Here is a 141536-nt window from a genome sequence, read left to right as displayed (position 1 = left end):
GCCCACTTGTCAGCAGAAAGAAGAATATTTGGCAACAGAACTACGGCTGAAGTGGAACCTTGTTTTCCCACTGCTCTCTTGTCCACCTCTAATCTTTCTGTCTTCGAGAAGACATTTTAATAAAGGCACCAGCTGCGTGCATCCATCTCTAAAGCTGAATGTTCAGGAATCTTTGCTTCCCCTCCTCCCTCACCACTGATAACCAACATTTAAGCAAGGTCCTCAAGTCTGTCTTGAAAACATACCACCAAATAGACCACTTTTTACCCCCTATTCTCTACTAACATTTTTGTCCATTTTTAAAAAGTTTTGAGGCCACACCTGGTGATGCTCAGGGGTTACTCCTGCCTCTGCACTTAGGAATCACTCCTGGTGGTGCTCAGAGGGACCATATGGCATGCTGGGGATCGAACCCAGGTTGGCCACATGCAAGGCACCCACTTACAAATTTTTGTGCTTGGGTTTCAGTTATACTAACACCCAAGAATAGCTAAGATAAGTACAGGGGGGTTCATTCCATGACTTGGAGGCCAGCCGCACATGCTAGGGAAAAAGGCAGCTCAGATAGAGAAGGCAGCACCAAATAAAGGTGTTGGGAGGAACCTCCAAGGATGGGAGATGCATGCTGAAAGTAGACTATAGACCGAACATGACTGCCACTCAATGCAAACCACAGCACCCAAAAGGAGAGAGAGAACAAAAGGGAATGCCCTGCCACAGAGGCAGGGTGGGATGGGAGGGCACGGGGGGGGGGGAGGAGGGAGGGATACTGGAAGATGGGGGGTCTGGTTGGAGAAGGCCCAGTCCCAATCTGAGTAGGCTTGGAGACCTCAGCCCTGGGACCCGCATGCCTGGGTTCCTCTGCCAGTTCTTTCATTCATGAGGCCCGTCTGGACGTGTGGAGAGTGGTCCCAGCATGGCCGTGGCTGGCTCCGGAGGTCCTCAGCTGCTGGGGCTCTGCTCGGGGTCGGGGGGGGGGGGAGAGAAACTCAACCCTCCCCTCTCCAAGGGGCCCCGGTGAGGACAGCCAGGCGCGGGGGCAGGAGACACTATTCTCTACCTTCCTTATATATGAGGACTTCAATAAATATTTATTTCATTTTTTAATTATTTTTTTTTACCTCCCAAGACTCAGGGGGAATTGGGGCCACTCCTGCCATTCCTTGGTCATCTGAACTGGGTGGTTTAATCCTCAGGCCCAGTGATACAATGATGCCAGGGCCCAGTAATACCCAGGGGCTTCCAGGGTCACTTCTGTGCTGCTCAGAGGGCCACATCATGCCAGGAATTAAATTCAAAGGTCCTGTACAGGCAAGGCATGTGGTTCTTTAATTTATCTCCCCAGCCCTTCATTAACTATTTATCAAGAGAACCTATCAAAAGAGTCCGGAAGTGGATGCTTGCCACAAATATGGCGGTGGGAGGTGCAGAGGCAGTTAGGATAGAGAAGGGGCCACTATGACAATGATAGTTGGAAATGATCACTCTGGACAAGAGCTGAGTGCTGAAAGTACGTAAAGGAATATGTAGGATAACTTTTCAGTATCTATACTTCAAGCCATAGCGCCCAAAAGGAAAGAGAGAGAGAAAGAGAGAGAGAGAAGAAAATTCAGGCAGTGGGTGGTGGTGTGTGGTGTGTGGGTGATGGGAGGGAAATTGGGGACATTGGTGGTGGGAAATGTACACTAATGAAAAAGGACGGATGTTGGAACATTGTATGACTAAAACCCACCATAAACAGCTTTGTAATTGTGTATCTCCTGGTGATTCAATTAAAAATGAATTAACAAAAGTTTTTTTTAAAGAGTCAGTCTAAGAGTGAAACTAGCAGGAGGTAGCATTATAGCTAGATTTGATACAAAAGCAAAGTAAAGATTGGGAGGGTTCCATAAAGAAATAAGACAGGTAAAAATTAATTCAACTTCAGTGATTGGAATTAAAATATGTTTTTTAGATTTACAAAGAAAATCGGGCCTAGAATTTCAGTATTAATCTAAAGCCCAGAAGAATAAGACTCTGGGAGGAACCAGAGGCGCTGTCCACGAGAGTCTGGTGCTGAATCCAGGACTGGAATCGAATCGAGTGGCGTCATCTTGTGTCTTTCATGTTTAAAGGATCAAGTCACATACTCTAACTACTCAAAACTCAGTGCACTGTCCCGTCTCTGTTGGAGTAGCTTATTCTTTGCTGCTTTATATAATCACCGAATTGACTCATTTATTTCACAAGCCTAAAGTCTTCTGCTGGAGCGATAGCACAGCAATAGGGCGTTTGCCTTGCACACAGCCAACATGGCCAACCCGAGTTCGATTCCTCCACCCCTTTCGGAGAGCCCGGCAAGCTACCGAGAGTATCTCCCCCGCACGGCAGAGCCTGGCAAGCTACCCATGATGTATTCGATATGCCAAACACAGTAACAACAAAGTCTCCAATGGAGACGTTACTGGGCCCTCTCGAGCAAATCGATAAACAACAGGAGGACAGTGACAGATTACAGTGAAAGTCCTCTGAGCATCAGTCCTGGTGCTGTTCCAATTTGGTCTACTTGGAAAGGAAAAAATGCTCCTTTGTGGACATCTAGAAATGAATTATAAGGAATCTGAATCTACTGGGATCTGATAGATTTCAGATATGAAGGGAAATAAAAAAAAATGTCCACCACTGTTTGACATTGATTGTTGGTTTTACTTCTGGATTTTAACTTTTAGCAAGAGGATGACAGTAATCACACCCCAGGAAAAGTGTCATGATACCCCCTTCTGAGAAGCACTTCACTTCAGCTCTTGAAGATGCTTTTGGTCTTACGAAGCCTTGCTTGGTTCCTGTTTGATCACTGTAGGATAACATTCATTTGTCCTTTCTTTTTTTTCCTTTTTGGGTCACACCTGGCAATGCACAGGAGTTACTCCTGGCTTTGCACTCAGGAATTACTCCTGGAAGTGCCTGGGAACCATATGGGATGATGGGAATTGAATCTAGCCTGACTGCGTGCAAGGCAAAAGCCCTACCCAGTGTGTATCGCTCCAGCCCCTCATTTGTCCTTTCTTCTCTGACCTTTCTCCTCTGCCGCAGGGAGCTTATGTTTACTGAGTAACACCCATAACAGTGCTCCTGAGACACTCCCATTCCTCTGTGTTTATCTTTAACTTCTCCTTTGTGTTCTTCTTCCCCTGTCTGTTAATCGCTCATTTCCCCTAATCAGAACCTGTGACTCTTAAAGTCAGATTCTTCAGAGATCTCTGGATTTTGTATTTGTAAATTAAATAATTGCTTTTCTCTTTCCTTTATGTCCTTTTCTATTTACTTTAGAGTAATGTTTTTTTGTATAGACACAGGAAGACAGTTAATGGTATGCTCTTATTACTTGAGAGTTAATTGACTCCTAATAATATTTACTCCTGGGCATCTGTCATGTTTACTTAACGTAAGCCTCAGTTGCCCTTATCTCCTAGCACCCGATAAGGAGGGTTCTGATTAAGAGGCTTGGATGGACCCTGGGCAAGTAGTACACTACCCTGATATCAAAACGAAACAGACTAAGCACCATAAACCTTATAAGTTAAAAGCATGGTCGTGGACAAACTCTGTCATGACCCAAAGAGAAACAACTGGATAAGGACTCTGCTGGGGTTAGGAAGGACTAATCTGGCCTGAGGACTGTAGTCTGGGATCAATAGCGAGTTGTCCCCAGGAGAGCCACCCTATAAGCTTAATATATCTTTTACTGTGTTCATACAAAATGACTAGAAAGATTAATAAGAAGTAAATTTAAGATGAGCGGAGTGGGCTGAGGGTTGCCTGACGTCCTGCACCATGAGAGGCCCCGCAGCACGATGATGGCTGCACTTAGTGTCAGACGTCCGGCACGGGGCAGACCAAGCCCACTGAGTGCACATGGGGTGATAGCACAGCGGGTAGGGCGTCTGCCTTGCACGTGGCCAACATGGCCGACCCGAGTTCGATTCCTCCGCCCCTCTCGGAGAGCCCGGCAAGCTACCGAGAGTATTCGATATGCCAGACACAGTAACAACAAAGTCTCCAATGGAGACATTACTGGGCCCGCTCGAGCAAATCGATGATCAACGGGGGGGTCTTTACTTACTTTACTTAAATTTAAGATGACTGCTTAAATGAGCCTCGGCAGCTGAAGACCTCCGGAACCAGCCACAGCCATGCTTAAGACCACTCTCCACATGTTCAGATGAGCCTCAAGCATGAAGGAACTGGCAGCGGAACCCAGGTGTGCTGGACGCAGGGCTGAGATCTCCAAGCCTGCTCAGATCGGGACAAGGCCTCCTCCACCCAGATCCCCCATCTTCCAGTAGCTAGGCACTATCCACCAACTCCCCCCAGTGCCGTGTTATCCCATCAACAGCCAAGACCCAGGAACTATAAAACCCAGCTCCTGGACCTCTTTGTCTAGTTCTCACTCTTGGAGAGAACCATTGAGTTCTGACAGGCTATCGAGTGTATTCTGCCCACACGGCAGAGTCTGGCAAGCTCCCTCCGGCGTATTCGATATGCCAAAACCCAGTAACAATGATGGATCTCATTCTCCTGACCCTGAAGGAGCCTCCAATGTGGCACTTGCTAAAATCTCAGGGCTAGGACGAATCTCAGGAGACATTACTGGTGCCTGCTCGAGGAAATCGATGAATAACAGGATGACATTGATACAGTGATACAGTGAGTTTAAATGGATATGGACTAAGGAAGGGGAAAGCATGCCTTTATTTATTTATTTATTTTGGCTTTTTGGGTCACACCCAGCAATGCTCAGGGGTTACTCCTGGCTCATGCACTCAGGAATTACTCCTGGCTGTGCTCGAGGGACCATATGGAATTCTGGGAATCGAACCTGGGTCGGCCATGTTGGCTGCATACAAGGCAAACACCCTACTCACTGTGCTATCGCTCCAGCCCAGAAACATGCCTTTACATAAAATTCTGCCCTTGATTAGACCTCCTAGCAGGAAGAGATCTTCATCTTAGAAGAGCTTCCCCTGAAGGAAGGGTTTTACATATATTGATTGCACTATCTGACCTAGGGATAGTTGCTACCCCCAACCTTGGAGGTTGGGCTCTTGACTAAGGTGGCGAGAGTGGGCATGGGGTGATGGAATATAGGCAGAGGGGGAAACTAGAATTGGGTGCTCAGTGAGTTTGAAACAGGCATGCTGGGAGACTGGAATAAAGGGCAACTGATCACCAACCAGGTGGGCGGCCCTGTTCTCTCCTTTATGAATTCATCGGCGGTGGCAGGCTGGGGTGAGGAAGCAGCTTATGGCCACCAAACACATGCGAAGAGTGCCTAGACTTTTGTGAATTCATAGATTGCCACTTGAATCACCCCTGGTGTGAAGCTTGCATTCAAAACCCCGTCACTCCCCCTGCAGTAAGTCTCAGAAGGAGCATCCCCGAGATTGCTCTTATTGGAGGTCATGGAACATGTCTGATTTGGATACAGACAGATCACTCAGCCGCTGAAGCGCCCCTTGACGGTGCTCCCTTAGGTCACATCAGAATCTCCAGCCTCGTCTTTTATCCACTGGGTTAAGCTCTAGAAGCTGATGGAGAGAGACAGGTGGGAGGGTGACAGGCAGAGGGGACTTCACCCTGACTTGGGAAGCCTGTAAGACTTGTGGGCTCGGCCGCAGGTGCCCTGGCTTTAAATCCTGCCTGGCTCTGCGGCTCACTCGATGTGCAGCTCTTACCAAAGAATAAAATCTCCTTGAGTCTCAACTGCTTCGTGCTGAAGGAGCATAAGCCCGCCAGCTGTCTCAAGCTCTCGGCTGAGGTTTAACTAAGACAACACACACGCAGAGTACCGAGTCTTTGTAACTGTGCCGAGAGACCCCCACAGCAGCCCTGGAGAGCACATGGGGTCCCCTCTTTCAAAACCCCCTGCTGGTGACATCGAGTGGGTGGCCTGACTTTGCCTGGTGGGAGTATTTACACTGTAGGAAGCCGGCAACATGACTCACCAGGGCTTGGGGGGTGGGGATGCTTATTTTTAGCACCAGTTGTTAAGCATTTCCCTGCACGCCCCCGGGCTTCATATGCCCCCCCCCATCAACACTATCTGGGATGCTCTAATCTTTTTCGGGAGGAGGTTCCCATAGGAGGATCCCATTGCCTGTGCAATTTAGGAAACTCGTGGGCGCGGCACTGCCTGAAGCGCAGAGTAGATTTGTGGAGAGTGGCCCTGGGGTGGGGTGTCAGGGGAACCCCCCCACACCCCCAAGCATGAGCACACATGCCTCTGGGGTTGTCGGGGGGCTGTAGAGGCCAGTGTGAGGCCCCACTGCCTAAACACCTTTACAGCTGCCAGTAGGGGTGGAAGGTGGGGGGCCCGAGCATCCCTGTGCCCCTGTCTTTTTGCAGTCACCACCTGGGGGTGCATCCCCATGGCTGGGAGTCATGTACATCAGCCTTGCTCTGCACTGCTGGAGACTCCCAGGAGGGGGGCTGGGGGCTGGGCCCTGGAATTTGCTAAACATTCGGGCAGCCACACAGATGGAGAGGGAAGGCGATTTTATTCGGCAGGGCTGTAATCAGAGAACCCGAAGTGGTACTGCACCCTCACTAGGAACTCCTCCTCTCTGTGACTCCCCTGTCCGCCAGCATCTCCTGGGTAGCCTGATCTAGGGAGTCTGCCACCTCACAGGCCCTTTTTTCCAAAGGAGTTTCAGTTTTTGGTGTGTGTGTGTGTGTGTGTGTGTGTGTGTGTGTGTGTGTGTGTACTGTAGTTCTCTCTCTAATCATTTCTTTCACGAGGCGAACTAGACCGGAATCATCTAGAATTGGATCTGGTGAAATGGAATAGGGTAGAAAATGACCAAGCACATTATTTAAATGAAGACTAAGTGTCTTTACCCCAAGGGGGGGTGGGTGAGGCCCCTCCCTGCCCCAAGGGACCCAGCCCTGGCAGCCAAAAACCTCCAGAACTCAGTTGCCACCATGCTCACTGCCGCTCTTCACACACTCGAACAGAGCCTCACCCATGAGTGAACCTATTCCTGGCCCACGTGATATCACTCATACTCCAAGAGTCGCGCGCCACATTTGATGGGATTTGAAGTAGAAGGCAACCAATCTCAGAGCACACAAGGCTCAACCTCTAACAACATGTTAGCGATCTCTTCTAGAAGGGCTTAATGGCCCCTGGGTGAAATACAACAATCTTCACTCACTTTCCTCCAAGAAAACATCTTTGGAGAATCTCCAGGGGTTTATTCATAACAAACAATACAAAAAAATTGTTTCGGTTCTGCTTTGGGGCAGGGGATGGGTTTGGGGCTGGAAACGTCTGGAATATGGTGGTGGGGAGGTGTCATGGTGGTGGAATTGGTGTTCGAATATTCTAGCAAACACACACTGTCCTCCCGTTGTTCATCGATTTGCTCGAGCAGGCCCAGTAACGTCTCCATTTTGAGACTTGTTGTTACTGTGTCTGGCATAGTGAACATACTCTCGGGAGCTTGCCGTGCTCTCCGAGAGGGGCGGAGGAATCGAACCCAGCTTGGCCAGGCTGGCTGCATGCAAGGCAAATGCCCTACTGCTGTGCTATTAAACGTATTCAAAATATTGTGAACTCCTTTATAAAAATAAAATAAAAGACTGTGTCTTTCTCCCTTTTTCTTTTGGCGGGGGCTCCCAAGTGGTGTGCGGGGTGGTTTATGGCTGGGGCCCAATGCAGTGCTCAGGCCCTGAGACATCGGGACCTGCAGACCAGCCCCGCCCTGCCCCACGGTGCTTGGGTTTCCGGTTGGCTGAGCCCCCCTCAGGCAGGCAGAGGACCGGGCACCTGTTGTATCCACAGAAGTGAGGACTCACACGGGAGTAGGGGAGGTGGGAAATGTGCTAGGGAGGACGGGGCTGCAACATGGCATGACTGAAGCCCAATTATGCACAACTTTGTAACTGTGTATCTCACGGTGATTTGATTTTAAAAATGATACATAAAATAAAAAAAACAAGGGCCCCCCATTCCCACCCCAGAGAGAGGGGCTCTCATGGAGACAGATTTCACTATGTTTTTGTAGGGCCTGTGCTCAGCAAAATCCATGGGGTTGGGGGCCGGAGCAATAGCATAGCGGGGCGGGCGTTTGCCTTGCACGCGGCCGACCTGGGTTCGATCCCCAGCATCCTATAGGGTCGCCCGAGCACCACCAGGAGTAATTCCTGAGTGCAGAGGCAGGAGGAACCCCTGAGCATCGCTGGTGGGACCCAACAAGCAAAATTTAATGAATTTTATTTAATAAATAAAAATCATGGGGTTCCTTGTTCTTTGTAAATTTCAGACAAACCAGGGAACGGATTTTGTTTTATTATTTGGAGGGGGGTACCCAAGTGGCACTCTAGAGACCATCTGGTGCTTGGGCATCACACTGGAGTCTGCCGTGTGCCAGGGCAGCACCTTCCCCTCAAAATCTCTCCCCAGTTCCAGGAACCGGGTCTCCTCAGCACTTGATTGACAGATGCTGTCAACTCAACTCTGCTGCTCAGTGGGCACTAACCTTCCAGCAGTGAGATCGTCCTGGATCTGTGTGCCAGCTCAGGCAACCCTGAGGGACACTGAAGCACAGGAGGAAACACTCTAGTTAGATTTTCATAAATAACATCTTAGGTTACTGCATAAATAAGTCCAGGAGATTGTGGTGGGGGATCATTTAGGAGGCGGGGACCCAGCTCAGTGGGGCCAAGCTCTCTGCGTCTGGCGCTGGACCGCAGCCCCGCTGGCCCCTACAGGACCCTCTCTGGTCACGAGGCCGTTCCTGCCTCGCATCTCACTGCCCAGCACCTCAGTGTCACTCAGTAATCGTCCTGCAGGGGTAGAAATGGAAGCTCAGAGAGGGCAAGCAAGCCCCCACCAAGGTCACACAGGGCGGAGCAGAAGACGCATGCGCTTCCGGCGCAGGTGAGTGGCCCTCTGCTCTGTCCATCAGTGTCCAGCCTCTGAGCGCTGGGTGCTGGCGGCAGGCAGGTCCAGGTGTGGGGGGCGGGAAGGAGACCCCCGGGGGCGTCTGCGCTGGAGCCGGGCGTGAAGGTGACGGACCCTCTGGGCCTCGTGGTCCGGGAAGAAGGACGCGGCGATGGCGTGGCGCAGGCGGCCGGCGTAGGTTTCCAGGAGGACAGCGGAGCCGGCCAGGAGCTGCAGGGCGCCCGCGGCCAGGGGGGCAGCCGTGCCCGGGGGCTGCGGGGCCAGCAGCGGGCAGGTGGGGGAGGTAAAGCGAAGCTCCCACTCCAAGGTCTGCTGAGTGGACACGAAGGGGCTCTCGGCGGGCGGCTGGTTGAAGAGGAAGGGGATGAAGCCCAGGACGGTGTAGGTGGCCTTGGCAAGGAGAGAGAGAGAGGCCGCGTTAGCAGGCAGGCCTCAGCTCAGCTGCCCTGCCTCGACTTTCCCCCACTTTCATCTGTGAAATGGGTGCAGAGGTGACTCCTGCCTTCCCGGTTCCCGGGAGCATCCAGGGAGATGCAGAGTCTGAATCTGGGCCCGACAGATGCTCTTTGTTATGACTCCCAGGAAACAGAAGTTTTCTGGGAAAACACACCGCCAGTGTTTCAGAGAATTTTCTCTTTTGGAGCTCTTAATTAGCATGTGGTGCATTCTTTCCCGACAACCCTCAGAGGTTAAATCTGGCTCAGGCCCCATTTAGAGAGGGGTGGGGGGTGGGGGGGTGGGCTAAGCCCGGAAGATGACCTGTGGCTGACCCAGGGCCAACCCCAGCTGAGGGCAGAGGGGGTCCCCTGCTCTGTTCTCAGCGGAGACCACACAGTTCCTCCGGGCTCTGGGAATTCTGTGTCTGGAGGAAACGGGGGTCAGAGTTCAACCATCCCACCCGACTGGGTGCCCACTGCCTCCAGGGTCAATTTCTCTGCCTGGCACACAGTATTTTTGGAGGATGCTTCGTTTGAAAATGCTTATTTTAAAATAAAATGTTTAACTGTAATAACACAAAATGCTTCTTTTATTTTTTTCATTTGTGCTTTTTGGGTCCCACCCGGTGATGCTCAGGGGTTACTCCTGGCTCTGCACTCAGGAATTACTCCTGGAGGTGCTGGGGATCGAACCTGGATCGGCCGTGTGGAAAGGCAAACATCCCACCCGCTGTACTATGGCTCAGTCCCCAACGTGTTTCTTTTGAATTAGGAAAAAAAAAAACTTTCAACTTGAGACCCTTCACGCTACAGTATTACAATATTTGTCTTTGGACTCCTGCCATCTTGAATGTTCCCCTGTTTGGGGGGTCACCCCCAGTTGCGTTCGGGGTTCAAGTCCAGGGAGCAGCCCTAGGAGCTGCCTCCAGGCCTCAATGTTTCCTCTCAGTAATTTGCTGTTGTGAGCCTGGGGACTGAGCTCGGGTTACATCTCTGCCCTATTCATATTTCAGGGGGGCTCCCGAGTGGGTGCTCAGAAGGTGGAGGGGACCTGCTGGCATCTCTCAGCAGACCACCATGTGGTTGAGGCTGGACTGGTTACCCCAGGTCACCCCCCCAAGTGTTGCTGGTCTCTGCACCCTTCACTGCTTGGGGTGCCCAGGCTGGTGAGGCCCCAGGGACCCAGTGTTGCTGAGACTTAAACCCAGGGCGGGTGCACACTGGGCACCTGCCCTCACCACTCTCCCCCACTTCTCTCCACTCTCATGCATGTTGTGTGTGTGTGTGTGTGTGTGTGTGTGTGTGGAGCCACACCTAGTTGTGCTCAGGGCTTGCTCCTGCTGGGGCCGGGGGACCCTCTGAGGTGCCAGGGCTGCAGGGTAGGTGCCTCCCCCACTGTCCCCTCGCTCTGGTCTCTTGTGAGAGTCTCTCACGGAGAGGAGAGCCCAGGAAGCAAGTGCCCCCATGCCCCACGTCACCGTGTCCCTCCTTCCGGCTCTGGCCCTTGTGGGTTGGCTGACTTTGGGCAAACCTCTGGCTTCTCATCGCCTCAGTGTCCTCACTGGTAAATGGTGGTGACAGCCAGTCCCGTCGGCAGGTGACGTTCAGCACGTTTCTTAGTTGGCCAGCTCAGAGACTCACTTCCTCCAGGACTGACATCTTTGCCATCCGTCTGTGTCTTAGCAGCGACCTGACCTGGAACTGCTTTAGTCCCCCCCGGACATGCCCTGGCAGGAGAGTCCGAGAGGGTCAGGCGGGGTGGGTGAGCACCGGGAGGACTGTGGAGCATCTTGGGGGCTCTGGAAGTCGTGGGGAGCAGGAAGGATGAAGGTGGCTATAGCCACTGAGCACTTGGCCCGAGCCTTTCATGGGAGGACACTTCAGGAGCCTTCACAGAACATGGGAGGCAAGAGGGAACAAACCACGTGGCCTCCCAAAGCAGCCACTTGTGCTGAAGGGTAAAATCGTAAGTGATGAAGGACTGGAGGAGCAGTGCCGGGCTCACCTTGCACACGGCCCACCCCACTCAACCCCCAGCCCTGCAGAGGGTTCCCAAGCACTGTCAGGCGTCATCCCTGAGCAGAGAGTCAAGAATGATCTATTCCTGAGCACAGAGCCAGGAGTGAGCCCTGAGCACAGAGCCAGGAGTGAGCCCTGAGCACAGAGCCAGGAGTGAGCCCTGAGCACAGAGTCAGGAGTGAGCCCTGAGCACAGAGCCAGGAGTGAGCCCTGAGCACAGAGCCAGGAGTGAGCCCTGAGCACAGAGTCAGGAGTGAGCCCTGAGCACAGAGCCAGGAGTGAGCCCTGAGCACAGAGCCAGGAGTCAGCCCTGAGCACAGATTCAGGAGTGAGCCCTGGGCACAGAGTCAGGAGTGAGCCCTGAGCACAGAGCCAGGAGTGAGCCCTGAGCACTGCTAGGTATGCCCCAACCCCAAGCCTGCCTCCCGAGAAAGATCCCCACACAATAAGAGGGCCTGGTGTCAGGGCTCTATGGAGAATAATATGATTCGCAAACCTCGATGTTATGGGTTTGAGGAGATGAACTCAGCCAAGGGACGTTTGGGGTACAACCCAGCACATTTCTTCACTGGCACCGACAGTCAGAAAAGCACGTTAGAACAACTCCCTGAGGCTCGGACTGCGCTGTGGGAAAGAATTCATAAAACAGTAGGTCTGTCACCTACAACTCTCTGCAATTAATTTCTAGTCCGGTCTACTGGAGCTGTTTTAAAAAGCTGGATGTGATCCCCTAAATGAATAGATTTCAAGCAGAGGGAAAACCACTTTGCCTGTGTGTAGATAGAAGTGATCAATACACATTGATTAACATTATTTTCTTTAGCCCAGGCCTGACATTTTGGCTTTAGACAAACAGTGGATTTCTGTGTCAGAGTGCACCACCCGAAATAAAAATAGTTCTGGTCAAAGAAAAGATTGAGAATTGGAGAGCTAGTTGTCTTCCGGTAGGTTTAGGTAGGGTGCTTGCCTGACATGTGGCACACCAAGGTTTGATCCCTGGCACCAATTTTGGTCCCCTGATCCCTGCCAAGAGCGGTTCCTGAGGCGTGGCCCAGAAAACAAAAAAAGACTTAGGTCTTTTTTTTTTTTCGCTTTTTGGGTCACACCCAGCATTGCACAGGGGTTACTCCTGGCTCATGCACTCAGGAATTACTCCTGGCGGTGGTCAGGCGACCATATGGGATGCTGGGGATCAAACCTGGGTCGACCACATGCAAGGCAAATGCCCTACCTGCTGAGCTATCGCTCCAGCTCCAGCCGTAGGTCTTGATCTGCTAGTAAACGTACCAATTGGTACCCATGGAAACGTAATATACACACACTGTGTTCCCATTGTTCATCGATTTGCTCGAGTGGGCCCAGTAACGTCTCCATTGGAGACTTTGTTGTTACTGTGTTTGGCATATCGAATACGCCACGGGTAGCTTGCCAGGCTTTGCTGTGCAGGCGAGATACTCTCAGTAGCTTGCCGGGCTCTCTGAGAGGGGCAGAGGAATCAAACTCGGCCATGTTGGCTGCGTGCAAGGCAAGCACCCTACCCGCTGTGCTATCGCTATTCAAACAATAGGCAATCTATTTTACAGTTACTCAAAATTGTCTCTGTGGAGGAGCCCTGGGCAATTTTATTTTATTTTTGGCTTTTTAGGTGACTCCTGCACTCACGCACCACTCGGTGGGCCGTATGGGATGACAGGGATCAAACTGGGTCTGTCGTGTGCAAGGCACCGCTCTCCCTGCTATACTATCGCTCTAGCATCACTGTCACTGCCACTGTCCTCCCATTGTTCATTGATTTGCTCAAGCGGGCCCAGTAACGTCTCCATTGTGAGACTTCTTGTTACTGTGTTTGGCATATTGAATACTCTCGGTAGCTTGCCAGGCTCTCCGAGAGTGGTGGAGGAATCGAACCCGGCTCGGCGTTGCTGGCTGCGTGCAAGGCAGTTGCCCTACCGCTGTGCTATCACTCCAGCCCATCACTCCAGCATGGACTTGAAAAGTTCAATAAAAGCTAATTTACAAAAGCAGGATTTGGCGCATGGGTGTCCCTGGTAGATCTCTGCTCTGCTTTGTTTTTTCCTTTCTGGCTCTGGGCCACTCCTGGCAGTGTCCGGGGGCTCTTCCTGGCTCTGAGCTCGAGTGAGGTGTGTGCTGGCCGCTTGCAGGCAAGTGCCCACGCCCCCTCCTATCTCCCTGTCCCTGAGTCCTGACTCAGACCCATGTTTCTCATCCGCTCTCTAACCAACCTTATTCCCTTCCTGCGGACCCCCCCCCATCCTACTGCTTGCCCTTGAGTCTCATGCTATGACCCCCTCATTGATGCAATTTTCCTCTGTGATCCTCCCTTGGAATATCCTGGGACCCCTATGACTATGACCCCCGGTTGGGAAGTGGGAATCCAATTCCTAGGCCCTACTGTCAGATTCTTTTCTTTTCTTTTTTTTGCCTTTTGGGTCACACCCAGCAATGCTCAGGGGTCACGCCTGGCTCTGCACTCAGGAGTTACTCCTGATGGTGCTTGGGGGACCATATGGGATGCTGGGAATCGAACCCAGGTCGACCGCGTGCAAGGCAAACGCCCTCCCCGCTGTGCTATCGCTCCAGTCCTACTGTCAGATTCTTAAAAGCCTTTGTTATTAAAAAGCCAGTGTTGGCCCACCATCTCCCGCGGGGCACAGTCCTGGGCTCATTTAGAGAGAATCGCGTTTTCAGGTTCATGGAGAACCTGTGGGGAAAGGGAGGAAGATGAAGGTGGGGCATGGTGCCAGGGAGGAAAAGGGTCATCTTACGGACAACTTTTCACATCTCAGGGTGCCCATGGGTGTCCCTGGTAGAGCTTTGCTCTGCCGGGGCCATCAGGCATGGGAGGGGCTGAGGCAAGGGCTGAGACGAGGAGCGAAGTGTGAACTTCAGCTTGAGGTTGAAGCTTATTTTTTTTTCTTTTTGGGTCACACCTGGCGATACTCAGGCGTTACTCCTGACTCTGCATTCAGGAATTACTCCCTGGCGGTGCTCGGGGGACCCTATGGGATGCTGGGAATCGAACCTGGGTGGACCACATGCAAGGCGAATGCCCTACCTGCTGTGCTATCGTGCCAGCCCCTTTACACAGAGTTTCAAGGACCACTTTGTGGGCCAGAGAGGGAGTAGAGAGGGCAGGCACTTGCTTGCCTGTGGCTGACCTGGGTTCAATCCCCGCCACCACTAGTGGCCCTCCGAGCCCCACCAGGAACAATTTCTTTTTTTTTTCTTTTTTGGGTCACACCCAGCGATGCTCAGGGGTTCCTCCTGGTTCATGCACTCAGGAATTACTCCTGGCAGTACTCAGGGGACCATATGGGATGCTGGGAATCAAACCCGGGTCGGCCGCGTGCAAGGCAAAACGCCCTCCCCGCTATGCCATGGCTCCAGCCCCGAGGTTGAAGCTTTGACAGACCCCACCTCGCCCGCCGTGGTGGCACTTACATTGTACTGGACTGTGAGCGTGGCGGGCACCACGGGCAGCTCCCGAGCCCAGCCCACAGCTGCCTGCGCCAGGAGGAAGGTCACGTGGTCTGTGGCGGCGGTCAGGGCTGTGGCCAGCAGGAAAGGGATGAGCGTGGCCAGCTGGGGCAGACAATTCAGCAGCTCTTGGGGGGTCAGCCGTGGCCGGGCAGCCCAGAGCAGCCACGGAGGCGGGGGGGCCACCAAGTGTGTGTCCCCCGCTTGCTCCAGCCGCCGGACCAGCTGCCTGGTGCCGTAGATATTATCGAAGCGCAGGTCCGTGAGGTAATGATGCAGATACTGGGCCGAGTCCACCAGGAGGCCCAGGGCAAATAGCCCCCCGGCCAGTCGCTGGACCCCCACTGCTGTGCCCCGGGCCAGAGACTCCAGGTCAGAGAAGTCGGCCAGGACCTGATGAGTGACCCTGAGCATGTGAGCGTGGAAGGCAGAGGCGTCACCCTGGGGCTGGACACTCACAGCCCGGTGGCCGCTGGCGTCCAGAGCCCGGGCCGCAGAGTGGAGCTGGTGGGTGGTGTTGAGGAGGTTCTCCATGGAGCCTTCGGTGACGCACCTCATCACGCGGCCCACCGCGCCCAGGTTAGCCAGGACACTGGGCACGGCGGAGGTGGCCAGCGTCGCGGAGCTGCAGGACAATAGCAAGCGGCGGCCCTGCTTGGTGCCCAGGGCGGGCACGCTGAGCGCGAACAGGCAGCGGGCTGGGGGCACCAGGCCTAGCAGCAGGAAGAGCAGGAGGCCGCAGACGGCAGCTGCGGTGGCCGAGGGTCCCGCTGGACAGAGCAGGGAGGACACCAGCCACTGGTGAGCCAGGCTCGCCGCCGCCACCGCTAGGCAACTGCACAGGAGGAGCTGGGTCAGCAGCTGGCCGCAGCTGGCTGGCACGGGCTGTGAGAAGGTGAGCCAGGCGGCCCGCAGCGGGCCAAGCGCCTTGCAGAGCCCAGAAGGCCAGAACCGGCACCTGCGTGCAAGGAAACGGGAGGAAGCGCATCAGCATCTTGGGTACCACGTCCTCCCCGCCTTATAAGCCTGTCACCGTGACAGGCTCCGCCCCTCCAGCCGCAGGGGCGGGCGCTCTTGCAGCAGGGCCAATCAGTAAACGCACCCCAAGCTACCTGACCCAAAGGGAACCAATCAGAGCCTTCCCTAGGATTCTCTCTCTCTTGGAGCCCTGAGGTCAGAATTCTACTTTTCCCCCGGACTGCTGCTCCTGGCGTTAAGGATGGGCATTAAGGACTGCGTGTGTCCCTAATGCCCATCTTGTGGAGGCTTTGAGCTCCAGGGAATGAAAGTGTCATTGGGGAAGCACACAGGAAGAGAGAGAGAGAGAGAGAGAGAGAGAGAGAGAGAGAGAGAGAGAGAGAGAGAAGACTCCATCCCATTTGAATTCATAGTTCGCTTGGCTGAATTTTGACCCTGGGTCTTCCTTTATGAACCTCAGCATCTCCTTTGTAATTTGAAGGGGGGGGGGAAGATGGGGGTAATGGACCAGTGGATGGCTGGGGCATTTCTTTACTCTTGTGATCTTATATTTATCCAAACAACAAATATTTATTAAGCTACTTCTAAGTTGGTGACTGTGCCAGGGCTCAAGCAGATGAGAGTTCCTGCATGCATGGTCACTCTAAGAGGGACAGCAGAGGAATGGTCAGAGCAGAGAGGCTGGATCGTGAATCTATCTTAGTGGAAGGGCTGTAGGTGCAGAGAAAGTGGGGAGTTGAGGATGACCAGGAGGCTGAGTGCCAGGTCAGAGAAAGTAGTGAGGGATGGTTCCCTCAGCCCAGGATGCTGAGCCTGGAGCAGACCTTGGTGCAGAGAGGAGATCAGGAATCCACTTCAGGTCTCTTGGAATTCAATATTCCCCTTTAGTCAGAACTATGGAGGGAGAGAAATGCGAACATGCGTTCAGGAGAGAGAGAAAGCTGGGAGCCATTGGTGTGTAGGTGGGATGGAGACCCATGGGCAGGATGTGATGCCATTAGCCGTGTGCTCAAGGGAGGCCACAGGCCCAAGACAAAAACCTCAAACTTTGGTCTTAATGGGTCGGAAACGACAACCAGCAAGTAAGCCTGAGAGGCAGATAGTGTGATGTTGGCAAAACCACGTGAATAGAATATCCCAGGAATGAAGAGATCGAATGTGTCAGGGTCACTTAAGGTTCAAGACAGGAGAAAAAAGGGATCAGACCACATGGAAGTCACCGGTGACCTGGACAAGGCCAACTTGGTGGCAACTTGGGTGAAGGCATAGGAGAGAAGGAACAAGGAACGTGATGGGTGGGGGGAGATTGGACCACCTCATCAGGTCAGTTGTGCGGTGGAGGAATCAAACAACAGCCAAAAATGAGAACACAGGACCAAGAAGGACATTGAAGGTAGAGAGAGAAGCCAGTTTGCCAGTGGGAAACCCAATGGGGCATGTTGACCAGGAGAAAGTTTGCCGTGCTGATAATACCCCTTAAGAGATGGCAGGGGAAATTGGGACAGATGGTGAGTGACGCGGCCAAGACAAGGGGACTTACGTATTGGTAAGTCCTCCCTCACCAGATCTACGCAACAGTGAGGGCGTGTCTTCACCATAACACCTTCGCTCAAGGCTTGACTCCGCCACTCAACATGATGTGATCTTGGTTTAGTTTCCCAATTGTTCTAGACGTCTTTGTTCGCATTGGTGGAACCATGCAACAAAATGAGTGTCTCCCAGGGCAATTTTTTTTTTTTTGCTTTTTAGGTCACACTCCTGGCTCTGCAGTCAGGAATTACCCCGGTAGTGCTCAAGGAACCATATGGGATGCTGGGAATCGAACCCGGTTTGGCCGCGTGCAAGGCAAATGCCCTACCCACCGTGCTATTGCTCCAGCCCGTACCAGGGCAATTTTGTGCCCAGCACACAGTGTGCCAGCTGCTAGCTAGCATTAGACATCCACCCCACCAGGACAGAGATTTGGTCTCTCTGATTACCTAACCCCAAGGGCCTTTGGTGGGGCATGGAGCAGGGGCTCCAGAAGGATTTGTTGTGCCAGTGCTTCTGTTCGTGATTGCTTCTATTTCAGTACTGATGGTGCCGGAAGGTGCAGAAAATGCTGGAAGGCGTTTTTCAGAATGAAAGAGGAAATAAGAGATAGCTATCCGGGAGCAAGGGAGAGGAAGTGAAGGAGTGGCAGGGAAGCTCAGGTGACCTCCTCCTGGCTAGGTCCTGCGGTACTTTCAGTGAATCCCAGCACTGCGGCTGAAGGATTCATGGGAAGAGAAAGTGATGTGAAGGACAATCACTTTGCTGGTACAAGTGAAACCCCTGACGTCCTCCACATCCTCTGCCCTGCAGCGTGAGAGGGGAGCACATGCTCACTTTTCAACACAGTTATCACGCCTCCTGACTACACTGATGGCTGCATGAGTTTGCCCTGAGTTGGGCCAACAAATGAGTGCCTTCGGCGAGGCTTTGCTTAGAAACTTGAGCAAGAACCCGGTCATCCACAGAGCTCAGATGGCGGAAGGGATGTCTGGATGTTTGGGGAACCACCAGGTCTGGCTACAACAACCCAGGAGGACAGTTAAGAGGCTGCGCTAGGGCCAGAGTGGTAATACAGTGGGTAGGGAGTTTGCCTTGCACATGTCCCACCCAGATGTTGTCTCTGACACCCCATATAGGCTCCTGCACCCAGCCAGGAGTGATCCCTGACTACAGGGCCAGGAGTCAGTCCGTGTGGCCCCAAAACAAATATACCAACAAGAAGCTGAGCTAGAGAATCCCAGCAGGATCGGGGCAATCCCTGGATTGAGACAAATCTAAAAGGAGGTTTTTGCTGATCCCAGCCGTGGCATGATCAAAACCTTTCCCTGAGGCAGAGTGAGATGAATATTTGTCACAACTGAGTCCTGGTGAATAAGAACCTTTGTCACAGGATTTCTGGGGCCATCCAGCTTAGGCACAGAAAGTGCTTCCACGTGTGTGACCCAGAGGGAAGTCTTATAAAATCACGTCACCAGGCACGAGGATGTTGGTGATGGCGCTCAGAGCTCTGCCAGCCTCTGTGTCAGCGTAGATGAGGCCACAGTCCACAGGGACTCTAACTGGGGAACTGTATCAGCTCATTCCCTTAAAAAGGAATTCTCATTCCTGAGCACGGCTGGGTGTGGCTCCACACCAAAATAAATAAATAAATAAATAAATAAATAAAAAGGGACTTTCATCACCTCATATCTGGACCTAAATGGGGAAGGGCTCAGGAGAGAGTAATTAAATTTTACCTGGAGAACCGGGAAGTCTTCCTGTAAGAAGTGACATTAGAACTGGACCTGAAGCGACAAATGTCAGTGCCGAGTTGTAGAAGGCACTTGGGCACCCCGCCAGAAGGAAGAGGGTGCACAAAAGTTCTGCGCTCCGATGGGTGCCCTCAGGAAGAGGGGAGACTGGAAAGAGGGTGCTGTCAAGCTGCCGCTAAATTCTCAACGTAGGAGCACCAGGGCTGACGCCCATTCACAAATGCCAGTGTGCTTATGTTTTGGTAACTCTGTGTGTGTGTGCGTGCGTGTGTGTGCACGCCTGCATGTATGTGTGACTCTGTGTGTGTATATGTGTGTGACTGTATGTGATTGTGTGTGACTGTGATCTGTATGTCTCTTTGTTGTGTGACTATGTGTGCATATGTGTGACTGTGTGTCTCTGTTGTGTGACTATGTATATATGTGTGTGTGACTGTGTGTCTTTGTGTGTGACTATGTGTGTCTCTGTGTGTGTGTACATATGTGTGACTGTGTCTCTGTGTGTGACTGTGTGTGTCTCTCTGGTGTGTAAGACTGTGTCTTTATGTGTTTATATGAGTGTGACTCTGTGTGACTCTGTGTGATTGTGTGACTGTGTGCCTCTCTGTTGTGTGACTATGTGTGTAACTGTTTCTGTATGTGTATATATGTGTGACTGTGTGTCTCTCTGGTGTGTGACTGTGTGAGTGTCCCTGTGTATGTGACTGCCTCTGTGTGCATATATATGAGTGTGTCTCTGTATGTCTCTCTGATGTGTGACTGTGTGTGTGACTGTGTCTCTCTGTGTTTGTATATGAGTGTGTCTCTGTGTGTGACTGTGTGTGATTGTGTGACTGGGTGTCTCTCTGTTGCATGACTGTGTGTGTGACTTTCTGTGTGTGTGTATATGTGTGTGACTGTGTGTCTCTCTGGTGTGTGACTGTGTGAGTGTCCCTGTGTATGTGAGTGTGTCTCTGTGTGTGTATATGTGTGTGACTGTGTGAGTGTGTATCAGCTGCCTCCATTCAGAAATAGATTCTGCATCGAAACTCACGCCTCTAGACATTGTTGAGCTCAAAGTATCCGGTGAGGTTTCCACCTCTCAGCTGGTCAGGGAGGCCAAACGCCAGGGTGGCCGGGGCCCCTCTGAGCAGTGTCCAGGCTGCCTTGACCCTGATGCTCCACTCAGCGAGTTCTCGACCCTTAAAGGGGTGGCACGTGGGATGATACCTCCCTCCCTGCTATGGTCTCCATGTTGGGACCCTGGAGGCTGCCAGGATACAAGCATGAGCACTGCTAAGGAGAGTCAGCACTGGGGAGTGTGAGCATTGCTGAGGAAGCCAGTGCTAGGGATGAGCACTGCTGAAGGAGTCAGCACTGGGGAGCAAGCTCTGCTGAGGGAGTCAGCCCTGGGGGCCTGAGCATTGCTGAGGGAGCCAGCGCTGGGGAGTGAGCACTGCTGAGGAAGCCAGTGCTAGGGATGAGCACTGCTGAGGGAGTCAGCACTGGGGAGTGAGCACTGCTGAGGAAGTGAGCACTGGGGGTGTGAGCACTGCCGAGGGAGTCAGCACTGGGGACCTGAGCATTGCTGAGGGAGCCAGCGCTGGTGAGTGAGCACTGCTGAGGGAGTCAGTGCTGGGGGTGAGCACTGCTGAGGGAGTCAGTGGGGGCAGGGGGCGGGGCGCAGTCTGAGCGGGGTCAGTGGGCCCTGCTGTCAGCGGTGCATTCTCGAGCCCCTTCCTGCCCCTCTTCTGTCCCCGTCGCTGAGACCCCTATTTCCCCCCGTCTCAGAGGGGAAACTGAGGCTCCCAGAGGCGAGGCTGCTGCCAGGCTCAAGCCCCGGGGCACTGGCCCTCAGTCCCAGCTGTCACCCTTCCTGCCTGGCCCTTGTCGGCTCAGGACCCCCAGAGTCAGGTGCCCCTAACCTACCTGCTCCTGCCCAGGTGCTCAGCGGGGCCTGGGGTCACTCTCATGCTGCTGGAAGGGTCCGTGGCCGCGTGGCAGGTGAAGGGGAAGTGAGCTGGCCCGCCCCGGGGACTGCCCAGTCATCTCTGCTCCCTACCCTTGAGCGCTGCGTCCTCTGGCCACTCTGGGCCCACCTCCTGGGGGCGGCCCGATGCCTCATTTCCTTCTGCTCCGCGGTGGGTGGAGGTGTGGGAGGGCAGGAAGGCCCGGCTGGCCCACTGCACAGAGGCGACCACTGAGGCCCAAGGAGGCCACAGTCACTCGGCTGTGCCCTCTCTGCAGTCATGCGCCTCATGGGAAGGCCACCCTAAGGGGTCTGGATCCCACCGAGACCCCGGACTCTCTCTACGGACCCCTGTTGTCCCAGGGGAGGGGGGGCCCCTCCGGTTCTTTCCTGCTTCCAGCTCAAGGGCGGCCTCTGTCCCTGGCCTGGGGCACCCACCTCGTCTCTCTGTCTCTGTGTTCCTTTTTTTTTTTTTTTAAGTTTTATTAGTGAGACACCATGAGATACAGTTGTAGACCTACAAATTTTTGTGCTTGGGTTTCAGTCATACAATGATCGAGTACCCATCCCTCCACCAGTGCCCATTCTCCACCACCACGGATCCCAGTATCCCTCCCACCCCCATCCTCCCCATCCCACCCTGCCTCTCTGGCAGGGCATTCCCTTTTGTTCTCTCTCTCCTTTTGGGTGCTGTGGTTTGCAAAAGAGGCCTTGAGTGGCAATCATGTTTGGTCTATAGTCTACTTTCAGCATGCTTCTCCCATCCTGGAAGGATCCTCCCAACACCCTTTATTTGGTGCTCCCTTCTCTATCTGAGCTGCCTTTTCCCCTAGCATGTGCGGCTGGCCTCTGAGTCCCTTTTAATAGCCAGGAGAGCTGGAGAGAGCCCTGCCCGAGGAGGAACCCCTTCATCCTTTACCCGAGAGGCGCCCCTAGCAAGGGGGAAGTTCACAGGCGTCTGCAGGCACCTCTGATGATGCAAAAGGGTCCTGTTCAATCTGCTCTGTGCCCTGCTGGCCCTGCGTGGAGACTTCCAGTCTCCTCTGAAGAGGAAAAATCATTTTGTGCCCGATCACTTCCAATAGGGCCCCCTCCTCCAGGAAGTCCCCCTGGTACTCCCTTGCCAAGGACCCCGGGGAAGCAGGCCCCATGGGGCATCTTGTCATTTTCCGCCTGCTGTTATTGCCTGAACTTCTGGTGCAGACCTGAAGGACGAGACCCTCTGCCCAGAGAGAAGTGGCATCCTTGTCACCACACAGTTGAGTGAGACATCTGGGTCTCGGCGTGTCCCTGGTAGCACCCCTCCAGGAGGAGCACGGGGAGCAGGGCAGGGACAGAGCTGTCACATCTGGAAGGCCCAGCTGCTAAAGCGGAAGACACCTTCTTGTGCCTCTGCAGACCTGGGGTGGGGGTGTGGGACGGGGGATTCTGCTCTCAGAAGCTGAAGGGAGAGACCCCGAGGAAAGTGAGGGGGGGTTGTCCCTGGCTGATTTCCAAAGGCGCCAGCCAATTCTTTTTGTCTGTTTTTGTTTGGGGGACACACCCAGCAGTATTCGGGTGTCCCAAAGAGGAATTGAAAGAGCTATGCTTGGAGTACCATGTTTCACTCAAACGAGAGAAAGAATTCGGAGTTCCGACCTCTGTTGAGGTTCAAGAATCAGGGACGCTGTCTCGTTTGCCAAGGCGTCAAAAATCAGATGGGCTGGACACATAATGAGATTTGGAGATGACTGCTGGACTAGAGTCATTACCGACTGGATTCCATGAGACGTCAAAAGACCGCGTGGCCGCCCACCTATGAGATGGTCAGACTTCTTCGTCAGGACCCTGAACAATCGGTTTGAGGCTCTTCGTGTTCCTAGTACGAACAGACGCCATTGGGCTACACTAGCATGCGACAGGGACGAATGGAGACATTACTGGTGCCTGCTCAAGCAAATCAATTAACGGGAAGTCAAGTGATCAAGTGACCCGGCGGTGCTCAGGGCTCGCTCCTGGAGGTGCTCAGGGGACCATATGGGGTTCCGGTTCGAACTTGAGTGGGCCGGTGCCAGGCAAGTGCCCTCCCCGCTGTGCTAAGGCCCGAGCAGTAGTTTCCTCTCTGTGTGCGTGTGCAGGGGGGTCTTCCAAGAGATGCACAGGAGGCCTGGGGGTCCACCCTGGTCATTCTTGGCCAATGAGAAAGGCTGTTCAGTGCCCGGTGGAGGATGTGGGCCATGGGCAAAGCCCTGCATGGTCCCCTGGGGTGCACCTGCCGGAGCCCCTGCGTGGTCTCTCAGGCCACCCCGTGTTAATTCACTTCATTGAAGGCGGAAGGTTGACAAGGTGGAGGACGCCACTGGGACCCACTGCACAGGTGTGTGGACCCAAGTCAGCTCACTGCAGGGTGCTCCAGTTCCCACCCTCACAGGAGCTGGGTGATGACCGGTTGTCCCTCTGAACTGCGAGGCTTGGAACACCAGCCTGGCCATTGACTGTGCTGTGTGCCGGTTGGGTCAAGTTCTGTCTGTCTCTGATCCTGAGTGAAGGGAAGACTAGCTCCTCCTGCATGGGGCTGCTGGATGATTGGGGAGACCATGGATGGAGCATGAATGGGGAACATAACAAGGGTGCATGTGCTCACCCAGCCTCGAGCCCCCAGGGCCCAGCCCTAGGGAACTCCAACAGCTGGGAGACCCCGTGCCTGAACAGGTGCTTTGTGGGGAAGCAGGCTGCTGATTGGTTCCTGAGCACATGGGATGGGCTCTTCGTGGGGAAGCAGGCTGCTGATTGGTTCCTGAGGACATGTGGGCAGGCTCTGTGCAGGGAAGCAGGCTGCTGATTGGTTCCTGAGCACATGTGGGCAGGCTCTGTGCAGGGAAGCAGGCTGCTGATTGGTTCCTGAGAACATTGGGCAGGCTCTTCATGGGGAAGCAGGCTGCTGATTGGTTCCTGAGCACATGGGGCAGGCTCTTTGTGGGGAAACAGGTTGCTGATTGGTTCCTGAGCACATTGGGCAGGCTCTGCACTGGGAAGCAGGCTGGTCATTGGTTCTGAGCAGGGTCGTGCCCAAAGGCTCTGGGTGTAGGATTTGGGAGGCTGGCATGGAGAGGGTTGGCCTCTCTGGACACAGGAACAGGTGGGCAGCCCCTTCCGCCTGGACAAGGCTGGCTGGCCAACAGGTCCAGCTCTTGCGGAAGGGCCCCCTGAGTCAGCACAGTGGCTGGGTCAAAGGCAGCGTGGCTCAGAGGAACTTCTGCAGGACTCAGAACCACAAGACAGGGCAGGAAGGGGAAGTGGCGAGCTTGCAGGGCGGTGGGCAGGGAGCACCGCTGGGGGACCGTGGACGGGGCCCGTCCAGTACACGCAGGGCTGCCCAACAGAGCTTGTGGACGGAACCGTATCACCTCTAGGCCTTTTTTTCTAGGGGCGACATCCAACATAGAAATTAAGCTCAGGTATTCAACCTAGGGCCAGACACATGGCAGAGACACGGCCAGGTCCCTCTCTTGCAGGCAGTCCACTGGGGTTAAGCCCCCAGCACTGCATCCCTGCATTTGGCCTGTCCACAACACAGCCAGGGTCACTCCTGAGCACAGCTCCGGGAGCCCCACTGGGCCTGACTCACTGGAGGGGGTCGGGGGACAGAAGGTTCGTTTTCTGCCTCCTGGGCTGGGCCCCAGGTCCCGTTTGGTGGGTCAAACCTCCTTCTGGGTGTTTCTGGGGGACTCCCAGGGCTGCTGTCTCCCAGGAAGCAGATTGGGCCTCGCTGCCGGGGCTGAAGGCCTGAAGTTTGGGGAGAAAGGCCAGTCCCCCCAGGAAGAGGGGCTCCGCGGGCAGACCACCCTGGGGCCTGCACAGCTCTTTCCGCTCTACGGACATTGGTGTTCTCTCTTCCAGCGGTTCTTGAACTCAGAAGAACTGGGACCAATGTGGTTGGGCCGGGCCAATGCACCCCGCCTGGGAGGGCTTTGAGTTCATCCATCCCTCCCATCCCCCCCCCCACTTTCAACCCCCTCACGTCCCTTCTCAGCCCCCTGAACCCCAAGCACCTCTGTCTGACCGAGGCAGAGGATGCGGCTGCCCCAGGGATGAAGACTTGTTTATGGAAATGAGCGCGGCCTTCTAGATACTGGATTAAATAATTGGATTTCTTTATTTGCACAGGTTCAGATCATACGGCCATCAATCATCACAAATTGACTTATTGATTTATTTCCGGATAATTTCATTTGCCGTTTCTCTAAGTTTTCTCTCGGAGCAAACAAAAGGTGGAGGGGATTTGTTCTGTGCCGGCTCAGGGGGCCAGTGGGTGGGGTTGGTTGGAACACTGTGCACCTGAGACATCGCGGTTAGGAATTTGTAAGTCATGGTGTCTTAATAAAAAAAAAAAATACTATACTGGGATCCATGGTGGTGGAAAATGGGCACTGGTGGAGGGATGGGTATTTGATCGTTGTAAAATCGAAACCCAAGCACAAAAATTTGTAAATCTACAACGGTAGCTCGTGGTGTTAAAATAAAAGGGAAAAAATACTATGTGTTTAAAAGAATAAAAATAGACACGTCTGCCGTCTGCTGCCCCCACACGTGGCATGCGCGACCCACTTCCTCCTGGGACTGACATTCACACCCCCACACACCCGTGATGGGCTTGGTCGAGGCCCCCAACCCCTCGGTACCCTCCAAACCACGCAGCACCATGTCCTCCTGCGTCGCCTCCTCGGGGCCCAGCTGGGTGCTTTGTGCCGGAACCGGGACCCAGGAGTGGTGGGTCTTCAGGGACAGTGCGGAAGTTCCTGAGTCGCTGCCAGGCCGCTCGGCGGGGCGCCTCTGGGGACTGGTTTTCAGGCTTGTCAGCAGAACATGAAGCCACAGGGTCCCTGCTCTCTTTACGATCAATCACTGTCTTCTATTTAGTTACTTCTTTATCGCTTCAGTGGAGGGTGAGTGCTCCCAAGTGGTGCTCAGAGGCCCAGAGGCCCTCTCTTGGTGATTATAAAGCTGCCGGCTGTTTAGGCCGGCCTCCCTCCCTCCCTCCCTCCCCCTTCCCTTCTTCCCTCCTTCCCTCCTTCCTTCCCTCTTCCTTTCCTTCCAGGCTTCCTTCCTTCCTTCTCTCCTTCTTTCCCTCCTTCCCTCCCTCTCTCCCTCCTTCCTTTCCTCCCTTTCTTCCTTCCTTCCACCCCCTCAACACCTGGCAGTGCTCAGGACTTAATCCTGGCTCTGCCCTCAGGAAGGGATCATACAGCTCCCTCCAGGCGGGGCTCAGGGGACCATATGGGGTGCTGGGGATTGAACCCGAGTGCAAGGCAAGCGCCCCCCCCCCCGCTGTGCTATGACCCCTAGACAGCCCTTAGAAAAGGGCACCCCCCCCCCCACCCTCTGCCCTTTCTCCAGGCTGACGGCAGGTGGGGCTCCGCACTGCCCCCTGCTGGATGCGGCCGTTCTTCCCTCGGCGGAGGCGAGTTCTCCCCCCCTCCCCCCAGCCACAGTGCTTTGTGGCAGACTGATGTCCGTGGGCCCCCAATTTTGGACCCTGAGTAGCCTTCTAGTGTTCCTTCCCCCTTCCTCGACGCCCTCAGTCACGTCGAGGGCGATTAGACCCCTGGGGGGGGGGGGTCGACTCCAGCCCAGCCCAGCTGGGGAGGTGAAGCCGCCCACAGAGCCCCTTGGAGAGGCACCCGGCTGTGGCACCACTGTCTCCCAGCCCCTGAGCTGGGGGTGGCCAGGCCGCCGCGAGGAGCTGCAGGACCAGCTGGAGTGGCCTCGGCCTCTCTGGCTCCAGGGACTGCACGGCCATCACAGACCCTGGCCAGAGGCTGAAGTGGGCTCTGAGTCAGTCTGTCCCACCGGACACCTCCCTCCTGGCACCCACACCAGGGCCCAGACTCTCCCGGGAGCCTCCGTCTGGGCCAGGAAGCAAGCCTGGAGGACGCGCTGAGGAGGCGCAAAGGGGCACAAGGAGGCTAGGGGCAAGTGAGGCCGTGAGGGGGCGGGTGTGCTGGGGACCTCCAGGGGCCAGAGCCTCCGGCACAGACAAAGAAGCTTCCTTTCTCCTGTCTGTGCCCTGGGGATGGAGAAGGTGTGGGGCTCTGCAGGACAGCATGCACTCTGCACGCGTGAGGCCCTGGGTCCCACACTGGTACCATACACACATGCACGCGCACACACACACACACACACACATGCGCATACACACATGTATACACACGTACACACATGTACACACATGCACATACACACACCACACATATACATACACACATGCACACATGTACATGCGTACACATGCAGGCACACGGGTACACACATGCACACACGTATACACTTGCACACACGCATACACATGTATACACATGCACATACACACATGCACACACATGCACATCTGCACACACATACACATATGCACACACATCCACACATCCACAAATACATACACACATGCACATTCACACACGCAAATAATATATACATACACACATGCACAGGCATGTACATATGCACACGTACACACCTCCATGCACACATGTACACACATGTATGCACACTCGTACACAGGTACACACACATGAACACACACGGACATGCACGCGCACACACACACTGTTTGAGACCATGATTCTCACACCAACACTCAGACGCTTCTGCAGCAGCACCAGCACCTCTGGGACTCATGTCAGGGACACCCTCAGGGGGAGCGGTGATGTGTGAACAGAGACCCGAATCAAAGGAGGGACCGGGCCAAGCTGGGAGCCGAGGGTCCTGGGCAGGGGCTCCGAGGCACATTTGTTTGTGTGTGTGTGTGTGTGTGTGAGAGAGAGAGAGGGAGATTGGTGAGCATTGTGCGTGTGTGTGTGATGATGTGTGTGGTGTGTGATTGCGCTTGTGTCTGTGATGTGCATGTTTGTGGGTGGTGTGCACAGGTGTCCGTGCGTGTACGTGCGAGTGTGTGCGTGTGCACGGCTGAGAGAGACCGAGACGGGGCGCAGGCAGCGTTTCTCCGTCGGGCAGGCAGGAGGCCGAGCAGTGCGTGACGCTCTTTATTGACGTGTTTCCCATCGGCTCGCAGCCTCGTGACCCTCGGCGTGGGAGTCCGCGTTCCTCTGCAGGAACCTCTCCCCTGGCCCGCGCTTGGGAGGGGCCGCTGGGGCTGCATGACCTCGTGCGTGGGCAGTGGCAGGGCCGACCTCCGGCAGGACCCCGCGAGGCCCAGAGAGAACTGCCGGGCGAGGAGGGTCCGAGCGGCAGGCGGCACGAGGGTCTTCTGGGTGGGGAAGCGTCCACAGGGGTCCCCCCGGGGGACTCACAGGGTCCGAAAAGTGCCGTTGGCTGTGACGGAGGGCAGTGCCGTGGCGTTGGCCCAGTGGCTGTCGGCCCAGTCGGGGAAGGTGCCCAGGTTGAAGATGGCCTGTCCCCAGGTGTTGATGGCCAAGGTGAGCAGCAGCACCCCCATCATGTTCATCAGGAAGCCCGTGCGCATCTGCAACGGAACCGCAGTGACCGCGGGCAGACGTGGCCCCGGCCTCCACGGATCCTGAACCCCCACGGCACGGATTCACATGCACACAGATGCACGGACACACACACACGTGCATGCACACTTAAGACGTGTGGCATACACCTACAGTACACACAGATGCATGCATGTCTATATTCACATGCACACTCACGCGTGTACAGACACACTCAGGCATAGACACCCCACATGCACTCACACACGTGCACAAATATGCACACACTTGTTATGTGTGAGTGTGTATGTGTGTGTATATATATATATATATACTCACACATAAAGACACATACACATGCACACATCCATGCATGCATGCACGCACGCACACGCACACACACACGTCCGTTCTTGCACTTTCAGCCAAACTTTCCTTCGGCCTGAGGGTCTGCCTGGGACAGACCCTCCAGCCTCACTCGCACACTTGCAGTTGGTGACTCCTGGTACTGTGTCCATGCAGAGGGGAGCCATCCCTCCTGCTGGCCTTGGCCGGCCCCCTCCCTCCCAACAGCCCTTTTGGTCTCTGAGTCTCAGCCTGTGCCACCGCCAGGGCGGCCAGTGACTCTGCGGGCCCCTTTGCCTTGCTTCAGACTCGCCATCTGGGGAAGGAATTCCCGCTTCCCACGGCCAGACACATGTAAAACTTTTCCAGTGATCTCAGTGGAGTTTTTTTTTTAAGTAAACTTGTTAAATAACAATAACCAGGGGTTGGAGAGCTCCGAGGGGCTTAAAGAAGGCATCATACAGGCCACCTCCCTCATGTCTGCTGTCAGCGCCACACGGGCCCCCCAACGCCTCCAGGGGTGGCCCCGGAGGCCCCAGGATGGTCAGGGAGGCCAGAACTGCCCCCTCCCCTCATCAGCTCTGGCCCCACTGACCCACGGCAGTGCCACGCTCCGGGTGCAGGAGACCGGGGAGGGGGGGGTGTCTCTGGGTCCCAACAGCCACGGTGACCCGTGAAAGGGATGTGTGAGTTGTGGGTCTCGAGTGCATCCCAATAAGTCTGCAGGCTCGGGGATGTTGACCTCGGTTTGGGGACTCTGGGGGACACACCAACCCTGGGAGGCTGTGAGTGTCACCTCCCATGTCCCTGTGCCCCCAGGTCACACCCCTGGGCTGTGGCCCCTCTGCCTGGTCAGCCTTTCAGCTCCAGGGGGTCTGGTCCCCTCTCTGGGGGTCTCTCAGGAAGTTAGCTTGTCTAAGAACACTGTGCCCTCACCCCCCCCCCCCCATCCCCGCCACTCCCCACTCCACTCCCTGTCCCTGCGCTGCACTGCTGCCCCCTGCTGGCGAGGCTGTGCCTCACTCAGGCCGGCCGGGCACCCCTGAGTGCTCCAAGTCCCCCCCCCCCCCCCCCCCGTGATCTCCTGGGCTCTGCCACTGCATCTCGGACCCTCACACTCCACCACCACGACTGGCAGTCTGACTGCTGTGGAGAGTAGACCCCGAGGGCCCGAGTACTGCTTGGAAACCCTCATCTATCCCCCAACCCCATCTACCTGGGGCCCAGAGATGTGACACAGAGATATACCTTATGGAAGAGAGAGAGAGAGAGAGAGAGAGAGAGAGAGAGAGAGAGAGAGAGAGAGAGAGAGAGAGAGAGAGAGAGAGAGAGAGGAGAGAAGAGAAAAGAGAGAGAGGAGAGAGAGAGAGGAAGAGAGGGGGAGAGACCCTCTGCTCATCCAATGCCCTTCTCCAGAAGGCCCCACCAGCTAACAGGCACTCTGAACTGGGGGCAGGTCCCGGTCCGCTGCCCCTGCCCCATTCGGGGCCTCTGCTCTGGGGAACTTGTGGGAACAGGGGAGGCCCTCGGGGAGCACCGGCTCTGAGTCTGCACACCCAGAGCAGAACCCGCAGGGACAGGAGCACCAAGGGCGGGGTCACAGAGGAAGGCTTTCCTCCTGTGTCCCCTCAGAAGGCCCAGAGTGTCTGCTAGAAGGTTCTGTCTCCATCCAGCTCAAAGTGGCCTGTTGAGAAACGGGGCGGGAGAGGAGCTCCCTCCCTCGGACTCACCATGTCCTTGACCATCAAGTGTCCAGAGGCAAAGGCGATGGAGTTGGGGGGCGTCGACACCGGGAGCATGAAGGCATAGGAGCAGCTGACGGTTCCGGGGATCATTAAATACAGGGGGTGCACTCGCAGGCGGATGGCCTGGGGAAGGAGGGCGGGGGAGAGCGAGCCCCCCCAAGAAAAAGAGGAGGGGGAGAGGGAGAGAGGGAGAGAGAGGGAGGGAGAAGGAGAGAGAGGGAAAGAGAGGGAGGGAGAGAGAAAGGGAAGGAGGGAGAGAGAGGGAGATAGAAAGGGAGAGTGGGAAGGAGGGAGAAAGGAAGGGAGGGGGAGAGAGGGGAAGAGAGGAGGAGGGAAAGAGGGAGAGAAAGAGGGAGGGAGGGAGGGAGGGAGGGAGGGAGGGAGGGAGGAAGGAGAGAGACAGGAGCCAGAGTGACCATCAGCACGTGGACAGCCGTTGGCCAGCGACAGAGCCAGAGCAGCAGACGAGGGGAAAAATCAGAGACCCGAGCAGAGGCAGCAGAACCGGGCAGGGGCAGGAGGAAGGGAGGGAAGGAGAGAGCCAAGAACATCCGGTCAGTGACATTCAGGGGAACCGCAGAGAAGGGGCTGGGGTGCCCCCCCGCGCAGGGCTTCCCCCCCACACACACACACACAGAGCGGCTGCCTCCACCCTGCCGTGCTGGAGTCTGGGGCTGGGACATACTGCCGAAGCCCGCAGTCCCCATATCTACGTTCCAGTGCTTCTCCGAAGCATCCACAGCTGCTCTCTGGGCACCTCCCTCTGGGCTCCCTCCGGGATTTCAGGGACTTCGAGCGAGCTCATGGGCTATGTGGGAGCCATCAGTTCTGTGGCATGTCATGGAAGGGGGCGCTGTTCGCACCCCTGGGTGGGGGGGCTTTACCAGAGCAGCGGGAAAGCAGAGCACAGATGCTTCTTCCCACCCACTCAGACCCCCACCTTGTGTGTGAAAGGTTAGGAATTTGGTGATGAGAAGAATGTGTCCCCTGCAAGCATCTCCACCAAAGACTGTCACTGGTCCCTGCTGCCTGTCCTCCCTCTGACCCCTCCTAGGACCCTCCTCTCACTAGCGTGGTCCCTGGGGGGACGGTCAGTGCCCCCCCACACTGGGACCGCTTCCTCTCGCCCCCTGCTGGTAGAAGTGGGTAATGGCACAGCGCCTTCCTGGGAGGATTTGGCTGGCGCAAAAGAAACCCTCAGTGAACAAACTCTTACAAACGCTGGCATCAAAGTTCCCTCAGAAAACAGCAAGTCCAGACACAACCTGTTATGTCCACTGGTAAAGATATCTGAAGCATGCGACAGCCCCGGACCCGTAACGGAGCAGGCATTGAAAAAGAACAAAAAGGGTCTCTCGGTGGGAGGGGGCGGGACACCGGCATCAGTGGATGCGAAAATAAATTCAAAAATAGAAACAAAGGGTTTCAGATAAGTGCGCGGGGCACCCAGCTGTCTGCATGCAAAGCAGCTCCTTGCTGCGCTGATTTAATTTGAGCAACATTTGATTGTTGATTTGGGGGCCACACCTGGTGGTGGGTGCTGCGCCCAGGGGTCACTCCTGGCAGTGCTCAGGGGACCACGTGGGGGTCCAGGGGACCGAAGTCAGGTAGGCTGCATGCAAAGCCAGCCCCTTACCCACTATACTGTTGCTCAGTCTCCATTGATTGAGTTTAGATGGAGGAAGCCCTTGGTTTGGTCTCCTCTGACTCACTTCGTGTGGAACGCTGTTGGCGGTCCCCTATGCTAATTGGTTTGGGGGCAGACAGGTAAGGCGCAGAGGACACTGCCTGGACGCGATGTGTGTTACCTCTCAGCATGTCCTGCTCCTCTGTACCCCACATCTCTGCCCAGTTAGCCCCAATCTCCACTTCTTTCTGCTCTGCTCCTGGTTTGGCTCTGGGGTTGGGGCTTGGTTTATTTAACGTTACACCTGCACCTGCACGGGATTTGCTCTCTTTCTGGGCCCTGGAGCCCGGTGGGTAAGGCGAGGACTAGCTCACCCCCTGCCTGTGGGGTCACCCGCTCTCGAGGGACTAGCTTACCCCGGACTGTGAGAAGCAAGCCCCCTGCTTCTCAGCTGGGGACCCCCTTCTCCTGCAGGGCACCTTCTGCAGACACTGAGGACTGTCACCATTTACAGGGCGCTGCCGGCACCTAGTGGTGGACGCCGGGAATGCAGCCCCACGTCCTAACCGTCACCCCACAACCTCAGTACTGCAGAGGGCCCAGGGCCGCCTGGGCTCCCCCGTTAGACGTCTCCTGGTTCTCTGCTCCGGCTTAATCCAAATCCAACAACCTACAGCGTCCTAGAAAACTCTCCCCCGGAAGGAATTCGGTGCCTTTCAAAAATATTTACTCAGTTCGAAGCAAAAAAAACAAAAAACCCCCCCCAAAAAAAACCCCAACTAGATGGATTTTAAAGAAACAGTGCTCCTGCCCACCCCGTGCACTCTGGGATGCGCCCTACCCACTGCACTATCGCTCCAGCGCTCCACCCACGTGCTTTGGGAGAGACGCGTGACAGCGACTAGGGTAGGTGGCGCTTGGCCCTGGGAGAAGGGACTGAGAGCCTAAGTGACGCCCCCTCCTCCTTGCGCCCCGCCCCCTCCTCCCTGCCATGCCCACCAGCCATGGCCCCGCCCAGATCCGCTTAGACCACGCCCCCTGTCACGCCCACCAGTCATCGCCCCGCCCAGGCCCCGTTTAGGCCACGCCCAGCCATACCCACCCCATATCTGCCCCACCCCTGTCAGGCTCCGCCCCACCCTCACCAGGCCCCGCCCCCTGTGGCCTGGCCCCGCCCCTATGGCCTGGCCCCGCCTCCGCCCGTCACGCCCCACCACGCCTCGCCCCGCCCAGACCCCCATCCCTGCCGCCCCTCACCCCAGCCTCACCAGCTCCGCCAGAACCGGCAGGAAGATGATGATGGTGGCCGTGTTGCTGGCGAACTCGGTGAAGAAGGCGATGACGGCGGTGATGAGCAGCACGGCCAGCAAGGGCGGGAGGGCCTCCAGCGGCTGCAGCTGTCCGCCCATCCACGTGGACAGCCCCGACTCCTGCGGGGAGGCAAGCCGTGGCCTCGCACGCCCCGCGGGAGGCCGGGACCCGTGGACATCTCTCACTCGTCCACACCCTGCCGCGCCGAGGCCCAGAGATTGCACTTCGTGCCTGTACCCCTCGGCCGGGACTCGACTGGCAGAGGCCCAGCCGGCCCTTGGTGCCCTGTCTCCCCAGGCCGGTGGCCAGCGGCCAACGTTTGCACGCTCTCTGTACAAAACCGGCTCCCAGATGGAGGGCGAGTCTGTGCTAGCAAGCTCCTCTGCTTCGACTAGATACTAAATATGCAAAACTTGCTACACGAGGGGTCTGTACAGCACAGCCGTGGTCACCCACGATAAAGACCCTTGCGATCCACAGTCACTGTGACGGTGACAGGATTAGCAGGACACACTGACATCATTAACACCCTGGGGCGGGGGGGTTGGTATGCTTGGGGGCCGCACCTAGCGGTGACTCTGCTCGAGGACCACTCCTGGCAGGTTCCCATGGGCCCCGTGTGGTGCTGAGGATCAGACGTGGGCTGGCTGTGTGCAAGGCAAGCTCCCGACCTGCTGACCGATCTTTCTAGCCCAACTCTGCACCGTCATGCTTGTGCACAAGTTACCATATTGCCGCGTGGAGCCGGTGACTGCAAACACAAGTGTCCCTGTGTTAGGGAGACCTGTGCAGTTTCGGTGACTTTCCCCGGGCCCTCCAGAGACTGAATTCCACATCAGAGTATGCACGAATATGAGTCTCCACCCAAGCAAGCTCTGCTAGAAATACCAGCCGGTCACAGGAGCACTGAATACAGAGCAAGGCTGGGGCTGACTGCCGCTCCCCCCGGGACAGGGCGTGGACAGGCGGGACTGTCCCTCCTGCTCCATCCCAGGCTGGATTGGCTGGTCCATGATTTACCCTCTGGATAAATATCTATGAATCCTCTTTCACCGCCTGCCACCCAATGCGGTAGAGCACCACACCCAGAGGGTGTCAATGCTGCCCCCTAAGGGTGCTGTGCAGTACTGCTCCAGCCTCCTGGAGGTCACTTTTTTTCTTTTTTTGCTTTTTGAGTCACACCTGGCAATGCACAGGGGTTACTCCTGGCTCTGCACTCAGGAATTACTCCTGGCAGTGCTCAGAGGACCCTATGGGATGCTGGGAATCGAACCCGGGTCGCTGCATGCAACGCAAATGCCCTACCCGCTGTGCTATCACTCCAACCCTGTGGTCACTTTTTAAAACACAGACACAAGAACACAGATCCTTGATCCTGGCCAAAGCTGGTCAGTGGTCACCACTGAGAATCAAGTGGACGTCAGTGGACACCTCTCCATCTGCCCAGCATCCTCTGGTGCCCAGACTCTCTGGCTGACCCGCAAAACTTGACATCTTCTTTGTCTGCTTAATAGAACTGAAAATGTCCTCACGGATTCTGGATTTTGTTTGTCTGACAAAAATAACATGATTTCAAAAACAGACCCTATAATTAAAAAAAAAATGCTCACGAACACTTTCCACAGAAGCAACCTGGAAGGTCCCGGCGTTTCTTCTCCATCTGATGGTGGGAGGCTCAGGGCTGAGCCGGGCCCCACCCCTACCATGGGCCAGGGAACCCTGCCAGGGAAAACGGGGCCATGCACCCCCACCCCACGGCCCCGCGCTCCTCGTCCCTGCCTGGTCCCCTCAGCCAGGTCAGCCGCAGCTCTGGCTCAGAGGCCGGCAGCCGTGCCCTGAAAGGCCAGGGGTGGGGAGCAGGAATGTTAATGCCCTGAGAAGCCCAGCTTGCGGCCCAGCTCCCGGCTGGCACTGCTCTGGGTCTCAGCTGGGCCTCTGCCGTGGGGCCGACTGTGGGTGCCTGGAAGCTCCTGAGTCCCAGCTTTTAGGGCTCCCGGGGGTGGAGCATCTCCGAAGGCCTTTCCTTTAGGTCCTGAAAGCTTCCTCTCCTCAGAAGCCCATCCCACACCCTATGCACACACACACACACACATACACACATACGCACATATATATGAACACACATACACTCACATATACACATACACACGCATACATAAACACATACATACACACATACACTCACATTCATACATGCACACATATACATAAACACACATAACATACATAAACACACATGCACACATACAAACATACATAAGCATACATACACACATGCACACATATACACATACACACATACGCACATACACATATACATAAACACACACACATACACACATACATAAACACACATACATGCACACATATACACACAAACACATACACACATACACGCACATGCACATACACATACACATATACATAAACACACACGTACACATACACACATACACACTTACACACATGCACACATATGCTCATACACACATACACACATATACATAAACACATACATGCACACATACACACATACATAAACACACATACACACATGCAAACATGCACACATATACACACATACACACATACACATATACATAAACACATACATACGCACACACATAAACACACACATGCACATATACACATACACATATGCACACACATACACACATACACACATACACACATATGCTCATACACATATAAACACATACATAAACATACCCATGCACACATACATACATAAGCACACATACACACATGCACACATATACATACATACATATGCACATACACACATACACATATACATAAACACACATACATAAACACACATGCACACATATACACATACACACATGCGCACATACACATATACATAAACACACACGCACACATACACACATACATAAACACACATACATGCACACATATACACACAAACACGTACACACATACACACATATGCACATACACACATACACATATACATAAACACACACGTACACATACACACATACACACATATGCTCATACACACATATACATAAACACATACATGCACACATACACACATACATAAACACACATACACACATGCAAACATGCACACATATACACACATACACATATAAACACATACATACGCACACAAATAAACACACACATGCACATATACACATACACATATGCACACACATACACACATATGCTCATGCACATATAAACACATACATAAACACACACATACACACATACACATATATGCTCATACACATATAAACACATACATAAACACACCCATGCACACATACATACATAAGCACACATACAAACATGCACACATGCACACATATACACATACACACATACACAAACACACATATGCACATACGCACATACACACATATACATACATAAACACATACACACATACATACACACAAATGCACACATACACACATATATACATATACACATATAACACACATACACACATATACACATAAACACACATACGCACATACGCACACATACACACACACATTCCAAGGGCTCAGCACTGGCTGAGGGGGAGGAGAGAAGACTCCACATGTTCCCCACATTGTCCTTCCCACTGGGTCACCCCTGACAGGTCACTCACCTGCTCTGGGCCTCAGTTTCCTCATCTCTAAGGGGGGTATTATAGCTGCTGTCCCGGAGGCAGGTCACGCTGGGAGAATGAACGCGTTTACAAAGTGCTTGGAGAAGCCAGGCCAAAGCTGAGGTGTGACACCCATGGCCGTGTCCCGCTAGTCAAACTGAGTTCCTTATGGCACCCAGGGGTGCCCGGAGGTGCCTGAGGCCAGACACAGGATGGGGCGGGGCTGAGCTGAGGGAATGCTGCCCCCCCCATCCCACCTCCTTGCTGGCTCAAAGGGTTCTTTCTTCTTGATACCTTTTCCAAGGAACAACAACTTCAGTGTTTAGGGTCCAATCTCACAGAAAATGACCCGTGGGAATTCCGAGGTAGAGAGAGCCAGCACAGTTGGTTAAAGGAAAGAAGAAAAAAAAATGTGTGTGCGTTCAAACCACTGTATTGCTACCATGCTGTGTGACCTGGGGCAAATTAATGCACGTCTCTGTTCCAGTACTATTTCTTTTTATGGACTGCACCCAACAGTGCTCAGGGGGCACGCAATGCTAGGAACTGAACTCAGGGCCTCCCACATGCTAGCCTTGTGCTCACCACTTCAACTACCTCCCTGGCCCTGTCCTGTGATTTCTTCAAGGGATTGCGGTAGATTTAATGATTAGACATAAAGACAGTTTCTGAGCCCAGGAAGTGCTGCGACTGATTTGTTATTAATTACTTCATTTAACAAATAGCTAATAATGTGTCATATAATACATTCTGTCTGAGCATGTTACAAACGTCTTTGCTAAGATGAATATATCTCGCCTTTGTGACAACACTGAGTGGAAAACAGTATAATGACACTCACAGTTGGAGAAACCGAGGCACAAAGAGGTTGAGATTCACCCAAATAAGTGAAATGGCAATGGAATTTAAGCTCAGAATTGGGTCCGTAATAATGTTATCAGTCTGCCTAATGGAATAATAAAATGAAAATACTGAACCAGAGCGACAGCACAGCAGGGAGGGCATTTGCCTTGCACGTGGCCGACCTGGGTTCGATCCCCAGCATCCCATACGGTTCCCTAAGCACCGCCAGGAGTGATCCCTGAGTGCAGAGCCAGCCAGGAGTGAGCTCTGAGCATCACCAGTGTGGTCCCCCGAAAAAAAGAAAGGGGGGGGGCGAAGAGAGAGAGAGGGAGGGAGAGAGAGACAGAGAAAGAGAGAGAGAGAGCAAGAGAGAGAGAGAGAGGAGAAAGAGAGAGAGAGAGAGAGAGAGAGAGAGAGAGAGAGAGAGAGAGAGAGAGAGAGAGAGAGAGAGAAGGGCGCCAGGGTTAAGGTGCTCGCCTTTCATGAGGCTGACCAAGGTCCCAGGGCTGTGGTCCCCCAGGCACTTCCAGAAATGACCACTTAGCACAGCACCGGGAGGTGTAATCCCTGTGACTGCCAGGTGTAACCTAATTCTCCCAACCAATAAAACAGACCCAGGGAGATGTTGCAGAGTCTGCGTGCATGTGTGTGAATGTGTATGCGTGTGTGCATGTGTGTGTGTGTACGCGCATGTGAGTGTGTGTGTGTGTGTGTGTGTGTGTGTGTGTGTGTGTGTGTGTGTGAAGGTCCGCGTGCAGACCCAGCACCGCGTGGTTCCCCCACCCCAGAACTGCCAGAGGTAGTTCCTGGGGGCTTCCAGGGTTTGCCCCCCCAAACAAATGAAAAACCCAGTAACTTAAGAACAATGATGACAGGAACAAAATGACAACTCTGGTCTCCAGCCGGCAGGAAATGAGGGATGAGGAGGGACTGGCCTTGGGGGTGGGGGTGGGGTTCATGCTAATTTCACGAGTTTCCCGTCCAGACTCTCCCCCTGCCCTGGGGAATCCAAGCAGGAGGGAGGCGCCGTGGCTCCGCCCCCACCAGCGAGCCGCCTGCGGTCCCGCACGCTTCCGCCCTCTGCTGGTCATGTTTGCACCTGCACTCTGGCAGGGACCCCCACCTCGTGAGACTCCCCCTCACCAGGATGGGGAAGGCAGGGCTGGCCCCTGCCCTCAGGGGCAGTCATTCTAGTAGGAGGAACCGGAAGAGATGAATGGGATAATTGGGGTGGGAGAGGTACTGGGGGAAGCAAAGAGCTGGGTGGCATGGGGTGGAGGGGGGGGACTTAGAAGCTGTAGTGCTTGGTTTGTACCTGGGAACCCCGGGTTCCGCCCCTAGCACTGCATGAGTCACAGAAAGAGAGTCTCCTGGGAGGGCTTCTTGGAGGAGGTGACCTTGGAGGTGAGTCCTGAAGGGTGAGGACAGGGAGGGCTCAGGGACGAGCAGGAGCAAGAGGAGAGCGCTGAGCTCTGGGGCAGCCAAGGGTCCGGTGTGGACGGGGTGACATGAAGGGGCCAGCAGGGCAGGGGACGGTAGGAGGTGACAGGAAAATGTGCCGAGCCAGTCTGAGCCAAGAGAACCTTCAGGCTCCATCTAAGTCAGTGTGAAGCCGGGACAGCAGGAAGGGGCTTTGGGGGGCAGGAGGGCCCCAGGAAGCTGCCTGGGCACCGCAGTGACCTTGGGGTGCGCTGCCACCTGGAGCCCCCAGACACTGTCAGGACCCAGAGGACCGGGGCTGGCGGTGGATGGGCTGTGCAGTGAGGATGCTGCCCCCTCGGCTGGACACTGTACCCTTGTTGCCCAGAAGCCCTGGCCCACTCCCAGCCCTGGGATGGCCACCAGCCTGGCCTCCCGGCGATCTCCGCCCTCACCAGCCCCCACCCCGGGGCCTGGCCTGGCCACCCCCAGTTCCTAAAGCCACTGGGGTGCGGGGCTTGTCCTCGGTCTGCGGTAAATGGTGCCTTTTCGGTCTGGGGGTTTCCAGAGGACGGAACCTCCATCTCCTCCTTCACCCCCGGCCAGTCAGGCGCCAAGTCCGTGACCTTTCACCCCTGGCCAGGCAGGGGTGACCTGTGCTGAGGCTGCCCACATAGGGGCCTATGGGACCCGAAAACTGGGCCCAGGCCTCAGGACACAGGGAAGGGCTGGCCCTGCTCGCAGCTGACCGGGTTCAAGCCTCAGTGTCCCGAAGGAGGTCTGACGCTCTGCCAGGAGTGATCCCTGAGCACAACTAGGTCTCTCTCTGTCTCTGTTTCTCTGTCTCTCTGTCTCCGTCTGTCTCTGTCTCTCTCTCTCACACACACATACACACACACACCCCAGAAAAATCCACAAAAAGACCCAGTGAAACAAGTCTGTGAGGTGGGCCCCACCCACTGAGAGGAAACTGAGGCAGCAGCTCTGAGGTAGAAGCCTGGCGCCTCCCACCCAGTGGTCTGCACGGTACCTGCACGCCCCCCCTGGTCACTCCCTTCTGGAAGCCTCCCTGACCCAGCTCCCATCGGAGGCAGAGCTGAGAAGGATGAGCCGAAGGCGCTCAAATCCCAACCCTGCGGCGAAGGGCAAACCAACATTATCCTACAGGCGACCCGGCCACTGCCCGTCCCGCTCACCTCGCAGGCCTTGGCCATGGCGAAGCCCCCGCCCAGCAGGAGGATGATGTTCCAGGGCACCGTCTCCTGGGCCTTCCTCCACGTCAGCAGCGGCGGCGTCTCGGCACTGGGGGCTGCAGGGGCAGGGGATTCAGCACTGGGGGCCAGAAGGCTCCTAGTGGGGCTCCCCAGGGACCCGCAGTTTGGCTCCCAGGCTTTGGGGAACACCCCACGGGGGGTCCCCGCTCCCTCCGAAAGCAAATCGTTTGGGGGTGGAGCCATAGCGCAGCACGGCCAGCCAGGGTTCGATCCCCGGCATCCCATCGGGTCCCCCAAGCACCGCCGGGAGTGATCCCTGAGAGCAGAGCCAGGAGTAAGCCCTGAGCACTGCCGGGTGTGCCCCCTCTCCAACAAAAACAAGCAAAAACGCGAATCCTTTCCCAGGTCCACAGTGGAGACACCCTCGAGGCTCTGGGCAGCCCCCTGGTGTGGGTCTCTCCACCTCCGGGACAGGAGGGAACGGTCCCGCCAGGAAGAAGGGGAGAGGCGGTAGGTGGGGCGGGGGGGACAGAGAGGGCCCCAGCCTCGGGGCAACTGGATTCTCGGGGACAGATCTGGGAGTGAGCGTGACCCGTTCTGGTCTGCGAGCACTCACGGAGGAGTCCATCTCCCTGGGGGGAGGGCTGAGGCAGGAGCTCAGTCCCAGACCGCCCCTCATGGCCTGCCTTGACCTGAGCACCCAGCGGGCCGTGAGGACAGGTGGGGGCTGTTCTGGGGGGCCTGCAGGGTGCCTCCATGTCTGGCCCTGCTTGCCCAGGAACTGTTTTTTTTTTTCCTTTAAAATAATATAGGAGCACTGCTATTTGTTCAGCCATTGATTAAGCTGAGTGAATTGGGCATGAACTCCACAATACCCTTTTTTTTTTAATTGTATCACCATGTGGGGCTGGAGTGATAGCACAGTAGGTAGGGCATTTGCCTTGTACGCGGCTGACCTGGCCGACTCCAGTTCGATTCCTCTGTCCCTCTCAGAAAGCCCGGCAAGCTACTGAGTGTATCTCGCCCGCACGGCAAAGCCTGGCAAGCTACCCATGACGTATTCAATATGCCAAACACAGTAACAAGTCTCACAATGGAGATGTTACTGGGCCCGCTCGAGCAAATCAATGAACAACGGGAGGACAGTGACAGTGACAGATCACCATGGGCTGGAGAGATAGCACAGGGGTAGGGCATTTGCCTTGCGCGCAGTCAGCCTGGACGAGCCGGGTTCAATTTCTCTGCCTCTCTCGGAGAGCCCGGCAAGCTACTGAGAGTATCTCACCCACTCGGCAAAGCCTGGTAAGCTCCCCGTGATATATTAAATATGCCAAGCACAGTAACAAGAAGTCTCAAAATGGAAACATTACTGGGCCCGCTTAAGCAAATCCATGAACAATGGGAGAACAGTGCTACAGTGCTACAGTATCACCATGAGACACAGTTACAAGCTTTCATGTTTGAGATTCAGCCGTGCAATGATGGAACACCCATCCCTCCACCAGTGCACATTCTCCACCACCAATGTCCCCAGTTTCCCACCCTGTATCCCCCCATCCCCCCCCCACACACACATCCCAGTCCTTATCCTGCCTCTATGGCAGACAATTAGCCCAGGGACTCTGGTGGGCAGGGAAAGGTCCCTGATGTGAGTGTCCCCTCGGCAGCCGAGGCGGGGCAGGCAGGAGGGGGAGCAGGAGGTTCCACCCCGTGCCCGGCCCTGCAGTGTCCACACCGAGGGCTCCCCTAGCTCCTGGCGTTGATCCCCATTGCTCCTTCCCATCTCTGCCCACATCCTACAGCTCCACAGAGCACGAGCTTCTGATGGGGAGGCAGAACACAGCGCTAGGGGCTAGAACCGCGGGGACACCTGGAGATGGGGAAGGGGTGGTTCAGGGGGTGCAGAATTCCACGAGAAAACTGTATTTCATTGAAGAGGCAGCCAGGTACCCAATAGCCATCTAATATATCCAGGATATACAAGACACTAGTAGAATTGTGCAAGAAAAGAAAAAAAAAACCTCCAACCCCATCAAAACATGGGGAGAAGAAATGAACAGAAGCTTCCTTAAAAAAGAAATACAAGGGGCTGGAGCTATAGCACAGCGGGTAGGGCGTTTGCCCTGCACGCGACCGACCTGGGTTTGATTCCCAGCATCCCATAGGGTCCCCTGAGCATCGCCAGGAGTAATTCCTGAGTGCAGAGCTAGGAGAAACTCCTGAGCATTGCCAGGTGTGACCCAAAAAGAAAAAAAAAAGAAAGAAATACAATTGGCCATCAAGCACATGAAAAAATCTCCACATCGCTAATCATCAGGGAGATGCAACTCAAAACAACAATGGGATAACGTCTCACACCACAGAGACTGGCATACATTCAAAAGAACAAAAGCAACCAGTGCTGGCACGGATGTGGGGGGAAAAGGATGCCCTTTCACTGTTGGTGGGAATGCCGACTGGTCCAGCCTTTTTGGAAAACAATATGGGCATTCCTTCAAAAACTAGAAACTGAGCTTCCATATGACCCAGCAATACTACTTCTGGGAATATATCTCGAGGGTGCAAAAGCAGCGTAGAAATGACATCTGCACCTGTATGTTCATTGTGGCACTGTTCACAATAGCCAGAATCTGGAAACAACCTGAGTGCCCGAGAACAGATGACTGGTTAAAGAAACTTTGGTACATCTACACAATGGAGTACTATGCAGCTATTAGGGAAGATGAAGTGGATGATCATGGAGAGTGCCATGCTAAGTGAGATGAGTCAGAAAGAGAGGGACGGACATAGAAGGAACTGCACATGAAATTATTCATTTGCGGAATATAGCACAGCTGGTAGGGCGTTCGCCTTACAAGCGGCCAACACGGCCGACCCGAGTTCGATTCCTCCGCCCCTCTCGGAAAGCCCGGCAAGCTACCGAGAGTATTCGATATGCCAGACACAGTAACAACAAAGTCTCCAATGGAGACGTTACTGGGCCCGCTCGAGCAAATCGACGATCAACGGGAGGGCCTTTACTTTACTTTTACTTAATATGAGACTGACATCCAAGGACAGTAGAGAGAAGGGCCAGGAATACTGCCCCATAGTTGGAAGCCTGTCCCCTGAGCTGGGGGAGAAGGCGGCTGGGATCACTAAGACAATGATGGTTGGAGAAATCAGTCGGGATGGGAGATGAAGTAGATAAAGGACCAAACGTGAAAGCTACTCAGCATCTGTGTCCCAGTATCTTACAAACCATCATGCCCAAAAGTAGAGAGAGAGTATGGGGGAAATTGTCTGCCATGGAAGCAGAGGGAGGGTTGGAAAGGGGGGGTAGACTGGGGACATTGGTGGTGGGGAATGTGCACTGGTGGAGGGATGGGGGTCCGATCATGGTATGACTGAAACTGGGCTGGAGCGATAGCACAGCAGTAGGGTGTTTGCCTTGCACAGGGCCGACCTGGCTGACCCAGGTTCGATTCCTCTGCCCCTCTCAGAGAGCCCTGCAAGCTACCAAGAGTATCTCACCCGCACGGCAAAGCCTGGCAAGCTCCCCGTGATGCATTTGATATGCCAAACACAGTAACAAGTGTCACAGTGGAGAGTTACTGGGTCCGCTCGAGTGAATCGATGAACAATGGGAAGACAGGGACAGGGACAGGGATGACTGAAACTCAAATATGAAAATTGTAGCTCACGGTGATTCAATAAAATAATTAATAATAATAATAAAGAGGCAGGCGGGGTCTGGAAGGGGCAATGGGACCCCAAGTCCCTCTGTCCCCTTTGCTGACCACAGCTGCCTCTCCCTCAGGGCACCCACCTGCCAGATTCCCACACACAGGACCACCACCCCCCGTGCCCTCTGCACTGTCTCCCTGGTGACACGGGGTGAACTGTGCTGGTGGGCACCAGACACTCCCCCACCGGGGAGCCGTGAGCAGGAGGGTGAGAGGAGGCTGGACGTTCCCACCAAAAGGGAGGGATCCCGAAGGAGGGGGCCTCTGAGAGGAGAGGAGGCTTTGGGGGTCTACAGAGGTCCCCGGGGCAGCAGCATGTAGGGAGCTGAGAGCCAGCGGCGAGGTCTAAGGGGCCAAGGAGGGGAGCCGGGGGGCCCGAGAGCCTTCAGCCCGCACCTCCTCCTCCATCTGTTCCTGCCTCACCACTCCTGGGGAAGGACCTGGAAGCATCTCCACCCGCTCCCCCGAGACATTCCACCTGCTCCCAGGGACCCTGGGCCAGGACACGGGGATCATGAGGTGTCACAAGGCCAGGGGCACTTCCTTGGCACTCTTGCTGGGTTACCCCCAAGCAATCTCTGGGTCACGCAGGGCTATTCGGGTTGGGGGCGTCACTGAGGTTCTGCAGCTGAACCTGAGAGCAGGGGTGTGGGGCGGGGTGTGCGTGTGTGTGGGGAAAGTCCTTCCTGTTTCTTGCTGCACCCCTGCCTCCTTCCTGCCCCAAGGTGCCATCAAGGATCACGCCGGAAGTATTCGGGGCTTGGAGGCAAAATCAAGATTTTGAGGGGCAGTTCGAAGCCGGATGAGGACTGCTGTGAGCACTTTTTTGGGGGGGAGGGTCACACCTGACTATGCTCAGCAGTTCTTCCTGGCTCTGCACTCAGGAATTACTCCTGGCGGTGCTTGGGGGACCATATGGGATGCTGGGAATCGAACCCGGGTCGGCCGTGTGCAAGGCAAACGCCCTACCCACTATCGCTCCAGCCCCTGTGAGCACAGTTTTATTGAAGGCCTGAAGACTCTATTTCTGGCTCCCGAGGTTTGAATTGCACAGAAGCTTCTTAAGTATCACGAATGGGTTTTCTTGTGATGCTTTTTGGCGGCATCCAAACGGGAAGGTTAGGACAGAAAGAGAGGAGAGGAGCGAAGGTGCTGGCCTCGTTGCAGCCCTCCGGGTTGGTCCCCAGCTCTGCAGACGCCTCCCCCGGCACCACTAAGAGACCCCCAAGCACAGAGCTGGGTGCAGCCTCTGAGCACTTCTGGGCAATGCCTCACCCCCTGCCAACCCCCCCAAAATGTGAAAGTTCTTCTCCCGCGGGCGATACCAGAGCAGCCAGCCAGCTGGATCTGGGCTCCAGGTCTGGGCAGCCGTCCTGCCACCTCAGGCCTTTCTCAGCCTGGGCCAGGGACACGGGCCAGGGTCTGTGGGCGGGGCTGTGGGCAGGGCAGTGGCCATGGTTCTCGGAGCCCCGAGCACCCACCTTATCCTTTTTTTTTCTTTTTGGGTCACACCTGGCGATGCTCAGGGGTTACTCCTGGCTCTGCACTGAGGAATGACTCCTGGCGGTGCTCGGGGGACCCTATGGGATGCTGGGAATCGAACCCGGGTCGGCCGTGTGCAAGGCAAACGCCCTCCCTGCTGTGCTATCGCTCCAGCCCCCCACCTTACCTTTGAGGTCAAACCACCACTTGAGAGAGGGCCTTTGGGACGGGAAGAAAAACAAGATGATGACAATGGTCATGCCGGTGACAGCGTCAGACACATACCTACAACGACAAGGCCCAGAGAAATGACCCCAGATGCAGACCCCAGCAGCTCCTGTGACGGGAAGCGGAGGTAAGGTGGGAAAGTCAGGGGGTGGGGTGGGGGTGGGGGACACAGCCCCTGTGCCCTCTGCTTGGCTGCAAAGACCAGGGTGGGAAAAGCTCTCAGGCAGTCCGTGAGAAGCCAAGAATGCCCTGCATGTGGCCAGGGTCTGCTTGTTCTCCTTCTGGGATGGGTGGCTCACTCCATAGTGCTCTGTTCCAGCAGCAGAGCATGATCCCAGCATGCCACGGGGCCCCTCCAGAACCGCCTCAGGCCCCAGCCTGTCCTGGGCAGATGAGGCTCACCCCTTGGGCGCAATGACCCAACATGCCTGCTCAGGGTCAGATCACGGGATGGGGAGGGACAGGACCCTGAAGCCAGGATTTCTGGCTCTGGGCCAGCTGTTAACAAAAGCGCCTCCAGCACACACATTTGGTGAGAGGACTCAGATGCGTCCCTGCGGCTGTGGTAAGACAAAAGTCAGTAGGAACAGGCCGGCACAGCGGCTGCTGGGGGCAGAGTCACATAGGGGCTGGGGGTCGGAAGTGCCGAGACCTCACGGGTGACACCCTCCTGGACTTAGTTACTACACATCTAAAAACTGATCTCAGGAAATAACTGGACTCAAACACACAGGGCCCAGGGATGGCCATGCATGCTCAAGAAGGGCTTGTGAAGAGCCAGAAACTTTTCATCTGCTTCAATACATTGTGCATAATGATATGTATACATATATATGTTAATATTACAGTTGTGTAAAGATAATCGAATGATGATGAAGTGGCATGAAAATGAGACTAAGGTATTTTATTTATTCATTTATTTATTTGCTTTTTGGGTCACACCCGGCGATGCACAGGGGTTCCTCCTGGCTCATGCACTCAGAACTACTCCTGGCGGTGCTTGAGGGACCATATGGGATGCTGGGAATCGAACCCGGGTTGGCCACGTGTAAGGCAAATGCCCTACCTGCTGTGCTATCGCTCCAGCCCCAACTAAGATATTTTATAATGCTCGGAAAGGTTTTTTGTGGGTGGGCTACACCTGATGGTGCTCAGGGTTTTTTCCTGACTCTGTGCTCAGGGATCACTCCTGGCTCTGTGTTCTGTGACGGGGAACTGCATGTGATGTGTGGGGGAACTGAATGTGATGCGTGGGGGAACTGCATGTGATGTGTGGGGGAACTGAATGTGATGTGTGGGGGAACTGGATGTGATGTGTGGGGGAACTGAATGTGATGCGTGGGGGAACTGGATGTGATGCGTGGGGGAACTGAATATGAATTGTGGGGGAACTGGGTGTGATGCGTGGGGGAACTGGGTGTGATGCATGGGGGAACTGAATGTGATGCGTGGGGGAAGTGAATGTGATGTGTGGGGGAACTGGATGTGATGTGTGGGAGAATTGGATGTGATATGTGAGGGAACTGGATGTGATGCATGGGGGAACTGAATGTGATGTGTGAGGGAACTGAATGTGATGCGTGGGGGAACTGAATGTGATGTATGGATTTGCACCAGGGTCAGCAAAGGTGCAAGGCAAGCACTTTAAGGTGCAAAGTGTAAGGCTAGCACCTTAACCCCTAGACTATTTCCCTGCTTGCAAGTAATTTTTCCTTGTAGTATTGGGCACAATCCAAAAAGGAACTGATTAAACAAATTAATAGGCTTCTACTATAAAATACTAAGCAGTGATTTGAAAGGATGAAATAGGTCGAAAAATGCATGGTTGTCTTTGGCTCAACTTTTTGCAAATCAACATTTAGGCATGTGTCTGCTTTGATGCAGGTGTGAACGTGGGTTGCTAAAATATTCCTCCCAAACTCTTTATTGGGATTGTGTCGGGGGAGCGTGAGAGATGGTGGATGCAGGCAGCTTGACTTTTTCCATTCATGTTGTTTGGATTGTTATAATTTTATGCATACATATTTCATAAGCAAACAAGAGAAAAAAATGCAGGTCAAAATGGTATGTTTAGGGGCTGACGTGATATGATAGTTCAGCGGGTAGGACACTTGCCTTGCCAGCAACCTACCTGGGTTCAATCCCCGGCATCCCCGATGGTTCCCCAAACCTGCCAGGAGTGATCCTTAACAGAGCCAGGCGTAACCTCTGAACACCACCGGAAGTGGCCCCCAAACAAAAACAAACTCAAACAATGATCTGTTTAGTGTAACCACACTTCTGTTGTCAGGAGAGAGTATGCCCAGTTAGGGTTCCATCCCCAGCACCATGTGGTCCCCAAGTCTCACCACCTATAGATCCCAGCACTGCTGGGATGGCCCAGGTCATCCCTGGACCACGGAGTCCAATCAGCATTCTATCCTGGGACCCCTACATCGAACCATCAACCTGGTTGGCCAAAAACTGCCAGTGAAGCCCCGGGTCTCCTGAGCACTTCTTGGGAGCACCCCATGCCCCCCCAAATCCTATATTGGACTAGAGCAATAATACAGGGTTAAGGCACTCGCCTCGTAGGCAGCTGGCCATGGTTAGAATCCCATATGCAGCACAAATGGTCCCCAAGCACTGCCAGGAGCCCGGGGCATTTCCAGAGACAGACTTGTGCTAGGTGAGTTTCTCTAAATGAGCTTTATTGAAGAATAATTAAACCTGCATTAAAACACACTCGTTTAAAGGGTAGAACTCAATGAATTTTGGTGACTGTCAACAGGCCTGTAACAGACAATACCATTGAGTTATAGTTTCCAGTTAGGGGACCGGAGAGATAGGACAGTGGGGAGGGTGCTTGCCTTGCACATGGTTGACCTGGGTTCGATCCCCGGCATCCTAGATGGTCTCCTGAGTGTTGCAGTAGTGATCCCTGAGTACAGAGCCAGGGAAAATTGCTGAGAACTGTTGAGTATGGCCCCCAAATCAAAATAATAATAATAATAACAATAATAATAATAAAATCACGGTCCTCCCATTGTTCATTGATTTGCTCGAGCGGGCCCAGTAACGTCTCCATTGGAGACTTTGTTGTTACTGTGTTTGGCATATCGAATACGTCATGGGGAGCTTGCCAGGCTTTGCTGTGCGGGTGAGATACTTTCGGCAGCTTGCCGGGCTCTCTAGAGGGGTGGAGAAATCAAACTTGGGTTGGCCATGTTGGACACTTGCAAGGCAAACGCCCTGCCCACTGTGCTATAGTTCCAGCCCAATAATAAAATAAGAATAGTAAAATAAGAATAAATGTTTAAAAAGAATAGTTTCCAGTTAGATAATTTTATTTATTTTTGGCTACCGGCCACACCCAGTGGTGTTCAGGGCTTATGACTGGCTCTGCACTCAGGGGTCCCTCCTGGTAGTGCTCAGGGGACCATATATGGTGCCTGGGATTGAACCCAGATCAGTAGCATGCAATGCAATCACTTTACCTGCCGTACCATCACCTTGACCCATGTTAAACATTGTTAAGTCAGAGAAAATGAGCATCAGAGTTGGAGTCAGTGGTTTTCTCTTTCTTTGTATTTCTGGAATGTTTAGGATCCCCATTTCTCTTTCTTTCTTTTTCTTCTTCTTTTTTTTCTTTTTGAATCACACCCAGTGATGCTCAGGGGTTACTCCTGGCTCTGAACTTAGGAATTACTCCTGGCAGTGCTCAGGGGACCATGTGGGATGCTGGGAATTGAACCCAGGTTGGCTGCATGCAAGGCAAACACCTTACCCGCTGTGCTATCACTCCAGGCCCCCATTTCTCATCTAAACAAAAAGCACCTACAACTGGAAATTTAAAGAATGGTTGTAACAGCTACAGTTCTCAGCCCCATTGAATGACAATGCTTATCCTTCATAGTAAGAAATCAAAACTGAGGTCCCTCATTTATTGGGTGTGGGGTCTCAGGGGTCTGGGGTTCCCAGGAGGAAGTAGACAGAGCATCTCTATCCAACGTGGCTGGGCGTGGTCACTGCAATGGAAGAGAGACCCGAGTACCATCCTCCCATCCCTGCTGGCCAGACCCATCCAGTGTCCAGCCCTGCCCTGCCCGGTCCTCCCTCCTTTCCAGGCGGCCTTGCGGGCCCTCCCTCCAACTCCTCAGCTCTGCCTGTTCAGGCTCAGCACCTTCCCAGGGGCTCTCTCCACCTTTGACCTCTACCCTTTCTAACCTTTGTTCCTTTCCCAACATCCGAAGTCCAGGTTCCACCTGCATCTTCTAAAAAAAAAAAAAATCACGGCATTTCCTTTGATTCACTCACTCCCCTGTTTTGCGGGGGGGGTGGGTCTAACCGCCTGTGGTTTGGGGTTTGCGTGTGTGGGCTTCCGTGTGTGGTGCAAGGCGTGGAACTGGGCCTTAGGTGTGCAAGGTGTGTGCTCCCTGCTGAGCCGCCTCCTGGCCCCCAGGGACACGCAGGAGGACAAGGGCCCATGGGCCCTCCATCAGCATCGCCTGGCCGAGGGATTTGCTTTGCTCACAAGGCTTGTTGGAGGTGGGAATCAAACCCAGTTTTTTTTTGTTGTTGTTGTTTTTTTTTTTGCTGCCCGAGTCAGAATCTTAACATGCAAGAAGCCAAATATGGGGCTGGAGCTACCGCACAGTGGGGAGGGCGTTTGTCTTGCATGTGGCTGACCCGGGTTCAATCCCCAGCATCCCATAGGGTCCCCCAAGCACCGCCAGGCATAATGCCTGAGTGCAGAGCCTGGAGTAACCCCTGAGCATCACCAGGTGTGTGTGACCCAAAGAAAAAAAAAAGCCAAATGCTCCATCATCTGTACCCAAGCCCATTCGAGGGGAGCAGGAGAATGTTAGTTATGACCCGGGGCAAAAAGTAGGGGCCCAGCCCAATCTCTCCAGTTGCAGGAGGCCCACCCTAGCCCCCTCCCTGCCGGTCCCATCGCTTACCCAGGGAGGAAGAAATTGACCCAGCCAGGGATGAACTTAGGGTCCCGGGTGAAGAGGAAGACAGCGAACAAACAGAAGAGGATGAAGACCACCTGCTCGGCAAACCTGCAGCACAGACATGAGCTGGCGTGAGCCCGGGGTCCCGCGTGCATTTGGCGGGGGCTGGGCACGGGCAGGGACTCTCTGTATGTGACTGAGCTGGGCCCAGCCATGGAGAAGCTGGAAAGAGCAATTCACAGCTCTGCGAGCACCAGAGTCCAGGGAGGGGGATCCCCTGGGGTGATGGTCTCTGGTGCTCACATACTCCCCCTCACCCCCCGCACCCCCCACCCGCAACCCTCGGAAGTACCAGCCCCTCTCCTCCCCCAAATCATGCATTTTGTTTTTGCCTGGAAAACTCCCAGTGCCTAAGGAAAGTCTCAAGAAAGTGATAGAGACTGAGAAAGGAAACAGGGGTGGGGGGAGAGAGAGAGAGAGAGAGAGAGAGAGAGAGAGAGAGAGAGAGAGAGAGAGAGAGAGAAGAAATAGAAGAGAGCAAGAAGGAGGGAGGAAGGGAAAGGAGGAGTGAGAGAAGGGGGAGAGTGGAGAGAGAGGAAGGGAGGTAGGGAAGGAGAGAGGGAGGGAGAAAGAGAGGGAGAGGAAGGGAGAGAAGGAGAGAGAAGAGACAGAGAAGAAGGGTATTAGGGAAGGAGAGAGGAGAGAGAGGGTAAGAAAGGAGAGAGGGAGAGAAGAGAGAAAGAGGGAGAAAGGGAGAAGGAGAGAGGAAAGAGAGGGAGGGCAGGAAGGAGGGAAAGAGGAAGAGAAGGAGAGTGGAAGGGAGGGAGGGAGAGAGAGAAGAGAGAGAAATGGAGGGTGGGGAATGAGACAGTAGAGAAAGAAAGGGAGAGAGGAGGACAGGGAGAGAGAAGAGAGAGCAGGAAGGAGAGATGAAGGGAGAGGGGGAATGAGAGGAGAGAGGAGAGAGAGAGAAGAGAGGAATGGAGAGAGGGAGAGAGAAAAGAGAGGGGGAAGGGTGTTAGGGCAGAAGGGACGATAGAGAGAGGGAGAGAGGGAGAAGGAGAGAGGAGACAGAGGGAGAGAGGGAGGGCAGTAGGGAGGGAGAGAGGAAGAGAGGAAGGGAGAGAGGAGAGAGAGAAATGAAGGAGGAAGGGGAGAGGAGAGAGAAAGTGAGAGAGGAAGAGGGAGAAGAGAGAGAGCATCCCGGAAATAGATCAAAGGCTGACAGATGCTCAGAGAGGCTGGACAGAGGGGACACACAGGACAGGGATGGAGAGAGGAAACTCCCACTTCGGAGCACCCTATGTCCCTGGGCAGTGCGGGGGAGCAGGCGGAAAAGGGTCAGACCCCCATGCCCGCCAAGTCCACCCTGAGGCGTTGTGTGCGCTCCGAGGTCCCCCTCCACACACACACACACACACACACACACACACACACACACACTTCATAAACCTTCCTCTTGATGCTCCTATTCAGGCTCTCAGACCAGCAGTGGGAAAGGCAACCCAGAGCCCAGCACCCTGGAGATTGAGCTGAGCTCTAGATCAGCTGAGTAGGGAAGGCCCAGGGCGCCCTCCGGGCTGGAGACCCCCACACCACATACTTGATGGGCCCCAGCTTCTGGAATTCCTCCTGAATCTTCACACGCGCTCTCTTTTCCACCTGAGTCCTGACTTCGGATTTCTTCTTCATGCAGCCCCTGAGACAGAAAGTGGGGAGTGAGCCGGAAGGGTTAGGTCCGGTCCCTGCAGGTACCAGTTATTTGTCCCCGTCATCTGGCTGGGCCACACTGTCTCTGCCGCGGAGACCACAATGGCCTGCGAAGGGGGTCTCTCTGTCTCTGCCCTTCCTTTCTCCAATCTGCTCTCCCTGTGGGCAGTCCGGGTACTTTTCTGAAAGTGTGGATCTGATCGTGAACCAGTTCAAAAGGACGCGAGAATAAATGGACCAATCATGGGAACAAGATACAGAGTCCTCTGTTTACAATAGCCAGAATCTGGAAAGAACCCGAGTGCTCGAGAACAGATGACTGGTTAAAGAAACGTTGGTATATCTACGCAATGGAATACTATGCAGCTGTTAGGAAAGATGAAGTCATGAAATTTGCTTGTAAGTGAAGTCATGAAATTTGAAGTCATGAAATTTGCTTGTAAGTGGTCATGGAGAGTGTCATGCTAAGTGAAATGAGTCAGAAAGAGAGGGACAGACATAGAATGACTGCACTGATTTGTGGAATATACAGTAACATAATAGGAGACTTACACCTAAGGACAGTAGAGATAAGGGCCAGGAGGATCGCTCCACGGCTTGGAAGCTGGTCTCACATGCTGGGGGAAAAGGCATCTGGGATAGGGGAAGGACCACGAAGTAAATTATGGTTGGAGGGCTCGCTCGGGATGGTAGATACATGCTGAAAGTAGATTATGGACCAAACATGATGGCCGCTTAGTACCTGTATTGCAAACCATAACACCCAAAAGGACAGAGAGAGTAAGAGGGAATGTGCCTGCCTCAGAGTCAGAGGATGGGATGAAGTGGGGGTGGCGGGAGGGATACTGGGAACATAGGTGGTGGAGAATGAGCACTGTGGGGGTTGGGTATTTGAAGGATGGGTACTTGAACATTGTATGACTGAAACATAATCACGAAAGTTTTTAAGTCTGTTACTATATCTCATGGTGATTCATTGAAATAAAATTTTAAAATAAATAAACAAATAATAAAATAGTTCATTTATTTTTAAAAAATACAGAGTACTGAAATCTAACTTAAAAATGGGGATTTAGTCCACGACAAAGCTGGTGGCTTAAACTGGTGTGGGAAAGACCAGCTAGTCAATGTTGGACTGTGAAGTTCAAAGGAAATGAATGAAGAGCCCAGAGCAAATGAAACCTTTCCAGTGGCCAACTGATGCCACAAGGGTGCGGAGACCATGCATTGGGGGGTGCAAAGTCATTGCCCAGGGTTGTAGCCGATGCCATGGAGTGAACGTGAATCCCTATTCGGTTCCTTATACAAAATGATGCTCAAAATGGACCAATGGTCTAAATACAAGCGCTAACTCTTAAGACTTTTAAGACTTCTTAAAAGAAAATGCAGGGGACATTTTCAAGGCCTTGGATAGGGAACTCTCTCAGCTACAACAGCAAAAGCACAAACAACCAAAGGAGGATTAATTGGATGCCAGTCATTAAAAATGAGAAACTCGAAGTCTGGAGAGATAACGCAGTGGGTAAGGTGCCTTGTAAGGCTGACTCAGGTTCAATGTTTATAATCCAATATAATCCATCAAGCCCATCAGGAGTGATCTCTGAGTGCAGAGCCAGGAGTAAGCTCTGAGCGTCTCTAAGTATGGCCCCAAAAGCAAAATCAAACAACCCCCCCCCCCGAAACGTATGTGTATGCCCATGAAACCCCTTAGGTCAATGGGGTGGCCTTCTGAAACAAAAATATTAAGTCGGAGTTTAACTTCACTCTGGACCTCAAGAGTAAACTCCAAATAGAACAGAGACTGCATTGTTAAAAAACTAAAAACACTAGAGGAAAGTGGGATTCTTTTTCATAACTCCTGTCATGGAAAAATCCTTATGCCTGAACTCAAAAATTTAGAAATGATCGACCAATTCATCTGTGTGGACAACTTCAGAAAATGTCTCCGTGGCAAGAAGTACCATAAGCAAAGGAAACAAAACTCACACATTATTCTGAAACTTAGCCTCCATCTTCCAATAAGACGAGAGTCCTAGAATTCAAGGCCACCAAAACCCCCAACCCATGTGAAAAGTAAGCCCAAGAAATAAACTCACAGATTCACAGTTGTCAGGAAAGAAAATGCAATGACCCCATGCATGAATATACACAAATTATTTGGGCTGTACCTCCAGATGAAGCATTGCTCAAAATGACTTGGTGTTTTTTTTTTTTTGCCACACCTGGTGGTGCTCAAGTCTGTCTCCTGACTCTGCGCTCAGGGATCACTCCTGGTGGGCTTGGAGGACCATAGGGGATGTTGGGGATCCAATCTGGGATGATTACATATATAAGGCAAGCACCCTACCCACTGGCTTATTGCTCTGACCCCAGACTCAAAATGTTTTCAGTCTCCATTTCTTTCCCTTTTGTTATCATGTCTGTGATAGGTCACACACTTGCTTGGGGGTGCCCATGGGGGATCCTGCATCTTGTGGTCACAGCCTTTATGATAGCAGATGAGTGATACTGGGGGGTACCCACATACGTGGGGAGTAATGGTGGGTGCTGGGAGTTCAAGATCACGCTCAAAGCTCCTCACTTGGGAGGCAGGAGCCATTGGGCTATCCTGGGCTCCCTCAGAATTCAATAAAAGAAAGACACATTATTTTCCTTTTAGCTATTGGCAGATTAGCCAAACCAAAAAAAAAATGACCTTGCTGCATGCATGGAAACAGGCCAATACCTTGTCGATAGGACAACAAATAAGAAATATCCCTCCAGAGAACAATTTAACAGCATCTATTAAAATATGATAAAGTGTGTTTATTATCTGACATAGAAATCCCACCGATGAAAATCCACCTTGCAAACATATTTATTCCTGTACAAAATAGTATCTGTCAGGCAGACTGATCATCGGAAAATAGGGTTTTATCTGCTTATATAGACAATCATCCAAGGAATCGATAAAAGTGGGTCACTGTCTGGGGGGGAACCTACCGGATAAATGGGTCTACACAGGCCTGGGGGTAAGAATTCTCAGTGTGGCCTCTTTGCACAGTGACTACTGAGCCATATGGATGGGATATTTTTAAAAATTAAGTGAACTAGAAAAACTCTCAGCGGTGCTTTCTGTAGGAAGATCAAACTCCCACCAGAGCCTGGAGTGACAGCTCAGGTCTCAACTTGGAACCGTGGATTGTCCCTACTGTGAGTGGGTGAATCCCAGCGTGCTGGGGCCCGTTCCTGCATATATAAGTGTATATATAGATATAGATATATACACATACATATGTATGTATATGTGTGTATATATGTATATATGTTTCTCTCTCTCTCGCTCTCTCTCTCTCTCTCTCCCCATTCCTTTCACTGATTGGTCCGGCATGCCTTATGTAAATGAGGGTTTGTGGAACTGACCAATCAGCTTCCACACGCCCTAATAAGGGTTTATAAGCGGGGCAATTGGATAGCATTGGCCATACAGGATAAATCGAGGTCCTGTTTGTTTGGTCACCCTTATTTCTTCCTAATGAAATTGGGGACCGAGAAGGAGTTGATGGCTGGGACTCTGCCCCCCATAGTTATTTCTCCAACTCCAAGCCTTCATGATCTACACAACGGTTCTTAGACCCATGCCAGGGCTCATAGCAGCTGCTTCATACTTTCTTCCAACTAAGTTCTTGCTGAAGTCCAAGAAATGTATTCAGAGAAAAGGTTTGGTATCATTCTGGTCAATGGAAGATGAGACTCATTTTCAATAGAATGAAACCACAAAAATTTAAACAAATGAAAGTAGATAGAGTGTTAAGTAGAATTCATCTGCCTCACAGGCATTGGGAAGGGTGGGAGGGGGATATATTGGGGTTCTTGGTGGTGAAAATTAAGTACTGGTGAAGGGAAAGGTGTTTGATCATTGCATGACCGAGACTTAAACCTGAAAGCTTTGTAACTTTTCCCACAGTGATTCAATAAATATATATTAAAAAAAGATTTAAACAAATGTCAGCACTGTGGGCTCGGGTTCCTGGGCCCGCTTGCTCCCCCCTTATTCAGAAGGCTGACTTGGACAGGTAGGAGGGCTTCTCCTCAGAAGACAGCTGAGACTTTCTCCCCCATGTAAGCAGATAGATGCTAGAGTAGTCGACCAAGGAATATTTTCCTCACTCCAGATTCTCCTGCTCTCACATCACCCACCCCCCAATTATGAACCCATCAAAGGAAACCCTTTCCCTCCTTTGGTGTGGGTGCCCTTCCTGCCTCAGAGAAGAGTTCAACCAGTAATCACAGGGGTGGGTGACCTCACTGAGAACTAGCATGAGGTGGGGACCCCAACTTCTCTGCCCCCCTTGAGAGGGGTCACCGGTCAGTGTCACGATTATAGCCCACCCCCCCCAGCTCCCCAGCATGGCTCCCTCCAATGCAGAGTCCCAGGATCCACCATGCCTCCCACCCACCACAGCCTCCCATGAGGAAGATGAGGGGTACCTTAGTGTCAGTCCCCCGTACAGGAAGGAGATCCAGAGCCAGCCCACCAGCAGGAATATCAGCATGAGCGGGAAGGCGAAAACGAACCAGGAGCCAAAATTCACCACGTCACACATTGGGAAATAGCTGGAGACAAGAGAGAGGGTCAGTCTCAAGGTCAGTTCTGGCAGTGGAGGAGAGGGGGACGGGGGAGCTGGTCCCCTGGGCATGTTGGGAGCAGACCCTTCTGTCCCTTCTCCAGGAAGGCACCTACTTCCTTTGGTCCCCTTTAGTGGGGAGCCTGGATCTCTGGCCTCCTGGGACTCCAGTGACAACTGCCTGAGAAGGGGCAGACGGGTCCCCGGGGATGTGAACTGGACCCAAGAAGTGGAGAGTCACCCACTGGGAGAGTCAGCTGCCATTGCTCCCCCCGTGTGGTCACTAGGCAGGAATATTGGTCCAGTGAGCCCATATCTGGAGCTCTGTTTGGAAGAGGGTGAGGTTTCTCTATTTTGTTTGTCTATTTTGTTTTTGTTTGGGAAACATACCCCAGGCTTACTCCTGGCTCTGTGCTCTGGGATCACTCCTGGTGGGCTCAGGAGACCCTATGGGGTGCCAGGGATTGAACCCAGTTGGCCTCAAGCAAGGCCAGTGCCCTTCCCACTGTCCTAGCGCTCTGTCCCACAATGCGACGTTTCCATGGTGGGAACAGCACATCTGTGGGCTGCCGCTTTGGACTCGCAGGGTCCTGGCCCAGAGGCTTGTGTCTCGTAGTGCAATGCCAGGCACTTCTCCTGCCAACTCTCTCAGCTTCCCCCACCCGGCTTGGGAGAGGACTTGGGCAGTGATGTCCTGGGGGAGAAAAGTCCTTTCTGTAGGAGAATTTGGTAAAATGCACTCAGGGTCTCAAAAGATGCACATCCCTTCATCTAGAGATGCTACCAAAAATATGTCGTGTGTGTGTGTGTGTGTGTGTGTGTGTGTGTGTGTGTGTGTCAAGGGTGGAGCAAAAATGGGCCAAGAAGGTATGTAGGCTTGCTCAAAAGTGGTTCTAAAATCACGTATTCTTATATCAACAAAAGGCACAGAGCCCCTATTAAACAATAGCACTACAGCACTGTCCTCCCGTTTTTCATTGATTTGCTCGAGCAGGAACAAGTGACATCTCCACTGTGAGATTTTTTGTTACTGTTTTTGGCATACTGAATACGCCATGGGGAGCTTGCCAGGCTCTGCCGTGCGGGCGAGATACTCTCGATAGCTCGCCAGTCTCTCCAAGAGGGGTGGAGGAATTGAACCCGGGTCAGCCGTGTGCAAGGCAAACGCCCTACCCGCTGTGCTTTCTCTCCAGCCCACCTATTAAACAATAAGCAAATAAACAAAATGTGGACAGTAACCACAGAACTAAAAATTACAAGTGGATGAAAAGGGAATGGATTAATAGTTTCAGCAGCTATATATGTACATATATATATTTGGTAAATATATATATATAGCGGAAGCATGGGAGATTTTTATTTCCTTTCTTTTTATCTGAATTTTCTAAATTTTCTATACTAAACAGGCATGCCTTTTGAGGTAAGACAACAATAAAACACTTTACAATAATTAAGAGGGCCAGAGAACTAGTACAAGGGTCAGGGCACATGTCTGTCTTGCATGTGGTTGACTCCAGTTTGCTCTCCAGGTGTTCGTGGCCCCTCAAATAAAGCCAGGACATTGGGGGTCCCAGCGCACGGCCCTGTATAGCCCTGGAGCCCCCTGAATACCACAGGTGTGGTGCAGGTAATTTCTGGCACTGAAGGGCTAGAGCAGTGCTGCCCAGGGTTCAGGGCGCTAGCCCACCTGGTAGGATGCTTGCCTTGCATGCAGCCAACCCAGGTTCGGTCCCCAGCATTCCACTGGTCTCCCAAGGTCCTCCAGGAGTGATCCCTGCACTCAGAGCAGGAGTAAGCCCTAAGCACCGCTGGGTGTGACCCCAAAACAAAAGACCCAAAACAAAACCAAATAAATAAATTCAATTTCATTAAAATAGCAGCAGGTATATCTAGTCTCATTGCTCATAATAGTACAATGATGACCTAGAGCCTGATAATGAGCTGAGTGGTGCTGATTAATAGGGCGTGACGTCTAAAAGGGACAAGTTCTAGTCATTAAGCATATTTTATTTAAAAAAAATTTAAATGACAAAATTGGGCCTCGAACCTGTATTAAAAAGCGTAATGACAATAATGTTAAATATCTATCTGTTCATAGCATATATTCAAATTCAAAACTAGAATTCCACTAAAAATAATAACAGTGAAATTGGTAGCATTTTCATTTCAATTTTTTCCTATGTCTCTGAGTGTCTCTCTGTGTCTGAATCATGTATAATCAGAATCAACTAATAAAATGCACTTGGGGAGTCAAGGCCTGGGGGAACCCCTAGGACAGTCATTTCCCAGTTTTCCAGCTCCCAGTTGAAGAACCAGAGTCCTGTGTTCTTCCACTTAAATTCCCTCCTGGATGAGAAGGTCCGAAGTGAGTGCAATTAAATGGTGCATATTATTTGCATGTCATTTACATGCAATTTTCTAAAAATTCTACATGTTAGCTATTTTCCTGCCTAGAACTCTTACTTGTTCCATATTCTCTCTTCTAGTTGGAACAAAATTAACATTCACAGCAGGTAGGCATTGAAAATTCTGACAGCAACTCTCCCCTTTTCTCCCCAACTCAGCACCTGTCTCCGTGGTCCCCAGAATCACTTCTTTCCCTTCCAGCATGGAGGACAAGGCTTCCTCCTCCGATGTCTGACCCTTTTGCTCAGCTGCCCTTCCCAAAAAAGGAGACAGAAAAGGCCAAACCCAGATTCTCCCCTCACTGGAAGCAGGACCCCCTTAATGTCTGAGTCTTCAATTCAGCAAAAACATTCAGGCCTTGCCCCAAGAGCCAAGATTCAAAAGGCACCAAAGATTTGCGGTGGGCTTCTTTTCTCAGAATACAAACGCCTGTCCCCACCCCTGTGCCCCCAACGTACATCTGCATCTGGGGACCCAGGCCTGAATTCTCTCAGCCTTCCCTGGACACTGCCATCCAAACCCAGACAGAATCTCCCGTCTTTTCTCATCAATTCTTAGCGCTGAATGTTAGAGTCTGTGAATAGTGGGAAGGGCTATGGCTTCCGAATCAGTGCATGAGGATGTCTTTGGACTTTCTCATGCAAGGATCCAGTGGACTGTGGTGGAAGGATATTGGCACATTGGTGGTGGGTGCACTGTGGTTACACTGTACCCCTAAGACACATATACACTCTTCAGCAAACATGCCCGCTCTTGTGAACCAGTGTTTCCTCATTAAAATTAATTTAAGAACTGTCTCATGGACATCACTTCAGTTGCCTGTAAGCGTAGTGTGACTATGTGTATATCAAACCCTCACTCTCTGAGAAAATCACTCCGTACCCTAATAAGTCCCCCCCTTGGGGTGCACGCCCAGTAAAGAGCTGAACACCGGATGAATGCCGGATACTTCTTGTTGGCCAAATGCTTTCATTTGCATTTGTGGGGGTGAAAGAGACATAAATGACATCAACATCACAAAAACAGTCAGAGAACCGTCCACCTCTTGGAAAGAAATTTGGAATCTGGGGTTGGAGCAGTGGTACAGTGGGGAGGGTGCTTGCTTGCCTTGCCTGCAATCACCCAGGTTCCATCCCCGGCACCCTATATGCTCCCCTGAGCACCACCAGGAGTGATTTCTGAGTGCAGAGCCAGGAGGAACCTCTGAGCATTGTTTGCTGTGGCCCCAAAGTCAAGAAAAACAAAAACAAAAAAGAAACCGGAAATCTTAAGATCTTCTATATGTGCTGGGATTTTGAACACAATCTCCCAACGGTCTTGCCTGCAAAGCTTCTCCCTCAAGTGAGGGTCCGTGTTAAAGGCAAACGCTGATAACTAGGGGTCAGCTCCTAGTTCTCCATGACTCCTCCCGCTCTGACCTGGTGTGTGTCAGTCTCACCACATTTTCTCATGGCTTTGTGCCCACCTCGCTGCACTCCAAGCTGCTCCCTGAGACTGCCCCCAGCTTGGCCAGGCTCTGCACCCTGACCCCACCCCCACCACACCCCCCAAGTCTGCAAAGCATCCTTCCTCCCCTCTGAGTTCTGCTCAAATATCCCCTTATTAGAGGGCACACCCAGCCCTGCCAGGGAGACCCCCTTCCCTGCAGGATTAGATTTTATAAGTCACTGCACTGACATGTCGCATGAGTGCTTTCTGTTCATTGGTTGTTCTTCCACCAGAATAGAGGTCCCCTCTGGTGGACCAGGGGTGACCAAGGCTGACCCGGCTTAACCAGGGCGATTGAGGCTGACCAGGGCTGACTGGGGCTTTATCACAGGGTCTAAAGGAGGGAGGATGGAGGGGGGAGTAGGAGGAGAGACCCCCCCGCGCCCCCTTGATAGTCACCAATGCTTGCTTTTACCTCTTGAGCTGTCCAACCAGGATGAGGTTAGGGGCCGTGCCGGTGAGGGTGGCGGTACCCCCGATGCTGGCCGAGTAGGGGATGGAGATGAGGAGCCCCTTCCAGATGTTTCTGCAATATTCCTTCTCCTTCTTGGAGTCGGCAGAGAGATCCGCGGGTGCCTCGACCTCCTCGAGACTGCCTTTGCTTTAAACAGACCCAAGAGAAGCTATTCAGGGCTGCCAGAAACCCCGGTTCGGGGCAAAACACAGTACGGACACAGTTTTGGGGTTGCGAGGGCTTGGGGGTCTGTCGAGAAGAAGTTGGCACAGGTGTGCAAACCCTCTCAAAGTGGGCAGCCTTCAGCCCCGGGGGGCTCCTCGCTAAGAATGTATCCGAAAGAAAGAACTGAGTCTCCGGAGAGGGAACAAAATAGCTCCCTGGGGTGGCAAATAAATTTGAACAGGAAAATAATTGAAACCTTCCTGAAAAGTTGATTCATCAATAAGGATGAACTTTGGTTCTGATTAATCACTCCCCGGGCAGTGATTAAAAATAATGATTTAGCGGGTTTGAGTAGGGAAAAAATCCATTCTATACAGTGAAAGGTGAGTAATAGCACCATTTGGGGCCAGAGCGATAGCACAGAGTAGGGCGTTTGCCTCGCACGCGGCCGACCTGGGTTCAATCCCCAGCATCCAATATGGTCCCCCAAGCACCGCCAGGAGTAATTCCTGAGTGCAGATCCAGGACTAACCCCTGAGCGTCGCTGGGTGTGACCCCCCCAAAAATAAAATAGATAAGTGATTTTACAAAAATATAGTAATAGCACCATTCATTTCTGCTTTTTTAAATTTTCACATGGGCCAGGAGGTTGGTCCAGTAGGCAGAACTTTTACCATGCTCGCAGCTGACTCGGGTTCCATCCCTATCACCATGCATGGTCTTCCCAGCACTTCCAGGAGTGATCCCCGAGTGCAGGACCAGGAGGAAGGCCTGAGCACCTCTGGGTGTGGCCCCAAAGCCAACGTCAATAAATGCCAAGATTCCGTCAGAGGATGCTAGGGATGTAGCTCAGTGAGAAGGGGTTGTCTTGGAGGTGTGAGGCCGTGGGTTTGACTCCTGGGACTGGAAAAAAATCAAAGTAGGGGCTGGAGCAATAGCACAGCGGGTAGGGCGTTTGCCTTGCACGCAACTGACCTAGGTTCGATTCCCAGTATCCCATATGGTTCCCCAAGCACCGTCAGAAGTAATTCCTGAGTGCATGAACCAGGAGTAACTCCTATGCATCGCTGGGTGTGACCCAAAAAGCAAAAAGAAAAAAAAAATCAAAGTAAAAGTATTCATATGTTGCATGAATATGTGAGTATAGAGAAAAGTCCAAAATAGTCCCCATCGTGTTGCCTTGGTGTCTTCTCGTGAGCGGAATTATAGATATCTTTCAGGAAAGAAGGAAATTAAGAATTATTAATATTGTAAAGATAATTATGTTGATCCAAATGCAATGCAGTAAAAAGATAGACATTGCCCCCACTGGGAGAGAGGGCAGGTTCCAAATATATAGCATCACTGAACTTTGATTTGATTCATTGATGTCCAGAGAGAGAGAGAGAGTTCAAGAAATAATCTAGAATTAAAGTTGGAGCGATAGTACAGTGGGTACTTGCACGTGGCAAACCTGGGTTCTATCCTTGGCACCCCATCTGCTCCCCTGAGCATTGACAGAAGTAATTCCTGAGTGCAGAGCCAGGAATAACCCCTGAGCAACACCAAAAAAAGGACCCCCCAAAAAAAATTAGAATCATATTTATTAACTGTTCTAGTTTATCTCTGGGAGTGAGACGCTGAATTCATTTTCCTTTAGGTTTCTGAGTATTTATTGTTTTGACTTGTGCAATGATAAAATAATCATAACTGTAAGAATGAAGAATTGTCCCTGTTTAACACGTTCCTTTTTTCCCTCAAGAATGAAAGATACTTTAAATAGCTTCTGGTTGTATAAGTCCCACCTGAGCCCCCCCTTCCCCGACACACACACACACACACACACACACACACACACACACTCAGGGCTGTGGTCTGGAGTCTGTAAAACACTGAGACACGCTGTGGATGGGTGACGGGGCTTCTCAGGTGGTGAGGCCTGGGTGAGTCACCCGAATCTCACTCGAGCTCAGGGATCCCACACTGGGCACTCAACCAACCAGACCCAGCGTGTGAGAAAAGAAAGGGAACTATGGATGGGGAAACTGAGGCCAGGGAGGGGACAGGACCCTGAGCAGGGACGTGCTGGGGCTTTCCCAGGAGGTCAGCTCAAGCTCTGCTTTATGACTGGCAGATGTCACGTCCCATTCCTCCCCTCCTCTCCCTCCCCTCCCTCCCCTCCCCTCCTTCCCTGTTGGTCCCACCTCACTTAAAGTCAAGGTTATACCTGTGGCCTGGGGGTGAGGGTGGTCTCACATGTTCTGCCTGCACTGTGCCCTCAAACACTCTCCCCACTGGCTTCCTGGATGCTTTCAAGTCCCTGTGTTCCCACTCTTCCTTCCCAGTGACCACTCACCCCTCCAGGTGTTTGCCCAAATCCCGCTGTCTTAGTGAGGTCTTCCCACCCACTCTTAAAAACTGCCCATTCTCAGAGGATCGCACTGAGTGATATGAGTCAGGAGGAGAGGGACAGACATAGAGGGATTGCATTCATTTGTGGGACATGAGAAAAAAAAACATAGTATGAGACTAATACCCAAGGACAGTAGGAACAACGGCCAGGAGGATTGGTCCACACTTGGAAGCCGGCCTCAAGGACTGGGGGAGAAGGCAGCTGGCAGAGAGAAGGGACCATTACGACAAAGATAACTGGAAATGGTCACTCTGGGTAAGAACTGCATGCTGAAAGTAGGCAAAGGAAGAAACAGGATGACCTCTCAGTATCTGCACTGCAAACCATAATGCTCAAAGGAAAGAGAGAGAGAGACAGAGAGAGAGAGAATGAGAGACAGAGACAGAGAGACAGAGAGAGACAGAGACAGAGAGATAGAGACAGAGAGACAGAGAGAGATAGAGACAGAGGGAGACAGAGAGACAGAGACAGAGAGATAGAGACAGAGGGAGACAGAGACAGAGAGAGATAGAGACAGAGGGAGACAGAGACAGAGAGAGACAGAGACACACAGAGAGACAGAGACAGAGATACACAGGGATACACAGAGAGACAGAGAGAGAAAGAGACAGAGAGACAGAGACAGAGACATAGACACACAGAGAGAGACAGAGAGACAGAGAGACAGAGACAGAGACGTAGACACACAGAGAGAGACAGAGAGAAAGAAGAGAAGAAAAGTGGGGTGGGGTATGGGGGGGTGCATTGGTGTGGGAAATGTGCACTGGAGGAGGGATGGGTATTAGAACACTGTATGGCTGAAACCCAACCATGAACAACTTTGTAACTGTGTATGTCACGGTTACCTGTATTGCAAACCATAACACCCAAAGGGAAAGAGAAAAAGAGGGAATGTGCTACGGAGGCAGGGGGTGGGAAGGGGTGGAGGTGGCGGGAGGGATACCAGGAACATTGGTGTTGGAGAATGGGCATGGGTGGAGGGATGGGTACTCAATCATTGTATAACTGAAACATAATCACGAAAGTCTGTAAGTCTGTAACTGCATCTCATGGTGATTCATTTTAAAAAATCATAAATAATAATTTTTTTAAAAAAATACCGATGTCAGACAGACTCAAGGTATTCGTCCAAACCATTGCACGCATTTGTGGCAGGGTTCAGAGTCAGGGTTGAATATATATATGGCTCCAACTCCCTCGCTGTGTACTAGGTTACTCGGGGCTGACGGAGCCTCGAGCAGAATCTGGCTTCCTGAGCCCCCAACTCCCTATACCTCCAGCTTCTCGTGAGATTCCTCGACTTGCCCTGGCCCTGGGGTCTGTTTTCCCTCTCTCCTCCTTGACCGTCACGGTGGGTGTTGTTCCCTCTCCTTCGAGGCTCCCTTGCAGACTCCCCCAGCGAGGGAAAGATGTGCTCCTCCGCCCTTTTTCTATTCGCCCCTTTCAAGGGGACCCTGGACTGGTGCCCAAGCTCCGGGGTGGGTGGGGGAAACCTGGCCATTGGGTCCCGGGCAGGGGGAGACGGCTGGCCGCGCTGGACTCTCAGTCACGGTTTCCCGACAAGCACGGGCTCCTCCGTGGCTTCTGCCCGACTCACTCTTCAGTGCTGGCGAGGGACTGCATCTCCACGGGCACCGTGCGTAGGCCGTTCCTCCGCGCCGCAGCTAGGAGGCAAGAGCAGGTGTCTTTAGTGGGAGGGGAGGGAGGAGGCGTGTCCATGGGCTCCCTCCTGGACCCCATCCAGAGTGACTTCCAGGCTCCCCTTCTGGCCAACGAGCACATCCTGTTTGCTGAATCGGGAGGGAAAAGAGGCATTCGACATTCTGTCTGTCCGTCCCACCGTCCTACCTGGAGCTGGCTCTGGGAGGTCGGCAGAATGCCGAATGCTGCTGGCCAACCAGATTGGGCTGGAGTTGCCCGCTGCCAAAGGGGAGGGGAGGGGAGGGGAGGGGAAGGGAGGGGAGGGGAGGGAAGGGAAGAGGAAAAGAAGGGAGGGGAGGGGAAAGATTGGAATGAGAGGGGAAGGGAGGGGAGGGGAGGGAAGGGAAGAGGAAAAGAAGGGAGGGGAGGGGAAAGATTGGAATGAGAGGGGAAGGGAGGGGAGGGGAGGGAAGGGAAGAGGAAAAGAAGGGAGGGGAGGGGAAAGATTGGAATGAGAGGGGAAGGGAGGGGAGGGGAGGGGAGGGACCTAGCAGGAGAGTGGGTGCTAACAGGACTTAGTGAGTGACTCTTATGAAAAAGCCTTCTAAAGTGGGAGCAGCCCGGCCCCACATGTGCGTGTTGCCTTCTTGTTAGACTGGAATAATCTTCCAGCTCACCAGCCTCAGACAAAGCCGCCCTGGCAGCAAAATGGACATTTCCTGATCGTCTCCACCACACACGATACCAAGTGGCCCACCATTGGCTAAACAAACAATTCTTAATTTTTTTTTTTTTTTGCTTTTTGGGTCACACTCAGCGATGCTCAGGGGTTCCTCCTGACTCTGCACTCAGGAATTACTCCTGGCGGTGCTCGGGGGACCCTATGGGATGCCGGGAATTGAACCTGGGCCGGCCACGTGCAAGACAAACACCCTACCCGTTGTGCTATCGCTCTAGTCCCAATTCTTACTTCTTGACCCAAACTCAGAGCATCTTCTTCTGGCAGCAGTGTCCGGCGCCAACCCCACTTGCTCAGCCCCCCGACTCATACCCCAAACCCCACTTCCACTGGAGGTCGCTCCCGAGGCCCCAATGGAAACAAGGAACAGCTGCGCAGTGATGCTGCCGCCTGGCTTCCGAGAGGTGTGTCCCGGGACCTCTGGCCGCATGGACGGGGATGAAAGCTATTTTCTACCCTGCCCCTGCTTTGGGGCAGCCCTGTCCCTTGCCCCCTGGCCTGCTCCTTCCCTCCTGGTGCCCTTGGCGGGCCCTGCTCACCACCCCTCGGAGATCTGCGGCTCAAAGTCAGATCTCCCCAGCCCCAAGGGTAGCCAGGCTGGGGGCACAGCCTGAGGGCAGCGGGGCCAGAGGCCGGAGCACTGAAGCAGAGGGGAACGCTGTTAATAAGACACCAATGGGGTGGGCCACCACCGCCCCAGAGAACTCTGACCCACAGACACCCCTTGCCTGGCCCATTTCTGGTTCACTCTGCACCCCTGTCACCTGGGTTGGGGCCATGCCTGTCACCCAGTGTCCAGTGTCCTCCGTGAGCACCAGCACCATTGAGCTGATACCCTTAGTCTGTGGGCTGGGAAGTCTTACCCGTGGCTGGGCACTTCTGCCCCTGAACCGGCGATACACATGGGTTCCTCCTTTCTCTGCACTCAGGAATTACTCCTGGTGGTGCTCGGGGGACCATATGAGGTATTGGGAATCAAACCTGGGTCGGCCCTGTGCAAGGCAAATGCCCTACCCATTGTGCTGTGGCCCCAGCCCTCAAGTTTCTATATTTTTGATAAAAACTTGCAGGTGATTCTCCTGAGTGGCCAGGGATTAGAAGACTCATGGGAGTGATGAGTGGGAAAGGGGAACTTCCAATGGCTAAGTGAAGTGGCTAAGTGGCCCCCGGTTCCCGGCCCTTATCCGTGGTGGGCTCAGGCTACTGCTCACGTCTAAGCCCGGAAGCCTAAGGCCAGGTGGTCCATGAGGCAGAGGAGGGTCTGCATGGCGCCCGGCTGCAAACAGGTGTTGGGGGCAGCTTAGAGGATGCTTCACACAGACTAGCGGCCGGACAACAGTTTGCGCTAAATGATAAGTTTCTAGAACGATGACAGTACAGCCAAAGGAAATGAGGTCTAAAAACAAACAACATGAAAACTAAGTGCTGAGACTCAACCATCTGCCCGGACCACCCCCCAAGCTTCTTCTAACCACAGTGACTCAATCCACCACGCGGAATCTAGTCCATGGGGCAAAGTCCCCAAAGGGCTGGGGTTCGTGGTTCAGAAGCCACCGGCTGGTCGGGAGCTGAGTGCTTACATAAGGGCTTCTCCAAATATTCCCAGCACCCCGGGGTCACACAGAGTCAGGGAACTGAGAGCTGGGATGTCTGTAAGCCTGCAGCACCCCAGGATGCGGACACGGGCTGTTAACCTGCTCTCTTCACCTGGAGACACTGAGGCCCGGAGGGGCAGGTCATGGCAAAGTGGCCCCATGGGATTGTGGCAGAGTCAGGCTTATTCCCAGGACTGGGCAGTCACTCCACCATCAAAGGTACCCTATCAAAGACCTTACCAGGTCTAACCCGGAACGACTCACTCTAGTTGTAGACTTAATCTAGGTCTGACCCAGAACTGCTCCCTCCAATTCCATCCGTCCCCACGGAGTAGAAATATTCTTCAAGCAAGAGACACACAAGACCTGCAGGAAGGTTCTCAGCTGTCCAGTGAGGAAAAGGACACCCCCCGTGAAGCTTAAAGGTCCCACCAAGGCAGGCAGATTTGCATCCACTAATTCACTGGGCACTTGCCACAACCCACAATGGTCAGTTTTAATGATCCTGGTTCTATGTATGCAGAACAGAAGCTGAGAATAGGGCCATTACTGGTTCCTCTGCTCACTTCTTCATGAATTCCACACATGAATCGAATATCTCCTAGGTGCCAAACAGTGTCCTAGACAAGCAAGATGACCAGGGGATAGATGCTGGGCAACAAGAGTCTCTCTCTCTCTCTCTCTCTCTCTCTCTCTCTCTCTCTCTCTCTCTCTCTCTCTCTCACACACACACACACACACACATCAGAGCCAGGAGTCTCCGGAGAAGGGAGAAGAGAGAGACACGCGAATCACCCAAGCAAGAGCTGGGTTATTGTGGGAGTGAGCCCGGGCCGGAAGTTCCCCTTCTAGGCTCCTCCCACTTCCTGGGAATCCCAGGGTTCAAGTACAAAAGCTATACAATGTAGGATCCACACCCGGGTGCCAACCTCTCCCAACCACAGAAGGCGAGAAGTTGTACCCTGATTTCAGATGAGAGCAGGACAGAGAGCAGGCCTGGACTTCGGAGTGAGGAGCAGAGGGTCAGGCTACCCCCGCTGCTCTGAGGGTGGCCTCGCCGGCAGCGCTGATGGATGGCAAGTTAGCCTCGCAGTCAGGGCAGAGCAGGGGAAAGAGTGAGACTTTATGGGGCTGGAGCGATAGCACAGCGGGTAGGGCATTTGCCTTGCATGCGGGCGACCCGGGTTCAATTCCCAGCATCCCATATGGTCCCCTGAGCACCGCCAGGAGTGACTCCTGAGTGCAGAGCCAGGAGTAACCCCTGTGCATTGTCGGGTGTGACCCCCAAAAAACAAAAACAAAACAAAACAAAAAAAGAGTGAGACTTTAGCTCTCAAAGATGGCTTATGTCTGAATCACTGGGCACACACATAGCCTCCTCTCGAAGGAAGGCTGCTGACCAGGCCTGCACCGGGCAACCATGGCCCTGGGGATGTCTGGGCTGGGTAAGGAGCAGAGCTGGACAGGAACTGGAGCAAGCACAGGGCTGCTGTGCTGGACAGAAGACCCTGCCCCTGGCTTGGGTGCTTCCAACCTCCAGCAGCCTTGCAGAACTCAGCCACCTACTCACCATCTTCCTCTGGGCAAGTTGCCTCACCTCAGGCTCCTCGTCTGTAAAATGGGCATCTGTGTGTCCAACAGCAAAGTGGCGAAGACCAAACGAGTGGACTAGTGAGAAAGTCCTAGTTCAGTCACTGAGGCTGGACCTTTAGTCCCGGCCCCAGGCCACTCACCGTGTCCACCACCCACCACCCACCTCCAGTTCAGGGCCTGGAAAACAGGCAAAAGGCAACATCTCTCTTTGCACTGGAATCAGCCCGGTGGGCCGAGAGCTGATGATTAACCAAGTCCTGCAAACCCAAGGCTCACTCCTGCCTGCTGGGGTCAGCTGCTCCCACGTCCGACCACATGAGCCCCAGACTCTGGTTAACTTTGCACCCGACACTGTGTGGGAGCCAGAGTAAGTCTCTTCCCCTTCTCGAGTCTCGGATTTTTCACACTGGGAATGAGAGACTTGACTTTGAATTTTGAGGGTGGCGGGCACAGGCACGCCAAGAAAACAAAATCTTGGGGCTGGAGCTATAGCACAGCAGGTAGGACGTTTGCCTTGCATGCGGCCAATCTGGGTTCGATTCCCAGCATCCAGTATGATCCCCTGAGTACCGCCAGGAGTAATTCCTGAATGCAGAGCTAGGAGAAACCCCTGTGCATCGCCAGGTGTGACCCAAAAAGCAAAAGAAAAAAGAAAAGAAAATCTTGGGGGGTGGTGATGAGGAGGATAAGAGGAGGGTTAAAGGCCACCAGCCCAGATTCTAAAGACCAGAGCTACCGTTTTGAAGTGTTGTAACTTTGGGGCACACTGAAGCTCCCTTCTGTGGTTCTCCCTTCATTCCATGGGAGGTGAACACTAGCTCAACTCATTTAGAAATAAAATGCAGGGGGTGGAGTTATAGCACAGCGATAGTGCATTTGCCTTGCAGGCGGCCAACCCGGGTTCAATTCTCAGGGTCCGATATGGTCCCCCAAGCACCTCCAGGAGTAATTCCTAAGTGCATGAGCCAGGAGTAGCCCCTGTGCATCGCCGGGTGTGACCCAAAAAACAAACAAACAAACAAACAAACAAAAAAGAAATTTGAAAAATGCAAAAAATGCAAAGGAAACTCTTGGCGTTGAGCAAACGTTTCCTTCACTCCACTAGCTGTGTTTGGGATATTTGTTCTAGCAGACAGATAAAGATGCAGTGGGTTGGGGATGGCTGGGGTGTGAATGGGAGGAGAAACAGAGATGAGAGTATTAGTGTCACCCCAGGGAAATGGCCAAGTGCCTCCCCTGAAACCCCTCGGCTCTGAGAAAAGACACAAGAACCAGGTACTGATACTGTAGACCAAAGGTCCCACGCTCAATCCAGCTCCCTGCTCGCCCACTGTGGAAGGGGTTTTACATTTTGAAACGGCAAGAAAAAAAGTTCTTCAGGAGGAGAATAATGTGTTGTGACATAAAACATTGTACGAAATCTAACTTGGGCATCTATCAATCAAACATTCTTGGCATGGAGTCCGTGGGTGTTTTCTCTCTCAAACGATGAGCTGAGAAGTTGCCAGGAAAGAAAGCCCAGAATATTGACTGTCTGGTCACTTTCAGGATAGGTTTGCCAAGCCCAGCTGCTTGGCATCTCGCCCCGTCCCCGTGGGGACTTGACCTTCCCTTGATTCCAGTTTCGCTGCCTGCACCACAGTGTCCTGCACTTTGGACACTCCACTCCCCATCCAAGAGACTCATCAATAAAATCCTCATTTCCAGTGCTGATGCAGAAATGAAATAGGCAAGATCTTCAGTGCACGGAGAGGAAACGATCATACCACACTGAACAAAATGCCTGGAGAGCACAGAAATCAGCATTTAAACTCCTAAGGCATAGACAACAGGTCCTCAAATAACATCAATTTTGTTCTGGTTTTTGTTTGTTTGGGGGCCACAACTGGTAGTGTACTGGGCTTACTCCTGGCTCTACGCTCAGGGATCACTCCTTTCATCAAGCGGGACTTGATGAATCATATGGGGTTTGGAGGTTGACCCCTGGCCAGCCACACACAAGCCAAGGGCCCTCCCTGCTGTACTGTCTCTCTAGTACAGCAGGGAGTTGGTTACAGGGATTCAACTCAGGGGCTCATACATGAGAAGCATGTTTTGTACCATTGAGTCACTTTCCTGATCTATGAATAATGTCACTTTGTTCAACTTCCTTTCATAATAGCACCGAGAAGGAAAGTGCACATAACCCTGTCAACAGTAAACAAAACAAAGGACCTGGTTTGTTATACTTAATCCACCTCTCTCTCCCTCTCCGTCTCTCTCTCCGTGTGTGTGTGTATGTGTGTGTGTGTGTGTGTGTGTGTGTGTGTGTGTGTGTTTGGTCCACACCCAGCTGTACTCAGGACACACACTTCTGGCTCTGCGCTCAGAGATGACTCCTATTGGTGCTCTGGGGAACATACGTAGTGAGGAGGAGGACGAGACCCAGTCAGACATGTGCAAGGGGGTACCCTGCCCATTGTACTGTCTCTCGGCCCCCCATGCTTGATCTATGGTATCACAGATAGTGATTAAGGGATCTGCTAGGATAAATGGTCCAAAGCGGCTAGGGGTTGACCTGACATTAGTCGCCCATCACTGCGCCTTCCACGTGTGGGAAGGGAGCATCTGTCCTGGTCCATATGCAAAACGTGTCAATCCAGACACGTTCTCTCTGGCACGGAAGAGTGCTCAATCCCCTCAACCCTCATTCCTGCCAACACTGAGTGGAGCAACAGATTTCCCACTGGTGCCAATCCCATGGAAGTAAACCTTGGTGCTGTTTCAATTTGTTTTTTCTCCGTGTCATTGACATTGAGTAGCAATTCAGATACTTTTAAAACAGCATCTCTCCCCAAGACACAGAAATATTCCTTCAAGAGGGTATACACACACCTAAGTTCATTGCTGCACTTAGTACAATAGCCAAAATACAGAAACAACCGAAATGCCCAACTACAGATGAATAGATCACGAACTTGTGGTATATATATACACACAATGGAATACTATGCAGCTCTAAGAAAGCACAAAAACCATGCCGTTTGCAGCAACATGGATGAAGCTAGAGGACACTGTGTTGAGTGAAGTCAGTGAGAAGGAAAGGGACGGAGACAGAAGTATCTCTCTCATACATGGGACTTGCAGATACTCAGTGAGGTAGAATCAAAGGGTCAAAAGCAACATAATGGGAGAACAGATCCACACAATTGAGTTGAGGGGGCAGAAGGGAGGGCCTGTGGGGTCCTTGGGAGAGGGAGGGGGCACACTGGTAATGGACGTGCTGTTGGAATTATGTGCATGAGGACCCGCTGTTAATCGCATTGTAAACCACAGAATCTCAATTGAAAATATTTTTAAGTGGTTCTCAAACACCTGGCACTTAGTAGACACTTGGTTAGAGCAAACCCGAGTTTCCCACAGTCGCTCCCCCTGCCCTCCCCACCCCCCGCCTCACCTTCGCTCTCTTCACTCTCCCTGGGGAGCTCCTTCTGCGCTTCCTTCTGCCCGAAGAGGCTCTTGAGCACGGCGCTGCCGATGGGGAGCATCATGGCGGTGGAGGCAGTGTTACTCAGCCACATGGAAAGGAAGGACGTGGTCACCATCACGCCCAGGATAAGCCTGGGGCAGAGAGTTAGAGGCAGGTCAGAGCTGGGGTCTGACGGGCGGGGGTGGGGGTGTTGCTCGCTCCCAGCTGCCTGCCCTTACGAATCTGGGTCACTCAAGTTCTCGGTGAAAAGGGCTAGTCAGGATGAGCCCCTGGCCCAAGGGGAAAAAGTCCACTTCCCAGACTGGTGATAAATCTCAGGAAACTGGGTCAATGTGTTGGAGCCAATTAACCAGGGACACCCAATGCAAAATGGCTCCCAAGTCATCGATCCTCCGGAATTTTCTCTCCTTTGTCCCCAGAACCATCCAGTGCCCCCCTGCAGGGTAAGGCTGCTTTGGTTTGGCACCAAGAATCTCCAGTGTGTCATTCCAAAGACCTCCCTTCCCTGTCCCCTTTCTTCTCTACCAGACATCCTGCAGTCTTCCACCAAGAACTCCGGCCCTGATGGCCGCTCCTGCCAGCCTGGGGATGCCCCCACCCCATGAATCACTCTCTCGTGAAAGTTTTTCCTTTACACAGAACTCTTTGTCCACCGTAAACTTACGGTGTGATGTGGGATCTCAGTGGATTTTTAAATTCAGAATAAGCCAATGGCTATTGGCATCCTCCTGCCATTGAACCATCCTTGCCTTCCATGCTGACTCTAATGCCAACTTGGTCATTGATTTTTCACTGACAGAGATCTACATCAGAGCCAGGATAATTGTAATGTGCTTGGCAGAAGCCCTGCCTGTTCTTCCATGTCAAAGGGAACCCACTCCTTCTCCCCGGGGGTGTCCCACTCCACTAGGCACTGAGGTCTGTTCCCCAGTCGGAACCTATGGGGCAGTTTTGGCAGAACAAAACGCACCTTGTAGGGCAAAGGCTGGGACCAGGGAAGAAGCCAGAACCCATGAGGTTATCTAGAACCATCTTCTTCCTCACTGTCACACCATCCCCCATCTCACCTCAAGTCATCCTGCCGTACCCCCTCCCCCAAAGCTGCCTCCCAGTCCTGTCTCCTTTCAGGGCTGCACCCCAACTCCTCAACCTCTGCTCCCCGAAAGGCAGCCCAGAGGGATTTCATGAAAATGCAGATCTCACACATATGTTGCCCAAACACATGTGCTGCTTGTGCCCACGTGGCTGAGCACATGTGGTGCCTGAGCACATGTGTCGCCCGCATCTCCCCTCTTGAGATGTGGACTTTCATGCTTTCATGTCATGTTTAATGTATGTGTGTTGGGCTCTCTCCACTCTCGGAGAAGCTTGCGTTCTCTCTTGAACAAGTTTCTCTCCCTCTCTCTCTCTCTCTCACTCTCTCTCTCTCTCTCTCCCCCCTCTCCCACTCTCTTCCCCTCCACACCTTTAAAACCCCCCAAATAAAATCTGTTTTACTTCAAAAGAAAGAAAGAAAGAAAGAAAGAAAGAAAGAAAGAAAACGCAGTTCCGCTCATTTCATTTCCTAACTCTCAACCTCTAAAGCAGGGGTTCAGGGCCGGAGCGATAGCACAGTGGGTAGGGCATTTGGCCTTGCACGCGGCCTACCAGGGTTCGATCCCCAGCATCCCATATGGTCCCCCAAGCACTGCCAGGAGTAATTCCTGAGTGCAAAGCCAGGAGTAACCCCTGAGTATTGCTGGGTGTGTGACCCAAAAAAGAAAATAAATAAATAAATAAAATTGGCTTCTTTAAAAATAAATAAATAAATAAATAAAGCAGGGATTCACAGTCAGGGAGTGCAGAGATATGATTCAGGAAGGAAATAGGGATTCCAGGGTTTGAGGCATGTCTCTGTTTTCTAACGGCTGATGGGAACGAGACACTTCCCTCAGTGAGATACACAGGCAGGGCACCCGCGCTCACTCGTGTAAGAAGTGTCGCGATTTCATCTCCAGTGAAGACCTTCCCATCTCGCTTCATTAGTTCCCTGGACTATCACTGACATTCAAAACTGCCAGAAAACAAATTAGGGGCTGGGCAGAGGCTCAAGTTGAAGAGCACGTGGGGGGCTGGGTGAGGCCCTGGTGTGATCCCTGGTCCCCAGAGGCTTCCTGAACCCACTGGGAATGGCCTCAGTGAGAACCAGGGCTTGAGGGGCCTTCAATCACTGTGGAGATGGCCCTCACAATAATGGTGAGAAAAAGGAGGAAAGCATCTAACGTTTCTCCTTTGCCACTATGTTAACAAAGGTTCTAGATGATTCCATACTGCAATATGGGCACTTTCAAATAGTTAACTGAATTTCCCTCTAATTGTTGTTACTGCTGTTGTTTTAAACATGGGTGCTTCATACACTGACGAGCATTATTCTGGGGCTGGAATGATAGTACAGGGGTGAAGGTGCCTGCCTCGCCTGTGGCCAACCCTGGTTTGATCAGCACCATGTGATCCCAGAGTATTAGCTGGTATGAGCCTGGTGGTCCCTGAGCAGCTCTGCACCCTCCAACCCTTGTGTGAAATCACCAGCCTGGTTAAGCTGAGATACACAAAGAGGGGCCCCACTTGGAAAACTCCCTCCAAAAATTAATCCCAGGAAGAATCCCCTCATATTCACTAAATTGCAGAAAACAAAACAAAACAAAAAAAACCTAAAAAACAAAACAAACCAAAACCAAAAAAAAATCACACACACACACACACACACACACACACACACACACACACACACCAACAACAACAAAGTAAAGCAACAAACCTAATAGAACCCCTGAAAGTTGTCCCTGGGCATCAGCATTTCAACAACCTTCCCAGATGAGTTCAAGGCCCTTTGGAGAAGTGTCCTGGGATCAGCCGCACCCCCCGCCCCCCGCCACACACACACACATGTCCCAGAGCACGTGAATGAGGCGTGAAGATATGAAGGACAAACCTCTGTCTGCACCAACCGGGAAGAGTGAGTCTGGGGCTCCAAGAAACAGGGTCCCTCTACCTGTCCAGGTACGCTAGGCGGCCCCTTACCTGGCCTTACCTGATGGGCTGGACGCCAATGACCATCAGGATCCGGAGGGCGATGCGGCGGTGAAGGTTCCACTCCTCAATGGCGCTGGCCATGATCAGGCCGCTGAGGAAGAGGAAGTTGGTGTCCACGAAGTACTGGGGACAGACTTTGCTGGAGGGCAGGATGCCCAGGAAGGGGAAGAAGACGATGGGCAGCAGGGCCGTGACGGTCAGGGGCAGGGCCTCCGTGCACCAGTACACGGCCATGAGCAGGATGACGAAGAGGCAGCGGCCTTCCTGCAGGGGAGAGGCAGGCTCAGGGCACACGGCACATGGCGGGCAGGTGGAGGACAAGGCGGTGGGCAGGGCTGCCGTGGACAGGGTGGGCACACACGGCTTTGACCCTGAGCAGTTGGGGGCAGCTCTCTCTGACCTCAACAGGACTGTTGGAAGATGAAATGACAGCTCCAGGAGGAGTGGGACGTGAACCCAGCTTGAGAGAAGATTCCAGAAAATTCTGGAAGGGGCGAGGGGAAATGGAACGGACGAGGAAGGCGATACACAATAATTTAATCACAAAGCACCCACAGTGTGTAATCGGGGGAAGGAGGAGGGGGGCTCAATCCTGATGGGAAGCCTGGGAGACAGGAAGGTATAAATCCGTAGTCTTTGATCTTTTATGTAATTGGTCTGTTGCTGTCACTGTCCTCCCGTTGTTCATTGATTTTCTCGAGCGGGCATCAGTAATGTCTCCACTGTGAGGCTTGTTGTAACTGTTTTTGGCATATCGAATCCGTTACGGGGAACTTGCCAGTCTTTGCCATGCGGGCGGAATACTCTCGGTAGCTTGCCAGGCTCTCTGAGAGGGGCGGAGGAATCGAACCCAGGTCGGCTGTGTGCAAGGCAAATGCCCAACCCGCTATGCTATCACTCTGGCCCATTTAATTGTTTTTTTTTCCCCATTGGATTACCCACAGTGTGACTAGGCCTCCTCCCCCCATCTCCCAAGATTATCAGTAGCTTGGCAGTTTCACCCACAAGCTGCCCCTGGTGCCATATAATCTCATCAATGGCCATGATCCAGAGCCTCTGAAATAAAGCGCCCGGAAGAGAGCAGCATAGTCTCACCCAGAGTGGATCTGCTCTATAATTGTATCCTAAATTTTAGAATTCCTAGAGCAAACACAGCCACACCACCTCTCATTCTACACCATTGATATACCAAGAGTAGCACACAACATTTGATGGGGTTTAACAGACATGTTAGTAATCTCTTATACAAGGGGTTAATGGCTCCAGGCTGAAGTACAACAATCTTCACACACTTTCCTTGAAGGAAACTTTACTGAACCATTTTTAGCAGATTATTCATAAGAAGCAGTACAAATTTAACTGTTTTGGTTCTGCTTTGGGGAGCACAGCTTGAGATTTGGGGTGGAAACATTAGAAATACAGTGGTGGGAAGGTGTATTGGTGGTGGGATTGGTGTTTGAATATTAAATGTAATAAATTATTGTGAACAACTTTATAAAAATAAAAATTTTTTCTTAGCTTCTTGGGTCACACTCAGTGATGCACAGGGGTTACTCCTGGCTCATGCACTCAGGAATTACTCCTGGCAGTGCTTGGGGGACCTTATGGGATGCTGGGAATCAAACACAGGTGGGCCAAGTGCTAGGCAAACGCCCTACCCGCTGTACTATCACTCTAGTCGCAAAAATAAAATGAAAAAAATTGGATTACCATGAGTCAGTCTTTTTTTCCCCCTGTGACCCAACACCTGTCCTGATATGGGTCCCCAGACTGGCAGGCAGAACCAAGGCAGTGGTTTTCAACCTTTCTACACCCGAGGGACCAGTCAGTGGACCAGTGGTTGAAGACCACTGGGGTAAATCATGTCTCAGGTTCTTTTCCCTGGAAGGTAAGGATGCTGGGCTATTTCTCACTCAACTCCTGGCTTCCGCTGGTGGGAAGTTGCTCCTGAGAGCGTTCACCCCTGGCCTGCCCCATGTGTAGCCAGAGGAAGCATTCAGACAGAGCATCGTGGGGACAGAAAGAAGTCATTGGCCCATCTGGAACGGCGAGCGCCCAAGCTGCTTTGGAGAAGGCCTGGGTAGCTGCCGCTGCCTCATCCTTCCGGTGCCCGCACCCAGTGTGCATTCTATAAACACTGCTAATGACGGACACAACTGGGCTAAGTACCAGGTGCAGCTCATGCCTCACCACACCCCAGTGACGCTGGGCTCAACGGGTTCCTCGCTGTGTGGATCTCGGAGTGCAGGTCAGAGCAAAGGTGGAGCACAGCCAGACACTCTGCTTCCAGAACCAACTCTCTCTTTTTTCAGGTAAATCTTTTATCTTTTTAAAAAAATTTTATTAGTGAAACACGGTGAGGTACAGTTGTAGACTTACAAATTTTTGTGCTTGGGTTTCAGTTATACAATGATCGAATACCCATCCCTCCACTAGTGTCCATTCTCCACCACCACTGATCCCAGTATCTCTCCCACCCCCCATCCCCCCAATCCCACCCTGCCTCTGTGGCAAAGGAGAAAGAGAACAAAAGAACCAAATCTCTTGACCCAGAGCCTACAGCTGCTCTTAGCTGTGCTCTAGAACCCACGGAGGCAGCCGAAGCTGTTTAAAAGACTCAAAACCAATTGGATCTGGGTCCAGGAGGTGCTTCCGTGGGTAAAGGAGCCTCTGTCGCAATCATGAGGCCCTCAGTTGTATTCCCAGTATTGTCACCATGTGAGCATGGCAACAAAGGCTGCGTGAGCACCGTGGCCAGGAGTGGGACCCTCTGAAGCTCCACTCTGGACCCCCCAGCAAACACTGCACGATACGTAGCATCACAACTACAGGGATGTCTCCCCAGTGAGCACTGTGAATTCACAACTGAATGTGAGACCCCAGCCCACACCTCAGCCAAGTTTGTGAGTGCCACAATCAAAGGTGTGATTCTCAGAGAGGAGCCTGACCAAGGATGGGCCACCCCAGGCACGTCAACTCAATAACAGTGATGAAGAGAAGCGAGAGCTAGGGGCAGGGTGGAGCCATGATGATCGGGGAGGGGGTAGGAGGTGCCTTCGGGGAGGAAGGCAACAACAGAGCAGAGGGTGAGAGAATGTTCTAGAGCTGGCTGTGGAGGGAATATCCATGGGAGGTGTTTCCTCACATGAATTTGTCCAAACCATCCTGCTCCCCGAAAAACTTGTTCACTAGGGGCTGGAACAATAGCACAGCGGGTAGAGCGTTTGCCTTGCACGCAGCTGACCCGGCATGCAAGCATCCTATAGGGTCCCCTGAACACTGCCAGGAGTAATTCCTGAGTGCAAAGCTAGGAGCGACCCTTGAGCATCACTGGGTGTGACCCAGAAAAGAAAGAAAAAAAAAAGAAAAAGAAGGTCATTATAGCAATGCCTTCACTTCTGGTACACCATTGTCCTCATAAACTCAGAGAAATAGTGTCTTTGGAGGGGGTGGGGACTATCTGGTGGTGCTCAGGGATCATCCCTGGCAGTGTTGGGGGTACCCTATTTTGGGCACATCTGATAGTACCTAGGGATCACTGCTGGCAGTGCTTGGGGGATCATATGCCAAGTTGGCCGGCTGCATGAAAGGCAAGTGCCTGGCCCCCTGCACTCTCTTTGCCGCAAGAAATAGTGTCTAGTTACTTCCATGGCCCCCGTCTGAATAAAACACTAGCCATCTGACCTCACATCCTTATGTTCTCTCAATGCAACGAGCTGGGTGCTCCAGTGAACTATTTCTTGGAGGGAGAAATACGTAGCACCTTTCTGATTCTGCTTAACTCTCCTTACTTGTCAAGCAGCGGAGACACCTAACTTGATTCAGCATCCACAGGACACTGGGCCGGATTCCATCCTGCTAGAGCATGTCCTCTGCTACACACGGGGTATCAAGCTTGGTGGCCAACTCTAGGACTCCTCTCATGATGGACAAGGACAATGGCCAGGGAGACTCAGGGGATGGCCTGGCTACCCATCCGAGTGGAAGATGCTGGTGGTCGTGGGGGTTCTGCCAGGGCTGTGAGAAGCTGGGTTTTGGAGCTCGTGCCAAGACAGATCCTGAGCCCTTTGTTGAGGATCTGCTGGGATGTGTCAGGCAGAGAGATGAGGCAAGTGTCAGTCCAGCTGTTGGTCCCACCGTGGGAAGAACAGGAGAAGGGGTGCCAACCGCTAGGGTGAGGGAGACCCTTCCCCCCATCCCATGTCCATTTCCAAATCTTGAAAATGTGTCCTGAGATGCTGGACATGTCCCAAGGGCCTTAGCTTCTGTTTTGGTGTTCACATCACTCATGAACTTAGGGGCTGCCCACACTAGCATCACAGGGAAGGGTTTCTGTACCACAAAGCCCATTTGTCCATTTCGTCTCTTGTTGCATGTGCCTTGCGTATAATATCCATTTGATCATAATAGCCATTATGATCAAATCTAGTTTCCTGAAGCTTCTGTCCTATTTTCTTCTGGGATATTTTGTTTTATTTATTTATTTGATTTGATTTGATGGGCCACACCTCGTGATGTACAGGGTTTACTCCTGGTTCTGAATTCAGAAATTAATCTTGGCAGGGCGCAAGGGGCCCTATGGAACGCCAAGGAGCAAACCCAGGTTGTCTGCATGCAAGATAAACACCTTCCCCACTCTACTATCACCTCAACCCCTGATCTTAAAAAAGGGGGTCTATGGGGCTGGAGCGATAGCACAGCGGGTAGGGCATTTGCCTTGCACGCAGCCAACATGGCCAACCTGGGTTCAATTTCCAGCATCCCATATGGTCCCCCGAGCACTGCCAGGAGTAATGCCTGAGTGCATGAGCCAGGAGTAACCCCTGATCATCGCCGGGTGTGACCCAAAAAGCAAAAAAAAAAACAAATAAGTAAAATAAATAAAAGGGGGGGTCTAAGTTTTTTCCCACACTTTTAGGTATTATTATTATTATTATTATTATTGATTTTGGGGTTACACTGATACACAGGGGTTACTCCTGGCTTTGCACTCAGGAATTACTCCTGGTGGTGCTTGGGGGACCATATGGGATGCTGAGAATCAAACCCAGGTTGGTGCATGCAAAGCAAATGCCCTACCCATTGTGCTATCGCTCCAGGCCCAGATATAATATTTAGGTTGTGAGTCCACGTGAGTTCATTTTTGTATGTGGTGTCAGCTAAAGTTTCCACTCAATTCTTTATATATGAATTCGCAGTATCCCTGCAGTGTTGAAACTGTCCTTCCCAAAGGATCACTTGACACATATGGGAAGGCTCATGCCCGTATTTTCTATTCTGCTGTACTGGTTTATGTGTCTGTCTGTTTGAATGCCACTCTCATGCTGTTTGGGCCACTGTAGCTTTGTAGTTTATTTTGAAACTGAAAGCGTGAAGAGCTTAGATTTGTTCTTTTTCAGGACCCTCTTGGCTTATCAGCTTCTCTTGCGAGTCTACATAATTTCAGAAACATTTTGGGTCTTCTAGCTGTCTTAAAATCAGTAAGTTTCCCAATCTATGAACATGGGCTGTATTTTTATTTCCTTATATCTTCTTCAATTCCCTTCAGCAATGTTTTGTACTTGTATAATTCTCACACTTCCCCAGTTAATTGCTGAGCATTTTTGATGTTATTGTAAATGGAATTATTTCCTTCATTTCCTTTCTGATTGTTCACTATTAGTGTCTAGAAATGCTGCTAATTTTTGTGCATTGATTTTATATCCTGCTATTAAATGAATTCATTTATTCGTTCTGACAGCTCTTTGGGAGAGGAATCATTAGCGCTTTAGAACTTCTATTATCACACTGAACTGAAATGGCAAAAGCAGGTCTTTTTGCCTCAGGCAAAAGCTTTTCATTTTCACCATTGATTATGATAATCCCAATGGCTTTTTCCTATAAGGTTTTTAGAATGCTGGGGTTGCTTTCATCTTTCCTAGTTTGTTGGGTGTTTTCTCATGAGGAGACACAAATGGTCCATAATACAAGAAAAAAAAAGTGCTTATGATCTGGCTTGCTCTTCAAACGCATGCCCCCCTCCCCTTGAACCTACGTCTCACTTGCTTGTCTTCATATTTCTTTGCTTGGCTATTTTCACTCTGGAGAAGTCTGTGTTTCTCACGAACATATATTTATCCCTTTCTCCCCACCTCACATCTTTCCAAATAAGTTTCAATAAAAACTGGGGCCAGAGCCTTAGTGCAGTTTGATCCCGGACATCCCATATGGTCCCTCGAGCATCGCCAGGAGTGATTCCTGAATGAAGAGCCAGGAGTAAACCCAGAGCACCACCAGGTGTGGCCAAACCCCCTCCCCCCAAAAAGATGCTCATGATTAGTAGGGAAATTCAAATCCATGCTAGCTAGAGGAGACGCCCATTAGGATGGCAGAGAGAATGATGATTTAAAGCGTTGACAAGAATGTGAGAAATTTGATGCGTGTACTAATGGCAGGGATAGATAGTGGCCAAATCACTACAGAAAACATTATGGTGGTTCCTCCAAAGGATTTAACTAGACATCCCATATGACCCCGTAATTCCACTTCTGGGTACATGTTCAAAGGTGCTGAAATCAAGGTTTATTCAACAAGATATTTGCACACACAGACCCCACCCCCCACCAGCATCAGCCTTTAACATAGCCCAGATGGAATCCTTCACCATTGGATGGAATCCAATGTGTACCAGCGGATGAACAGAGAACCAAGGCAGGGTCTATGCACATGATGAAAGATTGTTCAGTCTTGAAAAGGAATGAGGTTTTGACATATGCTACAATCTATGGATATCTTGCTAATTTAAATATGCCAGGAATACAAACAATGAATTCTGTGTAATTTGACTTACATGAAGTCCTTAGAGGAATCAGGCTCACGGAGGCAGAGCAGAACATGGTGGTCAGGGGCTCAGGGACAGCAGAAGAGGCGTTTATGGTTTGCAAATACAGAGCTTGTGCTTTACAAGATCAAAAGATGATGGAGATGGTCTGGCTACACATTCTGTGTATATTTAACACCTCTCTGAACTTACATTTAAAAATGGATCCGAGGCAGACTGAGGGGGTGTGGAAGGAGGGAAACTGGGGACATTTGTGGTGGGAAATGTGCTCTGGTGATGGGACGGGGGTGGGAACCTTGTATGACTGAAATCCAATCATGGACAACTTTGTAACTGCTTATCTCATGTTGATTCGTTAAAACAATTTTAACTCAAATGGATATGATGGGAGATTTTTGTTCTGTGGCCTGTATCACAACTTTTTAATTGGAGAAAAATGGACTCCTAGAGGGGATACTATTATTGATCTTCCCTCAGAAAAATCTAAAAATTTCTTGTTTTGGAGGAAGAATGAATAACTGCAAAGCAAACAAGTGAACATGCCCCAAATCCAGACTATTAGGCAATGTTAAAGATCAAAGGCAGTAAGACGAACTCCAATCACAGGATCAAAATAACCCCAGACTGAAAATTGCTCTGGGCCACAACTTCTGGTTGTTCTTCAGATGGGACAATGTAGACAAGGTGCCACACCTGTTCCCAGAGGTCCCCAGTAAGACTGGGTCTCAGCACTCCCGGGAATGACGGCTCCGTGGACACAGCTCTTTTAGCAGCAAGCGCCTCACTGTTTCACTCTCCCAACCCCCAAAACAACACCTTGGCATCAAGCCCTGTCCCAAGGCATTCTTTTGGAGACTCAACTTAAGTTGGAAGGCTTCTCAGAAGAGGTGACATCCAAGCTAGGAGTTGAAAGGGTTTAGAGCAGGGAAGAACTACTTTCTTGTCCATCCTGGAAGCATCCACGGCACTGGAGTCACAAAGAAGGGTCACCTGCTCCAGCTGGACTTGGGGTTTATCTGAGACAGCCCAGGTGTGATCAGGCACGAGAGCTGAAGCCCAGCCACCAGAGGCCCTGTATTTAGGGTTCACACCTGCACCCCCTACCCACCCACCCATCTGCACTGCTAAAGTGCCCTGTGTGAGATTACACTGAGGTTCTCCCTGGGAGTTTGCATTGAGATTCTCTTTGTGAGTTTTCACTGGTCCACATAGCTTCTCTCCATCCCCTGTGTGTGCACCTCTCGAGGAGCAGGTCCAGATGCACTTCCCCATGTCTTCCTTCTCAAGCACCCCAAGTGACTCTTTCTGAGCACAGAGCTATGTGTAACTCCTGGGCACCACCAGGTGTGACCCCAAAACAAATATATATATATATATATATATATATATATATATATATATAGGCTAGAGTGATAGCACAGCGGTAGGGCGTTTGCCTTGCACGCAGCCAACATGGCCAACCCAAGTTCGATTCCTCCGCCCCTCTCGGAGAGTCCGGCAAGCTACCGAGAGTATCTCGCCCTCACGGCAGAGCCTGGCAAGCTCCCCGTGATGTATTCGATATGCCAAACACAGTAACAACAAAGTCTCCGATGGAGACGTTACTGGGCCCACTCGAGCAAATCGATGAACAATGGGAGGACAGTACTACAGTGCATACATATATATATATATATGTATATATCACTGTCCTCCCGTTGTTCATGCATACATATATATATATATATATGTATATATCACTGTCCTCCCGTTGTTCATCGATTTGCTTGAGCAGGCACCAGTAACATCTCCATTGTGAGCCTTGTTACTGTTTACACCATGGGGAGCTTTCCAGGCTCTGCTGTGCGGGCAGGATACTCTCAGCAACTTGCCGGGCTCTCCGAGAGGGATGGAGGAATCAAACCCAGGTTGGCTGCATGCAAGGCAAACGCCCTATCTGCTGTGCTATTGCTTCAGCTCATATATACATATATATTTGTATATATATATATGTACGTATATATATATATATTTAAAAGGAAGGGAAGGTGGCTTTGTTTGACTTTTCATTTTTGCAAGGAGCACAGAGGACACAAGAGAGGTTAAACCATTTCCCCGGGACCTCATAGTTAGTACAGTAGATTTGCACCCCCAACCAAGGCAGTTCCACTCTGCACTATGGGTTCTTATCAGTCAGGTCCAGTTAGCTTCCAACAACCACCCTAGCCTGTCCCTCAGAGAAAGGAAGAAAGGAGAAATAAAAGGGAGGATCTGGGGAAAGAAAAGAGACGAGCTGAGCTGCTCCGGCATTTGCTAGGGGTGACATCCGGCGGCACTGATGTATTTTCCGATGAGGTCGGGGTTGGCCTTGCTTTTTGGAATATCTGCTTGTGCCTTGCCAATGACTCCAGCCAGCTGGAAATCCATATTTCTCTCAATAGTTGTGCTAGTGTTCTGCGGTGAAACAAAGAGTCACTCCTGACCCAGAAAGAGCAGTCGCATTGACAGAATAGCCGGGCCTCCAAGTCAGCTGCCCGGGGCTGAGCCAGGGGATGAAGCAATGCTCCAGTCCGACTTCTTAGCACACCAGCCACAGCCACATGAGCTGGTCTCAAAGAGGCTAGAGAGAAACACACTTTTCCAGCACTACTCTCCGCCCCCACCCCCTTCCCCACTCCGTCAGAATCCCAGAACTGGCCCATGAAGGGTTTTGCCGACCCATGTCATAAAGACATTTATTTATCTTCGCTTTACTCCTCTTTCCAAAATAACTAGACTTCCCTACAACTGGAGTGTGAAATCTGACTCCCATCCCATGAAAAAACATTTGGATATTCTGTTCCTACAAAAGAATCAACCCAAACATGATGGCCACGCAATACCTATATTGCAAACCACAACACCCAAAAGGAGAGAGAGAACAAAAGCGAATGCCCCGCCACAGAGGTGGGGTTGCGTGGGGGGAGATGGGGTGGGGGTGGTGGGAGGGATACTGGGATCATTGGTGGTGGAGAATGGGCACTGGTGGAGGGATGGGTACTCGGTCATTGTATGACTGAAACGTAAGCATGAAAGTCTGTAAGTCTGGGAAAAAAAAACCCAAAAGACTCTTACTTAAAAAAAAGAAAGAATCAACCCATCAAACACAGTTTTCTGTGTTATATGTTCTGGGCTCCCATGTGTTTGATCTCATTTGTTTCTGTGGACCCCAACATCTAACCCCCATGTCCCACCTATTGTCGGGGGCTTGCTGTCAAGAATTGTAGAATGAATGAATGAGTGAATGAATGAATGAATGACTCTAACGCCCGCTGTTGAAGGTTGAGTGGACAGAGATGAGAAGGAAAGGAGCTGTCTTGGGGTCCTCAAAACTTGGGACGGTGGAGAAGGAGGCTGCAGAATGAAATCACTGCAGCACAGAGCAGTGGGTCCCAGCTAAGCTGTGATTCAAAGCGATTCAGGAACACGTAGGGGCGAGTTGCTCACTGAGGGGAAGGCACCCTCCAGGAGAGCCACTTCCACCTGATGCCCAAGAAGGCAGCCCTCCGCAGAGCTGGAGGCTCGGGATCTCCACGGCTCTGCAGGCACTTGGATTTTGTCTGTTGTGCTTTTCAACAGACAGCAAATTTCTGGAACTGCAGAGAACTCGGGAGATCATCCCCTCCCTATGGACGGGAACACTTTCTGCATGTGAGCGTGTATGCAGGTATGGGAACTGTCTGTGAATAGCTCCAAAGTTAAAACTGTCGGGAAGTAATACTGCTTCCAAGAATGTAACACTCTAAGATTCGAACTGAACAGAGGACAAGAAAAAGCAGATATATCTACAGAGCTGGGGGTTTCTAAAGGACGATGAAGGGACCATCAGGGCTGGAGAGATAGATAAGTATAGGAGTGGGGAGGGCGTTTGCCTTGCACGTGGCAGACCCGGGTTCAATTCCTGGCATCCCATATGGTTTCCCAAGCACCACCAGGAGTAATTCTTGAGTGCAGAACCAGGACTAACTCCTGAACATCAGGGGTGTGACCCTCCCTTCAAAAAAAAGGAACAATCAGCAACTTTGTACCTATAAATCTGACAAGCTGAAGGAAACAGAAAAATTTGAAAAACATAATGTAGGCAACTATCAAAAACAAACAAACAAACAAACCAGAAAACGTTATTCAGTGTCTATAAAGAAGAGGAATCACTCACGAAAAACCTTCTTGCCCCGAACTCTCAGTCCTCTTTGGAATGGATCCAACATCGAAGAAAACATTAACCCCCACTTCAGACCAACTCTGAGGACAGAGGGGGAGGGAACACTTGTGTCCTCGTTTATTCTGGGGTCAGACTACCCATTCCCAGGATGACACTGACAGAGGCATCAAAGGAACGGCAGGTTCCCGGGGAGGCGTGGGGCAGGGAGCCCACCTTACCAGACCATGGCCCAGGAAGACACAGGTTTGACCCCCAGCATTACCCCAATTGCCCAAGTGCTAGTCCAGTGGTTGTGCCACTTGGGGGGACCGACAAGTGTGTCATATCTCACATACCACACCCCAGAGTTGCGGTCCCTCATACTCATGTGGGAAGTTAAACATTTAAGAAGCTCTAAGTATAATGTGTCAGTAAGGAGCAGAAGTCCAACATCTATGCTGTTCCCCACCCTCTCTTCCACTCTGCAGGCTCAGCTTAACACAGTTTTATTTCTTTTTCTTTTCTTGCTTTTTGGGTCACACCCAGCAATGCTCAGGGGTTACTCCTGGCTCTGCACACTCAGAAATTACTCCTGGTGGTGCTGAAGGGACCATATAGGATGCTGGGAATCGAACCTGGGTTGGCCGCGTGCAAGGCAAATGCCCTACCCGCTGTGCTATCACTCCAGCCCCACTGTTTTATTTATTTCTCTCCATTTTACTGAAACCAGGCCAGAGGCCCTCCTGCCCAAAAAGGTGCAGAGCCAGAGCCAGGCTTAAACCCAGAAGGTCCATTTGTACCCTGGGCCTTTCTGTGCTTCCATCCTCGTCAAATTCCAGCACCTGCATATTCCCAGCAGGAATCTCTGGCCTTCCTGAGTGGCTGCACCCGCACTTTCAGTTACCCCCCAAAGTTCCCTTCCTCATCCCCCTCCCATCCCATCCACCCATTTCTGGCTCCTGTTCTCAGGAGAATCAGCTACCAGAAGTCACGATCCTCTCAGCACCTGATCACCAACCCACGGCTCGGCTCATGTTGATGTCACCCCACTGTCCCTGACCAGGTGCGGGGTGCCACTCTCGCTCCCTCAGGCTGGCTGCTTTTGTCTTCATTCTGCAGAAGCAGAGACGCACAGCCACCAGCTCTCCTGGGCAGAGTCACAAGGACCAGCTACTAGGGCCAACTAGGCGCGGTGGCTGCGGGCCTTCTGCTTGGTGCCATGACCTGAGAAGGGGTGATAGGAGCAGGCCAGAACCCCATGGCCAATGGGCAGCAGGAAGCCTCAGAGAATGACGGTCTGCACAGACCCATCCCTCTAACATGCAAGACACACAGATGCGACAGTTGGTTGTTTATCTGAGGTTCCAGGTGAATCCCACGCCTTGAGCTGCACAGGGCAAACCCGGCCAGACTGTCATCCCCAAGAAGCGAGGGGGAAACTCCCAGTGTTTCTTTGGTGTGAGGGAGGGGTCTTGCTAGGGTTTCTCACACACTCACACCCGCAAGTGCTTTGCCTCTCACTGAGCACTTCCAGGGGGCTGGGGGTCACAGGTGAGTCATGGGCAAGGGGAGCACAGAGTAATTGTAAATTCTGCCTAAGACGTTTGCTTCTGTCCCCCACGAGGTCACTCATCTGCAGACCCACAAGAATCCAGGTGGAAGGAGAAGCCGATCAGAGAGAATGCACCCCCCACCCAGGAAGTGTTCCCAAGGCGAGCACCCTCTAAACTCCAATACCATGACACCTCCATGGGCTGAGCAGCTGTCCCCCCCCCAGCCCTCACCAACAGGAGATATCTCTAGGGAAGGAGGAAGGAGGAGAAATGCAAAGGGGGGTACAGGCAGAGGGAGGCAGGTGAGAGCCCTCCCCGCCCCAAGGAACCCAGCCCCAGCATCCGAAAACCCCCAGAACTCAACCGCCACCACGCTCACGGCCACTCTCTACACACTTAGGCCGAGTCTTACCCATGAATGAACCTATCCCTGGACCCCATGAAACACTTCATGGGACATACTCTACCCATACTCCAAGAGTACCACACTACATTTGATGGGGTTCAAAGTAGAAAGCAACCAATCTTAGAGGGAAATATTATTTTTTTTATAGATAGATGTGTGTGTGTGTGTGTGTGTGTGTGCAAGCACACAGGCTCAACCTTTAACAACATGTTAGTGATCTCTTATAGAAGGGCTTAATGGCCCCTGCGTGAAATAAAACAATCTTCACACTCTTTCCTCTAAGGATACTTTTATGCAGCATTTTCAGCAGTTTTTCATAACAAATAATACAAAATATATTATTTCGGTTCTGCTTTGGCACAGGGATTGGGGTTTGGGATGGAAACATCTGAAATATGATGGTGGGAAAGTTTCATGGTGGTGGGATTGGTGTTTGAATATTAAATGCAATCAAAAATTGTGAACTAATTTATAAAATACAAAAAAAATTAAAAGGTGAGGGTGCAGGAGGGAGAGGGTGACCCAGTTTATTCAGACCCAGCTGGGAGCTCTGGATCAAGATGCTGTGTGTGGGGGAGGGGAGGAATGTGGGGGACTCAGACTCCAGAAGATGAGGTCACCTAAGGGCTTGGCGAGCCCTGTCCAAGCTGGAGGGAAACGACATCAGCCCATGGGCCCACTCAGAGTCACAGCTGGGGAAGCATGTCTCTGCAGTCCTGTGAAAGTTAGGCGTGGCTGTGGGTTCCATATGGTGAGAAGTGTCCAGTATGTGTGTCCTTGCATGACCACAACAACCAAGAGGAAGAAGGACATGGCGGGCGTGATAGCATGCAGGGAGGGCATTTGCCTTGCACGTGGTTGACCCAGGTTTAATTCTCAGCATCCCATATGGTCCCCTGAGCACCGCCAGGAGTAATTCCTGAGTGCATGAGTCAGGAGTAACCCCTGAACGTCACCGGGTGTGACCCAAAAAGAAAAAAATAAGAGAAAAGAGAGAGGAAAAAAGGAAAAAGAACACTCCCATAACCCTGTAACGTTCGCCTGCAAGCACAGAGCTCCTCCGAGCTCCTCCAGTGCTCCTGGGATTCCCTTTGCTGGAGGCCGGATTCTCCATGCTCAGCCTCCAGGGGCGGAGAACCACACACTGAACGCCCTCTTCACACTCTGAACAACCCCAAGAGCACCGGGGACATGCGTGGCCCAGCATGGAGGGTCACAGCAGCTTCCTCCCGACATGCCCCGTGTCCCAGGTTCCAACAAGAAATGCATCTGGACAGAGATGTTGCAAACGATATGCTCAGAACACAAAAGCCACGAAGCAACAAAATGTTGGGGTGCACTTTCTTTTCCTGGAGGGGGTTTTGGGCCACCCTGGCAGTGCTTGGGATTCATTCCTAGCTCGGAGCTGTGCTGGGTGGGGGTGGGGGGGTCTGCCGGGAGCAGGTGATGCTGGGGATCGACTAGGGTCTGCCACAACAAAGGCAAATGCCTCCACTCCTGTACTCTGTAGCCAGTCCTGGAGTTCTACCTTCTCTGAGAGGGAGTAGATGGTGCCCGGCTATCTTGCAGAAATGTGAAGACTAGCTCGATTTTAGCCTCAGTTGACTTTCTTCCTTCCTTTTCTTTTTCTTTTTTTTTTTTTTGACCTGGACAGTCACAAGATGTTTGATTGTTGTCGTTTGACCCTTAAGTCCATTAATATTACACTACGAGTAATGAGACAAACAACGTTTCCACCCCAAGGCTGCTGCCTAGGCGTTTTACAGAACGTCACCCTGCTCAACACCAAGTCTGGACCTGGGTGAGGATCTGAGCTCAGGTGCCAGCTCTCAATTCCTGCTTTGCTTTTCCTAAGGCTGGAGCAATAGCACAGCGGTAGGGCATTTGCCTTGCACGCAGCCAACATGGCCGACCCGAGTTCGATTCCTCCGCGCCTCTCGGAGAGCCCGGCAAGCTACCGAGAGTATCTCGCCCACACGGCAGAGCCTGGCAAGCTCCCCGTGACGTATTCGAGATGCCAGACACAGTAACAACAAAGTCTCCAATGGAGACGTTACTGGGCCCGCTCGAGCAAATCGATGGACAACGGGAGGGCCTTTGGTTCTTAAAAAAAATTTTTTTTAATGGAATCATCAGGTGACATACAGTTACAAGTTGTTCATGATTGAGTTTCAGTCATAGAATGTTCCAACATCTGTCCCTTCACTAGTGTCGATTTCCCACCACCGATGTCCCCAGTTTCCCTCCTGCCCACTCCTATCACCCCATCCCACAGTCACAGCCTGCCTCTATGGCAGACATTTAATTTTAATTTTTTTTTTTTGCTTTTTGGGTCACACCTGGCAATGTACAGGGGTTCCTCCTGGCTCTGCACTCAGGAATTATCCCTGACAGTGCTCGGGGGACCATCTGGGATGCTGGGAGTCGAACCCAGGTCGGTCATGTGCAAGGCAAACGCCCTACCCACTGTGCTATCTCTCCAGCCCCTGATTTTAATTTTTTAATGAATCACCGTGAGATACAATTACAGATTTACATACTTTCGTGAATACGTTTTAGTCATACAATGGTAGGAGCGATAACCCAGTGGGTAGGGTGTTTGCCTTGCACGCGGCCCATGCGGCCCACCCAAGTTGGAGAGTTCTTGGAGAGCTCGGCAAGCTACCAAGAGTGTCTCGCCCGCATGGCAAAGCCTAGCAAGCTACCCGTGACGTATTCGATATGCCAAACACAGTAACAAGACTCCAAATGGAGACGTTACTAGGCCGGCTCGAGCAAATAGGTGAACAACGTGAGGACAGTGCCACAGTGCTACAGACAATGGTCGAGTGCCCATCCCTCCACTGGAGCCCATTCTCCACCACCAATGTTTCCAGTATCCCTCCTGCCATCCTGACTCCATCCCCCACCCCCACCCCACTCCTGCCTCTGTGGCAGGCACATTCTCTTTTACTCTTTCTCTCTCTCTCCTTTTGGGTGTTACGTTTTGCAATACAGGTAGTAAGTGGCCAAGATGTTCAGTCTATAGTCTACTTTCGGCACACATCTCCCATCCCGAGCGAACCCTCCAAGCATCCTTCGTTTCTCTATCTCAGCTGCCTCTTCCCCCAGCATGTGAGGTTGACTTCCAAGTATGGCAGACATTTTTCCATCCTGTCTCTCTCTTCTCTCTCTCTCCTCTCTCTCTCTCTTCTCTCTCTCTCTCTGTCTCTCCTCTCTCTCTCTCCTCTCCGCCCTCTCTCCCCACCTCTCTCTCTCTCTCTCTCTTTTTCCTTTTAGGCACTGTGGTTTGCAATCCTGCTACTGAAAGGTTATCACGCATACCGCCCTACCTCCCTTGTTCAAAGTGATCATTTCCAAGTATCGTCACAGTGGTCCCTTCTCTGTCCTGACCGCCCTCTCCTCTTCCTTCCCCTTGGTGGCAGGCTTCATCCCATGGACCAGTCCTCCTGGCCCTTGTTTCTGCAGTCTTTGGCTATTATTCACATACTATGATTGGTTTTTGTTTTTTATATCCCGCAAATGAGTGCAATCATCCTCTGTCTGTCCCTCTCCCTCTGACGCGTCTCACTCAGCCCGACTCTCTTCCTTCCTGTGCCGGGGCGCCTCTTAAGGACCCTCTTCCAGGTAAGCTCCTGAAAAACCAGCAGTCCCGGCCTCGGCCCTTTAAGAGCAGGAGCTGGTTCCCTCTCTGTCTCCTGCTCCCTCATGCCCTTGTCACTCAGCTTGGGGGGTTCTGTGAGTGATAAATAGGGGTCCTACCGCCTTCCTGTGCCTCCAATCTACATGCGGCTTTCAAGTTCCCCAAAGTGGGAGCGTTCATGCCTCGTGGTCACATCTGCTGATTCAGAACTTGAGACTGGGGGCTGGAGCGATAGCACAGCGGGTAGGGTGTTTGCCTTGCACGCGGCTGACCCGGGTTCGATTCCTAGCATCCCATAGAGTCCCGTGAGCACCCCCAGGAGTAATTCCTAAGTGCAGAGCCAGGAGTAGCCCCTGTGCATCTCTGAGTGTGACACACGCACACAAAAAGTGCAGAACTTGAGACTGCCCCCAGCCAGTGCCAAGCGCCTCCATATTCCAGGGAGCCCTCAGAGGGGGCCGGGGTGGGGGGAGGGGGTCTGTGTATGATTTAGCTCCCTTGGCTTCCCTAACTCATTGTTGAGAGAGGCAGCATGCTCAGACTCACTCCTTTCGCCTTCAGCTGTGTGGATTATGCAGAAGCGAAGCTCCGTTCACTTCTCCACCGGTCATTTTCCATTCACCCCTTCTCACTCACTCCTTCCCACCTCCTTGTGTCTGCTCTTCTTTAGTTTGTTTGTGGTGTGCATGATGTCCCTCCATCTTGCTATTTCTCACAGCACATTTTTTTTAACTGAATCACCGAGATGCAGTTACAAAGCTTTCATGTTTGAGTTTCAGTCATACAATGACAGAACACCAATCCCTCCACCAGTGCATGTCTTCCACCACCAATGTCCCCAGTATCCCTCTCCCCCCCCATCCTAATCCTCCCCCGGCCTCTATGGCAGACAATTTCCCCCATACTTCTCTCTACTTTTGGGCATTAAGGTTTGCAAAACAGATACTAAGAGGTTACCTCGTTTGGTCCTTTATCTTTTTATTTTTTTTCTTTTTGGGTCATACCTGGCGATGCACAGGGGTTACTCCTGGTTCTGCACTCAGGAATTACTCCTGGTAGTGCTCAGGGGACCATATAAGATGCTGGGAATCGAACCCGGGTTGGCCACATGCAAGGCAAACGCCCTACCCACTGTGCTGTCACTCCAGCCTCTTTATCTACTTTCAGCACGCCGTCTTGAATGGTTCCTCCAACCATCATTGACTTAGTGATCCCTTCTCTATTCCAGCTGCCTTCTCCCCCCGCTCACGAGGCAGGCTTCCAACTATGGAGCAATGTTCCTGGCCCTTGTGTCCACTGTCTTTGGGTGTCCACCTGGTATTATATTATTTTATATTCCACAAATGACTGAAGTCATTCTGTGTCTGTCCCTCTCTTTCTGACTCATTTCACGTCGCATGATACTCTTCATATCCATCCACTTATAAGCAAATTTCATGACTTCATCTTTCCTAACAGGTGCATAGTACTCCATTTTTTAGACATACCAAAATTTCTTTAACCAGTTGTCTGTTCTCGGGCACTTGGGTTGTTTCCAGATTATGGCTATTGTGAACTGTGCTGCAATGAACATATAAGTACAGATGTCATTTCTACTGTGCTTTTTTGCACACTCAGAATATTTTCCCAGAAGTGGTATTGCTGGGTCATATGAAAGCTCAATTTCTAGTTTTTGAAGGAATGCTCATATTGTTTTCCAAAAAGCTTTCCAGACGGCATTCCCACCAACAATAAATGAGAGTCCCTTTCTCCCCACACCCATGGCAGGACTGGTTGCTCTTGTTCTTTCTGATGTGTGTCGGTCTCTGTGGTGTCTCACAGCACTTTTAACATAGAATTACTCCATTTATCTTAGGATTTTTGTTTGTTTTGCAGGGAGAGGGGGTGTATCGCACTTATCAGTGTCCAGGGCTTACTCCTGGCTCAGTGTTCAGTGATCACTCCTGGCTGGGTTCAGGGGACTCTAGGGGCTTCCAGGGGGTAAAATCAAGTTGGCCATGGGCAAAGCAAGCACCCTACCCACAGCACCATCTCTCTAGCCCCTAGATTATTATTTTTTTTATGTCCCTCTCGGAGAACCTGGAAAGCTACTGAGAGTATCCCGCCCTCACGGCAGAGCCTGGCAAGCTCCCCGTGGCGTATTCCATATGCCAAAAACAGTAACAACAAGTCTCACAATAGAGTCGTTATTGGTGCCCGCTCAAGAAAATTGATGAACAACGGGAGGACAGTGCTATAGTGCTACAGTTCTGATTGTACTCGCTCCCTTGATCCTTTGATTTCAGATATGGAGGGGGGCGGGTTGAGTTTTCGTCCCCACCCCAAGCAGAGCCCCGGCTGCCAAAGACCTCCAGAACCAGCCACAACCATGCTGAGACCAATCTCCACACGCCTGAAGGTACTGGCAGAGGAACAAAGGCACGCGGGTCCCGGGGCTGAAATCTCCAAGCCTGCTCGGATCGGGGCTGAGCATCCTCCACCCAGAACCTCCATCTTCCAGGAGGCAGGGGTCACACCCACCAACTGCCTCCCCCCCACACCCCAGTGCTGTGTAATCCCATCAACGGCCAAGACCCAGAGACTATAAAACTCAGCTTCTGGAAGCGTGTGGCTGCACGACATCTTATTATCTCATTCTTACTTTGGACCGAATGTACCGAGGTTACCGAATGTAACCTGCCCACACGGCAGAGTCTGGCAAACTCCCCGTGGCGTACCCAATATGCCAAATACCAGTAACCATGATGGGTCTCATTCTCCTAACCCTGAAAGAGCCTTGAATGTGGCACTTTTTAAAATCTCAGGGCTAGGGCGAAAGAGACGTTATTGGTGCCTGCTTGCTCGAGGCAATCGATGAACAACAGGATGATCGTGATCGCGATGGAGACTCTTAGCCAAGACATTTAGGCAACACATCTAGTTTATATCGGTCTCAGAGGAATATCTATGTGGGGTCTCCAAGTTTATCACACTTCTTTCTTCCAGGGCCCATTCTTGGCTGGCTCTTTTATTCTCCTCCCTTTTCAGCCTTTTTTGGAGTCGGTCCCGGGCTGGCTACTGATCACAGGATTGGGGTCAATCTCCTGTGAGCGGTTCTGATTTGGAGGGCTGCGTGGGGCGGGCCGGCAGAAGTATTAGCTGTTCCTCAGCCTGTTCTGTGCATCTTGAGGGCATCGGCTTCATGTGGAGATGAAGGGCAAGTCAGCCAGTACACAGATCTTTGATATCTGTTCGTTTTTATGCCTCGGGCTGAGCAAGCCGGGTCATTGTGACCAGCAGTCTAGGTGGCATCTGTCTTTCTCTCCATCCAATGGCTTCAGGTTTCCTTGCTCAGTTCAAAATGGCTCATACAACCCAGCGACCCTCCCTGGCCTGGGCTCGCTTCCGGTTGTCATGACTGGTGGGTTGCGGGAAGGTTTCTACTTTCTATTGGCCTCTGGCAACTAGGGACCAGGGATGCAGCTAACCAGCCTGCAGTGCTAGCCAGGAGCATTCTCACAGAGATTCATTCATTCCCTGCAGTGAGGCTGAGAGCTAACCCCCCAGACAAAGGAGGAAAAGGTTACCCATGGAGAGAAGGCAACTTGTCCGAGGACACACAACAGGCCGGAGAGAGAGACTTGTTTTTACAGATCTCTTCATAGAGAGGAACTTGTTTTCGCTGCATCTCCCCATGAGCTGAGGCGAGGCTGATCCCACGGATGAAGGACCCCGAAGGGGCAGCCCCTCTTTGCCTTTTTTTCGCAGGCCTCACCCCCATCCTTACCCTGGCTGGGAGGGTGGGGATGGGGGCTCCCCGACAATCCTGTACCAGCTGTGCCCACAAATGCTTTTGCTGAGAGATTATTATCCACTTGAGCAATCCCGGCCCCCACCCCCACCCCCGGGGCTTGGCACACACGTTCCCACAGGGATCAAACTCTGCAGGGGCTGGAGCCCTTGTCCCGCAGGGAGGGAGCTCGCCTTGCACATGGCCAACCCAGGTTCGATCCCTGGCACCCCACAGGGTCTCCGGAGCACCTCCAGGAGTGATTCCTGAGCACAGCTGGGTGTGGCTCCCCAGACAAAAGTTTGCAAACAGCATGTGCGATTGGGGGGAAAGGCTGGGATTGGAGGTTAGTGTTTGAGTCGGGGAATGTCTCTAGGCTGGCACAAAGCGCCCCCCTCCTGGGCCCCCCAACTCAGGGAGGGAGAGGGAGAAGGGCAGGTGCTTCCCTCAGCACGGGGTCAGGAACCGGGGGGGACCAGCCTCCTCATGGTCCTGCAGGCTGCAGCGTTCCTGGCCCCAGGCCCCAGCAGGTGTTTCTCTCGGAGAAACTGGGCTATGACCAGGCTCCCGGTGGGCACCCGCAGCTCCACGCCAGGCTGACAGCTGGGCAGGCCAGTCTGCAGGGAGCAAGAAGGGCGCCAACTGCCCAGGGTGGTGACCCCTCCCGCTGCCCGCTCGAACCCTGATCCCCAGGAGTGTCCAGCCGGGCCTGCAGGAAGCCCTAAACTCTGAACCCCAGCGCGGCCTGAGCTCTGTCTTCCACCTGTCAGAATCGGCTCAGCAGCCACTGCCCAGGGTGGGCTCTGGCCAGGGTTCAAACCCCAGAACCACAGGGCTTGTGAGGTGAGTTGTTTTTCTGTTTCTTTTTTTTTCTTTTCAGGTCTCACCAGTGATGCTCAGGGGTTACTCCTGGCTCTGCACTAGAGAATTACTCCTGGCAGTGCTCAGGGGACCATATGGGATGCTGGAGATTGAACCCGGGTTGGCCATGTGCAAGGCAAACGCACTCCCTGCTGAACTAATAACCCAGCCTATGAGGTGGGCTTTTAAGTCAGGCAGCCACCCCATTGGTTTCAGGGGGGCCCTGCTCTGAGTCTCAGCATCTCAGACATGAGGACCACCAGGGCACACATGGCCATTGCCTGAGAGGCAGGCACTCTGGGGACGGGGGTGGGGTGGGGGCAGGGGTCAGCCAAACCTGGGACCCTTGTCCCAGACCCAGAGGAACCTGTGGCCTACCTCACCAAGGCCTGGGTCAACTGACTTAACTCTGTGCCTCAGTTTCACTACCTATCAAATGGGTGGGATGCCAACGATAATGAGAATGTCAACCTCGCAGGGTTGGTGACCTGAGACTGGCCAAGGCCAGGGTTCGAGCCTGGCAGAGTGAGTAGCACAGGCTCCTCTCGGCACCCCCACTTTGCGGCGCCCCTGCTCTGGCCCTGCTCTGACCTGGTGCAGTGCATCTCAAGGATGCATGAGGCCCTGCTGGGGGTCAGCCCCGGGGAGGAAGACGAAGATTCCGGGGGCGCCAGCTCTCACCCCAAAGGGAAAGGTTTGGGGAAGGGGCTGGAGCGATAGCTCAGCAGGTAGGGTGTTTGCCTTGCACATGGCCGACCCGGGTTTGATTCCCAGCATCCCATATGGTCCCCCGAGCACCGCCAGGAGTCATTCCTGAGTGCAGAGCCAGGAGGAACCCCTGAGCATAGCCGGATGTGACCCAAAAAGCAAAAAAAAAAGAAAAGATTTGGGGCAAAGAATCATGTCTGGTGGGAGACAGAGACCAAGAGACACATGAGGCAGGAGGCTCCCTCTTGGAAAGAGGGGCTTCAGTGAGGGCACCTGGGGTTCCCGAGGACAAGGCCACCAGTGGGTTGTGCTGCCCAGGACAAACCAGCCTGTCGCATAGAGCCTGAGCTCGGTTCCGCCCGTGGCCGCACCTCGCTCCGGGTCCCTCATTCTCAGCAGAGGGGAGGGCCAGGGCAGGCAGGGCCTGTTCTTGGGGAGTCCTGATGGATGGGCACTGCAGCCCCCCACCAGGCCTCACACACTATGTCTCTGTGGTGGGGGACAGCCACATGTCTCGCACAGTCCTGCACCCACAGATTTTTTCCTTCTTCTTTCTTTGCTTTTGGGGTCATATACCTGGCGATGCTCGGGGGTTCCTCCTGGCTCTGCACTCAGGAATTACTCCTGGCAGTGCTCAGGGGACCCTATGGGATGCTGGGAATCGAACCCGGGTCGCCCGTGTGCAAGGCAAACGCCCTCCCCGCTGTGCGATCGCTCCAGTCCCTTACCCCTGCTCTTTACACAGCCCTGAGAAGGGCAGCAGCTTGGGGGAGGGTGACTGCATCCCACACCCCCTGCCAGCATGTGGGGCCAGGAAGGAAGACAGACACCCCCATGGGGGTCTGAAAGGGGGAGATATCCCAGCCCAGGGCAAGAATCCAGGCCCCCTCTGCCCCCTCCTGGACCCAGCCACCTCTGAGAAGCATCAGGGGTCTCCTTTGGCCCCGACTCAGGATGGAAAAGCAAGTGGAAAGGGGGGAGAACCACCCCAGCTGTGAACTCTCAGCCCCCCCCATTTCTCATCAGGGGACAGTAATAGATGCTGAACTCATTAGCAGATGCAGTGATGGGGTCAAAGTCTGGAAAGTGCTCTGGGGCACCTCACACTGCATATTCATGAGCCAGACCTAAGGTGGGGGGGTGTTCAGCCCAGGAGGGTGAAAAGTGCTGTTTCAGCAGAGCCAACACCCCAGTAATCACCCTCTGGCCATTGCCTCCCAGGGGCCTCCTCCATCTGTCCTGGTTCCTCACAGAGCCCCTGTCTCCCCCACCCATGGAGGCCTGTGTTCATGGACCCTTATAGAGCCATGGTGAAGACAGTGGCCCTTGACCATCACATCCCTGGAGCGAAGGTGGGGAACCTTGCCTGAGCACTGGCCCCAGGGCCTTTGCACCTGCTGCACCCACAGCTGAAAGCACTTTCTTTACAGGGACTTGGAGTTTTACTCCACATTTTTTCTGTTTTCCTTCAGGAGTACGCTCCTACACCATTGCCTGCAGGTTCAAACCTTCCCATTCCCCTGTAGCCTGCACGCCTCTAGTCACAAGTCCCCTCCCCAACTGCCCTGCACCCCCTGATCTGATCCATCTGGAACATGAGACATCTGGTAGCCTATTCATTTACTATTTAATTCCAGGCCCCTCAAATGTCAGCTGCGAACACATCAGGCATCGGCTTTGCTTGGTCCCACTCCCCCCCCTGAGCAGTAGCGCCTCCTCTGTCCACAGCCCCCACTTTTCAGACCTCGGGGCTCCAGCTTCAGGCCAAGAGGGAGCACCGGAGGAACCTTTCACAGAGAACCTGCACATTCTCATCACACCTTCCTGGTGCTCCTGGAAATTGAGCTTTGTTCCCTCTTATAGTGGAGGAAATGGAGATTGAGAAGCCCAGAACCCACACAGAGTGTGAAGGAGGAACCACGTAGTTCCGGTCCCCTTGCTCTGGGCTCTAAAGTGAAGAAGAGAACGTTAATACTTCTAGTAGCACCAATACTATTGTTCTTGTTACTACCATCAGTATTATTACTACTTCTAGTAGCAACAATACTGCTGCTATTGCTACTATCATCAGTACCATCACTGCCGCTAACATCATCAATATTATCACTATTGCTGGTACCATCTGTACTATTACTACAGCTAGCACCATCAGCACTATTGCTACTGCTAGTATCCATCAGTAGTATTGCTATTGCTACTACCATCAGTACTATTACTGTTAGCAGCATCAGTACCATTACCACTTCTTAGTAGCAACAGTACTGTTGCTGTTGCTACCATCATCAATACTATTGCTACTGCTAGTATCCATCAGTACTATTGTTATTGCTACCACCATCAGAGTGATTATTCCTAGTACTTCTATGGTTCAAGCAGAGCCCAATTCATTTCAGGTTATGGAGAAAACTGCATGGCAACCCCAGGATCTAGGTCCTGGCAGCCCTCACTTCATAGCGCAGGAGATTCCGTGTGCACAGAGAGGGAAAGAGACTTGCCCCTGTCGCACAGCCAGGAAGTGAGTGGAGCAAGAATGGCTGTCAGGAAGCCGAGAACTAGAGACCAAACTCTCACCATGCTGTCTGCCTGCCCCGCCCCAGCTCGAAAAGTGACTCTGGGGGAACACACCAACCCGACGATTCTGGGCAGACCCCTGCAGGAGAAACGAGGCCTTGAGGATGCAGAGAAGGCAAAGATCCAAGCAAAGAAAGGCCAAACCTTGCAAGGCGGGAGGTGCTCAGCTGAGCCTCAGTTTCCCCTAGTCCTGGAAGGGCTGCAGGCAGTGTGTGGCATCCAGCCTCACCCAGGCTCCCTGCCTGGACATCCCGTCACTGCCGGGCCTCTGTGGCACAGACCACGTCCAGACTCAGGCTTGCTCCAGGCCCCAGATGCTGCGCTGAGTACAGGCCCCAGGAGACCGCGGGGCCTGGGGGGTGGGATGTGGCTCACGGGAGCTGGGCACACCTCCTCCTCTCTCCCCCTCCCGGGCGCTGGGGTAGGGGCAGCCCCCGAGTCAGCAGGCTCGTCCGAGAGAGCAGGGCACACGCTGCCCGCGAAGCCCAGGAGCCAACCAGGCCGTGGGTGCGGAGAACAACGGCTTCTCTTGTTTCTCCCGGCCGGGGTGGGGGGGGGGGACGCCGGTTCCCTGGGTCTGCCCGCTGAGAGCCCAGTGGGCAGCAGGCACGGGCAGCTGGAGCTGGAGGCAGCCTCCGGACAGATGGGGAGAACCAGGGCCAGCCTGCCTTGTCCGAGACCCTCGTTTCCAAACACCCTCCCCCAGCCCAGGGTGGAGTTCAGGCCCTGGCATGCACGCACTTCCCTGGCCTCCAATTACGATGCCCGTCCCACGGGTTCACCAGCCACTGGCACTCCTGAGAGGCATGAGAGGGGGCTGAGAACTCTGCTGGGAAGGCCATCATGTGGCTCACAGGATGTCCCCCTCCCCCGCCTCTACCGGCTGCATGCCAGCAGCACCTCCATCAATGGGTGACCCTCACAACACCCCAGGGAGGGAAGTGGCACATGTCCCCGGAACCCAGAGCACCGTGGGGGCCAAGTCCCTGCAGGGAGCCAGAGACTCTGAGACCTTCCTAAGGACCACCCCTGGCCGCCCGGCTCATCTACAGGTAAGGAAACTGAGGCACCAAGGGGTGACACAGCTGACTCCAGGTCACACAGCTGGGTCAAAGGCCAGGGCTGGAATCCCGCGCCTGAGCGCCCGGGTGAGTTCCGGTCTTTAGAGAACACCCCGAGACTCTGAAGTCCTCCTTCACTGCCTGGGGTCCCATCTCGGCTCTGGGGAGCCCTCGGAGGCCCCCAGCCATGGAGGCAGCACCTCTCGGCCATGCCTCAGGGAACCAGGGAGAAGAGAGTCGCTTTCCCTGGGGTCTGATTCTTTGAAGAGGGGCACGAGTTGTGGGATGCTTGCCTCTGAGCAGCCCTCCACTCTCACTCCCCGTCTCTGTGAAATGGGCCCATCTGCTCTCGCTGCGATGACAAGGTGTCACTCACAGCTTACTGGCACACGCCATTAACTGCCGGGCCTCAAGGCCCACGGATTTCGGGGGACACTTTTTTCTTTTCCTTTTTTTCTCTCTTGCTGTAAACAGCCTTGATGTCACCACATCTGCACGTCCTCCACTTTTCAATGGCCATGCCTGGCTTGCACCCCATCCATGACTGTGCTGTCTGTCTCCTGCTGGTAGGACACCACAGGGCACCAGGGGCTCCGCAGAAGAGCTCTTGGAACCCCTGGTCCTGCGAGAGCACCCCTGACCAGCCAGCCGGGGTAAGTCAGATGACCCTGTTCTCCTGCCCAGGCTCTGCTTGATGACACAAAGTCCCATTATCCCCCTATGAGCACAGGCTCTGGGGTTAGACCATTATGGCTTGAACCCCAGCTCTGACACCCAAAGCCTTCAGCACGCAGGCAAGTGACCTCTGGGCCTCAGTTTCCCCATCACCCACGACGTCACAGAAAACCACCAATGCCTGGGAGTTTTGCGGGGGCCTGACACTTATCAAGTGTGGAGAGGGGCTGGCGAGGCCTCGCAAGGGGCCTGGTGTGGGGGAAGTTGTGTAGAAGAGAGGCGTGAATAGAGTATCTACCCCAGGATGTCAACAAACTTGAATGCCAGCAGGTGACTTTCTCAAGCTGAAGTCAAAGCCTCTCGAAGCCCAGTCTGCTGATAACCACATTCCTGGGGACATGAGCAAAAGGGACTGATGGGGGGGGGGGGGCAACTTCCCCGGCCATCCCCAGTGTCACTGCTGGCCTCTGCCGTGGGCCCGCCCCCTACCCCCCACCCCCCTCCCCGCAAAGGCTCATTCCCATTGGCGACCCCGCCCAGGTGGAGTCCAGGGGCCAAGAGGCAGCGTCGGGCAAACTCCTTTCTGTGGACAGTCATGCCAGAGTGTCCTGTTATCTGGACACCTCCCCGCGAGGGTCTGCCTTGTGCCGGCGATGCCGGTGGGGAAACCAAGGCTGAGAGGAGGAAGGAACACAGGCTCGTGTGTGGGCTGCAGTCCCTTCTCCGAGTTCCGCTGGGTGCAGAGAAACAGGCCTGATCCCTGGCCCCGGGCGGCCCAGGGCAGACTGAGGTGCTGACTCGGTGTCTGCCCGCTCTGGGGTGTCAGAGAATCCTGCTCTGGGTCCAGAGGGCAGGTCCCGCGGTGCGGGGTCGGGAAACGCGAGCTCGCTCCCCGCCGCAGTGCTGGGAAGAGCCCCGGCCTGTTTGTGCACCTGGCAGCAGCAAAGGCCAGCGGAAAGTTGGCCAGACCTCAGAGCCATGGGCCTGAGGCCGGGGGCGGGCTGGGCAGCAGGTCAGATCTGGGGGGCACGTGCGGGGGAAGGGGGAGAGTTTCGGGGAGTCACTCCTGGGCGGCAGCAAGCAGCTGAAAAGCCCCTCCACGCCCACCTGAGGCCTCCGCCTCTCGGGCTGGACCCCCAAAGGGAGAGAGAGAAACACTCACCCCACCTCGGCACTCCCACAAACGGGTCTTAGGGTGGTCACGTGCTCTGAAGTCAGCGGCCTCGGGGTCAAGGGCCAGGGCCATAGGACAGTGCTGGGGTGTGGGCCTTGCACGCAGCCAGCCTGGGTTCCATCCTCAGCACCCCGTAGGGTTCCCTGAGGCCCCCCCAGGAGTGAACCCAGAATGCAGAGCCAGGAGTCAGCCCCGAGCACCACTGACTGTGAACCTCCTCCCCCAAAACAAACAAACAAAATACCAGAGGTGGCCGAGTTCAGATCCAAAGTCATTCATTCCCGGTGCTGGTCCACTGAGCGCTCACTGACCTTTCAGACACTGTCGGAGGCACTGAGGGGGCTCAGAGGACAGGAGAGGCCCAGGCCTGGCCACAGCGCTACTCACAGCCTTCTGGGAGAGGGCCACGTGCAACAAATGATCTCTTCCCATGGGGTACATTAAGCGGGCAGCAGGTTCAGAGTGTTTTGTGGAGGGGTGGAGGGGCAAGGGATTTGAAGAACGAGTAATCCGGGAGGACTGCCGGAAGGAGGCGCCATGAGAAACGGCCAAGAGGTCCCCACCATGGAAGATCAGGGGCAGGAAAACTCTGGGTGGACCACACAGCCAGGTGCCGATGCAGGAATGAGCCGGGCAGATGTAAATACCAAAAGGCAGCTCGGGAGGCCAGACAGAACACGCAGAGAAGAACTGTGGGGCAGGGGGTGGCAGCTACCATGGGTTCCGGTCTTGGGTGCATTGTGACAACCTGGGCCCTTGCTGAGTCTTCCAAGGCCAGCCTGCCCAGGGCTACCTACTTCCTGGAAGAACTTCCATGAACGTGCTTATTTTTTGAGTGAACCAACACCAAGCCCCACCCCCAGTCACTGCCTTTACCGGGTCCCAGCACACTCGGGGTCCCCCTGCAGCTGCCCTGACCTGCCCAGGGCCGCCTCCCAACACTGCAGACCCCATCACTGCCCTTCAGACCAGCCGCTCTTGGGCCGCTCACCCCAGGATTAGGGACAGGCAGGAAAGCATCCGCACATCCTCACAGGTACAGCCAACGTGCTCTAGAGAAATAAGCCCGGACACCTGACCCGCCAGCTTTGGGCGTGCCGGGAACTGGCTGAGCCCACACCCTGCCAGGACACAGCAGTGACCCATGGAGCACGGCTGGGTCTGCACAACGCCCCCCCTCCCTGCCTCCCGTGGCAACGTGCACCCCTGACGCACCCTGGGGAGCAATCCTGCCTGACCCAAAGGCTGCTGCCAGCACCCACAAGCCAGAACGATCGGCAGGAACATTTCCGGGCCGGAAGGCCAGTGTGACTATCTGAGTTCAAGGTGTCAGGACAGGAAACAGGGCGGCTCTTCTCTGCAGACCCGCAGGCAGGCAGGAGCTCATTTGCAAGCCCGCTTCCCCGGTCTCATTCCCTGCTGCTCGTGGCCGTGGCCGGTCCCCAGGTGGCTGACTCCTCCTGGAGGTGCTCCCCCCACCGCCGCCTGCCTTTCCGCAGCCTCGCCGCTCCTTGCAGTAAGAACGGGGATCCCCAGTGGCGCTGGAAATTGCGGTCGCAGCATTCCTGACATCCAGCCCACTCCCTTCACCCCTGCTGGCAGCATTCCCTTGTCCGTCCCGGAGGCCAGAATGTAAGAATTGTTTCTGCCCTTGGCGTTAACCCCAGCCTCCCGGGAGACCGGGCCCCTGGGTCACCAAGAGACAGGTGCGCGTGAAGCCATCCTGTCATCTCTCAGACACCGAAGGCCATCAGCACCCAGGTGGCTTCGAGATGTCACCAAGCAGGAAAACCAGAACCCCGAGGGATACCGGCAAAGGTGCAGGAGTTCTGATCTGGCAGCTGGGTGTTTGCAAATGTTGGGGGAACCCTGACTTACATCTCCATGGGCACAGGGGGTGGCAAGGCCTCTCAGAGTGAGGGGGACATGGCGGGCTGATGCTGGGAGCGGGGTGATATCTGCTCAACGAGAACGTTCTGGTGGCCTTCATCTGCAGAGGTTATCGCACGGCTCAGACGACTTAAGACGACAAGACCTGTCTCAGAGCTGTGTTTGCGGAGAGCACACCCCCCTGTTTGCTTTTCATATATGTCCCAGATCCATAAAAGCAGCCGTGTTGGCTCTCCAGCGTTCCTGATGGAGCCTGGACACGTGGGACTTTCCGGAGGAATGTGCCAGCTGCCAACGTCCAAGAATCTAATCATGCTCTCGATGAGAGAATACGCACCGTTTTAGATATATGAAAAAGGGGGTGAGGGAGGGATTGGCGTGTGCTAACAGAAATCTCCAGGGAAGTTAAAGCACGGCTTCAGGGGCTGGAGAGATAGCACAGCAGGGAGGGCATTTGCCTTGCACGCGGCCAACCCGGGTTTGATTCCCAGCACCCCCTATGGTCCCCTGAGCAGTGCCAGGAATAACTCCTGAATGCAGAACCAGGAGGAACTCCTGTGCATCGCTGGGTGTGACTCAAAAAGCAAAAAGCAAAAAAATAAAATAAAATAAAAAGCACGGGTTCAGCAGCCACTTCAAGTGGCAGTAGCATCCAGAGACACAGGAAGGGTCCCTGCCAGAGAACCACAAGGAACAGAAGAGGCTCAGATTGAACTGCCATGAAGGCAGGAGTGCAGAGTGCAGGGGTTCGAAGCCGAGACCCTGCATTCTGTCTTCAGGGCTGTGAGGCCTCGGGCAAATCACCTGGCCTTGCTGATGGTGCCCTTCCTCGCAGGTTAGAAAAGCAAAGAGCGATGCCCTCCTGCGTGTGCAGTTTCCCTGGAACAAGCTCCCGGAGAAGGTCCCTGGCCCAGAGTTAAGAGTCACCCCCTCCTCACCAGGCTTCCCACCAGGCAGGGAGTCACAGGCACCCCCTCTTTTCTGAACACACTGAGGTTCATCTGGGAACAGATGCTCACATGACGTTAATGAAACTTGGGCTTCTGTGTCCTATGCTGAATTTTTTTTTTTTTTTGGCTTTTTGGGTCATACCCGGCGATGCTCAGGGATTCTTCCTGGCTCTGTACTCAGGAATATTACTCCTGGCAGTGCTCAGGGGACCCTATGGGATGCTGGGAATCGAACCCGGGTCAGTCATGTGCAAGGCAAATGCCATACTCGCTGTGCTATCGCTCCAGCCCAACCCTATGCTGAATTCTGTGTTGGTAAGACTGCCTTTCTTAAGGAGAGCCCCTCAAATATCATAGTCCCACAGCTCTTAACGGGGAGCAAGCCCACAGGCAGTTTTGCCGGGAGGGTCATTAATTGCACCAGCTTGTGGGGAGCACTATCTGCTGTACCCCTGGCCTGTTAGGACCCCGCGGTATTTCCAGTCTGTCTTTGATCCATTGTGAAGCAAGGCAAGTCTGTATCTGCTCCTGCACCGGCCCCCCGGGGTTGCCCTGGGCTGGTAGATCTTGCTGAAGGGCACAGCTGAGAGAAGCTCCCAGAAGCATCTGCAGGAGAGCATGGCCGTGTATTTCCACTCGTCTTCCCCATAGCTCTGCCTGGCACGTCTCAGGCCCACCCGGTTTTCCACCCACAGTCCCACAAAGTCAAGGGACCCCCCGCCCCGTGCTCCCAGCAGCTCACGGAAGCTAGCCTGGTGGTTGTCCCATTTTTCAGACGAGGAAAGTTGAGTTTCAAAGAGGAGAGGAGGCCGATCTAAGGTCGAAGTTGGCCAGACTTATGCCAATACTTATTACATATTTCTCTTCTGTGCCGAGCCAGTCAAATATCTTGGATAAGTCCATAGAATTTATGTGTGCGTTCACTTCGATCTCTTATTCGTGTATTTACTCAGATGCCGCCTGGTATATCACCTTATTCCCTGTCACCAGCAAGGGACCCTCCTCCAGGCAGCCGTTCCTGAACTGCTCTCCCACCTGACCGGGTCTCTGCTGGTCTCTGCTCATTGATTCCTCTCGTGGACAGATGTGGAAGCAACGGTGGGGCGGAAGCCTCCTCTTAAGAGCCTTAGTGGCCTCTCTCGATGCCCCAGGTGAGGGGCAGGAGAGGGACCATGGTACTGTGTCTGGTGTGGACTTTTGTCCTCAACTCCTGAGGCCTTTGACCTTCTGGGGATTACCCAGAATATCCAGAAAACAGCCTAGGCTCTGGATTCCACCAAGAGGGCCGTGAAATCCCCTCTCAGCGACTCGCAGGGGTGGGGGGATTCTCACCGACCCCCTGCCTGGCGCTGAGGTGCGCTTTTCTTCTCTGGAAAATCGGGAAGAATATTCCTCCTTGGAGAGGCAAGGGGGGGTGGGGTGGGGGGTGGATCAAACCAGGCGATGCCCCTGGACACAGTTCAGCACAGCGCCTGGCTCCTTGGGGACCCTTCAGGGACTACTAGTGGCTGCTCCCAGCAGGTGGGCCGGCCGCGCCGTGATTAGGCGCTTACTGGATACCAGAAACCTTGCAGGCAGGTGCAGCCCTGGGGAGGTGGGCGCAGGGACGGGGTCACACGGTTTGGCATTCGCTAAGAGTCCTGGAGAGTGGAATGCACCCTGCGGCGAGCGGAATGAGAAGGTCCAGGAGACTGGGGGGGGGGGGGGGGTGCAGGGGTCAGGGCAGGAGAGGCCCGGGGTGTCCACAGCGCACACCTGCCCCGCCACGCAGCCCGGGCGGGAGGAGAGTGGACCAGGGGCGCGTCCCGGCCGCCCCTCATCCCCGGCTCGGGCGGGGGCGGGACGCGGAGGGAGGGGGGCGAGTCTGCGGGCAGGCGGGGTGGGGGGTGCGCAGAGGCATCGTTACCTTGGGCGGGAGGGCGAAGACCACCGGCAGCAGCGCGAGGGGCGCGAAGAAGAGCACCAGTAGCCGCCGCACGCTCCACACCTTCTTGGCCACGGCCGCCAGCGCTGCCATCTGCGCGATCGCCCAGCGCGCCGGGCAGCGGGGACTGGACGCCGGCGCGGGCGCTGCGGGGCCTTAAGGCCGGGGGCGGGCCGGGCCGGGTCGGGCCGGGCCGGGCACGTGGAACCCGCCCCCGCGGCTCCTCCCGGAGGGACAGGGAGGCGCCAGCTCCGCAGGGACCGGGGCGAAGTTAGGGACCGCGGAGCGCAGAGGACGGACCAGCGCGCGGCCCCCGCCCCCCGGACCCGCGGCCCCCCGACTCGGCGGGAGACCCCCAGCCACTGGCTCCACCCGCTCGCCTGTGCGACGACGGGCGCGATCGCGATGCAAAGGGCCGGCGGGGAGCAGCAGGACCCGGGCAGCGGGGAAGCACGTTCGCCGTGCAACGCAGCAGGGACCCGTGTTCGAGCCCCGGCACCCCAGCCCCGCCTGGGTGTGGGTGCAGGGTGAGGAGTTAAGTTCAGGGAGGGAATGTCTGTTGAGAAGTAGACATGAGAACACTCAGCGCAGGTGTTCAGCCCAGAGCAATGCTTAATTAAGGGGGAGTTGTTACCTTGACCGATGGTATTATTTTCTCCCATCTGTGGGTCGTCTTTTTTTTTCTTTTTTTACAATTTATTTATTTTGCTTTTGGGGTCACACCAGTGATGGTCAGGGGTCACTCCTGGTTCTGCACTCAGGAATTACTCCTGACAGTGCTCCGGGGACCATATGGGATGCTGGGAATCGAACCCGGGTCGGCCGTGTGCAAGGCAAACGCCCTACCCACTGTGCTATCGCTCCGGCCAGGAGGACCTTTTACTTCCTCTGGGAAGAACGCATCTAAAGTCCAATTGGTGGGGCTGGAGATATGTACAGCACAGCGGCAGGGTGTTTGCCTTGCCAGGTTCGATTCCCAGCATCCCATAGGGTCCCCTGAGCACCGCCAGGAGTAATTCCTGAGTGCAGAGCCAGGAGGAACCCCTGTGCATCGCCGGGTGTGACCCAAAAAGGGAAAAAAAAAAGTCCAATTGGTAGATTGTATGGTAGTTGCATTCGTTTGTAAAGACACTGCCCAATTTTCCCCTACGTTTTTGTCCCACTTTACTTTTCTTCCAGTGATGTCTGAGTGGTCTGGTTTCTGCCCATCCTCACGAGCATTTAGTGTTAGCACTTTTTTTTTTTTAAGCTTCAGTTCTGATGGGAATGTGGAGAAGTCTCCTGGTGGTCTCAACTTCCCCAATGTCTTCATGCGCTTCTTTGCCATGTGTAAGTCCTCGAGGTGAACAATTTCTTCTTGTTCTTGCTCAGTTTATAGCTGGACTGCTTTCAGCTACTGAATTCTGAAAGCCCCTTCTATATTTAAGATATCGGTCCTTAGTTGGATGTGCTGTTTGCAAATACTCTTTTTGTCCTCCTAACAGGGCAAATGTTTGTCATTTGGGCAAAATCTGACACCAACCTTTCCTTCTATGGATCATGATTTGGGTGTGGACTCTGCAACCCCCTAGCCTGGAGGTGCTTTTGTTTTCCAGACTGTTGATAGTCTGTACTTTGACATTCTATCTTAAATCCCTACATCTATTAATCTTTATGTAAGGTAGAAAACTTGGATTGAGGTGTGGTCTTACATTTTTCCAACACTCCTGTTTTTCTGGGTTTTTAAGAAATCATAAATAGGTGCTTAATTTTACCTTAATTTTATTAACTTTTGCATTAATTGATACTATCAAGTCACTTTTCTTCTCCTGATTATTAATGTGGTGAACCCCACTCAGATTCTACATCAGCACTATATTTCTGGAGTAAATAGCACGTGGTCCTGATGTATCATTACATTTTTATTTTGTCAGATTCACTTTGCTAGTGTCTTTCTGAGAATTCTTATATCTACAGTCATGAGGGATATTGTCTGCAACTTTTCTAATTCGTATCCTGCCCACACGGCAGAGCCTGGCAAGCTACCGTGGTGTATTCAATATGCCCCAAACAGTAACAATAACGGGCCTCATTCCCCTGACCCTGAAAGAGCCCCCAATATGCCATTGGGCTATGCTAGCATACGCTAAGGACGAATGGAGACGTTACTGGTGCCCACTTGAGCAAATCGATGATCAACGGGATGACAAGTGACAAGTGGCAAGTGATTTAATTAAAAAGCTTTGATTTTTAAAGTTATTGACAGTTGAGTTTCAGGCCTATAATATTTCAACACCAATCCCACCACCAGTGTCAACTGCCCTCCAGCCGGGCTCCCAGACTCCATCCCCTCCGCCCCCCACCTCACTCACCACCTTGGTGGCACACGACACGATTTGGTGGCTACAATTTAGATCTCATATTTTCAGTGTTGCAGCTTTTTAATTTCTACCGTTTTTCTCTGCTGTTGGTATCTGGACAATGCTAAGCCCATGAATTAACACTAATTTCCAAATGAATAAGAAATTGTTCTCTTCTAATTTCCCCAAAGAGGCTGTATGGAATTATTGTTAAGACTGGTACTAATTCCCGAATGAAGCCTAGGCCTGAATATTTCATTTGGGAGGAAAACTCAAATCTTTCAAGTTCAATGTTCACACATGCTGGAGGGATTGAAAGGCTCCTGCTGTCGTGAGGAAAATTTATTATATATTTTTTGAGTTTTATTTTTATAAAGTTGTTCGTGATGATTCATGAAGTTCAATATTTCAACACTAATCCCCCCACCATTACACCTCCCCACCATCATCACTTCCAATGTTCCCAGCCACCACCCAAGCCTGCCCCAAGAGCAGGCCCTAAATAATTTATGTTGTATTGCTTGTTATAAACAGTATGCTAAAAACGATAAAAAAAGATGTCCTTAGAAGAAAGTGTGTGAGGAATGTTTATCTCACCCTAGAGCCATTAAGCCCTTGTAAAGGAGATTACTAACATGTTGTTACACTTTAAGCCTTTTGTGTTAATATTTTCTTAATTGAAAGTGTTCACCTTCTACTTCACATCCCACTCAGTGTGGTGTGCCACTCCTGGCCTACCAGTATAAAGAATATGAGATTCGTGACTATGCGCTCCAGGAATTCTAAAATCAAAATAATGAGGTGATACAGCTGGAGTTAAAATTTTAACTGGATGGTGACTCTGGGGACCAGAAGTATCTCTGCAGTTTGTTGATCTCTTTCAAGGTTTATCTATAAGTCTCTGGATCATGGCCAGTTAATGAGCTTATATCGCCCCAGAGGCAGTTCATGGGTGTGACTGCCAGGCTCCTGGAAGAACAGGGAGGTGGGGGGAGGTTGCCCATCCCTGACTCCAAGAGTAAAGTAAGTAAAGTAAAGGCCCTCCCGTTGATCATCGATTTGCTCGAGCGGGCCCAGTAACGTCTCCATTGGAGACTTTGTTGTTACTGTGTCTGGCATATCGAATACGTCATGGGGAGCTTGCCAGGCTCTGCCGTGCGGGCGAGATACTCTCGGTAGCTTGCCGGGCTCTCCGAGAGGGGTGGAGGAATCGAACTCGGGTCGGCCATGTTGGCTACGTGCAAGGCAAACGCCCTACTGCTGTGCTATCGCTCCAGATTTCGGTCACAAAACCCGCATACCTGAGTGTTTTCAACAGACTCATTCCTCGATGAGGTTTATCCCGAAACTGTAGAGTCTGGCCGTGAGCATGGCAGAAAGAGGGTTCTGGAGGTTTTTGACTTATAGGGCTTAGTTTGGGTGGGTGGTGGGCTCACCCACCTCCCCTCCAGATTGCCCCGGATGAGACTCAGCCTGGCATGGGGTCTGGAGGCATGTTGATCTCTTTCAAGATTTAATTTATGAGTAGGAACTTCATTATAGAAATGAATTAAGCTCATTCTTAAACCATCTTAAAAATAAACATTCATATTCAGTGTTCTGATCAGAAATCCATCCGGTGAGTTATCAATCAACTCAGTTCCTAGACATATGGCATTTCTGACACAGAACTTCCTATGTTTTGAATTTCCAGTCCGATGACTAATCAGCGATGGAGCTTTTAAACGTTGGGTTTTCTATGTGCAGCAGCATACCAGCGGCAAATGGTGATAGTCTGACCTCTTTTTCTATCTGAATCCCTTTAATATCTCTCGCCTGCATCACTGCTGTGACAAAGGACTTCCAATATTGTGCTCAAGACTTGAGTTGAGGAGCCGGAGCAATAGCACAGCGGGGAGAGCATTTGTCTTGCACGCAGAGGACCTGGGTTCAATCCCCGGCATCCCATATGGTCCTCTGAGCACCGCCAGAGTGATTCCTGAGCACAGAGCCAGGAGTAACCCTTGAGCATTGCCAGGTGTAGGCCAAAGAACCAAAAGAAAAAGGATTGTGGGGGGTTGTGTTGAATAATAGTGGTGAGACTGGACATTGAACAAAGATTTTCAGTTTTTCACCATTGAGTTTGCTGTTGGCTGTGGGTTTGCAGTAAATGGCCTTCACTATATGGAGGGAAGCTCCTTCTAGCCTCACCTTGTGCGGTATTTTTATCGTAAGTTGATGTTGGATCTCCTTGAATGTTTTGCTTTCTCTGCATCTGTTGGTAATTATTGTAATTTGTGTCTACAGAACTATGCTTACATCTCTGGGATAAGCCTCACTTGATTGAGACCTTGTGTTTTATTTATTTATTTATTTATTTGATTTGGGGGCCACACCAGCAATGCTCAGGGGGAAACTCCTGACTTTGCACTCAGGAATTACTCCTGGCAGTGCTTGGAGGCACCACAGGGGTGCCAGGGATCAAACTTGGGTCAGCTGTGTGCAAGGCAAGCGCCCTTCCTGCTGTGCTATCACTCTGGCTCAGCACCTTGTGTGTGTGTTTTTGTCTTGTTTTGTTTTGTTTTTGCTTTTTGGGTCATACCCGGCTAGATGCACAGGGGTTCTTCCTGGCTCATGCACTCAGGAACTACTCCTGGTGGTGCTCAGGGGACCATATGGGATGCTGGGAATCGAACCTGGGTCAGCTGCATACAGGGCAAACAGTCTCCCCGCTGTGCTATTGCCCCAGTCCCAAACACCTTGTGTTTTACCTGGAATAATAAGGGCCACCACGAAAGGGAGTTAAGCCCTGGTTTCTTCTTCTTTATTTTACGAATAGCTTTAACAAGATAAAACGCAAATCACCTACACCTCATGCCTCCATTTACTGTTCTGTGGTTTCTGGTCCACTCAAAAAGCTAGGCTGTCGTGATTGTAACTTTAGAAAATTTTCTTCGCCACAAAGAAAACCCCGAACTTGCCTATTAACAGTCTCTCCTGATCTCTTCCCAGCCTCCTGGCAGCAAGGCTCCACCTGGACGTTTCCTGTGAAGATACTCACTTGACCAGTGCTCCATCCTATCCGTCTTCTTTCCCTCAGCACGCTGTGCTCTCACCGGTAGCCTGTATCAATATTTCGTCCCTTTGTGTGTCCACCCAGTGTGGATATCTGTGAACCGACCACGTGTTAGTTATCCACTCGGCAGCGGATGGCCGTCCGACTTCTTGCCACATTTCTTTTGGCTATTATGAAAGTGCTGGCATTAATGTGCAGGACCCCTGTGGGCCGGAGTGAGTGATAGTACAGCAAGGAGGGCACTTGCCTTGTACATGGCGGACTCGGGTTCCATCCCCAGCATCCTCCATGGCCTCCCAAGCACCTCCGGAAGTGATTCCTGAGTGCAGAGTCAGGAGGAACCCCTGAGCACTGCCTGATGTGATCTCAGACCCCCCAAAAAGGAAGTGACCCTTGGTGGTGCCAGCGAATAAACCAGGGCCAGCAGCATGCAAGCAAGCCTAGCCCCGCTTCCTCTCCCTGCCTCCAGCCTTCCTTTCCCTTTAGTGGGGGAGAAGGCTGTGCTGCATCGCCACACCCCCACCAACCTGTGTGAAGATGTCAGTGCCCATCTAGGTAAAGTGCGCAGACGTATCAGTCATGGTCACGGGCCAGTCGTGGAGACTCTGCTCTGTGCCCGCACCTGCCCCTCTGGCTCTGCCTGGTCCTTCCAGGCTTGCCCCACCCACCCCGTTCAGTGTGCCACCTCATGGCTGCAAGCTGCTCCTCGAACATTCATTTCATTTCATTTCATCATCCTGTTATTCGTCGATTGCCTCGAGCAGGCCCCAGTAACGTCTCTTTCATCCTAGCCCTGAGATTATATTCAAGGCTCTTTAGGAGAATGAGACCCATCATTGTTACTGGTATTTGGCATATTTGGTACGCCACGGGGAGTTTGCCAGACTCTGCCCTGTGGGCAGGCTACATTCGATAGCCTGCAAGTTTGTCCAAAGTAGGAATGAGACAATAAGATGTCATAAAAAAAAGTTCTGATAACATGTCGCGCGGCCGCACGGTTCCGGGATCTGGATTTTATAGTCTCTGGGTCTTGGCCGCTGATGGGATTACACAGCGCCAGGGGGCCAGGTGGTGGGTGTGACCCCCGCCTACTGGAATTTGGAGGATCTGGGTGGAAGATGCTCGACTCCAATTCGAGTAGGCTTGGAGGTCTCGGCCCCGGAACCCGCGTGGCTTTGTCCCTCTGCCAGTACCTTCATGTGTGCGGAGAGTGGTCTCAGCATGGTGGTGGCTGGTCCTGGAGGTCTTCGGCTGCCGTAGCCCTGGTCGGGGCGGGGAGGAAAGCTCAACCCGCTCCCCTCCAAGGGACTCCGGGAAGGAACACCCAGGCGCGGGGGCAGAGACTGCACTGTTCTCGTCCGGGATCACCCACCCCGTTCAGTGTGCCACCTCATGGCTGCAAGCTGCTCCTCGAACATGTGAATTTTTTTTTCTTTTTGGGTCACACCCGGCAATCCACAGGGATTACTCCTGGCTCTGCACTCAGGTATTACTCCTGATGGTGCTTGGGGGCCCCTATGGGATGCTGGGAATTGAACCCGGGTCGGTTGTGTGCAAGGCAAATGCCCTCCCCATTGTGCTATTGTTCCAGCCCTGAACTCATGAATTCTTTGCCCTGGAAGCTCTCTGGGCCTGGGCTTCCCCAACACCCCCAGCCCCCTGCCTCCCTGCACACCACGGCCCCCTGCCTTCCTACTGTGATGTCGGATTCCTTCTGCTCAGGCAAACCTGGCCTACCCAGGGGGTGGGGGGTGGGGGGCAGGGGGGTCTCCGTAACCCAGCAAGGGCAACAATCTACTGAACCCCCCAAGTCCCCTCACGGCATGAGGCAGCCCTGGGAACATCCCCTACCAGCTGATGGGGCCTGGACATCGCAGACACCCCACGAACACGGCCTCATCCCACGTGCTTTGCTTTCAAAGCCCTGGGTTTGTTGTTATGAATCTGAATCCAAGTCACAAAGGGCCTTCACTTGGCAAAGTATTCACGAGCTGAGCACATACCGGGGACCAGGCGTCAGTCATTCCGGGGGCTGGTGTGACTCAGTGAGACCCAGGACTCTGCCCTCCCGCAGGGCTCTCAGAGGAGGAGTGTGTCCACAAGTTCTCAGGGTCGGTGCCTCTAAGCGACAGGACATTGGACACACCAACCGCAACCCCCAGGTGAGCCAGAGAAACAAGACTTCCATTCCCGGGACATTTTTTCTGGTCCTTAAGACATCACTGGACAAAAAGAAGGCCCCGAACATGTCTAACACTTCCGTTCATCTGTTCATTCATTCACTCACAGCCCGCTTATGGCAGTGAGCCCCTTTGGGGGTGGGGCTGTCCTGACCCCACAGGCACCCCTGTGCCAGGACACCCCCTCAACCCCCACACCCTCACCCAAGGAGGCCGAGACAAACAGGCCCGCGACCCTCACGCCAACATCTCCCCACCCAGGCCCAAACCCTCACGACACATGTCGGGGGGTGCGGGGGTGAACCCTCACCCCGAGAAGCCTGTGGACGTGGGGAGAAGGTGTGAGTGCCACGTGGACAAGGCAGGCTCTGCAATGGGTGATTTTCTCCACGAGGAGACTTGGCTGAGCGAATGTCCCCAGAGGGGGCGTGGTGGTCTCTAGGGCAGAGGGGAGAGGGATGTCCACGGCAGAGCCAGGTCAGGGGTCAGGGGTCAGGGGCCGAGGCAGGAGAGCAGGGCGTGAAGCATCCTGCCCCTCCACTGGGGGCCTCCCTCGCCGGTCCCCGCCCGCACGCCCCTCGCTGCGTCTTTGCCGGTGTCAGCATCTTTGTGCGTGACGTTTCGGCCAAGTCCTCCGCGGCTCCAAGAGCAACACTGGCTCTGGGGTGGGTCCCAGCGGGCGGCCGCCAGCTGGGCTTGGGGATTAGGTGGCCCCTTGGAAGCCCTAGACGGGGCGCCCAGCAGCGTGGCCGTGCGGGGCCTGACTTCCCAGCCTCGGAGGGGACAACTCTCGGCTCTGGGCCTTCTCCAGGCCCCGCAGAGCCAAGGTCCACAAACTGCACGAGGCCTTTGATCGCAGCGAACCCCTGGGGCCGGCGCTGCTTTTTGTTCCAAGCCGCAGGCCAGGACCAGACCCTGCCTGCCCCCAGCAGGGAGGCCCGCGGGTGGGCGGAATGTGTGTGTGTGTGTGTGTGTGTGCGCGCGCGCGCGCACATGTATACACCTATGTGTGCATCTATGTATCTGTGTTAATGTGTATCTGTGTGGGTGTCTACAGTGATGTGTATCATGGATGTGTCATGGATGTGCATGTCTGTGTGTCTGTCTTTACATGTGCATCCATGTATCTGTGTCTTTCTGTGTTTCTGCGTGGGTGTCTACAGTGAATGTGTATGTGCCTGTGTATCTGTGTGTAAATCTGTGTATCTTGTAGGTGGGTGTCTAGTGAATGTGTGTGTATCTGTGTGGGTGTGTACAGTGAATGTCTATGTGTGGCTTTGTTATGTGCCTCTGTGGGTGGATCTGTGTGTCTGTAAATCCGGTAAATCCGTGTGCATGTCTGTATATGTGTATATGTGTGTATCTGCGGATGCACCAGTACACATACATGTACTTCTGGGCATGTGTGAATGCCTGTATATGTGTGTGTGTGTGTATGTGTGTGCCTATGTGTGCATCTATGTATCTGTGTTAATGTGTATCTGTGTGGGTGTCTACAGTAATGTGTATCATGTATGTGTCATGGATGTGCACGTCTGTGTGTGTTTGTGTCTTTCTGTGTTTCTGTATGGGTGTCTACAGTGAATGTGTGTGTCTGTGTATCTGTGTGTATCTTGTGGGTGGGTGTCTAGTGAATGTGTCTGTGTATCTGTGTGGGTGTCTACAGTGAATGTCTATGTGTGGCTGTGTATGTGCCTGTGTGTGTGCATCTGTGTCTGTAAATTCGTGTGCATGTCTGTATTTGTGTATATGTGTGTGGTTGTATGTGCATCTGTGTATGCACCAGTATACATGCATGTACTTCTGGGCATGTGTGAATGCCTCTGTGTGTGTGTGTGTGTGTGTGTGTGTGTGCGCGCGCGCGTGTGTGTTCAGGACACTGGGAAGAAGGATTCTGAGGCCTCTTGGTTTTCTTCCCAGCAAGCAGTTGTGCAGGCGAAGGCCGCTGGGCGGAGGGTGAACACAGCAGGGGTCCCCGCTGCTGCCTGCTCTGGCCCCTGCTCTGTTCTTGGGCTCCAGGCTTGCCCACCACATTCCAGGCTTCAGCGACAGAGTCCCCGTAAAGCCGCCTCAGCCCTGCGGATGTCCAGGTGTGCAGGAAACAGCCAGCAAGGAGCTGTGAGGCCCGATATGGCTGAGGTGGCTCACGGCCCATCCATCTCTCACTCCACGTGTCCTCACCTTCACGCCACCTGCGGGGCTCAGCTTGGGGTCTGATGTCAGCTCTGGGATGGGGCCAGGAATCGAACCCAGGGCCTCACACCTCACACCCGCTGGGTGAGTGCCCGTTGCCCTTATGACCAACGCACACCAAGGCTGAGGACATTTTCCGGAAGAGGCGAGGTCTCCCCTGAAGCAGCCTTGAAGGTGCCTTCCTCCATCCCTCCCCCACAGTCCAGGGGCCAGTTCGGCTTCCCCAAGATCAAGCGTCTTCCCCGAACGCCCTGACTGCTCAGACGGAGGAAGCAGAGCGACTCCCGCCCTGCCTCTCCCTGCACCCCATGTTCCTGACCCCCGAGAGGGCTGGCTCGGAGCAGCCTGTGTCTCTGTCCCTGCCTCTGTCCCTCTGTGTCTCTGCCTGGTTAGACTGAGCCTTGTTACATGGGCCAAGAGCGGTGGCAGGCGGAGGCCCAGAGGCTGGTTTCTTGGGTGCGTGTGGTGCACACACACGTCTGCTCACCCAGGGCCCCCCTGCAGGGAGTGTGGTCAGCGGGGACCCCTGGCATCAGCCCTCCGTGCAGGGGGATGTCACCCTGCTCAGTCCTCCAGGGGAGGCCTGGCCGGTGCTGACCCACTTGGGCCAGGTCTGCGGTTTCCCCTGGGCTCTGCCTCTCAGCCCACTTCCACCTCCACCACCTGCCCCCGCCCACACCTGCTTCCTCCGCTTCTGAGCAACGGTCCTGGACCTCCTGGCGTCTGCCCCTGGGTGCTGGTCCCGATAGCGCGTGACACCGGTCCGGGAGGTCAGCACCGTGAGTCCGTCCTGCCGACGACGAGGGCACTGAGGCTCGGAGAGGGGCTGTGAGGGGCTCTGAGGGATGCAGCTGAAACACCAGGAGATGTGGCCCCCAACTGGCTCTCAAGCCTGCCTGGCACTGCCAAGTCAGGGCAACTGGAGGGACCACAGGGAAGAGCAGGGAAATCAGCGGGCAGGTGGCCGGATCTAAAACCCCGAGAGATGCAGGGGGCTCAGGGCGACAGCGGACTTCTTCGGGCTCCAGCACAGAGCCTGACACCTGCAGACAGACCCCGGGCGCAGGGAGGGAATCGCATGGACCCGCCTGTGGGTCTTGGCTAACACTGACCCTCAGCCATCAGCCCTCCACACTCCAGGGAGGAGATGGAAAGAGAAAAGGGAAGGGGAGGGAGGAGGGAGAGGGGAGGGAAGGGGAGAGGAAGAAGGGAGGAGGGGGGAAGAAGAGGGGAGGGAAAGAAGAAGCAAACGCGGGAGGGCGGGAGGGAGGGAGGGAGGGAGGGAATTACTTCTGCGCACAGTTGAGTCACTAGCGACCTCTGGTGGTGAAACGGAGCCATATACGTGCAATCTGCAAAAGGAAACCAGCTGGGTCCTGAATCCCGCACCTGATTCCCAGGTGCCCTGGTGGAGGTGGGGTCCGGCAGGCCTTTGTAAAGACAGGGGTTGTCTCAGGGAGGGCGTGGACACATGTCTGGGTTAGGAACTAGCCTGGGGTCCCTAAACCTCCGGCCACCAAGACTAGCTAGCTTACCGCTGGAAGAACAAGACTGGCCAACTACGGCCCCCAAGGTTCTTGCTTTGTAAGCAACATATTCCAAATCCCCCATCCTCATCTTTTGGGTCATCAGCTCAGCTCAGGAACCAGGACCGGGCCTGTCTGGTGTCCCTGGGTCGGCCAGAGCTGGTCTCAATGCCCTGGAAAATGTGGGCCCGTGTCCTTCCTTGCACTGGACCCAACCGTGTCACCCCACACTTCTTGGCTCTTTCAACTCATTGGCTGTGACCTCAACTGAGTCTTCCCTTCTCTGGGCCACTGTGGTGACAAGGTTTCTGCCAGCAGGGCTTGGGCACTGCCCATAAAGCCTGTGACTGTCAAAAGTGGGCGCTGGAATCTAGCTGTCACCTAAGTGTGACCGGGGACAGGACAGGCCACTGGGTTGAGTGTGTCCTCGTCTGTACGAGGGGGGGGGGAATGAGTCCGCCTGGGAGGTCCTGGTGAGGATCTGGAGCTGCCAGTCATGCTGGCTGACAGCTGCCCAACTGGCTACCCGACGTGGGCTTGGGGGGCAGGGGCCAGTGGCAGAGACCCCTCCCCTTTCCAGCACTGACCCGGAAGGACTCCGCCAGCCAGGGAGGATACCTGACCCCGCTCTGGCTGCCAGCACGCCTTCCTCCCGAGGTCTGCAGCCACTGCTGGGGGCCACCTGCTGCTCTGCCCCTTGGGCACCTTCCACCGGGCCACACACATCACGAGGGGACCCAGCAACTCAGCGTGGCCCCCCACACCCCCGCTCAGCAACTCTGAGCTGCCACTCTTGCCTGGTTAAGTCTCTCCCAGCCCTGCAAACGTTCCAAAACACAAGGCAGGTTCTCGTCACTAGAGAGTACATAGCAATATCCGGTATGCTGCAAGCTTTCAAGATAGCCTCAAGTTTAAAAAGTTGTTCCATTAGTTGTATCTGATGGATGTGAATTTGCCTCCTGGTTCACTTTTGTGTCAAGAGCTAAAACTGTGAGCCGAACTTTCTCTTATTGGTGGGTAATAACTGAAAATACTTTATTATTATTACTATTTTTGCTTTTTGGTCACACCCAGAGATGCACAGGGGTTACTCCTGGCTCTGCACTCAGGAGTTACTCCTGGCGGTGCTCAGGGGACCATATGGGATGCTGGGAATCGAACCCGGGTCGGCGGCATGCAAGGCAAACGCCCTACCCGCTGTGCTATCTCTCCAGCCCCAAGACTTTATTTTTATGCTCAAAAAAAAAAAAAAAAAAACCACCACAAGGCCACAAGGCAGGAATCTCCCTGTTCCGAACCCCGAGTCCCAGTAAGCTCCGAGCCGAACCTAGACTTCCCCCACTCTGGCTCTCATTTCTGTGCTCCCTCCCTGCCCACTGCACACTGGCCGCCCCAGCTGGCCCCTCGGCCACACCTCATCCCTCACCAGCTCGCTCCTGCCTCAGACACGCCCCTGTCCCCCCACACTTCCAAGATTTCGGGTGCCCCTTCACGTGCTGGCAGCAGTGACGGCTTCCCGAAGATGTGCCCCCAACCCTGTCCCTAGTCTCAGGATCTTAGTGGCCTCTCCAGCCCCATGCCCGTCTGCAGTGCCCCCCGCGCCCCCGGAGGATTGTGGGTGCTGCTCTGGCCTGTGGGTACTGCACCTGGCACACGATGAGCACCGGACGCTCGCCGACTGAATGTGTGCACGCAGGCTTCATTCACCTCTCTGGCTCTACGCGGCGATGCCGGCCCGATCTCGGCCTTACGAGACACGAGGACACAGACTGAGCCTGAGTGTTGCTGCTTTATTGCAAACCTTGGGGCCAACTCCTTGGCTCTTCAGAGCCCTGCGTTACAGAATGCCCGTAAATACAGACAGATCCCAGCCAGTGCCTCATTTCTTCGAGGACCAGGAAAGCCGATGTGGGCTTCAGAGCTGACCTCTCAGCATCCCTCCCTTCTGGTGACCTCAGAGGTCAGTTCTTCCCTTTTTTTTCCCCTTTTTTTGGGGGTCACACCCGGCGATGCACAGGGGTTACTCCTGGCTCTGCACTCAGGAATTACCCCTGGCAGTGCTCAGGGGACCATATGGGATGCTGGGAATCGAACCCGGGTCTGCCGCGTGCAAGGCAAAGGCCCTACCCGCTGTGCTATTGCTCCAGCCCCAGTTCTTCCCTTTTGGAGGCTGAATCTCTAGCTATAAAATGAAGATGATCTCCCGAGAAGCGTTTCAGACCAATATAGAGTCTCTTGGACAGAGAGGCTGATGTCAAGGAATGACCAGTGCTCTACCACAGTTCCCCTGAAGGTCTCGTTCACTCCTGGGACTCTAGCAGGTGCAGGGCACAAGGTGGGCACTCTCCCATGCCAGAGACTCCGCCTGCAGGGCAGCTCCTCTAGCCAGGAGCCAACCAACAGCACTTTCCATCTAAATTATCCTGAGTTGGCTGGAGTGATAGTCTAGGGGGTAGGACATTTGCCTTGCACACATGGCAAGACCTGAATTCCATCCCTGGCACCCCATACGGTGCCCCGAGCACAGCCAGGAGTGATCCCTGAGTGCAGGAGTAAACCCTTTTTACCCCATAAATAACTTGGTACCAATCAGTTAATTTGCTTACCATAAAAATAGAGCAATAAAAAATAATGTAGTTTTATATCAAGTGTGGAAGTTACAAGTTACAGTCGCCTAAAAGCTGGGCCTGCTTCTTATTCTTCTTTTTTTTTCCTTTTTTCTTTTTAGGAGAAACTGAACTTAAGCATCATTTGTCAACTTTTTCCTCCCCCATGGTCCTCGGACACACCCTGCCCCCTTGAATGTATATGGTCAAAACATATACATTCCCTTGTCTAGACAGATATCCAAGTTTCATCAACGGTAACTACCATGTGAAATACATTACAGTATCATTTTGAGCCCCCACCTGGCCATGCTCAGGGTCTACTCCCTGTGCAATGTTCCTGGGTTGCTCCCTGAGGTACTGGGGAATGGGGGGGTGGAGGGGGGAGGATCAGAGGGGCCAGGACTAAACCCGGGTTCGGGGTTCGGGCATGCAAAGCCTTCACTTCGCCCCTGGCACCATCTCCCTGGCACTCTATTTCCTTTTCTACATACTGGTTGCACCCCGTTCTCTTAGTTTCAATAGCAATGATGCCCCCCCAAATGCCAGGGCACAGGTAAAGCACTGCTGTCCCAACTGAGACTGCGTCCTCGTCCCCAGACTTGAACTGAAGCAAGTGCTCAGGAGGTGGGTCCTGAGTGTCGCAGGTCACCGTCACAAAGGCAGTCTGTCCCGCATCTGCTGTAATCCTAAACCCCTGCCCGCAACAGGTCTCTGTCCATGGCGAGGACCTGAGAAGGGCCACGGCAGACAATGTGCCACCCAAGCACGATCGCAGACACCTCGGAACACATCGCCACCCCTTTATTGCGGTCCATCCTCATCCGCGGGGCATTCCCCGGAAGCCACTGGCCGGTGCCTGGCGGTGTCCCCCGTGCGTGGCGGCCGCGCCCGTTCTCCTACCCGACCATGGACCTCTTCCGTCCTCTCAGGCGCACTTCGTCTAATTTCTTCAGCACGGGCTGGGACTTCTTGGAGGCGGCGGCGTAGCTCTTCAGGAAGGCTTCGAAGAGAGTCTCGGTGTTGGGGTGGGTGCTGAGGAAAGCCTTCTCCAGAACGTAGAGGTCGACCCCCTTGTCCTCGGGAAGCGCCGACACGAAGCTCAGCCCGAAGTCGATGAGCACGATGCGCGGCGGCGGGTCCAGGGGGCGTGTCAGGAGCATGTTGGAGGTCGTGAGGTCGCCGTGGATCAGGTCCTCGTCGTGCATCCGCGCCAACACCTGCCCGATGGTCTGGGCTAAACCCAAGAGGCTCTGGGGAGTGTTTTCCGCCTCCATCGTGGACTCAATGTAATCTCGAACCGTCACAGAGTCTTCAATTTCTTCCATGTATAAGCAATTCGAAGCGTAGTCCACAAAAAAGACAACCGGGGCGGATATTCCTGCAATCAAACACACAAGTTTTGTTTTATTTATTTATTTTGCTTTTTGGGTCCCACCCGGCGATGCTCAGGGGTTCCTCCTGGCTTTGCACTCAGGAATTACTCCTGGTGGTGCTCTGGGGACCATATGGGATGCTGGGAATCGAACCCGGGTTGGCCGCGTGCAAGGCAAACACCCTCCCCGCTGTACTATTGCTCCAGTCTGAAACACAAGTTTTTTTTTTTAATTTATTTTTTTTTATTAGTGAAACACCATGAGGTACAGTTATAGACTTACAAATTTTTGTGCTTGGGTTTCAGTTATACGATGATCAAGTACCCATCCCTCCACCAGCGCCCATCCTCCACCACCTCGGGTCCCAGCATCCCCCCCATCCTCTATGGCAGGGCATTCCCTTTTGTTCTCTCTCCTTTTGGGTGTTGTGGTTTGCAAAAGAGGCATTGAGTGGCAGTCATGTTTGGTCTATAGTCTACTTTCAGCATGTTTTTAACACAAGTTTTTAAACACAAGTTTTTAAAGCCTGAGCCAGCCAGTTTGTAATGCCAAAGTTCCCTCTTCCTTTCTTAGACTTTATCATCATAAGAAGCAAAGAGGCAGAAGAGTGACTGTGACCCAGGTTGTTACAATCTCCAGGGAGCCGAGCTGTGTGTTGGCTCAGCTCTCTCCTGCCGGCAATGAGGGCTGGGTTCGAATCCCAACAGCTTTCCTTACACAGCATCATATTAGCCTCTCCAAGTCCCATGTCCTCCTCCTCCTCCTCCAATTCAACATAGGCCACTTTTCTGGTTCCGGAGGGCACAAAAGTGGGGAAAATAGCAGGAAACACAGCAGCTGAGATCCCTGCTTTAACTGAACTCAGTCATGCAGAGCAAACAAGAGGGAGAGGGAGAGGGACAGACATAGACCGACTGCACTCATTTGTGCGATATATTTAAAAAAAATAAATAAAAAAAACCTTGCTATGAAACTGATCCCCAAGGATAGTAAAAACAAGGGCCAGGAGGTCTGGGCCACACGTGGTGGCGGGGAGGGCACTGAGAAGGGACCCCTGTGACAATGAGACAAGAACTGGACGCTGGAAGGCGGTAAAGGGACAAGCATAACCTCTTGGTGGCTACTCTCCGCGCCTAGAGTGCAAACCATGATGCCAGAAAGAGGGAGGGCGGGCCGCCAGGAGAGGTCCCCGAGCACCGCGCCAGGAGCACGGCGCGCGGTGCACCCCTGCCCCGATGGATGAATGAATGAATGAACGCATGCATGCGAGCATGCATGCATGTCACTTTCTAACGAGAAGCCACGAGAGAAGTCGGAGCGGGCCCACACCCCGGCCGGCCTACCTACGCGGCGGCAGCGGAGCAGGGCCCGGGCCTCCTGCACGGTGCGCCGGCGGCCGAGCCGCGCCTCCAGCGCCGGGTGCCGGTAGCCCTTCGGGAAGCGGTGCTTGACCACGGCCGCGCGGCCCAGGAAGCGGCCGCGGAAGACGCGCGCCTCGGCGCCCTGCTTCACCAGCTCCAGGCCGCTCAAGAAGCGGTCGCTGCGCTCCCGGGCTGCGGCCAGCGCCCCGGCCTCCAGCGCCGGCTCCTCGCTGCTCCCGGCCGCCGCCATGACTGCGCTCGGGCGCCGCCGCTCGGGGCCTCTCGGCTCTCTCCGGAAGCCGTCGGCGCGGCTTCGGCCCCGTCCGGAAACTTTCGGGCCCCCTCGGCACTTCCGCCCCGTGCGAGCGGCCCCGCCTCCCCGCGCTCGGGATGGCTCGTGAGGCCCCGCCCCCATGCTCGGAAAGGCGCGTGAGGCCCCGCCCCCACGCTCGAAAGAACTTATAAGGCCCCGCCCCCCACGCCAGAGAAGGCTCGTGAGGTCCCGCCCCCGCGCTCGGAAAGGCTCGTGAGGCCCCGCCCCCGCGCTCGGAAAGGCTCGTGGGGCCCCGCCCCCTGATCTTCGGCTCTCTTCGTAAACCCTCGGGCTTTCTCGGAAAAACAACCCCTCCCACTTCTCCCCAGAAGCCCTCGCGCGCTCCGACTCTCGGCCCCGGGGATCCCGCCTTTCGGCTCTTCCTGGAGCACCTTGGTGCCTCTTGAGAGTTTTCTGCATCTCTCCTCTTTTCAGAAGCTCCCCCGTGGGGCAAGCTCCCCAGCCCTCCCCGGGGCTCTCTTTATGGGACTTCTCATTCCCCCTGCTCAGAGCCGAATGTAGCAGACAGACGTAAACCCTCGGCCTTTGGCTTGGAAGAGCAATAGTTACGGTTGTCGAGTGAATTCTGCAGGAGCTAGGTCAAATGATGAGAATCACTTTACGTCGGGGCTGAGAGTGGGGGAGGGGACGGATAATTCAGACCCAGAGGGTGTTGGAAGCCGCGAGACTGCAGGGAAGGTGGAGCAGAGGAGGTAGCTTCCCAAGCTTCCCAGACTTAAGTTGCAAGTGATTGGCAAACAAACTTTTACTGTCTGTACCTTTTTTCTTTTTTGCATTGCAAAGAGAAGACAGGCTCTAACAGATTCTGACAATACAGAAAGTTGCATACATCACATTGCCTATACAGGTCATCAGTGGACGCCACCCCTCTTGATACCGTTTCTTTGTGTGTACATATATATGTGTATATATATGTATATATATATATATATATGTACACACACACACCACAGGCTTCTGGCACTCTGAAAGTAGAACTTTCCTCTTAGAGACGATTTGTTAGGTCTTTTTAAAATCCTATAATGGTAAGATTCCATACACACACACACACACACACACACACACACGCACGCACGCACGCACACACCACCTCCCAATAACCTGACAACTCATACCAAATAGGAGTGTTCCGCTTTCTCATAGCTGGGGAAACCTGTGCTTGCAGCAACTCCCCTTTCCTGACTCGTTTTCCTCAGGGCGAATGAGAGTGAGGTGTTGAGAGGGAGGTGTGCCTCCCCTCTCCACCGACTTTCCTCCCTTAGGCAATTCCTAGTGGGCAGTTTTCCCGTTATCAGTACATAGAGCCCTAGTACATTCTGGTGAATGTTCCTTGTTGCCTCACTTTAGTTCCCAGCTGTGCTTTGTTTGCCCTCTCTGCCACTCCCCTCCCCCTCCCGCCACAGGCTAAAAGTTCTCTTGCAAGCTTCCTGCAGCCGTATCCATTCATCTTAGTTTTTTAAATATTTTTATTAGTGAAACACCATGAGGTACAGTTGTAGACTTACAAATTTTTGTGCTTGGGTTTCAGTTATACAATGATCCAGTACCCATCCCTCCACCAGTGCCCATTCTCCATCATTTACATTTTTTTTTTATTTTTGTTAGTGAAACACCATGAGGTACAGTTGTAGATTTACAAATTTTTGTGCTTGGGTTTCAATTGTACAATGATCAAACACCCATCCCTCCACCAGTGTATTTGTTCATCTTTGCAACTTCCCTGAGTGTTTAAGAGGGTAAAAGGTAAAAAGGTAAAGGCCCTCCCGTTGATCATCGATTTGCTCGAGCGGGCCCAGTAACGTCTCCATTGTGACACTTGTTACTGTGTTTGGCACATCGAATACGTCACAGGGAGCTTGCCAGGCTTTGCCGTGTGGGCCAGATACTCTCAGTAGCTTGCCGGGCTCCCAGAGAGGGGTGGAGGAATAGAACCTCGGTTGGCCAGGTCCGCCGCTTGCAAGGCAAACCTCTGGGTGGCTGGCAAGTTCCCCATGACTTATTCGATATGCCAAATACAGTAACAAGTCTCACAATGTTACTGGGCCAAACACAGTAACAAGTCTCACAATGTTACTGGGCCCGCTGGAGCAAATCAATGAGCAACGGGGTGACAGTGACAGTGACAGTGATGTTTCTGGGTAGTTGGAGAAGGGAGCTAAGATTTGCTGCATCCACTAAACTTCCCTCTAAGACTTGCCCTCTACGTCTCGGGTCTATTTATGCTCCCGTCAAATGGCAACTTACTCCTTGCAAATTTACCCTCCCTGACTCTCCCCAGTGGCTCCTCCCTGCACCTGTGGTGTGGTGCGGTGCATAGGGGCCAGGTAGGGCTAGAGAGGCAGCTGCAGGAACTGGAGAGAGGTGGAGGTGGGCGTTGAGCAAGCAGCAGTGGGTGCTTGGCCTCATCCCAAGGACTCTTCCTGCTGGAAGGAGGGTGCTCCCCTGCAGGGGCGACCATCCGAGGAATGCCCCTTGGAGTTCTCCGCTTCTGGCTGCAGAGGATAGGGGTCCTGGACTTCCACTTCAGCCTTTGGGGTTTGGGGCCACACCTGGCAATGCTCTGCTCAGGGTTTACTCCTGGCTCTGGGCTCAGGAACGACTCCTGCCGGTGCTCAGGGGACTGTATGGGATGTCGGGGATCGAACCCAGGTCAGCCACATGCAAGACAAGCACCTTGCCCACTATACACTCTGGCCCCTCAGTTCTAGTCTTCCTGAGCCTAAGCAGTCCCTAAGGAAGACCTCGAGGCTCCTCCTCACTTCCTGTCCATCAGCACCTGATGCTCACGTATCCCTTTATTCATGAACTCATCCAACACATGCTCCTATATTCCAGGCCCGAGGCCAGGGCCTGGCACACAGCATTGGACAACATATGTGGAACTCCTGACTTCCTGGAGTTTGCACGCTTCCAAGTAGTAACACATAAAACTAGGCACGTGAGATAATATGCAGGTGACCCAGCTGCTATGAAGAAAATGGAAGTGGGTCTGAGATAGCTCTGAAGAGTTTCCTCTCTCTACCCTGAAAGCTTGCTCATCTGGATGGCCCCTTAGGGGCCGTAGAGCAGAGAGAGGTAGAGCAGGGGCTAGTGGCACACCTGTCAGTAAGGAGACAGGACTTCAATGAAATAGAGATAGAGTCCTGGGATAGAGTAGATCCCTGGTGGGGGTTGGAGGGGGGACGGTTGTAGCAAGTGCAAAGGTCCTGGGGCAGGAATAGGCTCGGCTTGTTTGAAGAAGAGCAATTTTTTAAAAAAACTTGATCACAGTGAAAATACCAAGTTATTCATGATTGGGTTTCAGGCATACACTGTTTCAACACCAATCTGGTCACCAGCGTCCACTTCCTTCCACCAATGCCCCCTGACCCGGCTTACCTCCCACCCACCAGTCTGCTTCTATGAGAGGTAGCTATTTTTTTTCCATTAAATTTTTTTTTTGTTTGTAGATGAATCACAATGAGATACTTCCACAGTTACAAAGTTATGGGATGCAGGTTTGTACCCCGCCCCCCTTCTTCAAAAATGTTTGATTGAATCACTGTGAGATACAGTTACAAAGTTGTGAGAGGCAGGTTTTTTTTTTTTTTTTTAGGTAAGTTTTTGCACTGTGGTTTACGGTGCTGTTTCTGATGGAGGAAGAGCAAATCCTTGAACCTGTCTCTGCTTTATTTCTTCTGCAAACTGGGGTTTGGATAATTCCCCGGCTGGGAGGAGCTTGTGAGGTGGAAGGCGCCTCTGCTCAGCACACTCTTCATGTGTACGTTTTGCTTTCCTGCTTGTGGGTCCCTATTGGGAGCTGAAGAAAGGCCCTTTGGGAGCCACAACTGCCGCCCTCCACCCCCGGCACCCCGAAGGGCACTGGCACGCGGGTGAGGGCCCCTGTTCCAGCGTCAGCCCCTTGCATGCTCTGATGTGCTTTCCAGCCACCTTGGTCAGCTGCCACTGCTCAGTGCTCACCTGGAACCCTTTCTACTTCCGGTGTCCACCTTCCGAGATTGTGACTTTGGTTAACGCCTCTGCTAGCGTCTAAGTCTCCGTCATCTGTCTGAACCCGCCTTTGGAAAACTCACTGTGCAAACTTAGTCACCAGGGGCGGTTTTGCTATGGTGTAGCCACACTAATTTCTAGGGTTGAAAGGAAGTTTAAAGGGGCTGCAGCAATAATACAGCAGGGAGGGCGTTTGCCTTGCACGTGGCCGACTTGGGTTAGTTCCGTGGGGGCCCGCAAAACCACTCTCCGGCCCGCGGAGGTGGCCCTAGGATCCGTAGGTGCAGGGAAGGACCAACCGAATGAACACAAGACACAAGAAACAGAGTACAGTTTAGAAACAGAGAGAAAAAGGGACAGGCTTTATTGAGGGATACAGGCTGGTTATATAGGGTCTGGGGCAGCCCAGTCAGAGCAGAAGCAATATAACCATACATGGTAAGGTCAGCAACAAGAGCTTTACCTAACATTCAAGGTAAATGTTTGTACATCAAAGGGTCTTATGGCAGTAGGTGCATCCTGAGCTTTACATTTGTATATCAAAGGGTCTTAGGGCAGTAGATGCATCCTGGAGGTCACTATAGATAAGGCCAGATAAGATAGCTGCCAGCCTGATGTTATTTGCTATAGATCAGGCATCCACTGAGGTCAGGAAGCCCTGGGAGACTGTCACCAATGTCTGTCCCAAACAGTTCCTAACATGGGAACCACGGCTAGGGTCTATGAGAGGGCTTCCCATAGGTTCGATCCCCAGCATCTCATATGGTCCTCTGAGCACTGCCAGGAGTAATTCCTGAGTGCAGAGCCAGGAATAACCCTTGGGTGCCACCGGGTGTGACCCAAAAAAGCCAAAAAGAAAAAAGAAAGTGAGTTTAAAAAATCTTTCAATACTCCCTAAAGTATTTAGGAGAGAGTTCCTTCCCTTCCCACCCCCGCCCTGTACCATATAGGACCCTGGTTCTCTAGGTCCCTGGGCCCCTGGGCCCTTTTCTAGACTCATAACTTGCCAAGCAACTCTGCTCTCTGAGCTACAAATATGTTTGCCTTGTCTAACTTTATCATTCTTCACAGCTCCTTGTCACAGGGCCTTTGCACCTACTTCCCGCCCCACCCATCCCAAGTGTGTTGCTTAGACCTACTTAGACATCCTTTGGGGCTCAGTCCTCCTTGATGTCTCAGAGGAGGTAGATTATGACTCTTTTCAATGGGGGGGTGCATATCTAGCACTCTTTTCATTTTGGGGGTCACCACAGCTATGCGGGACAAGTGTATGCGGTGCCAGGGATCAAATTCGAGGATCTACAACATACAAGGCACATACTCTGCCACTTGGATTCTCTCCCTAGCGTGGAAAATCCAGTTTGTTTATTTATTTTTTTCTTTTTGGGTCCCACCAGGCGATGCACAGGGGTTCCTCCTGGCTCTGCACTCAGGAATCACTCCTGGCGGTGCTCGGGGAACCATATGGGATGCTGGGAATCGAACCCGGGTCGGCCACGTGCAAGGCAAATGCCCTACCCACTGTGCTATTGCTCCAGCCCCGGGAAAGTCCAGTTTGGAGAGTTCAAGGTATCCCTGTGATCACTTCCCCTCAGGCACTGTCCCAGGCTCCTTCTGTTTGCTTGGCTAATGAATGAGGAGGAGCACTGAATGGGCTGCTGAAGGGAGGGTCTCAGCTCCTCTCGGGGTCCTGCCCTCACCACCTGCCAGGGGTCCCTCCCTGGAGCCACTCACCAGAGTCTTCATCAGAGGGAAGGAGAGAGAACGGGAAAGGATGAGCAAGAACAGCCCCACACGGAACTGCATCCTGCTTAGAAACCGTTCCCTGGGGCCTGTTCAACGTCAAGGAAAGGCTTCTTAAAAAGTTTTAAAAAAATGTTTAAATGCCTGAGCTGGGGTTTGAACCCAGGACCCCACCCATGCAAAGCCTGCATACACTCTACCACAAGAGCCCCAGCCTAAGAAAGCCACTTTGGAAACTAGGCTTAAATAACCCAGTTTCTTTCTTGCTTAGGGCACCATATAAAAAGGGGATTAGAAGACAAGTCAGCAAGCATCCTCATGATTAAAGCAAGCCATGGAGATGGAGGGGTGGGGAGAGAAGGAGGGAGGAGAGAGAAAGAGAGAGGAGAGAGAGAAAGAGAGAGAGGAGAGACAGAGAGAGGTGTGAGAGACAGAGAGAGAAAGAAAGAGAGGAGAGACAGAAACACAGAGATAGAGACACAGAGAGAGAGGAGAGAAAGAGGAGAGACAGAGAGAGAGGAGAGGAGTGAGACAGAGAAAGAGACAGAGACAGAGAGAGGAGAGAAACAGACAGAGAGAGGAGAGAGAAAGAAAGAGAGGAGAGAGGAGAGATAGAGGTGAGAGAGAGACAAAGAGAGAAAGAGAGGAGAAAGACAGGAGAGAGAGACAGAGCGAGGAGAGGAGAGACAGATGGAGAGAGGAGAGAAAGAGAAAAGACAGAGGCAGAGAGGAGAGGACAGGAGAGAGACAGAGAGACAGAGAAAGAGACAGACAGAGAGACACAGAGAGAGGAGAGAGGAAAGAGACAGAGAGAGACAGAAAGAGAGAGAGGAGAGAGACAGAGACAGACACAGAGACAGAGACACTTCCTATTCTTCCCATCCTCAGCTCCTGTGGGTAGAAGCGCCCTGGACATGCTGGGCCAGTTCTCCTGGTGACAGTTCCAGACATTCCAATATCCAGGTGGAGGAGGAGTCGTCTCATGACAATGACAGACAGTCTCCTCCTTGGATTCTTCTCCACACCAGAAGGCAGAAGATCCGAGCGGGTCTGAGCCTGATTCCCGCTACCCTGGGCTTGACTCGGCTCAGCAATCTAGACCAACGTGTGTCCTTGAACACCAGACTATTTGCCTTATTTGTTGATTATGCAAGCAAGTCCCGGCACTGCCCTTGACTTTGGTGTCTTGGCCCGGACCCCGAGGGGAGAGGCAAGAGTCCCTGTTCTCATCAGGCAGGTGCAAAGGTGAACTAAACTAATCCACGCACAGTGCTTCAATCACAGCCTCTCGCGGTCTCTCAGGGGCGTAAGCTCTGTTCTTAGTTATTATTACCACAGAGCAATTTTCTTCTCAACGTTGCCCCTGTTGAATGGTACTCAGGGAAATTGCGGGTCAAGAATCTGAAGAGGGAACATAAGAGATGATCAGTTAGTCTCTGCTCCACAGTGCTGGGGTCTCAGCTGGAAGATGCTAATGTCTGGGCGCCGGCAGGGGCTGGAGGCTCTCATGGGAGCCAGTGGTGGTGGGTGGGGTTCCTGCAGGCGAGGCCATCATGAAGCTTTTTTTTTTTTAGTCAATAACATTTTATTTTATTTTTTTAAAATTTTTTTAGTGAATCACCGTGAGGTACAGTTACAGACTTACAAACTTTTGTGCTTACGTTTCAGTCATACAATAATCGAGTACCCATCCCTCCACCAGTGCCCATTCTCCACCACCAACATTCCCAGTATTCCTCCCACCCCCCCATCCCCCACCCCCCACCCCCACCCCCGCCTCTGTGGCAGGTATATTCCCTTTTACTCTCTCTCTCTCTCTCTCTCTCTCTCTCCCCCCCCCCCCTTTTGGGTATTGTGGTTTGCAATATAGGTACTAAGTGGCCGTCATGCTCGGTCTATTATCTACTTTCAACACGCATCTCCCCTTCTAGCGGGCCCTCCAAGCATCCTTTACTTGATGGCCGCTTCTCTATCTGAGCTGCCTTTTCCCTCAGCATGTGAGACCAGCTTCCAAGCTGAAACATGAAGCTTTGAGTGGTCCTCCCTGTCTGCACTGAGCTTCCTTACAAGGAGGCTCGGAAATCTGGGCAGGACAGTCCTGGGAACCCCACCTGAGATGTCTCAGGGTACCACTCTACCTGGACATCCTACAGGTCACAGCGGTCTGTCTGGAGCTTAGGGCGGGGGCCAGCTGGTGTTGGGGCTGTGTTTTCAGTCTGCCACCCTGGCTCGGACAGTTCCCAGGATTACACGAGGACCCCATCCGGGGAGGTCTTGCCTCTGCCGTGTCTGTGGCCTGGTCCTGCGGGGCCTGCTAACAGAGGCGCAAAGGTATCCGCGAGGATGGGTTTGGAAGATCAAATTCGTGCCTCTGCTCGACTGAGACTCTGGGCTGGTTGGTCTAGAGTGAGAAATAACCGTGTCCCCAGCCTGGACTCTCCGTCGAATTGTCAACCTTTCCCCACAAGGCTGCCTGATGAGCAGCTTCACGCGTGCCGCCAGGGCAGAGCTGGGAGCTGGGCTTCCCCTCCCCGAGCGACTCCCCCTCTGGGCTGCTGTCCTCAGGGGGCTCTGCTCCCCCTCATCCTTATCCACAGCATCTTCAGGGCTCACTTCTCAACAGCCAGGTGCTGACTGCTCCCACCCTTGCTCCTTGCTCCCTGTAACCAATTAGGAACCATCCCCCAACCCACCCCCACTACACCCCTCATCCCTGCAATAAAATTCATGGTCCAGACTTCCCAAGGCTGCCCTGTCTACACTCTCCCAGCTGCCCCTCTGTTCTTCTGCAGACCCCCTCGGCCACCCCACCCGCTCCTGTCTGTAAATTCAGCCCAGCCCACCCTCCTCCTCCCCCCTCAGGCCCGGTCTAGACCCAGGGAAAGGCCCTCGGACCTGCCTGCACCATCACTTCCTTCACTCTGCCTCCCTGGCCCCACTTACTTTTGTTTCTTCAACTCATCTGACTTTTGGTCATTTTTTCTTTTTTGGGGGGGAAGGCGGGCATACCAGGTGGTGCTCATGTCGGACTCCTGGCTCTGTGCTCAGGGATCATCCCTGGCGGTGGTGCCTGGATCAAACGTGAGAGCCTTCCCCGCTCCCTGTACTATTTCTTTTTTTTTTTCTTTTTGGGTCACACCCGGCAATGCACAGGGGTTGCTCCTGGTTCTGAACTCAGAAATTACTCCTGGTGGTGCTAAGGGGATCATATGGGATGCTGGGAATCGAACCCCGGGTCAGCGGCTTGCAGAGCAAACACCCTCCCTGCTCGCTATGCTATCGCTCCAGCCCCAAACCACTTTATTTATTTATGTTTGCTTTTTGGGTCACGCCCAGCAATGCTCAGGGGTTACTCCTGGCTCTGCACTCAGGAATTACTCCTGGCTGTGCTCAGGGGGACCATTTGGGATGCCGGGATTCGAACCCAGGTTGGCCGCATGCAAGGCAAACTCCCTCCCCGCTGCACTATCGCTCCTGTCCCTCACTGTACTATTTCTTGCGCCTTCGTCTTTTTTCTTTTTTTTTTAATCTGTCTTCTTCCTCCCTTGGCCAGTGAACTGCACAGGTGAAGAACTGCAGGCGCTGTTCTCCCAGCCAGCACCTGAGGCCTCGCGCGCGGGAATAAACAGTGGCCCCGCTCAGGGATGCATCAAGGAAGCGGATTCTGACGGTGCCTGCTGTGTGCACAATCCGGACTGGAGTCCCTAAACGGAGTTTCTAAACGGAAGGGGAGACCCCCGGAAAGGCTGCTGGTGGAGACCCCCAGCCAGGACGGGGCCAGGCAGGGGGCGGTCCCCAGGTCCCTCTGTCCTACCTCCGGGCCCTAGACGGCTAGGGGGGGAAGACCCAATCCAGGACGGGGCCAGGCAGGGGGCGGTCCCGGGTCCCTCTGCCCCGCCTCCAGGCCCCCAGGGCCGGGGCTGGCGGAGGACGTGGCGCTGCTGGCCGCTGGGCGGAGGCAGAGGCCGGCCCTAAAGTTTGTTTGGTGCCGCAGCAGGGACCCGGCGCGGCCCAGGAATGCTAGCCTGTTCCCCCAGGAGCCCCCGGCCTGCACTGGAATCTCCCTGGCCATGGGTAAGTGGTCCTCGGGAGGGGAGCCCCAGCATCCCCCCCATCGGCAGCACCCCCCAACCCGACAGCAGGGGCGTTGCACACGCCCCCCTGCAGACATCGCCCCTGGGGTGCTGAGCCCGGGACAGACAAGGAGGTTGGGGAGGGAAGCGCCCCACTTCCTCATACGCTCCTTTCTGCCCAGGAAGAAGTGCCCCCAGAAGCCCCCCTGCCTGGCTACTGCCCCGCGACCTGCCCCCGCCCCCTGGGCCCGCAGCCAGCCTGCACACGGGCAAGGCCAACGTTCTGATTCTGCAGATGAAGGAGAAAGTTGAAGCTCAGAAAAGGCTCCAATCCCTGTGCCGGCCTCTGAGCCCTTCCTGCCAACCAGGCACTGTTCTAGGGCCCCAGACATGGGCGGAGGGAAAGGGGTCCCATAGACGGGAGCAGGAGAGAGGAAGCCGGCATTGCGGGGAGCAGTGTAAGGCTTGGGGGAGGCTTGGTGGCCACAGGGGATTCAGGCTGAGAGAGGGTGGTGAGACTCACCTCAGCTGGGACTCGGGCACCCACCAAGTGGCGGACGGTGGCCGAGGGCTGAGTACTGGGCAGCGAGCAGACGGGCAATCGTTGTGGCTTTGGGGAAGCTGACGCTCCATTCACGGACCCATCTTAAGATTCTAAGAACCGGCTCTGGAGCACTTCCTGGAGAGCCTCGTTGGCCGCTGGCTCCAAGACCTGCCGGCATGTGTGTTCCCTGTCCCTGTTCTCAACATGTGTTGCTGGGCGCCACCCCAATAGTGCCTGGATCCCCCAGGTCACAGGGGAGGCTGGGAGCAGGGAGACAGCCCTGGTGCTCTGCCCTCTGCCCCACTCGCCACTTTCCTAGGAAGGAAGGAGGCCGAGGTGCCAGTCCCTCTTGACCAGACCCTCTCTGTGACCTGCCTCTGTCCTCAGGCATGTAATGGGCACTGTGTGATGCCCCGTGGCAGGGCAGCCTGAGAGAAAGTGGGTCTTAGAACCGCCGAGCTGAGGTGCCCCTCTTGCCTGCACCTGGAGGGGCTTCTGGTCCCCCAACCCCCAGTCCTCTACCAGCCAAAATCTGGGGCTTGGGTTCCAGACGCCCTGTTCAACGCTCCATCACTTTGGGGCTGAAGTGATAGCACAGCGGGTAGGGCGCTTGCCTTGCACGCGGCTGACCTGAATTCGATTCCCAGCATGGGAATGGGAATAGGGTCCCCCAAGCATCGCCAAGAGTAATTCCTAAGTGCAGAGTCAGGAGTAACCCTTGAGCATCGCTGGGTGTGACCAGCAAAACAAACAACAACAACAAAAAAAAACAGAGTCCCATCACCTCACGCCCATGCTGTCCCTTGACCTAAGGTCTTCCTCTGTGTCTCTGTGGCCTTCCACTGCGCAGTGGCTGCAGCTAGGCCCACAGCAGTGGGGGCATGTGGCCAGAATGCATATCCTGTGGGTCTCAGCTGGCATCAGACCGTGGGAACCAGCCTTCTGGGGAGGATGTTTGCATAGCCCTGCCGAGTCCCCCAGACCTCCCAGAAGCCCTGGCAGGTGGAGAAGAATTCTACACTGCACGGTCTACACTGCACAGTCTACACTGGCTAGTACCATCCAACCACAGGCCTGGGTTCTCATCAGTGCAAAAAAGGCTCTGAGCTTCGGTTTTAACCTCACCAGAGTCAAGAGAATGTGAGGTGTGTTCTCCTGGGAAGTCACACACTCCAGTCTACCAGCCTCAGGCTCTCTGTTCTAGCCTTTTTGCTTTTTGGGTCACACCTAGCGATGCTCAGGGGTTACTCCTGGCTCTGCACTCAGAAATTACTCCTGGCAGTGCTTGGGATGTTGGGAATCGAACAGGGGTCGGCCGGGTGCTCAGGGGTTACTCCTGGCGGGTTACTCCTGGCTCTGCACTCAGGAATTACTCCTGGCAGTGTTGGGATGTTGGGAATCGAACCCAGTTCGGCCGGGTGCTCAGGGGTTACTCCTGGCTCTGCACTCAGAAATTACTCCTGGCAGTGCTTGAGATGTTGGGAATCGAACCGGGTCGTCCGGGTGCTCAGGGGTTACTCCTGGCTCTGCACTCAGGAATTACTCCTGGCAGTGTTGGGATGTTGGGAATCGAACCTGGGTCGGCCGCGTGCAAGGCAAACGCCCCTTCCCACTGTGCTATCGCTCCAGCCCCTTTAGCCTTTTCTAACCTCCGAGAATCCTTCTTGGGCTTGGTGGGCCATGGAGAAGGGAGGAAGCTAAACTCTTTCTGACTCATTTCACTTAGCATGATACTTTCCAAAAAACTGTGATGGAAGGAGAACCTGACCAACCTTGGGCTGGGCCAAACTCAAGCTGCTTCTTATCCATGGTCGTTTCCAGGCCCCGAACGTCCCCAGGAGCTCATAAGCCAAGCTCTCTGGATCTCAATACACCCAGAGTTTATTTATCTTATCATCTGTTGACTCAGTGACTGTCTACTGAGTGCTTACTTTCACGGCAGTGTGCCAGGCACTTTGCCTTGAGGTCAAACTGCCCAGGCCCCAGTGTTGGCTCATGTGGCAGGTGCCTCCTGGAGGCCTTCTCGGTGGTCAGGCTGGGGCTGAGGCCACTGGGTCCTTGTCCTGCTCGGCTTAACAAGAACCCACGTCCATGTGTGAGCAGATGGGGCGAGAAGGCAGAACTGTTCGCTAGTGAGAAATGCCACTTGAGAGTTGAGGAAGGGGTGTGCGCAGGCGTGGGAGAATATCTCAGGGGCTTAGAGCACCTGCAAGTGTGCGGTGATGGGTTTAATCCCCAGTGCTCTCACGTGCCACTTGTGTCATTCTGGCAGCTCTGTTATCTGCAATCTCTGCCCCTTTGAGGGTTTTCTGGCCTCAGCAAGAGTGAGCCTTTCATGAGCACTTGAAAGCACTGCAGCTAGGAGAGGACAAATCTCAGTGTGTGCTGGCGGGTACCATAGCTGAAATGTGCGAGCACCACAGCCAAGCCGGTGTGCAAATCCCCATCAGCCAATGGCAAATAAGTCACGATCACGATCACGATCATCCTGTTGTTCGTCGATTGCCTCGAGCAGGCCCCAGTAACGTCTCCTTCGTCCTAGCCCTGAGATTGTAAAAAGTGCGACATTCAAGGCTCTTTCAGGGTTAGGAGAATGAGACCCATCATTGTTACTGGTATTTGGTATATTGGGTACGCCACGGGGAGTTTGCCAGACTCTGCGGCATGGACAGGCTACACTCGGTAGCCTGCCAGGTTGTCAAAGCAAGAATGGCAAATAGGAAAGGGAATAAAGTGATTTCTTTCTTTCTTTTTCTTTTTTTATAAATTTTTATTAGTGAAACACCATGAGGTACAGTTGTAGACTTACAAATTTTTGGGCTTGGGTTTCAGTTATATAATGATCAAGCACCCATCCTTCCACCAGTGCCCATTCTCCACCCCCACTGATCCCAGTATCCCTCCCACCCCCTCATCCCCCCATCCCACCCTGTCTCTGTGACAGGGCATTTCCTTTTGTTCTCTCTCTCCTTTTAGGTGCGCAAAAGAGGCATTGAGTGGCAGACATGTTTGGTCCATAGTCTACTTTCAGCATGCATCTCCCATCCTGGGAGGATCCTCCCCACACCCTTTATTTGGTGCTCCCTTCTCTATCTGAGCTGCCTTTTCCCCTAGCGTGTGCGGCTGGCCTCCAAGCCATGGAGTGAACCTCCTGGTACTTATCTCGGCTATTCTTGGGTGTTAGTCTCCTATTTTGTTACTTTATGTTCCCCAGATGAATGCAGTCTTTCTATGTCTGTCCCTCTCTTTCTGACTCATTTCACTTAGCATGATACTCTCCATGGGCTGGAGCGATAGCACAGCGGTATGGCATTCGCCTTGCGCTCAGCTGGCCCAGCTGAGCCGGGTTCGATTTCTCTGCCCCTTTCGGAGAGCCTGGAAAGCTACCAAGAGTATCTCACCTGCACAGCAAAACCTGGCAAGCTACCCGTGACATATTCAATCTGCCAAACACAGTAACAAGTCTCACGATGGAGACGTTACTAGGCCCGCTCGCGCAAATTGATGAACAACAGGAGGACAGTGACAGTGACAGTGATACTTTCCATGTAGTACTACTTGTATGTAAATTTCCTGACTTCATCTTTTCTAACAGCTACATAGTACTCCATTGTGTAGATGGAGTTTCTTTAACCAGTCATCTGTCCTCGGACACTCAGGTTGGATAAAGCAATTTCTTAAAAAAAAAAAAAAAGTGCAGCTGCATGTCAGTGAGAAAAGGATCCCTAAATAAGCATCCATGACTTGGAGCACAGTGTCTTGGATGTGGGGTGGCACGGGGGGGGGTGTCCTTGTACCCTCAGGAATCTCTTGGGGGTGGGGTTGAGGGGAGAATGGTTCTGGATTGCTGCAAGGCAACCTCCATTTAGTGAGGTCACATCCCCGGCCCAGGTAGCAAAGCTGTTCTTGCTGCTCAGGGCCTGGGACTTGTGGATAAATGATGGATGGATGGATGGATGGATGGATGGATGGATGGATGGGTGAAGTAAATGACTGGGTGAAGGGATGGAGGAAGACATGGTGAGGAAAGAGTAGGTATATGGATGGTAGATGGTAAATGATGGATGGATGGATGGGTGATTTGATGGATGGATGGATGGGTGATTTGATGGATGGATGGATGGATGGATGGATGATGGATGGGAGGATGATGGATGATTGGATGGATGATGGATGTGTGGTTGGATGATGAGTGATAGATGGATGGGAGAATGGGATTGGTGGATGGATGGATGATGAATCATTGGGTGGATGGGAAGATTGGTGGGTGGAAGGATAGATGGATGATGAATGAGAGGATGGATGGATGGATGATTGGATAGATGGATGACTGGATGGATGGATGTGTGATTGAACAGATGGATGGATGGATAGATGATGGAAGGGAAGATGGATGGATGGATGATGGATGATGGATCGATGATAGATGGATGGATGGATGGATGGATGGATGGATGGGAGGACGGGAGTGGTGGATGGATGGATGACGAATTAGTGGATGGGAGGATGGATGGGTGGAATGATAGCTGGATGGTGGATGAAGAATGGGTGTATGATTGGATGGGTGGATGAAAGGTGGACTGGTGAATGGGTGGATGGGAGGTTGAATGGACGGGCAGTCCAGCCAGGACCCGCTCTGAGTCTTTCCCCATCTCTTCTTTTCCAGGCCACTCCCCACCACTTCTGCCCCTGTCTGCATCTGTGTCTCTGCTGGGGGGGCTGACGTTTGGGTATGACCTGGCAGTCATCTCAGGGGCCCTCCTGCCCCTGCAGCTGGACTTCGGGCTGAGCTGCCTGCAGCAGGAGCTCCTGGTGGGCAGCCTGGTCTGGGGGGCTCTCGTCGCCTCCCTGGGCGGGGGCTTCCTCATTGACCGCTATGGCCGGAAGCAGGCCATCCTCGGGAGCAACCTGGTGCTGTTGGCTGGCAGCCTGAGCATGGGCCTCGCTGGCTCCCTGGCCTGGCTGATGGTCGGCCGCACGGTGGCCGGCTTTGCCATCTCCCTATCCTCCATGGCCTGCTGCATCTACCTGTCGGAGCTTGTGGGAGCCCGGCAGCGGGGTGTGCTGGTGTCACTCTACGAGGCTGGCATCACCCTGGGCGTCCTGCTGTCCTATGCACTCAACTACGCGCTGGCTGGTGCCGCCCGGGGGTGGAGACACATGCTTGGCTGGTCCGTCGCGCCTGCCCTCTTGCAATCCCTCGGCCTCCTCTTGCTGCCAGCCAGGACGGGGGAAGCTGCAGCCCACAGGGACCTCATCCCCCTCCAGGACGAAGAGGCCACCAGGTTGGGGCAGGGCCAGCCCAGCTACTCCTTTCTGGACCTCTTCCGGGCGCGGGAGAACATGCGAGGCCGGACCACTGTGGGGCTGGGGCTGGTGTTGTTCCAGCAGCTCACGGGACAGCCCAACGTGCTGTACTATGCCTCCACCATCTTCCACGCAGTCGGCTTCCACGGGGGGTCCTCAGCGGTGTTGGCCTCCGTGGGGCTCGGTGCAGTGAAAGTCGTGGCAACTCTGGCCGCCATGGGACTGGTGGACCGAGCGGGCCGCCGGGCCTTGCTGCTGACCGGTTGTGCCCTCATGGCCCTGTCGGTCAGTGGCATAGGCCTGGTCAGCTTTGCTCTGCCCATGGACGCGGGCCCGAGTTGCCTGGCC

General features: G+C 53.3%; 4 protein-coding genes across 5 annotated transcripts in view; 1 reads left to right on the top strand and 3 right to left on the bottom strand.

Moving 5' to 3' along the window:
- Positions 1-8944: 8944 nt before the first annotated feature.
- On the bottom strand, positions 8945-19096 carry OCSTAMP (osteoclast stimulatory transmembrane protein). The gene is made up of 3 exons (XM_056108457.1): positions 19092-19096; positions 14863-15856; positions 8945-9334 (listed from the first exon to the last, which is right to left on the bottom strand). Exons 1-3 carry the CDS (start codon positions 19094-19096, stop codon positions 8945-8947), a joined length of 1389 nt encoding a protein of 462 aa, XP_055964432.1.
- A 9251-nt stretch (positions 19097-28347) lies between these two features.
- SLC13A3 (solute carrier family 13 member 3) lies at positions 28348-108702 on the bottom strand. The gene is made up of 13 exons (XM_056108427.1): positions 108544-108702; positions 76396-76661; positions 73293-73456; positions 65886-65952; positions 61693-61878; positions 57247-57372; positions 52670-52765; positions 51070-51174; positions 46089-46186; positions 40677-40789; positions 33527-33688; positions 30617-30754; positions 28348-28570 (listed from the first exon to the last, which is right to left on the bottom strand). Exons 1-13 carry the CDS (start codon positions 108652-108654, stop codon positions 28394-28396), a joined length of 1809 nt encoding a protein of 602 aa, XP_055964402.1. The 5' UTR covers positions 108655-108702; the 3' UTR covers positions 28348-28393.
- Positions 108703-123124: 14422 nt separating this feature from the next.
- Positions 123125-125559, bottom strand: TP53RK (TP53 regulating kinase). The gene is made up of 2 exons (XM_056108431.1): positions 125180-125559; positions 123125-123841 (listed from the first exon to the last, which is right to left on the bottom strand). Exons 1-2 carry the CDS (start codon positions 125445-125447, stop codon positions 123360-123362), a joined length of 750 nt encoding a protein of 249 aa, XP_055964406.1. The 5' UTR covers positions 125448-125559; the 3' UTR covers positions 123125-123359.
- Positions 125560-135241: 9682 nt separating this feature from the next.
- SLC2A10 (solute carrier family 2 member 10) overlaps positions 135242-141536 on the top strand; it is a 14972-nt gene continuing 8677 nt past the window's right edge. For both annotated transcript variants that reach the window (XM_056108449.1, XM_056108450.1), the window contains exons 1-2: positions 135242-135338; positions 140548-141536. The exon at positions 140548-141536 is cut by the window's right edge and continues 295 nt beyond it. In XM_056108449.1, coding sequence (XP_055964424.1) covers positions 135335-135338; positions 140548-141536 — 993 coding nt within the window. In that variant the 5' untranslated portion in view covers positions 135242-135334. The remainder of the gene's footprint in view (positions 135339-140547) is intronic.

This window comes from Sorex fumeus, unplaced genomic scaffold (assembly GCF_029834395.1).
Source record: "Sorex fumeus unplaced genomic scaffold, SorFum_2.1 ptg000213l, whole genome shotgun sequence".
Lineage (NCBI taxonomy): Eukaryota > Metazoa > Chordata > Mammalia > Eulipotyphla > Soricidae > Sorex > Sorex fumeus.
Note: the sequence above shows the minus strand (reverse complement) of the source record. Positions and strands in the feature narration are given on the sequence as shown.

Bases quoted from the DNA above. Each gene is read 5' to 3' on its own strand.
- OCSTAMP (XM_056108457.1), bottom strand. The intron at 9,335-14,862 runs GTAAGTGCCACC...CTCCTTGCCAAG, and splicing joins CGCTCACAGTCCAGTACAAT to GCCACCTACACCGTCCTGGG.
- SLC13A3 (XM_056108427.1), bottom strand. From the start codon at position 108,654: ATGGCAGCGCTGGCGGCCGTGGCCAAGAAGGTGTGGAGCGTGCGGCGG. The intron at 61,879-65,885 runs GTGAGTCGGGCA...GTCTGTTTAAAG, and splicing joins TCCCTCGCCAGCACTGAAGA to CAAAGGCAGTCTCGAGGAGG. The intron at 52,766-57,246 runs GTACCCCTCATC...TTTCTGTCTCAG, and splicing joins TACGGGGGACTGACACTAAG to GGGCTGCATGAAGAAGAAAT.
- TP53RK (XM_056108431.1), bottom strand. From the start codon at position 125,447: ATGGCGGCGGCCGGGAGCAGCGAGGAGCCGGCGCTGGAGGCCGGGGCG. The intron at 123,842-125,179 runs GTAGGCCGGCCG...GTTTGATTGCAG, and splicing joins GCTCCGCTGCCGCCGCGTAG to GAATATCCGCCCCGGTTGTC.